At 37.0% G+C, this 114,412-nt stretch overlaps 14 protein-coding genes and 1 long non-coding RNA gene across 26 annotated transcripts; 10 read left to right on the top strand and 5 right to left on the bottom strand.

Moving 5' to 3' along the window:
- Window positions 1–10,187: 10,187 nt before the first annotated feature.
- Window positions 10,188–11,693, bottom strand: LOC110630645. The gene is made up of 3 exons (XR_002490407.2): window positions 10,837–11,693; window positions 10,652–10,744; window positions 10,188–10,561 (listed from the first exon to the last, which is right to left on the bottom strand). It is a non-coding gene; the product is annotated as an uncharacterized LOC110630645 (long non-coding RNA).
- Window positions 11,694–12,794: 1,101 nt separating this feature from the next.
- LOC110600627 (DNA topoisomerase 6 subunit B) lies at window positions 12,795–19,736 on the top strand. Of its 2 annotated transcripts, none has more exons than XM_021737496.2 (19): window positions 12,795–13,153; window positions 13,255–13,307; window positions 13,462–13,559; window positions 13,725–13,865; window positions 14,175–14,312; window positions 14,467–14,518; window positions 14,650–14,714; window positions 15,097–15,203; window positions 16,539–16,641; window positions 16,789–16,874; window positions 17,025–17,221; window positions 17,381–17,496; window positions 17,605–17,690; window positions 17,881–17,953; window positions 18,323–18,414; window positions 18,533–18,671; window positions 18,740–18,834; window positions 18,919–19,093; window positions 19,276–19,736. In XM_021737496.2, exons 4-19 carry the CDS (start codon window positions 13,791–13,793, stop codon window positions 19,420–19,422), a joined length of 1,746 nt encoding a protein of 581 aa, XP_021593188.1. In that variant the 5' UTR covers window positions 12,795–13,153; window positions 13,255–13,307; window positions 13,462–13,559; window positions 13,725–13,790; the 3' UTR covers window positions 19,423–19,736. The 2 variants fall into 2 exon arrangements, with proteins under 2 accessions (XP_021593188.1, XP_021593187.1); XM_021737495.2 differs by having other exon boundaries at window positions 13,760–13,865.
- Window positions 19,737–21,076: 1,340 nt separating this feature from the next.
- On the top strand, window positions 21,077–25,572 carry LOC110630916 (uncharacterized protein YMR315W). Of its 5 annotated transcripts, none has more exons than XR_006348400.1 (12): window positions 21,077–21,309; window positions 21,406–21,549; window positions 21,643–21,691; window positions 22,019–22,036; window positions 22,787–22,902; window positions 22,986–23,099; window positions 23,501–23,551; window positions 24,092–24,180; window positions 24,284–24,351; window positions 24,426–24,503; window positions 24,695–24,805; window positions 25,143–25,572. XR_006348400.1 is itself a non-coding variant. In XM_021778564.2 (12 exons), the coding sequence occupies exons 1-12, from the start codon at window positions 21,187–21,189 to the stop codon at window positions 25,269–25,271; spliced, it is 1,080 nt and encodes a 359-aa protein (XP_021634256.1). In that variant the 5' UTR covers window positions 21,078–21,186; the 3' UTR covers window positions 25,272–25,572. The 5 variants fall into 5 exon arrangements, 3 of the variants coding, with proteins under 3 accessions (XP_021634256.1, XP_043806010.1, XP_021634255.1); XR_006348401.1 differs by having other exon boundaries at window positions 25,146–25,287; XM_021778564.2 differs by having other exon boundaries at window positions 21,078–21,309; window positions 24,284–24,344; window positions 25,146–25,572.
- Window positions 25,573–26,692: 1,120 nt separating this feature from the next.
- On the top strand, window positions 26,693–30,380 carry LOC110600386 (FT-interacting protein 3). Its single transcript, XM_021737233.2, has 2 exons — window positions 26,693–27,131; window positions 27,405–30,380. Exon 2 carries the CDS (start codon window positions 27,768–27,770, stop codon window positions 30,087–30,089), a length of 2,322 nt encoding a protein of 773 aa, XP_021592925.1. The 5' UTR covers window positions 26,693–27,131; window positions 27,405–27,767; the 3' UTR covers window positions 30,090–30,380.
- A 1,962-nt stretch (window positions 30,381–32,342) lies between these two features.
- Window positions 32,343–41,558, top strand: LOC110631375. The gene is made up of 9 exons (XM_021779183.2): window positions 32,343–32,467; window positions 32,606–32,675; window positions 33,190–33,418; window positions 33,499–33,701; window positions 33,827–34,274; window positions 34,357–34,716; window positions 34,804–34,982; window positions 35,079–38,054; window positions 38,873–41,558. Exons 3-9 carry the CDS (start codon window positions 33,217–33,219, stop codon window positions 41,453–41,455), a joined length of 6,951 nt encoding a protein of 2,316 aa, XP_021634875.2. The 5' UTR covers window positions 32,343–32,467; window positions 32,606–32,675; window positions 33,190–33,216; the 3' UTR covers window positions 41,456–41,558.
- A 1,052-nt stretch (window positions 41,559–42,610) lies between these two features.
- On the top strand, window positions 42,611–48,148 carry LOC110599977 (ETHYLENE INSENSITIVE 3-like 3 protein). 6 transcript variants are annotated; one of them, XR_002485630.2, is made up of 6 exons: window positions 42,954–45,233; window positions 45,336–45,465; window positions 46,839–46,987; window positions 47,107–47,395; window positions 47,486–47,644; window positions 47,750–48,148. XR_002485630.2 is itself a non-coding variant. In XM_021736628.2 (3 exons), the coding sequence occupies exons 1-2, from the start codon at window positions 42,878–42,880 to the stop codon at window positions 45,201–45,203; spliced, it is 1,770 nt and encodes a 589-aa protein (XP_021592320.1). In that variant the 5' UTR covers window positions 42,611–42,877; the 3' UTR covers window positions 45,204–45,233; window positions 45,336–45,786. The 6 variants fall into 6 exon arrangements, 2 of the variants coding, with proteins under 2 accessions (XP_021592320.1, XP_043806517.1); XR_002485629.2 differs by having other exon boundaries at window positions 47,486–47,532; XR_006348558.1 differs by having other exon boundaries at window positions 47,107–47,389; window positions 47,486–47,532.
- Window positions 48,149–49,286: 1,138 nt separating this feature from the next.
- Window positions 49,287–53,164, top strand: LOC110630769 (lysine-specific demethylase JMJ30). 2 transcript variants are annotated; one of them, XM_043950017.1, is made up of 6 exons: window positions 49,289–50,016; window positions 50,255–50,464; window positions 51,137–51,268; window positions 51,383–51,526; window positions 52,439–52,531; window positions 52,680–53,164. In XM_043950017.1, the coding sequence occupies exons 1-6, from the start codon at window positions 49,546–49,548 to the stop codon at window positions 52,854–52,856; spliced, it is 1,227 nt and encodes a 408-aa protein (XP_043805952.1). In that variant the 5' UTR covers window positions 49,289–49,545; the 3' UTR covers window positions 52,857–53,164. The 2 variants fall into 2 exon arrangements, with proteins under 2 accessions (XP_043805953.1, XP_043805952.1); XM_043950018.1 differs by lacking the exon at window positions 51,383–51,526 and having other exon boundaries at window positions 49,287–50,016.
- A 1,360-nt stretch (window positions 53,165–54,524) lies between these two features.
- On the bottom strand, window positions 54,525–57,397 carry LOC110630897 (IRK-interacting protein). The gene is made up of 2 exons (XM_021778538.2): window positions 56,862–57,397; window positions 54,525–56,197 (listed from the first exon to the last, which is right to left on the bottom strand). Exons 1-2 carry the CDS (start codon window positions 57,081–57,083, stop codon window positions 54,662–54,664), a joined length of 1,758 nt encoding a protein of 585 aa, XP_021634230.1. The 5' UTR covers window positions 57,084–57,397; the 3' UTR covers window positions 54,525–54,661.
- A 3,377-nt stretch (window positions 57,398–60,774) lies between these two features.
- On the bottom strand, window positions 60,775–61,432 carry LOC110631118 (histone H3.2). The gene has a single exon (XM_021778836.2). The coding sequence runs from the start codon at window positions 61,342–61,344 to the stop codon at window positions 60,934–60,936; it is 411 nt and encodes a 136-aa protein (XP_021634528.1). The 5' UTR covers window positions 61,345–61,432; the 3' UTR covers window positions 60,775–60,933.
- A 4,639-nt stretch (window positions 61,433–66,071) lies between these two features.
- LOC110631198 (inactive protein kinase SELMODRAFT_444075) lies at window positions 66,072–69,610 on the top strand. Its single transcript, XM_021778940.2, has 10 exons — window positions 66,072–66,376; window positions 66,460–66,617; window positions 66,717–66,811; window positions 66,925–67,355; window positions 67,441–68,034; window positions 68,127–68,290; window positions 68,420–68,496; window positions 68,615–68,762; window positions 68,969–69,118; window positions 69,231–69,610. Exons 1-10 carry the CDS (start codon window positions 66,211–66,213, stop codon window positions 69,597–69,599), a joined length of 2,352 nt encoding a protein of 783 aa, XP_021634632.2. The 5' UTR covers window positions 66,072–66,210; the 3' UTR covers window positions 69,600–69,610.
- A 114-nt stretch (window positions 69,611–69,724) lies between these two features.
- On the bottom strand, window positions 69,725–74,368 carry LOC110631200. The gene is made up of 8 exons (XM_021778942.2): window positions 73,807–74,368; window positions 72,993–73,205; window positions 72,717–72,860; window positions 71,710–71,829; window positions 71,551–71,637; window positions 71,009–71,188; window positions 70,636–70,904; window positions 69,725–70,234 (listed from the first exon to the last, which is right to left on the bottom strand). Coding segments are annotated over exons 1-8 (1,401 nt in total). The 5' UTR covers window positions 74,194–74,368; the 3' UTR covers window positions 69,725–70,233.
- A 2,533-nt stretch (window positions 74,369–76,901) lies between these two features.
- Window positions 76,902–79,852, bottom strand: LOC110630743 (transcription factor bHLH122). The gene is made up of 6 exons (XM_021778302.2): window positions 78,622–79,852; window positions 77,929–78,230; window positions 77,678–77,848; window positions 77,426–77,491; window positions 77,274–77,342; window positions 76,902–77,161 (listed from the first exon to the last, which is right to left on the bottom strand). The coding sequence occupies exons 1-6, from the start codon at window positions 79,196–79,198 to the stop codon at window positions 77,108–77,110; spliced, it is 1,239 nt and encodes a 412-aa protein (XP_021633994.1). The 5' UTR covers window positions 79,199–79,852; the 3' UTR covers window positions 76,902–77,107.
- A 23,996-nt stretch (window positions 79,853–103,848) lies between these two features.
- Window positions 103,849–105,325, top strand: LOC110631196 (DNA damage-repair/toleration protein DRT100). The gene is made up of 2 exons (XM_021778938.2): window positions 103,849–105,116; window positions 105,216–105,325. The coding sequence occupies exon 1, from the start codon at window positions 103,989–103,991 to the stop codon at window positions 105,081–105,083; it is 1,095 nt and encodes a 364-aa protein (XP_021634630.1). The 5' UTR covers window positions 103,849–103,988; the 3' UTR covers window positions 105,084–105,116; window positions 105,216–105,325.
- A 1,628-nt stretch (window positions 105,326–106,953) lies between these two features.
- LOC110600347 (UPF0481 protein At3g47200) lies at window positions 106,954–111,344 on the top strand. Its single transcript, XM_021737185.2, has 2 exons — window positions 106,954–107,125; window positions 107,253–111,344. Exon 2 carries the CDS (start codon window positions 107,267–107,269, stop codon window positions 108,563–108,565), a length of 1,299 nt encoding a protein of 432 aa, XP_021592877.1. The 5' UTR covers window positions 106,954–107,125; window positions 107,253–107,266; the 3' UTR covers window positions 108,566–111,344.
- LOC122721733 (putative UPF0481 protein At3g02645) lies at window positions 109,481–110,727 on the top strand. The gene is made up of 2 exons (XM_043950369.1): window positions 109,481–109,823; window positions 110,489–110,727. The coding sequence occupies exons 1-2, from the start codon at window positions 109,481–109,483 to the stop codon at window positions 110,725–110,727; spliced, it is 582 nt and encodes a 193-aa protein (XP_043806304.1).
- Window positions 111,345–114,412: the final 3,068 nt, after the last annotated feature.

The raw sequence follows: 114,412 nt of genomic DNA on the forward strand, positions 1-114,412 counted from the left end.
CAATTGCTCTTTCAACTCCTTCAACTCGGCTGGGGCCATCCTGTAGGGAGGGATAGAGATCGGTCTAGCTCCAGGCACCAACTCTATTTCGAACTCTATCTCCCTAGCAGGTGGTAAACCTGGAAGCTCGTCTGGAAAGACATCCTGAAACTCTCTGACAACTGGCACCGAGGCTGGCTCCCTGACCTGACTGTCTAGCTCTCTCACATGAGCTAAGTACCCCTGACATCCCTTCCTAAGCAACCTACGAGCCTGAAGAGCTGATATCAGACCTCTAGGTGTGCCCCTCTTGTCTCCTCTGAAGACGACCTCTGACCCGTTCTGATCTCTGAACCTGACTACCTTGTCCCTGCAGTCCAAGGTAGCACCATGGGTAGATAGCCAATCCATCCCTAGAATGACGTCAAAGTCTGTCAAATCTAGAACCACAAGGTCGGCGGAGAGGCATCTTCCCTCAACAAAAACTGGACTGTACTGGCAGACTGACTCTGCCACTGACGGGTCACACTTGGGTCCACTGACCCATAGGGGACACTCTAACCCAGAGACTATCAGACCCAACCTCTCAACGGCTCTCGGAGCAATAAAAGAATGAGATGCACCCGGGTCCATTAATGCATACACATCAGAACACCCAATGACGAGATTACCTGACACCACGGTGTTGGATGTGTTAGCCTCCTGCTGAGTCATGGTGAAGATCCTGGCTGGAGCTGATGGACCTTCACCTCGGGAACCAGAAGAAGAGGCTGCCCCTCTCCCTCTACCTCTGCCACTGCCCTGAGTTGTGGCTGGAGCCGCTGGCTGTGCCACACTACCAGAAGCTGTCTGCTGGGGCTGGCCCATAAAAGGTGCTCTAGGACACTCCCGAGCTATGTGTCCCTCCTGTCCACATCTGAAACATGTATTAGTCCCAGCTCGACACACTCCCCTGTGCAGCCTTCCACATCTCTGGCATTCTGTACCATCTGAGCCTAAGCTCGAGCCACCGCCAAATCCCAGACCGGACTTCAGCTTATTCCAAAACTTATTCTTCTTCGGCTTCTTGGTGGTGTTGTCCCACCTCTTCTTACTTGAGCTCTGAGAAGAGAGACCTGGCCCTCCTCTGCCTGGGGTCTTAACCCCTGAAGACTGGGTCACTGACTGCTTCACTGACCCCTCAACTATAGCACTTGCCTCCATCCTTCGAGCCATATCCATCATAGTGTGGAAACTTTCCCTCTCAACTGACTGAATCAACGAGGAGTACCTAGAATGCAGCTTCATAACATACCTCTTGGCTTTCTTCGTATCTGAGTCTAGAGCTTGCCCTGAAAAAGGCAATAGCTCTAAGAATTTATCCATGAACTCCTCCACACTCATGTGCTCTGTCTGCCTCAGCTGTTCAAACTCAATCATCTTCAGTTCTCTGGAACTGTCTGGAAAAGCCCATCCCGCGAACTCATTCGCAAATTCCTCCCATGTCATGCCGTCTAGTCTCGGGTCCACATAACACTTGAACCATTCCTGTGCCTTCTTGCACTTTAAAGTGAACCCTGCCATCTGAATGGCCCTGCTATCATTCGCCCCTAGCTCATCAGTTATTGTCTTTACTACTCTCAGATACTCAAAGGGGTCATCCCCTGACTTGTATTTGGGAGCATCCAGCTTGAGGTAATCTGTCATCTTTACTTTGCTCCCATCGGCTGAGCTAGGTCTAGGAGGTTGAGTAACTGGGGCTGCTGGTTCTGTGGGTGGTGGAGGTGGGGGTGCAGCATTCCCCGAGGTGGGGTTTGCCGGATTTGGATAGAAGGGTGAGGGTGGATAAGCTGGGTACTGTGTGTAAGGTGGATAGAAAGGTGGATAAGGCATGTAGGTAGGGTAGGGGTTAAAGCTGGAATAATCCGATGTGCCTCCCATCGAATACCCTGAACCCTGTGGAAAGGGTGGATAATGGGGTGGAAAACCATACCCCGAGGCCTGAACGCCTCCCTGAGACTCCCCTGTCCCTTCTTCCTCCATGCTCACATCCAGGTTCCCATCCCTCCTCTGTTCCTCTTCCGTAACCTCCCTCACATCTGAAAAACTTCCTCCTCTATCAGTCCCCCTTCTGCTAGCATCAAAAGACCTTCTAGGGTCCCTTGACACTCTTTCTCTATTTGCTCTACAAGACATTGCCCTAGGCAATGTAGGAGGACGGGCGCTTGTGCCCTCATCCTCAGGTGGCACTCCAGTCAATCTTGCAGATCGACGGGTTCCTCTCATCCTGTTTCTGAAAAACAGTACACATCATACAAACATCAGCATCATATGGTTCATGTGGGCACACATGAACCCTCATCACATATACATATCATTCATATCATAGCATCAATGCACATGTATATAGTCATGGCATTACACATCATCATACAAGACAGAACTCCACATCCTATCCTAGTGGACATGATCTTTCCTATTGTGCTTGACCTTTTAGAACACCTATGAGCCTGACACTCTAGGTCCGATCCTATGAACCTAGGGCTCTGATACCATTCTGTAACGACCCGAAAATCGGACCGCTACCGGCGCTAGAATCCGGGTCGGCTTAAGGCCGCCAAGACCCGTAGCAAGCCTGACTTGCAACCTGAAAACATGTTTAATCCCATACATGATCACAACATACATAAAAATTTAAAACTTTTCTTTCATACCTCCAACTCAACCTGAACATACACTGCACATAGCCATAATCATAATCATGATCCCTCTGTGGGATCTCATCAATGCCCCAATGGGCGATACATCATAAGATGAGTTGGCTTTCATGAACATAAAAAACATTTTGATCATGTAATAAAAGGGATATCTCATACACAATGTCAAGCACAATAACTAATCCTCAATATCATTACATGACTGAAACCGTACTTTTACATAACATTAATACATCTATCATGTCCACACTAACTATTACATACACGAGACTTCACTACCCTTGTAAACCTCCTGGTCTACCCTGTACCTGCAATCCTGGGGAAAAATGGGAGAGGGGTGAGCTACTAGAGCCCAGTGAGCAGAACAATAAAACACTTAAAACATATGATAACATGGAATGCCTCACATCACAGCTAATCACATCAAGGATGAACCTGTCCCCAATAGCCCTCTACATGGTCCAACTGTGCCAGAACGTAGAATGGGTCCTGGTCTTTCCCTTACATATCATAACATAACATGGTCCAACTGTGCCAGAACGTAGAATGGGTCCTGGTCTTTCCCTTACATAGTGCCAGCGAACGTAGAATGGGTCCCACTGGTCTTACTTTCCGTACCGTACATATCACATCGTCATATCATAGATCGAGGGCTATGGATCATCCAACATTCATCCATATCAACAATAAAATGTGCAATGCAACATATTCGTGAAATTCTAATGCAAACAACCTAGTATATTTCATGGCATTCATGATGCGTGAATCATGCTAAAAGTCCATTATTTGCTTTAAAACATAGTAAGTTATTCCACTCACCTCTGGATAGCTCTGACCAGACACTGGGGCAACAGACTCACTGCTGGGGTCCTCGGTTCCTCGGGTCCGAACCTACACAGGTGGACTCAAATGAGGGACCAAACATACCTGAACATAACTATAAACTATTCCCCAAAACCCCCCTAAAATATCATGGAATAATCATAGAGAAACATGCAAGAAATGGCTGAACAGGGCACTTTCGGCGGCAGGTTCGGCGGCCGAAAGTCCCTCCAGAGCCGAAAGTCAGGCAGGTTCGGCGGCACCTTCGGCGGCCGAAACTCCCAGACAGAGGCAAAACTCATGCATGTTCGGCGGCACCTTTAGCGGCCGAAAGTCCCAGACAGAGACGAAAGTCTCCTTTCGGGGGCAAGCTTCGGCAGCCGAAGGCTGTCTCCACAAGCATGTTCGGCGGCCGAAAGTTCCTTCGGCTGCCGAACCTGGTTTCTCCCAGAATGGCAGAAACTCAGCTCCCTTATGCATTTATGCCTCCTATCTCATCCAAACATGCATAAACCTATTCTACAACATTCCTCAATCATACACAAGTAAACATACAAGTTCCTAGGGGCATCAAACCATCAAAACCCCAACTACAACACACAAGCAACTCACATTGTCCAAAAACACAAATAAAACCCATAAACCTAACCATGAGCTAAACATGCATTCTACCCCATAGATCTTGCATAAAACTTACTTTAAACATGAAATGAGCTTAAGATTGGCTCTTACCTCTTGAAGATCGAGAGAGAGACGTCCTAAACTCGGAGGTGGAAGATTTTGAGTTCTTGAACCTCAAAGCTCCAAAACTTGCTCAAAACTCGGAAATCTTCAAAACAAGATGAAAACTAGTGAAAAACTCGAAAGATCTGAAGGAAAGGACTCAAGATCGGTGAGGGGTGGCGGAGGACTCACCTTAGCCGATAACGGGGAGAAAAACTCGCCCGTTTTCGGCTAAGGGACCCTTTTATAGTGGCTGGCCAGGCCACGTTCGGGGGCCGAACGTGCCTCCGCATGCATGCCATGTTCGGCGGCCGAACCTGGACTTCCCTCACTTATGCTTTCGGGGGCCTAAAGGTGCTCCCGAAGGCATGCATGTTCGGCGGCCGAACTTGAGGTTCGACGGCCGAACCTGAGTTTTCCTTCAAGGTTGCTTTTATGCAAAAACTCATTTCCATTTTACTTAAAACCATGAAATACCTTAAAACATTTTATGAAAACAAGATTCTACCCTACTAGAGGCTTCCGACATCCGAGATTCCACCGGACGGTAGGAATTTTGATACCGGAGTCTAGCCGGGTATTACACTCATGGTTAGGGTTATGGGTTTATGTTATGTTTTTGGACAATGTGGATGTTTGATGTGTTGTAGATGGGGTTTAAAGTAGTTTGAAGCCCCTAGGAACTTGTATGTTTGAGTATGTATGTTGTAGATTAGGAGAAATGCATGTTGAATGGTTTTGGGAGGCAAAAATGCATGAGGAACCAAGTTTCTGCCCTTTCGCAGAAACCAGGTTCGGCAGCCGAAGGACTTTCGGCCGCCGAACCTGCCTGGGAGGCCAGCCTTTCGGCTACCGAAGCCTGCCCCCGAAAGAGGACTTTCGTCTCTGTCTGGGAGTTTCGACCGCCGAAAGTGCCGCCGAACATGCTTGAGTTTCGTCTCTGTCTGGGAGTTTTGGCCGCCGAAGGTGCCGTCGAACCTGCCCGACTTTCGTCTCTGGAGGGACTTTCGGCCGCCGAACCTGCCGCAGAAAGTACCCTGTTCAGCCTTCCTTTGCATGTTTTGCATGAATGTTTTGAGGTGTTTTAGGGGGTTTTTGGGGGATATTTTTAGAGTTATGTTCTAGTTGTTTGGTCCCTCATTTGAGTCCACCTGTGTAGGTTCGGACCCGAGAAACCGAGGGCCCCAGCAGTGAGTCAGTTGCCCCAGTGTCTGGTCAGAGCTATCCAGAGGTGAGTAGAATAAACCTTTATGTTTTAAAGCAAATAAATTATTCAGTTTGAACATGCTCATGCATCATGAATGCCATGTGATGATTTAGGTTGTTGCATTAGAATTCACGAATATGTTGCATTGCATAATTTCGATGATGATATGGATGGTTATTGGATGATCCTTAGTCCTCGATATGATGCGATGTGATATGATACGGTATAGTACGGAAGTCCAGGTTGTACCCATTCTACGTCCCTGGCACGATGTAAGAGAAAGTCCAGGTTGTACCCATTCTACGTCCCTGGCACATTGGAATACTATGTTATGTTATGTTATGTTAAGAGAAAGACCGGTTGACCCATTCTACGTCCCGGCACTTTGGAATGTAGAGGACTTTTGGTGACAATACCATCCGTGATGTGATTAGCTGTGATGTGATGCATTCCATGTTATCATATGTTTTAAATGTTTTATTATTCTGCTCACTGGGCTCTAGTAGCTCACCCCTCTCCCTAATCCCCCAGGTTTGCAGGTACAGGGTAGACCAGGAGGTCAGCAAGAGTATTGAAGTCTTGTCTATGTAATAGATAGTGTGGACATGATAAATTGTAAAATGATGTAAAGTTATGAATAGTAATGTATGTATTGATATTGAGGATTAGAGATTGTGCTTGACCCAATGTGTAAGGTATCCCTTTTTATACATGATCTTAGATGTTTTGTGATGTTCATGTAAACCAACTCAACGTATGTTATATTGCCCATTGGGGCATTGATGAGATCCCATAGAGGGGTTAATGCTTATGATTATGACCATGTTCAGTGCATGCACAGGTTGAGTTTGGTGTACGAGAGAATGTATGAAAGAAAAGTTTTAAATTTTATGTATTTTCTTGATCATGTATGAGATTAAACAGGTTTACAGGTTGTATGTCAGGCTTGCTACGGGTCCCGGCGGCCTTAAGCCGACCTGGATCCTAGCGCCGGTAGCGGTCCGATTTTCGGGTCGTTACATTTAAGTTCAAACTCAGTTGCAAGGCTTTCTTGGAGGGCAGCTATCTCATTTGAGTCATTTCCTGTAACAACCATATTATCAACATATACAATAGGAGCGGTCACCTTCTTAAAAACTTGCTTGACGAAGAGTGTATGATCTGCATCACTCTGTTTGTATTCGGTCTTCTTCGTGAAAGTTGAGAGCCTTCCATACCATGCTTGAGGAGATTGCTTTAATCTGTATAAAGCTCTTCTTAGCTTGCATACTTTACCATCACAGATTATGCAGGGGAATCCATATCAAGGTTCCATTAAAAAATGCATTTTTGATATCAAATTGTCGTAGTGGCCAATCTTGATTTGCTGCAATGGAGATAAGTACTCGTATGGTATTTATTTTTGCTATAGATGCAAATGTATCCCCATAATCAATTCCATACTTTTGTTTATACCCTTTAGCAATGAGTCTTGCCTTGTAGCGATCTACGATTCCATTGGAATTGAGTTTGATTGTAAAAATCCACCTGCACTCTATCGTTCTTTTCCCACTGGGTAGTGATACAAGCTCCCATGTATGTTTTTTCTACAAGGCTTCCATTTCATTATTCATAGCTTTCTTCCATTTTAAATTCATTAATGCTTCCTGTAGGATTAGATATATGGGATAATTGATTTACAATAAGTGTATGAGATTTTGACAAACGATGAGAAGAGGTATAATTATTAATGGGATATTTAGACTTAGCTTTAACATCAAGATCATATTGAATTTTAGGAATTCCTCTATTTATCCTAATTGGATATCTTGGTTTAGGTCTAAGAGGAGTGGACTCATGTATTTCAAGAGATGAAGGTAAAGAAGTTACTTGAGGAGACACATCCGAAGTTTCTATGACTGTTCGAGTGCCTTGGGAAATTGTACTATCTTGATTTTCATGAATACCATCAACAATTTCAGGATGTGTATTAACCCAAAAGTTCAACATTTGGTTGCACATCAATTAGCGCTTGTTCCTGAAAAAACTCATGAGTGTTGTGGAAACTCATGAGTGTTGTCTTTACCTAAATTAAGTGTTGTCTCCCCCTGAAGAGAGCACTCATGACCACCGAAAAAAGGACGATTTTCATGGAATGCAACATCTCGAGTTACACTCATTTTATTTTTATTAGGATCTTAGCACCTATATCCCTTTTTAAAATATGCATATCCAACAAATATGCAACGAACAACTCGTGGATCTAGCATATGCCGTACACCCAAACACACGTGGTTCAAGATTTGGCCAATCTGTGCTGAGATAAGTTCATGAAGTTTTTGATATAGAGTTTTGAAATCAATGACTCTTGATGGCATTCGATTGATAAGATATGTGGCATAATGAACAACTTTGCTCCAATACTCTCGTGGTACTTTCATTCCAAACAAGAAGCTTGAACAATTTCAAGTATTTGACGATTCTTTTGTTCTGCCAAGCCTTTTTGTTACGATGTATTAATACATTAAGTTTGGTGTCAAATGCCCTTTTTTTGACAAAAAAATTTCAAGTCAGAATTTATATACTCCCCACCATTATCCTATTGAAGAACTTGTATTCGGCATTGATACTGAAGCCACCATTTTATAAAGATTCTAAAAAACAGAATAAACTTTTTCTTTGTTTTGCAGGAGAGATATCTAAATCATACGAATATACTCATCAATAAATGTCATAAAATAATGAGCACCAGATAAATTAGAAATTTGAGTAGGTCTCCAAATATTAGAGTGAACAGTCACAAAAGATGTAATATTCTTATTATAATTGACCAAATAAAAAATTTTATGGCTCTTTGCCATTTTATAAATGTCCCGATTAAACTTAGAATCTGCATGCCATTTCATAAATGTCCCAATTAAACTTAAAATCTGCCTTAAAAAACAAATTTAATTGCAATTTGCAAAGATAATTAAACGATAGATAGATGTCCTAGACGACGATGACACAACCATGCCATATCCTTGTTTCCTTGACTTCCTTCCGTATTATTAGCTTGACCAGGTATGTAATCAAGATAGTACAAATTCCCACGCCTAATACCACAGCCAAGAGTCTATTGTGTTGCAATATCCTTAAAAAATACATTTATTAGGCCAAAATGTTAAGAGTACAATTTAAAGAATCTGTGATTTTGCTAACAGATAAAAGCTTGGAAGAAAGAGAAGGGATCACAAGCACGGTATCAAGATTTATGAAATTTGACACATGTACTGATTCTTCACTAATAACACATGCAACTCCTCTATTAGCAGTGAGGATGTGAGGTTGAATCGAAGAACACACAGAGGAAAGATGGGTAGAATAATTTGTCACGTGGTTAGTTGCACTGAGTTCAACGTATTCGGTTCAAATTGAAAAAATCGATCAAACTAAATTAATTTAAAAATTTAATTCAATTTTTTATTTATTTCGGTTCAGTTTGATTTTTAATTTTAAAAATTTTAGTTATTTCGATTCGGTTCAGTTTTGGTCAGAAAAAAATAAAAAAAATAAAACTGAATCGATTAATGATAATAATATATTATTTTCAATAATATAGAGATTAGATCGTGTCAATGTTAAAATATTCTAATTAAATTTTAAAATATTAAAAATAAAGTATAAAAAATAAAAAATTTAAAATTTATTAAAAATTCAAATCGATCAAATCAAATCAAATCAAATTGAATCAAACTGATTCGATTCAGTTTGATTTCTGATTAAAATTAGTTTAATTTTTATAAATACTAAAATTTTAATTTTTGATTTATTCGATTCGATTCAGTTTTGAACTGAACTGACCGAATGCACACCTGGTTATACTTCATCAATAATTCATGCATCATTCATGGTAAGATAAGTTTTGGACAGACATGGATTATCAGTCTTGGCAACATGTGCTGCAGCTGTATTTGAATTAGATGCAATCACTTCTTCATCAGTTGGTGGTAGTAATGACAGCTTGCCCAATTTTCTTCCTAGGTTTCTTCGTAAAATCCCACCATTTAGGATACCCAATAATTTCATAGCAACGTTGTTTAGAATGTCTCTCCTCACTACAATGAGTGTAAACATAGTTACCTCCTTTAGTGCCGGATTTTTTTCCTTTAGCTTGTTGGGAATTTGCAGAGCGTGTGCGGGCAGTCAAGTGAACCATGCTATCTGACTGGACTTTAGGTTCCTCCATTATTTGTCTCTGGTTGTGATCTTTACGGACATATGCACAGCATGACTCAAGATCCAAAGGTGGATCTTTTCTCAAAATTTCACTTCAAGTTTGATTGAATTCTGGGTCAAGGCCAGCCAAAAAAATATGAACTCGAAGTCGAGTCATATATTTGTGCAGCGATATGATTACAGCAATATTATTTTCTTGTGTTTGAACACAAACATCAATTTTCTGAAATATGCCAATCAGTTTATTGTAATATAAAGATAAGGGTCTACCATTTTGATGAGTAGTAAATGATCTCTGATTTAGTTCAAAGAGTTGCGTTTCATCCGAGCCATCATAAAATGTTTTTGCAACTGCTTCCCATATTTCTTTGGCTGTTTGAAGACGGATGAATCATTAAACATCAAGAGCGGACTCATAGAGTCCATAAGCCAACTCTTTACCCGATTATTATCAATGAACCAAGTTTCCAATTGCTTGTCATTTGCAGCTGGTTTTGGAGTTGTCCCTGTAAGGAATCCAGATTTGTTTCAAGCTCCAATACGCATCTCCATAAGTATTTACCGCCAATATATACTAATTAAGATATAATAAGATCTTAAATCATAATCTAAACAGAAAACAATTAATTTTAAATAAGTAAACAAAATATTCACAAAAGTTGTCAAATTTGACAACATTTGATAGCATAATTCCTGCCTTAAATTCCTCACGCCTACATCGTCATAGTGTCCTACAGTTCGAATTTCTGTCCACCATGCTTGGAGCTCTTGATCAGACACTACTAGGCTTGAATCTCGTTGGCTAGTGGCCTTAATGTGGCATTGGGAGTTCGGAAAAATATTGTCCTTGAACCGTATAATGTTGTGCCTTTAAGTTTTCTTGGCTTAACAAAAGATCATGATAATCTATGATGAACAGCTTCTTTTGTTTTATGGCCTGAACTCGTCACAGTTTGATCTATTAGCTAGAGAATTATCATAATAAGCGATTTGTAGCTATAAAAATTAGTTTTACTGTTCAATTTACCTCTTCAACTTTAATGATACCTCCAATTTCTGCCTCAATTATTTCTAGAGGTCCATATATCACAGGGTCCAGTTTACTCTTCAGTGGCCATTCCTGAAGGATTGGCAGGCAAGAGAGAAGATATTTTTAACCTTCATATTATGCAATGAAAAAGAAAATGGAACAACTAGTTCTTAGATTCAAACTGTGACTAATTTTATGCTGTATGGGCTGAGACCTGCAAGAGTTTGGCGAGCAAACTCTTCATCTCTTAGCCAAAAACATCTGTCCCCTGGAAATGCAAAGAAATGATATCCTAAGATCTTATGGTGGAAATTTCAGATTATGACAAAGATGTTAGGCTTAGAAGCTCTCTAAATCGGTATTAACCGGATAATTTCCAACCAACCAAGAAAATGGAAGACTTTGAATAAAACAGTTCAATCCAACCCTATCCACATTCCACATTGCAACCAAATTATCGGATATTGGATAAGTCGGATTGGTAGTTTTGTACCAAATTTTGAACAGCCCTATCACGAGCGGCGCTGGAACGACTCAATGAAAGCCATCTAATGGGTTTCGATGGAATCACCACAGTTGAGGAGGAAATGGTTGCGGGGTTGAATGTGGGTTGGTCGGGCTGTGACAGTGGTTCAGGGAGATGAAGAAGAGGCTGCCGGCGGGTGTTCTTGGTTGGTGCGAGCGGGAGATATAAATGGTGGAAATATACACAGCAGAGGAACATGGGTTTGTAATTATGGAGAGGGAGCTGTCGAAGGAGACGGGAAATGGGGATTTAGCTGTGAAGGGGAAGGTGGATCTATTGTGAGAGTCGGTGGAGAGGATACAATGAAAGGGGCTGTGTTGGACTGAGAATGTGTTCTGATGATGGGTTGCCGACTTAAAAGAACGAAGGAGAGGGACTGGGAACGATTGAGGTTTGTATAGGGAGAAGCTTCATGGATCGAAGCTGTGTCGTTTTTGGGCAGAAGGACAACAAGAAACGCAATTCTATTTCTCTAGGCAAATTTCAGATCACTCACCCAAACATCTTCCCAAAAAGAACTCCCCATCAACGGTAAAATTGAGGGGTTTATGTTTGCGTTTTAAAATTCTAGATAAATGGTTAAAAATTTAAAAAAAAAAAAAAGATATTGGAGGACTATGATTCAATTGTATAGGTACTTTGTACAATTTTATCCAATGGCCAATAATGAAAAGGTGAAAAAAAAAAGTTAGGATTTGAGGTTCTAAAATAAAATTAAAATTAAAAATAAATTAATTTTTGTCTTTTTTTAATTTTCTTTTTTCTCTTTTTATTTTTTAAAATAAAATTAACTTAACTAAAATCAAAAGAAACCATCAAATTTCAAATTAAAATTAAAATTAATTGAAAATTAACTGAAACTATAATTAACATTTTGCTAGAAAATTTAATTAACTAACTAAAAAATAATTTGGATTCTAATTTCAAAATTACAACTTCTAATTTTTTATTTTTTAATTTAATTTTTTCCTAAATTAATTAATGTTCTTGAAATAAATACTTCAATTTTATAAATAATTTTCAGTCAATACTTATTTATATATTCAAACAATTTAATTATAACAATAAAAAATTAGTATTATGATTAATTATAATAATATTTTATTCTATTATTTACAAATACATTATATCTTTACACTTTTAAATTATTACTTTTTTGCATTTCTAGAAAATGTCCATAGTTTTATTAATTTAAATTCATGAAATAATACTTTAAAAATGTGTCATATTATTTAAATTTATAAATAAAAATATAAAATATTATTTTAAAAAAATAAAAATATTATGTTTATATATTCTTTTAAAAAATTTCTTTTTGTTAAAATAATTATTTTTGTAATATGATTGGTGTACAAATGGTAGATACTGAAATTTGAAAGAATTATAGATTCAGCTTGCTAAATATAATTCTTTTTGTAATATGCTTGGTGTAATATAATTGCCAACAAGTCCAGAAGAAATCAAGAATTATAAATTCATCTTGTTAAGTATATTGTCATGTCGTTTGGCTCATCATTGAATGTCTAAATATTGGCGGGAACAAGGGATTTTCTGAGATGGAATATTTGGCTGCAGCGTAAAATTATGAACTTTGTGCAATCGGCTGATCAGAATCAGGGACATCCAATCCACACCGTTGGTTTTGTTGACATCAAGATCACTGACAGCAGGCTAAAGAGCATTTACTGCCAATTAGCTTTATAGGTTATCACACTGTATCAAGATTCTGGTTACCATTTCCTGTCTGGAGAAACCCTAGCAGTGCTGGTTTTGGCATTCCATTCTCTCCCACTGTATCAAAAAATTCGGTCAATGTAGATAACGTCTCAAAACCCTATCTCAGTATCGAAATTGATTGCAGGAGAAGGCCATTTCCATGGAAACTGGAGGAGGTAGCAGTGAAAGCCCCGTGGAACCAAAGAAAGGCAAATCCAAGATTCCCAGAAAGGCCAAAGAAAGCCTTCTGAAGCAGAGTTACTCTCTCTCTCTCTCTTTCTCTCTCCATATATGCAACATACGCGTATGTGTAAGTTTGATGGGGATGATTTATTTGGGATTTGTTTGGTCTGAGCAGAATCTCCAGCCGAGTTCTTCGCCGAGAACAAGAATATTGCGGGATTTGACAACGTAAGTTTCAAGTTTAGAACATTAATGCGTGCTTATTTATTGACGAATTGAGCAATATTGCCTTAAACTTATGCGTCAGAAAATTAGAGAGGGAGAAAAAAAATCTATTTCTCGTGTGTTAAGTATTTTTTATGAGTTGCTGTGTGTATTTCAGCCAGGGAAATGCCTATACACTACAGTGAGAGAACTTGTTGAAAATTCGCTTGATTCAGCGGAGTCCATTTCTGAGCTTCCCTTTGTAGAAATTACAATGTAAGTTCCATGTTTTTTGCATTTGCAATTGCAATTTTGTGAGGCTAGCATGGGTTGGGTAGCATCATATCATGTGCAACTGCAACCCTGCTAACAATGTTTAGTGGGTAAAGCACCCCTCTCTTATCCTTTTTGGCAAAAGTAATATCCATTACATGAACGCAGGCATCACTAGTCTTAACTTCAATTGATTGCTGCAGTGAAGAAATAGGGAAAAGCAAGTTCAATTCAATGATTGGTCTTGTTGATCGGGAGCGAGTTGATGAGGAACTTTATGATGATTATGAGACAGCTAAGGCTCGTGAGGTATGTTAACCTATAGCTTGAATTCCTTGATTTGTTGCTCTTGTTGATGCATTTGCAATTCTGTGTTTTGAAGTTGAATCATACTGCCTCCCAGTTATGGAGTTTGATTCTTGATGGTTTAAAACTTGTGTGTCACATAATTTGATTAGTAAAGTTGCTTCAACTTTATTATCAATTGCTTTGCCTGCAAGCGAGATTTTATGTGTGTCTCGAGGACTTTTGGAACTATGGTATTCATGATTGATTGTTGACATTATCTTTATCAGTTCTCCAACCCTTATTTCTCCACAATTTTTTAATGCCTTGCAGAAAAGATTAGCTAAGGAAGCTCGTGCTCAGGAAATGCAAGCAAAGAATGCTGCGCTTGGGAAGAAAGTCAAAGAACAACCATCTGCAAAGGGCATGAAGGGTCGAGGTGAGGCTTCATTTTACAGAGTCACATGCAAGGTGTGAGTTACTTTCATGCTCATTCTTCTTCTAGAATAATTTTTGGGCTTATTAATATTCTAGACCTTCTGGTTTTAATGATCCTTTTTGAATAGACCCCAAATTTTATTTTAAACATATCAAGGCTCACAAGTGCCACTGATTTTGAATATAGGATAATGGAAAAGGAATGCCACATGATGACATCCCAAATATGTTTGGACGGGGTTAGTAGTTACTCACCAGCTGTTGTTTCCATATGCTACCAATTTGTAGATGGATAGTGATAGTTGTTTTATTTGTAGATAACTGTCCAGCATTTCTATCAGCTTGATTTTAAGTGTATTTTTGTATGCAGTCCTGTCTGGGACAAAATATGGGCTCAAGCAGACACGTGGAAAGTTTGGTCTCGGTGCAAAAATGGTAATAATTTTTACTGGAGCTTGATGCATCTATGTCTTTGAATCTTCATAACTGCAACTATAAAACCATGTGCACGTGCATTACATTGTCATTATAATGTATCTGCTTTTCCCTTTCAGTATGAAATCTAAAACCTTTTCTCAGATCGAGTATACTTTTCAGCATGTCAGGTTTCCCAATGAAATCAAGATGATAAACACGTCATTACAAATGGCATTTTATAGCTATAAATACATTATGTTTGGATGTTGCTTTAAATAAATGTAGTTTCATAATCAATATTCATGAATGCTGTCTAATTGGATTATTTGTTTTTATTCTTTCCTACTTGATACTTGTGGCAAAATATACTATTAATTTTTTTTTCATTTTACTTGCGTAGGCATTGATATGGTCCAAAATGAGTACTGGACTTCCTATTGAGATCTCGTCGTCAATGAAGAACCAAAACTATATTTCATTCTGCAGGCTGGATATAGATATTCATCGGTATGGCTTAAATATATGGACAGACAGCATGAATGTTTTCAATAATTTTCTAATGAAGTGCTGAACATTCATTTACTTTATGTGTGCAGTGTTTTTGAGTCTATTTTTTATTCATTTGTGTATATGAAAATATATAAATTCGGGTAAATACCTATTTAAACACCTGAACTATTTAAGATTTACCTATCGCACACCTGTACTAAAATCGAAACCTAATAAACACTTAAACCTACAAATTTAAAACCATTAAACACAAATTGGTACAGTCAGCAACCTAGGCAGATGCACGTGCTCAAGAGCGAGTTAACCATATAAAATTGATGCTAACGTGGAATATATCTTAATTTAATATGATTATTTTATTAATAAATTAAAAGAACTATTATTTTAAAAAATGTGTCTCCTCCATTTGCTTCTACAAAGAAGGATCCACAGTAAACCTCAAAGTCAGAGATCACTGTTTGCTGGGGAGGAAATAACCCACAGTAAACCATAAGGATTCTTCACCATGCCTACAACGATCACCACCATAGTAAGCTCCAATCTTCCCCAAGAATCTTGGCCTCAGCTACGGTTCTCGAGGCCACGGCCTTAGATCTAGCCGCTCCAATGTGCTCAGTCTCTAAGCATTGAGCAATTTCAGTTGCAGAGTCTTCATTGGTGCAAAATATCCATCATAGCATCTATTGTCACTATTCTTTAAGCATATGTTGTGAAAGTACTCTAGTGTCCAAGCATTATGAAGATCAAGGCAGTAGCACCACCAGTGAGAAAGTATAGTGCAAAGCATTAGAGAACCTATCCCTGCATTCCTCAGAACAAGGTTTTTGAAGATCAAGTTTAGTTTGCTGCTTTTTTTTAATCAAGGTTTTATAAACTTCAATTGGGTTGATATGGAGAAGTGTTGAGATTGGGTCATTATAAGATGGTTTATTTTGATATATCAAATCGCAAAAACACAAACACACGCACTAGAGAGAGAGACCTTGTCACCCAAACTTCATCTTTGCAGACACTATGGGTCTCATATCATTGGTCTTGATTTCTCCACTCCCTCTCTTCACATTCAAAGGATTGTGCAAAATTGTGTTTATAAGTAATGATTTTAATCAGTTCAGGTGTATTCTAGGTCACGAAATTTGTTCAGGTGTGAGATGGACAAAAACGATATAGTTCAAGTGTCTAAATATATACTTGGCCTATAAATTCTCATTAACTATCGTTTTCTATATTTTATTTAGTTACTGGAAAATGTTAAAATATATTTGACAATATTGAAATGTATTTTAAGGTAACACTCCTGGGAAAATTAATACTTTGTAACTTTTTAATCAGGAACGTTCCTCATATTCATTTTCACGAAAAAAGGAAAAATGATGATAGGTGGCATGGAGCTGAAATTCAAGTGGTGATTGAGGGGAACTGGACAACTTACCGTGTATGATGGGGCATACATTTAATATTTTATTATATTTTCTAAAATCACGGTTTTATTAATTGTTTTGTTTTATGTTTGGGTAGGACACTAGAATAAACTCAAGTGATAGAAGTTGTCTGATTAACACTAATCTCCTTTGTGCTGCAGTCCAAAATGTTGCACTACATGCGCCAAATGGCTGTTATCACTCCTTATGCCCAATTTCTTTTCAAATTTATATCAGATACATCTGAGTATGTGCTCTCTCCCTCTCTCCCTCACCCCCTCTCCCATCCAATTATGCTCCCACTGCTGGAGATGCTGCCATACTGTCAAACAATCTAGCATGTAGCAAACATGCATACATGTTCTTGATTTATAGTTGTACCTTTTTTGTCCTGCAGCAAAAATGTAACTATAAACTTTGCACGGAGAACAGATGTAATGCCCCCTGTTCCCCTGGAGACAAAGCATCATCCATCATCTGTTGATTTGTTGTTGATCAAACGCCTAATTGCAGAAACTTCAAAACAGAACCTTTTGCAGTTTCTTCAGCATGAATTTGTAAACATAGGAAAGGCACATGCTGAACGATTAATTGGTAATAATTTGTACCTAACTTCAATCTGTTAATTGGTTATGCTAGTCAAGAAAATACTTTGATATGCATATGGCATGTCAATTAAATAAAGAAACAACCAAAATGCCATTCTGGTTTTTGTACTTTTTCAATTCACAAGTTCATATTCTAATGTTTTAGGGGAAATGGGTCCAGAATTTAGCCCAAAAATGCCCATTAAGTCTCTGACTGATCAACAGATAGTTCGGATCCATCAGTTGTTTCGTCAAGCCAAGTTTGATGACCCCACTGGTGATGTATGTCCTGATCTCTGACCATCTCGTTCACTTGACTGCGCTGTACCTTTACATTGGTATCTATGTATTTTTGTTCCTAGCATTTGCATTTATGGTCCTGTATTTTAGTGTCTTAGTCCTGCAGGGGAATACAATCTTCGTCTTGGAATTATAAAGGAGCTGCATCCAGACATGGTTGCCACTTATTCAAGCAGGTTGTTTTCAAAATCTTTTCTTGCTAAATCTTTTTTTTTTCCTTTCCCAGAAAACTAATTGCATATAATGGAGTAAAAATAATACCTAGTATTCGAAATGAAATTTATATTTTAACTATTGGACTTTGCCCTGCTATGGATAAACAGTAATATATTGTAACCATTCTACCTTGCCTGCTTCCGTGTGCAGTGCTCAAGTTTTTGAGGGACACCCATTTCTTGTGGAGGCTGGCGTTAGCGTGGGTGGAAAGGATGTTAAGCAGGTAAGTTCCTTAACACAAGGTACTTGAGTATGGGGATCAGAGATAAGTTGAAAACTGCTTTTTTTTCCCCTTTATGAGAGAAAACAGTATTTATGATGCTGTTGTCTCAGAATTTTCTTACGGTGAATATGATGTTAATTTTGCATACTGTCAGTAATAGGCTAAGATAAACCTTAGCAGATGCGTAAGAAGAAGAAGCACACACGCATTTTCATGTCCGTGCATGCTTGGTCATAGGTGTATGAATGTGACTGGTGCAAAATCAGGGATTCTGTTCCTATGTTCCTATTCTCTTGTGTTGGTTATTGCAGAAAGCTAGCTAAGTCTATCATTCTTCCAGTGACTTTGCCTGTCTAAAAAAAAATGCAGGGATTGAATATTTTTCGGTTTGCAAACCGCATACCACTCCTTTTCGAGCAGGGCGCTGATGTTGTCACCAGGACTGCCCTTAAGAGAATCAAGTAAGATCTAAAAGTATGATAATTCCTTTTGGATATATTGTGGTGTGAGGACAGTTATGTTGTTAAAATTAACCCAAACAGAACATATAGCTGAAATATATATTATTTTTTCTTTCAGTTGGGCTAGTTACAAGATTAACCAGATACAAGACAAGATAGGCGTCTTTGTAAGCATTGTGAGCACAAAAATCCCCTTTAAAGGGACTGGAAAGGAGTACATTGGAGATGATATCACTGAGATTGCTACTGCTGTCAAGGTGGGGATTTTGGTTTTCATTTTCATGTCATATTGGGAAAACGTAAGCTAACTTTATAGTTTCTGCAGTATGCCATTCAGCAATGCTGCATCCAGCTAAAATCCAAAATTATGAAGAAAATGCAGGCTCGGGAGCAACAGGAGCGGAAACGAAATTTAAGCAAGTAATTACAACCAAATGCCTGGACGCAATATGTTCATGTGTTACTATCTGCATGTACTGAATCATAATTTCCTCAAAATGGCAGGTATATTCCTGATGCTTCAGGCGCTGTATATGATGTTTTGAGAGAAATGGCGCAGTTACATGCATCAAAGAGGAAATGTTTTGAGGAAGAGGATGCTGATATACTTGAAAAAGTATCAGCACGTTTGATTACAAAAGACACGCTCACTGAAAAGCTTGCTCAGCATGTTGAAAAGGTGAGTTAATTAGTTTTGGTCTTGCCTTGGAGTTATAAATGTCGGCAGGGGCGTAATAGTTCTTGATTGAATTACAGTGAACTATTGGTATTTGCAGGTTAAATAATTGTACATTTATTAACATGGTTAGTGGGAGATATAAATGTTGCTGGAGATGTTCATACATATATTGGTATTTGCAGGTGGACTACGAAATGGCATTGGAGTATGCTACACAAAGTGGAGTGAGTGAGGAACCAAGAGAAGATATATATATCCAAACGCTTGAATCTGAAAACAAATTCATCGACTTCCATAGTCCCATCTTTGTTTTCAGACTCATCTCTTAGGAATTTAGGGATATTCTTTGATTACCTTCTACATCTGCATCAACATAGATGGAAGACTGTTGTTACACAGGTCATTTCATTATTTAACTTGTTTGTGATAAAAGGAAATTAGATGTCGATTGTGATTTGTATGAATGATTTTTTTTTCTTCCCAAATACTGGTGATGTATTGTATTGTATTGTAAATCATCTAGAAGAAGCTGTGTACATGCAGAGCAGCTTCTTTGTTTACACGTTCTGGTGGATCAGTGTGAAATTTGATGACCATATTATAAATTCATAAAGAGAAAAGGATAGGGTTCAGTTTGATTTTAGTTTTCTTTTTAAATTTTCTTGAGATTTGATTTAACAGTCTTATTTCCTTTTTTTTCTAAAAAAAAAAGTTCTCTTTGAGCGAGTTTTTATTTTTTTTATTTCCACAGCGTATTTATATTAAAAATCATAGATGTATTTCATACAAGAATCATCTTATAAGGGCCAAGCCCACTACAAACAATCAAATCACAGCTCAATTCTATCAGAACCCCAGGGCCGAGGGAAGAACTTGGCATCTCACCCAGCAGTTGATGGCTTTACGGCATCTATGTCGGTAAATTATGAAATGTTAAAGGATAGGTAAAACGTTTATTTTATATTAGTAAAAATGCACAAACATGTGCACAAAATGTATTATATAATTTGCCAGCTACCATTATACCAACAGGAAAACTGCCAATCAAGCCGTAAACAAGCTAGAGAAAAATTCAAATCTAAAGTCACCTTTGCTTGACGCTAGAGTAGTGCTGGACGAACCGAAAACTGGCCTGGCATTACTCTTTGCCCTGAGGAGAGAGCGATAAAACTCTGTACCACCCTTTAACGGCCAGCCAATCTCTTCACACATAACCTATGCATTTAAGAATTAAACTATCATTATAAAATTATGTTTTCTAATATTTAATTTTAATTTTACATTAATTCTTCAGTTATTACTATATTAATATTTCTTAATTTAATGAAAATCTATTAGACCAATAATAAATGATAGGCTATCTATGCATCAAAATGCTCTTGAAGAAGATTAATTAAAAATAATTCTATTTATAAATATAAATATATATTTTAATCCACTTAGAGTCATATAGGTAGGCCAGTGATAAATATATTCAAATAAATTTTGAGAAATTTTAAATTTTATTTTCTTAATTTCTAATTAAAAAAAATATATATTTTTTAATATCTTAAAATTTTTTTGAGCATTATAAAAACAGATAAGTCCGAGGGCATCTTAAACAAATATCTGAAGCAATTACAATTTATATGGAAATCGTCCAAAAAATAGGAAATTTCATAGGAATTCATTCTTATTCACAGTAAAGCTATGGCGGACAGAGATGATAGGGATGGGCTAATGATGAAAAAAATAAAAAAGATAGGGATGGGTAAAGAGAAAACAGATGGAAGTTGTGAGTTTAATCCGGGCAGAGCAGAAGCCAGGTGTGGCCTTATAACAGAGATGCATATATATATATATATATATATAGTGAAAGTAGAGAAATGTAAATAAATTATATTCTCATGATAAAATTATTTTTAAAATAAATAAATAAAAATCATGTGAACATTTTAGTTAATTTTATATATAAATTTATATGTGAAAACCCTTACAATAGATTTTTTTTTTTTAATTGTAAAAGACACCCTTACAGGCGTACCTTTATTTGTACCAACCTGAAAGCGGAAACCATATAAGTATCTTCAAGATCTAAATTGCAGGATTCAAAAATGGCGAACCCTCCTTGTATTGCAATTATTGGAGCTGGCATCTTCGTTAGAACCCAGTACATTCCCAGATTAGCTGAGATCTCTAATCTCTTTAAGCTTAAGGCTATTTGGAGCCGCACTGAGGTCAGTGATCTGGTCTCTTAACTCTATTGCTTCTTATTCTTTACTTGATTGTTAATACCCATCTCTTTATCTGTATAAAAACGATTTTGTGTGTAGGAATCTGCGAGAGGAGCAATGGAGATAGCGCGGGGTAAGAGTTTCCCAGAGGTGGAGTGTAAGTGGGGTGATAAGGGTCTCGATGAGATTATCCAAGATGGGTCAATTCTTGCTGTTGCTGTGGTTCTCGCTGGACAGATTCAGGTTTAGCTACTTTGTTCTTAAAGATCTCTTGCTTTAGCATGCCTATTATAAGTTTATGATTAGATTATTTGCTCAGCGAAATAAATTCTGCAGGTTGATATCTCACTGAAGCTACTGAAGGCAGGGAAGCATGTCCTGCAAGGTGATACACATTTTTTAGACATATAAATTGAAAGCAAATTTACTTGGCACTTCCACAATCAGCTTATAAGATTTTACTATTTTAGGAGTTTAGATTAATAAAAAGGATATCCTCTATCCGCAACTAGACAAAAATAAATAAGCTTTTATTTTATTTTAAAATATATATATATATATTATTGATGCATTTGCACTATGCTTCAACTGTTAGTAGACATCTATCTATTATTTAATATTCTTTTTAACTGTGTATTTCTTTTCTGTGCATTATACTAAATATTCCACTTGTTTTCACTTGCATTGCTCTGCTAACCTGGACAATCTTCAGAGAAACCAGCAGCAGCTTGTAAGTCGGAGTTTTGTTTTATACTCTTCTCTTTCACTCTCTTCTGTTGGAATGATTTGCTGTTTTTATCTTCGTTCTCCATGAAATTTAGAATGGAAAGCATTGCATGAGTGCAAATGTTCATGAATGTACCTTTTCAGGTTAGAGAATATGTTATTCATAGGTTCTTTTATGTGGGAGCGTTGAAATTGCTTTGCAGTAATGGTATTATCTTTTGAATTAGTATGAAAACAAGTAAAATTAAAACCTTCGTCCAGACCCTTTAGTTATAAGCCTGACACTTTGGCTTGTAACCTCTTCTTGTTGCTTAGTTGATTCTATGTAACATAAGTTTGGAGAAGACATAGATAAACGTGCAGAGTAAACCTGAACGAGGACTCCAAATAACTCCCTCTGATGAGAAACACCTGTGAAGTCAGTGACATTAAAATAGGATAAGGCTCTTATATATGAAAGAGATTATTGTCCTAGTCTTGTGACTCTGTTACATGAATTTAGAAAATGTTGAATCTTCTTTCAAATGCCCCAAAACAAAGTGATAGAAATAATAATAATTAAAAAGAAAAATCTTACAAATGCCAGCGTATCTTTTTACTTATGTGCAGGCTAAGGCATTAAAAAAATCTTGAAAAGAAGTCAAACTGTATTATCACTTTCAATATAAGATAGCTGATTGATAATTATGGATAGCTTTTCTGGATCAGGTGTAAACCTCAAATGAACTGATAGACTCTGGCTTTTACAATGCAGCTATAAATGAAATAGAAACTGTTCTATCAACTTACAAATCTATTTATACCAATTCCCCTAGTCAACCAATTTGGGCTGTGGCAGAGAATTATAGATTTGAACCTGCTTTTGTGGAGGTACCCTTTTTCCCCTCCTTTTTGCATATATCATTTGGTTGCAATTTCTCTAAGTTACAATATACTCGCCATTGCATCTGCAGGGAAAGAAACTGTTGCCTGAAATTGGGGACATGATGTCTGTCCAAGTTATTGTTGAAGGATCAATGAATAGTGCAAACCCTTACTTCTCAAGCTCATGGCGACGGAATTTTATTGTATGTATTTTGGTTTTATATTTAATTTTCCCAGATTTAATTTATGGATTTGCAAATGCGATCATCGTACATATGTTTTGCATGCTTAATTGCAAGTTACAAGCCTGACATTATGAAATGAGCTTTTCCATAAGAGATGAATGAATCTCATTTTGGACATAGTGTGCTGGTTCTTAGTGCTTTATTCCTACAGTATTAAGATGCAAGGGAACTATTTTCTTGTACCATGACGTAAATTACAGCAGCACCTTATCATTCCTTGCAGTATGCAGTTTAATGAATCTAAGCATTCCATTGGTTTTTGTGTGATTGTTAGTGTAGGTATATTGTTGTGTGGTTGTCAGTGTAGGTATAGTTCTTTGCTGACCAGATAACTGACTGGTGTATTCCTTTTTTATCAGGGCGGTTTCATTCTGGATATGGGGGTGCATTTCATTGCAGGATTAAGAATGGTAATCTCTCATATTCAATATATCTTACTGGTAATAGGCACTGACTATTCGCCAGATAGCATGTCCAACCCTTTCGTACAAATAATGTTCTGCTTCTTTTAGAATCAAATAGATCTATTTGATCTTTGGAATACTAGTCACACTGGGGTTTTGTATTAATTAGCATTGCTTATTGCTTCTTGTATTTCTTTATCTTCACCTTTTTATATTTGAGTGGACTGGGGTGCCATTTTACATGTGTATGTTTGTTTATGTAGATGCTTCAAATTGTGAACTCCTGAAGTATCTTACGACTGATCATAGATTGGAATAATTTTCTCATATTGTTTATCTATATAATAAAGGTGTCCACACTACCATATAGTTTTATATGGACAGGGTACATATTATGATTTAGTCATGTTCATTCCCATGTATGAGATATTCATAACGTCTGGTTCAGCAAATCCTTACTGAACGAGTATGTGGCTTGAAAAGTTATCATTCTTCATTTTTGTATCCATTTTTACCTCCTAATTTTATTGTACTTTCATTAAACAGCTTGTTGGATGTGACGTGATTTCAGTGTCGGCTAATATCTCTCATGTGGACAAAACTTTACCTCCACCTGATAACATATCCTCTATCTTGTAAGTTCCTCACACATAAACTAGACTCTCCAAGAAGTATATTTTGATGTAATTGCAAGTCTGTGGGTGACTGACTGACTGACTATGGACTTTTCTTTCTCAGTCAACTGGAGAATGGATGTTCTGGGGTCTTTGTAATGATTGTATCCTCAAGATCACCAAAGGCATGTGGTAAAGTAATATTGTTAATTCATACAGAATGTGTAAAACTTTTTTTTTTTTCTAATAGTTTCTTTCTCTTTTAGATATACTGGCGAATTGTCGGCTTAAAGGGAACACTAGAAATTGGCAGGGGAATGCAGGATGGACAACATGGTTACACGGTATGTCAAAACATTTTTTGGGCAGCCTTAGAAACTCAGAGAAATTGGTTTTCCTGAGATGTCTAATCTTCTGATTACCTTGTAGCTCAAAGAATTCATTATTTTACCCACCATGATTCATGGCACTTTATATTCTACAATAACTTAGAAAATTGGCAACCTAGAACTGATATTGTACATTACAATCTCAGGTTTCATTTTATGGTGCTGATGGGCACAGCAAAAATTGGTTCTACCCATTCAGTGGAGTGACTGAAGAATTAACTACTTTTTTGCGTGATGTTTCACATGCGAACCTTAAGGTATTATGATGTCTTCCTGCATACTTCATTTCTATGTTCTATCATATACATGATAATGTTCTTTTTTGTAGTTTTAACCTTTATTATTGGATGACCAGTCTGTTCTATTGTTGAATGCACCTTTTGGCAGGCAATAGAACAAAATTTTCCAATTCAATATGACAGCCTTATTGTTTGAAATTCGAACATTATCTTTAATCATTCGCTTTGTCTTCTTTCCCTCAACGTCACTTTGTTGTTAGATGCCATAATAGTTAATATGAAGCAGCAAAATGCTTCTATATAGGCTACTAACTTGCTTTTGCTGACACTTCTCAATCCTACTTATTTGTTACAGAAGGGAAGTAACCATGAAATAGAGCCCCGTCTCTCTTTCATTGAAGGTGCTAGAGACGTTGCTGTTTTAGATGCAATGCTTGAATCTGGAATGAAAAATGGAGCTCAGATTCAGGTAAAGAAGTTATAAGTTATACGCTAAATACGATCTCAAGATGATTATGCTAGGGATAGGGGAAGGGAGAGAGAAGAAAATAAACAAATATTGTACTACATTCTGCAAGTGAACTGCATTTCTTTAGTTTAAGTCATTGATTTACGCTGTTAATTTTCAATGGTGTATGTATTTCAAGTTCTTAGGTTGTAGATTGGTGCTGAAACTAGCAGTGTAATTGATTTAATTTGTTACAAATTCTGCAAATTGATGTTGTAAAGATACTAGTGCGCTAATAAAGGCTCAGAAATTTATAGGAGGAAGAGGAAGATTATTCGAATCTCGGAATCTGGAACACACATTATTGGCAGTTCAGTTTTTAGAGAGGTTATTGAGGAAGAGGGTGTGTATTCTTGTAAATCTCTAGCGGTCTTAACCCAAATAGCTATGTTATTTGTGAACATGGTGAATGATGAGTCCCAATCAGCAATTTAAAGACCTACTCAGAAGACAATGACATGATACGTTATAGTATGGCCTCTGAGACATTTAACATTAAATTTGTTGAATGTCTTCTCGGACAAGGCAGCTATACCATTTTTCCCATTTCACAAAACTACAACTTGGCAGACAGCTATTTAATATTACAGAGCATTGAATTTGAGTCTCAATTAAAATTAAATAAAGGGGAAAAGAAAAGCAGAAAAGAATATGGATGGTATAGTTATTTCAAAACCAACTGTACCTAACACCAAACCTCTCCCATTACTTTTCTCGACTGCTGAATGGAAAAGAACGGACATTACATTTATTCTTGGTTCCTGAGGAAAGGCACTTTTGATATTTTGGATGCAAGAAGTTGGATGTTGCTTTCAAGACTTCAAAGTACTTGCTTCCATCTATTTTGGTAATCTATTTGAATTCAGTTTTGGTTAGCAGTTTTAGTGAAATTGATTTTTTTTTTGTAATCATTTTATTTTATATTAAATATGCCCACTGATTAGCGTGATGAATAGTTTGAATTTTACTACTTCCTCAAAAGGAAAAAAAAGTGTGATAAATCATTTTCTTTCTTCTCTATTAGGTAAACCAATTGAATATGGACAATTTTTTTAAGGTGCTACTTATAAACGCAAAACGTGATCATTTTGGTGTACCTAAAACTTCTCAGCAAAGAAAATTCTTACCGACAAATATATAAATTAAAAGAAAGGGACAATTACTGTACATTTAACTTTATATAAAAATGAATAAATAATTTACATAAGATGAATCAAGAAATAAATTAAATTAAAGACTCAGTAATTTTCTCAAAAAATAAAGAAAAAAAAAAAAAAAAAAAAAAAAGACCCATCCATCGTGTGCCCAACCCCACCATGGTCCTCGCAAAACTACTAATGTAAATAATTGATGGCAAGAAAATATCAGCATACAGAGTAAATAAATGCTAAAGAAAGAAAGTTGTTACTGCTACTGATGGCTTCTCCGTTTCTTTATATTGGGAGATTCAGATTCAGTCTTTCACAATTCTCATTTCTATGTTACTTCACTCTCCAACCTCCATTACCATTATATTTCCTTTTTAATTTCCCTTTGCTTTGTTGCTTCTTCAAGAACTCTCCTCTTCAACACTTGTGCTTCATGTACATTTCAAGTCCTTTCTTCAACGGTTTGTTGTTCGAAATTAGTTTTAGTAGTGGTTGAAACTTCAACATTGTGTTTGTTCACTCTTTCAAGTAAATGGAATTATTACATTAAGGTGTTCCCTGTGGCTTTGAAAGTTTCAGCTTACTTGTGTTGCTCTACTTACCCGAGTTGCTGCCTTTTCTTCTTATTTATTGATGAATTAGAGCTCTTCCCTGCTGGTTCAGTTTAAAAACTACACAATCATTATTGGTAAGCATGTATATTTCTTTTCCTGTTTGCTAGCTGTGAAAATTTACAGAAGAAGAGAAAAATTCCCACCCCCGGCCCCCCTTTTCAGTTTTGGTTGCGTTTAAAATTATTTGGGTCCAGATGATCAAGCTTATATGTTAACGCCTGGCTTATTCGATAGTTTCTTGTATTAGTGGTGTCGCAGTGTTATTTTTTCTTGGATTTTCATTTTCTCGGAACCTAAACGTTTAGGATGAACAGTAATGTTAACCCTGTGGTTTCTTGCTTTTGCAGATACTTGCTTTCCGGTTCGGAGTTTTCACTCAAGTACTTGGAGGCTGGAGTTGCTCTGATACTTTGTTCTAAAACCTTAATTTCCGTTTTAGTCCTTAAATGTGTTCATAATGCATATATTGAAGATCTACAACTTACAGAATCAACAATTGTGTTTTGCTTCCATGCTTTCTCCATCATCAAGTCAGCTTACTCTTTTTTATCCAAATTGCCTGAAACTCACAACATTTGAGGTCTTTGAAGCCCTTTTCAGTTCCTGAGGCATCTTGTTTCAAATTCTCAAGTTTGAAGTGTTCGTTCTTTTAGCATAACCACTGGGTGGTGTTTGTTCATCTCTGGTTTCATTGGTATAAACTAGAAAAGATGCAGAAGCCTCCCCAAGCTGTTGACTTTGCTCTAAAGGAGACCTCGCCAAACATTGGTGCAGGAGCTGTCGCGACTGATAAGCTTGCCTGCACATATGACCTTGTTGAACAAATGCAATATCTGTATGTTCGTGTGGTGAAAGCCAAGGATTTGCCTGGTAAAGATGTTACTGGTAGTTGTGACCCTTATGTTGAGATAAAGCTGGGAAACTATAAGGGAATGACTAAGCATTTTGAGAAGAAAACAAATCCTTTGTGGGATGAGGTCTTTGCTTTCTCAAAAGAAAGAATTCAAGCTTCTGTTTTGGAAGTTTCGGTTAAAGATAAGGATGTTGTTTTAGATGATTTGATTGGAAGGGTTCTGTTTGAGCTCAATGATATCCCAAGACGGGTTCCACCTGATAGCCCTTTGGCACCGCAATGGTATAGACTGGAAGATCGGAAGGGGGACAAAATTAAGGCCGGGGAGCTGATGCTGGCTGTTTGGATGGGAACTCAAGCCGACGAGGCTTTCCCTTATGCTTGGCATTCAGATGCAGCAACTGTTGGTCCTGATGGAGTTGCAAATATCCGATCAAAGGTATATCTTTCACCTAAGCTTTGGTATGTTAGGGTCAATGTGATTGAAGCTCAGGATTTGGTGCCTGGTGATAAAAATAGGTTCCCTGAAGCTTTTGTGAAGGTCACACTGGGAAATCAAGCATTGAGAACAAGAATATCCCAAAGTAGAAGTATTCATCCCATGTGGAATGAAGACTTGGTATTTGTAGCTGCTGACCCTTTTGAGGAGCCTTTGATTTTGACGGTGGAAGATAGAGTAGGACCAAACAAAGATGAAATTTTGGGCAAATGTATGATCTCTTTACAATTTGTGCAGAGGAGGCTAGACCATAAGCCAGTTAACACTAGATGGTATAATCTTGAAAAGCATGTGGTGGGAGATGGGGAACAAAAGAAGGAGATTAAATTTGCCAGTAGGATTCATTTGAGGGCCTCTTTGGATGGTGGTTATCATGTTCTGGACGAATCGACTCACTATAGCAGTGACCTTAGGCCAACAGCAAAGCAACTGTGGAGACCCAGCATTGGAATTCTGGAGCTAGGAATTCTAAGTGCTGTGGGGCTAATGCCTATGAAGACCAAGGATGGGCGAGGAACAACAGATGCTTATTGTGTGGCTAAATATGGGCAGAAATGGATCCGGACAAGGACAATCGTTGACAGCTTGACTCCAAAGTGGAATGAACAGTACACTTGGGAGGTTTTCGACCCCTGTACTGTCATTTCTATAGGGGTATTTGACAATGGTCATGTACTGGGGGGAGGAGGAGGAGGAAAGGATTCAAGAATTGGAAAAGTGAGGATTCGGCTATCGACACTTGAAAGTGATAGAGTTTACACACATTCATATCCTCTTATAGTATTGCAACAATCAGGAGTGAAGAAAACAGGTGAAGTCCAATTAGCTGTGAGGTTCACATGCTCTTCTTTGATTAATATGTTGCATTTGTATTCACATCCATTGCTGCCCAAAATGCACTACATACATCCGTTATCTGTGATTCAACTTGATAGCTTGAGGCACCAAGCTATGCAAATTGTCTCCCTGAGGTTGAGCAGAGCTGAACCACCTCTGAGGAAGGAGGTTGTGGCATATATGTTAGATGTGGACTCGCATATGTGGAGCATGAGAAGGAGCAAAGCCAATTTTTTCAGAATCATGGGCGTTCTAAGGGGATTGATTGCTGTTGGAAAATGGTTTGATCAAATCTGCAACTGGAAAAATACACTTACTACCATTTTGATTCACATACTATTCATAATTTTAGTCCTCTATCCGGAGCTAATACTTCCTACAATTTTTCTCTACCTTTTCTTGATTGGTATTTGGAATTTCCGGCGGAGACCAAGACATCCTCCTCACATGGACACCAGACTATCTCATGCTGATGCTGCTCATCCTGATGAACTTGATGAAGAATTTGACACATTCCCAACTTCCAAGCCATCAGATATTGTTCGAATGCGATATGATCGTCTCAGAAGTATAGGAGGGAGGGTACAGACAGTAATCGGTGACTTGGCAACTCAGGGGGAAAGATTCCAATCTCTACTAAGTTGGAGAGATCCAAGAGCAACAACTCTATTTGTGATATTCTGTCTAATAGCTGCAGTAGTTCTCTATGTTACTCCATTCCAAGTTGTGGCCCTTCTAATTGGGATTTATGTGTTGAGACATCCAAGATTCCGACACAAGCTACCTTCAGCTCCTCTCAATTTCTTCAGGAGATTGCCTGCAAGGTCAGACACCATGATATAATATTAGTACCCTTCTCGGTTCCTTCACTTCCCACCATTGTTGATGTTGAAGCAAGGCAGAAGCTATAAACTTAGTTGCCAGGAGATGCATGGTTGTGACATAATTCATAAATTCCACAATATGTAGCTGCTTATTTTCAAGGAGAGGGGATTGCCTAGATTAAACCCTTAACATCCTGTATTATGAATGGCCTATTCTGTCACTTAATGAGTAGCTGAATTGTAAAATGTAGCAGCTTGTTGATGTTTATTTATTTTACAATCAATCATGTGGATACGTAGGCCTTGATCTGATTCATCTGCTTCTTTGCTGCATTAGTGTCATTTGAACTTGATTTTGGTCTTTGGAACTATATGCAATCAATCAAATAATTGAACATACACTTTGGAAGTTTTTTACTAATTCATTGTTATTACAACAGGAGTTTTTGATAACTAGTGGTTTACCCACACAATGTGTGTATATTAAAATTTCTGATATTATTATTGTATGGTATTATTTATAAAATAATATTTTTTTTATATAAATTCACTCTGCTAACTATTAAAAGAAGTAAAATATTAAAAATAAAATAAAATAAAATATATTAAATGTACTACTTTTATATAATCTTTCGTTATAAAATTATTGCGTATCAGTGTTTATTTAATTTTTATAAATATATTTTTAACATTTTATTTATTATTAAAATAAAAAATATAATAAAATATTTTTAATAATAAAATTTTTATTATAATATTAATAATATAATATACTAAAAAATAATAATATATCAAAATATCATATAATAGTGACAATAAATATATTAAAAATTATATTTATTATATTAAAAATATTACAAAAAATTAAAAAATTATAATTTAAAAGTAATATATAAATTATGATAAAAATAAGAATAAATTATATTTATTATTGACATATTAATTTATGACATTATTAAATATAAAAATATAACTAAAAAATAAAAAATATTAAATATGTCATTTAATATAAATATATAAAATTTAAATATGGCACATAGTTTAATTTTAGACTAAACTTTATATAAATATATAGATATTGGGACATGAAAATGTGAGAAAATAAAATAAAAACACTTGAAGCAACTCTTTCTGCTATTCCATGAACCTTGCCTTAAGATGTTGTATTTGAAGTTGAATATATATTTCTGACAACAACACTGCAACTGTTAATGACGTACTTACAGTACTTGTAGAATTATGAATAAGCATTACAAATAATAAATCAAGAGGAATAAGCGTACACAATTTTCAATCTCTACATCTCAAGCAGGGGAGGGGAGAGGAAGAACCAGAAACAAGAGAATTGACCTCTGGCAGATACCAAACTGAAAACGTCATACAATTACGAGAGTAAGCCACATGTTGATCCACACACAACTCAATAATATTATGTCATAACTAACTAAATTTTATATATGTTTATTCTCAGCCAAAAACTTTTAATTTTTTTTTAAAATGAAAATGTTGATTAAATTTTGTTTTAGTGAAGTCTTTAATATTAACTACTTGAAAAAATAATTTGACAATCGGCCACTTGACATAACCTAGATGTTAGGAATCGGATATTCCTTGTTTTAAAAGTAACTTTTGTCCTGCTAATCTTTTTCCACTGTTTTCTTTTCCTTGTGATCCACTGTTTTCATAACTCTTTTTATCTCTAATAAAATGTTTTTTTGGGTATATGCTTACATTCTCCCTGACTCATAATAAAAATTGTATATTCTGAAAAAAGCATTGAAAATTATATATTATTGAGAAAAACTCTTTCTTCAAACTTTTAAAAATAAAATAAAATAAAATTTCATGTGCCTGGAACTAAAATCACAGAGATGGATTGATTAACTGATTATGTAATTTAATTACTTATGTTCCCCAATATCCAACTTAATTTTCATAGTCCACGTCGCCGCTTCAAATCCTAGATCCTCATATTCCAACTGATCCCTCAGCATCATTGGGTTTTTTAATTTATTTACATATACCTTGTGCGCACTTGATGTGCTTTCCACATATTATATCCGCACCTTCAACTCTACACGTATGCTTTGATACTGGTTTATTTTTCCTAAGACGGAGTTACCACCAGGAAATCCTCGCATAATCCTCGAATATTTCACATTCTTTATTTCTTATATTCTCGGAGAATCCGAGACTACTCAACAGTGGGATTTTTGTCTTCTACTTGCTGCTGTTTTCAAGTATCTCCTCTTATAAATTCTGCTATGAGATCAGCACTTTTTCTGTGTGGTGAATCGGCTTCGGCTTCTTTCTTTTCACAATCGTTACTTGCCATTTGGCATTTAATTATTAACTACTTCACACTCTGTATACCCTTTTGCCCATTTCAGCTCCAAGGTTTGTTGCTCTCTTTAAACTTTCTATCTGTCAATTGTCCTGCTAAGTTCAGTTATTCATCACAAAGATAAGAGAATGCTTCATGTGATAGAAAGGCTATGTTTGGTTTCTTAACTTATGAAGGAAATGCCATCACAGGGACTGCATCCACATTCTTGAACTGCCTTAGGACATAGAGGAGATTTTCTGCATTGACCTTGTCTCTCAGGTTTGTTTCTCCTAATTAAGTACTTCTGTTTGCATTTTAGCTTCACTTGTCCAAACAAGTAGTCTGTTTTTCTTTAAAATCCCACTTTGTTTTAAGTATATTTAGGCACCATAGCTTTCATGTCAGCCTCTGCTATTATCATTTCATAGCCTAAGCTTGTTTGAAATTAGCAGAAGGAATTTAAGCTAAAAATTATCATTTTTAATAGACTCTGACATGCATGAACAACTTCATGGGAGGAAATGCTTTTTGTATTGGAAGATTTTGTCTTTTTTAGCATTTCTTTAATTTGTCTAAGCCAAATAAAAACAAATTATTAGATATTGCCTAAACTGCTGTTATAGGAGCATTGTTTGAATCGTCAAGAATATATTCTCTCTGTTTTTTTTTCCTCCTTAAGTTCTGCTCTGCTTTGGCCTTCTAAATTCAGAATTTCAATAATTCAAGATACCCTTATCTGGTTGTATTTCAGAGTTAGAAGTAACTCAATTGCTTACTTTTATTCAATAATCAGGGTCAATCAAAGGCCTAACTACAAGAGATGGATCCAACAGTACCAATAGAAGAACAATTTTCCAAGCTACATCCATGTCTTCCTGTGAACACTAGAATTGGGATAGTAGGAGCTGGTCCAAGTGGCGTATCAGCTGCTTATGCACTAGCAAGGCTTGGTTACCGTAATGTGACCATATTAGAGAAGCATCACACTGTTGGTGGCATGTGTGAATCAGTCGAAATTGAAGGTACAGAGTGAAAAATAATTTTCTCTATGTCAGCTTAAATATAACCATATATTTTGACAGTATATTTCTATTATCTGCAGGAAAAGTTTATGATCTGGGTGGTCAAGTTCTTGCTAAAAACAGTGCACCAGTCATCTTTCATCTTGCCAAGGAATCCGAGTCAGAACTAGAAGAAATGGACTCTCACAAACTTGCTCTAATTGACAGCTCCACGGGGAAATATGAGGACATCAAAGTTGCAGACGATTATGTATCTGTGATCTCACTGACCTTAGAACTCCAGGTCTGTTTTAGTTGTCTTTCACTGTGCAGTCATGGATTTTTCTTTTCTTTTCTTTTTTTTTTTTTTTTTTGGCTTGATGTTAATGCCTCGGCTGCCAATTTAACTTCATAGTTCGTTATTTTCAGGATAAGGCAAAAGATTCAGGTCGAATTGGAGTTCATGCTGTGAGTGAGTTTGCATCAGATTCAACTCCCGCATATCTTCAGAGCCGTGGATTGGAATCTGTTCCTAAATCTGTGGCTTATGGATACACTGCTTCTGGTTATGGATTTCCTCAAGACATGCCTTACGCCTACATTCATGAGTTCACTCGGACTTCCATGGCTGGAAAGATAAGACGTTTCAGAGGTGGATACACGAGTCTTTGGCAAAAGGTCATCAAATCACTTCCAGTTGAAGTTCATTGCAACACTGAAGTCCTGGCAATCAAACGAAATTCTGATGGTGTTAGTGTTGATATAAAAAATAGCAATGGAGAATGCAAAGTCATGGAGTTTGATAAGATTATCATTTCCGGTGCCTTTGCTTTTAAAATTGGAAAAACTTACAGATCACCTTCTTCATATCTGACAGGTTTCTCCAGTTCTTTACCTCTTAATTTCTGCTTTCCTCCGTTCTGTCGACTTTCAAATATTTAGTAAGGATCTTGTTGCAGAATCTGAGACTGAAGTGATGGATCTCAATGAGCTTGAAAGAGAGTTGTTCAGCAAAGTTCAGACAATAGACTACTACACCACTGTTTTAAAGATTAAAGGGCTAGAAGATTTGCCAATCGGCTTTTATTACTTCAACGAATATATGGATGATCCTGCCACAATTGGACATCCTGTTGCATTGCAGAAATTCTATGCTGACACTGACATTTTCTTGCTGTGGTCCTACGGAAACTCTGCCGATATAAAGGGACCAAGCGTCACAGACCTTGCCATCAAAGTAGTTAAAACAATGGGGGCATCAGTCGAAAAGGTTGTTCTACAACGAAGATTTAAGTACTTTCCTCATGTTAGTAGCCAAGGTATTGCTTGATGAACTACTTCTATCAGAATAAGATCTTCCTGACAAGGGATATATATTTTTCCTGTCTAACGTAATTTGTAAACAGATATGAAGGATGGGTTCTACCAGAGACTTGAGTCTGAACTTCAAGGTTTGAGGAACACTTACTATGTAGGTGGTCTCATGGCATTTGAACTTACTGAGAGAAATTCATCTTATGCCATGGCTTTAATCTGCAAGCAGTTTGCAAATAACAATTCTTTGCCAATGTTTCCATATGTCAAGGTAATTGACCACCTAAAATTTTGAAGCAATAATAGGATATTTGAAATATTGAAGATTTGGAACTGAACATAAATGCTGCTGCATGTGATATTGCAGTCTTTGTTTCCATTGAAATCAGATTGCTGGGACAGAAAACCAAAAGAACTAGGTGAACTTCCAGGAGTGGAGGCCCCTGATCTATCTACCCTTCCTGATTACTTGAAACGCTGGGGAATGCACAGTAGCACACAGAATAAAACGCTCTACACTTGGATTAATGAAACAGGAGCAGTGGTTTGCCAGAGGACTTATGGAGAACTGCTTGCCAATGCTTCTTACATTGCTCAGAAGCTTTTGAGTAGCCAAAAACCAGTTATTAAGCCTGGCGACAGGGTCCTCCTAGTACATGTTCCAGGCCTGGACTTTGTTGATGCCTTCTTTGGGTGCTTAATAGCTAAAGTCTTGCCAGTCCCGGTTCTTCCACCGGATCCAATGCAAAGAGGTGGACAAGCCCTCATGAAGATTGAAAATATTGCTAAATCTTGTAATGCAGTGGCAATTCTATCAACTCTTATTTATCACTCAGCAGTTCGAGCAGGATTTGTGAAGAATCTGATTTCATTGACAGGAAAAAATGGGAAATCTCCTGCTCGCTGGCCTAATCTTCCATGGTTATACACAGATACTTGGATAAAGAACTCCAAAGGCTTACTTCAACAAAATATGAATCATCAATCAGAGTGTCAACCAGATGATTTGTGTTTTCTACAATTTACGTCAGGGTCCACTGGCGATGCTAAAGGTGTTACGATTACTCACGGTGCCCTCATTCACAACGTGAAGTTGATGCGAAGAAGGTATAAGAGCACCTCAAAGACAGTACTAGTAAGCTGGCTTCCACAGTATCATGACATGGGGCTGATTGGTGGACTTTTTACAGCTCTAGTTAGTGGTGGAACAGCAGTTCTGTTTTCGCCATTGACCTTCATCAAGAATCCACTCTTATGGCTTCAGACCATGAGCAAATACAAGGCTACTCATAGTGCAGGCCCCAACTTTGCTTTTGAGCTAGTGATTCGAAGATTGGAGTCTAACAAGGAGAAGGTTCAGAACTTTGATCTCTCTTCCATGATTTTCCTCATGGTTGCTGCTGAACCAGTGAGGCAGAAAACTCTCAAAAGATTCATTGAGCTTACTCGTCCTTTAGGCCTTTCTCAAGAAGTGATGGCTCCTGGTTATGGCTTGGCTGAAAATTGTGTCTTCGTCAGTTGTGCATATGGGGAAGGTAAGCCCATCTTGATTGATTGGCAGGGAAGAGTCTGTTGTGGGTATACTAATCCAGGTGATGCAGATGTTGACATCAGAATAGTTGATCCAGAGAGTGGTGAAGAGTTCGAAGAAGATGGACGGGAAGGAGAGATATGGATTAGTAGTCCAAGTGGTGGAATTGGGTACTGGGGCAGGGAAGAACAAAGCCAAACAACTTTCAAAAATTTGCTTAAGGATCAGCCTGGAAAAAAGTACACTAGAACTGGAGACTTGGGAAGAATAATTGATCGGAAATTATTCATCACGGGTAGAATCAAGGATCTCATCATTGTTGCAGGACGAAACGTTTATTCAGCAGATGTAGAAAAGACAGTTGAGAGTGTATCCGAGATTTTACGCCCAGGTTGTTGTGCTGTGGTTGGTGTCCCAGAAGAAGTCTTATCAGCAAAAGGGATTTCAATTCCAGATGGTTCTGACCAAGTTGGTTTAGTTGTAATTGCAGAGGTTAGAGATGGTAAGCCAGTTGATAATGATGTGGTTGAACAGATTAAAAACCGCGTCACAGAAGAACATGGTGTTCCTGTGGCTTGTGTGAAGTTGATCAAGCCAAGAACCATTAGTAAGACAACATCAGGCAAGATCAAGAGGTTTGAGTGCATCAAGAATTTTACTGACGGAACTCTGAACGTTGTGCCGGACCCAATTTTGTCCAAAAGAACACTGTTTAGGTCATTCACCACAGGGACATGTAAGGAGGGAAAAACCCCACGACCTGAGCTAGTGAGCTCTCCTATACAGACTTCTAAATTGGGCAACAGAGAAATTGTAGAGTTTCTAAAAGGGCTTGTTTCTGAGCAGACAGGAGTTCCTGTGAAGAATATTTCTGCAACAGAGAATCTTACATCTTATGGAATCGACTCAATTGGTGTTGTCAGAGCAGCCCAAAAACTTTCAGATTTCCTTGGAGTGCCAGTTGGAGCGGTTGATATATTCACTGCCACATGCATTTCAGACTTAGCAAGCTTCTCGGAGAATCTTGTGATGAAGTCTCAACCTCATCTCTTAAACTCTCCATCCCAGCTTCCAGAGCCTGATATCGATTCTTCTGAGATGGTGACAGAAATTTCCAAGACTCACCAAATCTACATCTGGTGCTTACAACTTCTTGCTCTGATGTACATTTCCATCATGCTAAGCTTTCCTGCTTATTTATCAGTTTCTGCTTTTACAAGCTTCATCTCAGCCAGCCTTGCACCGGTAGATCAAATTCACTGGTCAGGTTATTTAATTTCTGTGGCCGCAGCTCCTTTTGCTTGGATGTTTTGCATGCTTTGTACCTGTACTTGTATTGCTTTGCTTGGAAATGCTTTCCTGAGACCAAATTATGCCCTTAACCCTGAAATCTCCATCTGGTCACTAGACTTTGTTAAGTGGTGGGCACTCTATAAAGTCCAAGAAATTTCTTCAAAAGTTTTTGCACAACATTTGAGGGGAACAGTATTCCTAAAGTATTGGTTTGAGATGCTTGGAGCCAGAATTGGATCATCAGTTTTGCTTGATACAACAGACATAACAGACCCATCTCTGGTTTCAATTGGAGAAGGAGCTGTGATTGCAGAAGGGGCATTGATTCAAGCCCATGAAGTGAAGAATGGAAAGTTGAGCTTCCTTCCCATTAGAATTGGTCGCAATTCCTCAGTGGGTCCATATGCTGTAATCCAGAAAGGAAGTGTATTGGGAGAAGAAAGTCATGTGGCAGCACTGCAAAAATGTGAAGGAGACAAGATTACGTTTAAATCTGGCAAGCTTCACAATATTCAAAAGGTATATTCTAACTACCACCTATTTGATGAATTTGACATACCATACTTACCGTTAATATTTAGGAAATTATAATGATCGGAATTGACATACTATATGCAACTAATACTTTCACTTTTTATACTACTTATATAATTGATAATAACGAAATTTTTTAGATGTGTTACATTAAATTTCAAGGTTAGTAAAACAATTTATAACTTAAATTATTTAATTGACTGCTAAAATGTATATTTACACACTTATACTTTAATATTTTTACTTATCAAAAATTTCATTCTCACTTGCACCACTATCCTCAACCTCCAACTCTCCTTCATGCTTTCTCTGATCCCTGAAAGTAAAACAACTTCAGTGTCCCTACACCATTCTTGCTCCTACTTCTTCGCCTTCAAATCTACCTCAACCCCAATAGTCTCGAGTCAACATGATCTCCGGTGCTTACTAAGTCCGGCGTTGGGTCATAACTCCCAGCCAGTCCCGGTCAAGATCTGTAAATTATCCGCCAGATATCTGTTGAGCCTCCAGGCTTTTTGGTTACATAGGTCTCCTAGGTGTCTGTTGCTTCAATTGTATAGCGGTGGTGTTTTTCAAGAGACCGACTAGACTGTGAGGCCGTGAGGGTGAGAAGAGAGAAGGGGGTATTGGGGGAGAAAGAATATACATACACCCACGTACATATAAACCAAGTAAAAAATTGACATCAATTTTGGTGATAGATTCCCAATTCTCAACCAGCAAAGTTGGGATTTTCTTTTACCGTTAAACCCTTTTTTTTCAAACTAATATTATTATATTGGAAAATTGTTATATGTTTTCAGGGGGGAATGCAGCAAAATCCTAACATGTCTGAGGCCATTTACCACTTGATGGGCATCTATGTGGTTGGTTTCCTGAGCTCTCTCTCAGCAGCTATTGTCTACCTCCTTTTCATTTGGCTATCTCATGAGTCCGCATCCCTTCAACACTTCTCGTTTCTTTGCATCTGCGGAGCCTTTCATTGGATTCCATTCACCGTTATTGTTTATGCCATAATGTTTGCCGGTGTCACAACAAGCCCGGTTAACTTCGCAATCTCAGTTGCCGTTGCGTACTTAGCTCATGGCTTGATACTTGGCTTCCTTACTTGCACTTTGACCCATTTTCTTTCTGGAAGGGAAGAGAAAGAGCAATCCCACCTCAAGACTTGGCTTCGCCATCGAATTACCATAGCCTACCACCTTAGATTTGCCAAGCTCTTGTCTGGAACAGAAGCCTTTTGCATGTACTTGCGTCTTCTTGGTGCTAAAGTTGGGAAACATTGTTCTATCAGAGCCATCAACCCTGTTTCAGACCCTGAATTGATTACAATTGGTTCTGGCGTTCATCTTGGTGACTTTAGTCGGATGATTGCGGGGTTCTATTCATCCGATGGCTTCACTAAAGGGAAAATTGAGGTTCAGGATAATTCTGTAGTTGGGAGTCAAAGTCTGATGCTACCTGGTTCTGTTATTCAGAAAGACGTAATTCTTGGTGCTCTTTCAGTTGCTCCAGTGAATTCGGTTCTTCAAAGGGGCGGTGTCTATATTGGGTCTCATACTCCTGTTATGATCAAGAACACTATGCATGCTTTGGATGAGAGGATTGAAGAAATGGACATTAAATATAAGAAGATAGTTGGTAATTTGGCTGCAAATTTGGCTGCTACAACTTTGAAGGTGAAATCAAGGTACTTTCATCGTATTGGTGTTAGTGGGAAGGGATACTTGCAGATTTATGACAGCATCAAAGGGTTGCCTGAGCACCAGATTTTCTTCCCTGGTAAGAGGTACCCTATTGTAATCCGTCACAGCAATAGCTTAAGTGCTGATGATGATGCAAGGATAGATGCTCGTGGTGCAGCAATAAGGATACTTTCAGATGAAAACGAACTTGGTAGTAAATCTTCCCTCCTTGACTTGACACTAAAAACAGGCAAGGCATTTTATGCTCGAACGATTGCCGATTTTGCAACGTGGCTAGTGTGTGGACTTCCAGCCAGGGAGGAGTTCGTGAAACGAGTCCCTCACGTCCGTGATGCAGTGTGGATGTCTCTTCGCAATGCTAACTCTTATGCTGAGCTACATTATTATTCCAATATTTGCAGGCTCTTGAGGTTCACAGATGGACAGGAGATGTATGTGAAATTCAAACTGCGACCTTTTGATGAAAGCATTAGTGAGGATTCAGGTAAAGTGGAGCCAATTGGAATTCTTCCCCCAGAAACAGGTGCAATTCCAAGGGATGATAAAGACACCCGCCCCTTGCTTTTCCTTGCTGAAGATTTCCAACGCCGTGTACGTTCAGCTGGTGGGGTGCGCTACATTTTTCAACTGCAAGTCCGAGCAATTCCAAATGATGAAGCCAGCCGTGATATTGCACTTGATTGCACCAAACCATGGGATGAAACTGAATTCCCAAATATTGATATTGGAGAAATTACTATAGATCAAAATCTCACCCGTGAAGAGTCAGAAAGGCTGGAATTTAATCCTTATCTGCGATGCCATGAGTTGGATGTTATTGGAGCTACATCATGCTCCCAGAGTGCTTCAATTGATCATGGCCGTTCATTAATCTATGAAATTTGTCAACATTTGCGGAACGGGGAACCACTTCCAGAAGCCTGGAGAATCTTTATAGAGCAATCTGATGTTAAAGTAGACCTTTCAGGGTGTCCAATGGCTGCAATGTTGGAGAAAAAGGAATCAAATAAAGTGACTCTAGCAAGGACTTGGTATCAGACCTCATGGGCAATTTTTGCTCAACCATTGCTGCAAACAGTACTTCCATATTTCCTCATGGGGTTGGTAATATTTACTCCTCTGAATTGGGTCCTTTGCTTGAAGGAAAGCAAGAAACTATCATTGCATTGGTTGCTTCCTTTGGTTTGGGTTTCGTCAGGGACATTAGCTGCATTAGCTTGTGTTGTGGCCAAATGGATTCTTTTGGGGAAGAAGAAAGAAGGTCAAACAGTGCTGATTTGGAGTAAGGGGGTATTCATGGACACTGTATGGCAAGCTTTTAAAACAGTAGTTGGGGACTATTTCATAGAAATGACAAGTGGGTCCATCTTTTTTAACCTCTGGTTAAAGCTGATGGGTTCAAATATTGAATTGGAGCAGGGTGCATATGTAGATAGCATGGGAGCTACATTGAATCCAGAAATGGTGGAGATAGAGAGAGGGGGATGTGTGGGAAAAGAAGCACTCTTGTTTGGACACATATATGAAGGTGAAGCAGGGAAGGTTAAGTTTGGTAAGATAAGTGTTGGAGAAGGTGGTTTTGTAGGGAGCAGAGCTATTGCCATGCCTGGAGTTAGAGTGGAAAGTGGAGGAAATCTGAGTGCTCTCTCCCTTGCCATGAAAGGAGAAATAGTTAGGTGATTGTAAAGGCCATATATGCCTATTTGCCATTTTGTGCACATTTGGCTGGTCTTCCCAATAAATTACCAGCTTTTTATGAAATGAACAATAAAATTTTATTCAATCTCTGTGTGTGATGAGGCTAATTTCTTTTTTTTTACTTCTGAATTGCCATAACTAGGATAAATGGAAGGTTAATTTATTGAGAAACTGGTTTTCTTTGTTTCTAAAATTTAAAATATTCCATTCATATAATTATACATATGAGATGAATTCATAAAATAAAGAATTTCAGATTTACCCAGACGACTTGATTCATTGATAAAATTTGAAAAAGAAAAGAGATGTTAACTTCAGAAGCTACTAATGTTTTAAGTGGATATTTGAATTAGAATTCCACATTTAGAGTAGCTAATGGAAGTTTCATATTGTTTAACTGAAATTTTCTAGCGTTTGGACTATATAGAAAATATATTTTAGTAACTTTCTTTTTTAAAAAAGAAAAATAATTTAAACTTCTATATATAAATTTATTAATAAATTTTATTTTTTAAATTAAAAATTAAATAATAAAAAATAAATCATTTTATTAAAAAATATTTTAATATTTTTTAAAAAATAGTTTTTTAAATATAAATTATTTTTTATAAATAAATATTTATCCATTTGTTAAAAATATCAATAAGTTATAATTCAACTAATAAATCTCTTAAAAAATTATAGTCAGTTATGTTTGAAGATAAAATTACTACTTTACTCTCCTTTCAATAAATATATATTTTAAGATCAATTTTAATAATAAAGACTTTTTTTATATAATTAAATAGTTAATTTAAAAAAAAAACTAAAACAGAGAGTAAGTAATATATTTTTAATGAAGATTTAATAGGTAGTTTATTAAATTATATGAATTTAAATAGTAAATTTGATTTTTAAATTATATGAGTCAATGACAATTTTAATTTTGATTTTGATTATTACTAGTCAAGTCAAGTTTGTGGAGAGTAACACAAGTGAGTGGTGAAGGGAATGTCGTCATGGCTGACGTGTATGGCAATGTACCTTTTTGTGTAGACTTGATTGCAGGTGATTTCTCATACTAAAACGGCAAGCTTTGGGGCGTTTTTGTCCACTTTGGACTCTTTCTGGCCGCCCCTCATCCTCATCGCCCACGCCCACCCTCTGGCCCCTGCCCTTCCCTCTCTCTCTCTCTCTCTCTCTCTCAATTTTTTATTTTTGTGCATTGAATTTGGCAAAACATTTTTTAATTTATATATCACAAAATTCATATTGGGTCCATTTCCTTTTCTGGGTTCTTCTCTCACTATCCTCGAGATTGAGGAGTATCGATACGAATCCTCTTCTATTATAACTCCGCAATAATTTCCCAAGTCGTAGGGTTTTATACTTGTCACAATTAGTTTTTATTCTTTGTGAGGATTGATGGGTGAATTGGCAGAGATTGGAGCTGATATCAGGTACCAGTTTCTATTTATCTTAATGATTTATTTGCCAATAAAGATTGATTTTTTATTTGTCTCTTATCTGTTCCATCAACAGCAATTTCACTCACAAATGGCCTATTTCTGTGTGAATTTACAAACTTTGTGCTGATTCTTTTTTTTTTTCTTGAATATTCTCTTAAGAGTGGGTTATTGATGCAAGATAGCGGCGGCTATTGTGTATAATTTTTGTTTGCTTCGTTATAAATCCTGGTGGAGGGAATTATTCGTATTATTGTTATTATCTAATTTGGGACCTTGAGAAAGATGGATTTTGATTTAGTACAGAGATGCTTTTATTCAGCAGAATGTATGCAGTTATTTGGTATAGTGGAAAATTTTACGAAAGGACAAGGGTTTAAAATTTCAGTGTCGGATTTATGTTTGATAATCCTAAAATATTAGATGAACACAACACTTCTCCACCTCCTTCTCCTCTAGAGTCGGACTATTTCTTCTTGCTAACAAGGTGGACTATCATTAATTGAATGTTAGAGCCGTGTCTGATGTTTGCTGTTTCATTGGCTGACAGTTCGGATATTGAAGTCGACGATCTCAGGTGTGACAACATTGCAGAGAAGGATGTTAGTGATGAAGAAATTGAAGCTGAAGAGTTGGAGAAGAGAATGTGGAAGGATCGAGTCAAGCTCAGAAGGATTAAGGAAAATCAAAAGTTTGCAGCCCAACAAGCTGCAGAGAAGCAAAAGCCCAAGCAGACCTCTGATCAGGCACGAAGAAAGAAAATGTCAAGAGCCCAAGATGGAATTCTCAAGTATATGTTGAAACTAATGGAAGTGTGCAAAGCGCGTGGATTTGTGTATGGGATCATTCCTGAGAAGGGTAAGCCGGTCAGTGGTTCATCTGATAATATAAGAGCTTGGTGGAAAGAAAAGGTAAAGTTTGATAAGAATGGGCCAGCAGCCATAGCAAAATATGAAGCAGAGTGTTTAGCCATTGTGGAGGCAGATAAAAATCGAAATGGAAACTCCCAAAGTGTTCTTCAAGACCTGCAAGATGCAACTTTGGGATCTCTTTTGTCTTCTTTAATGCAGCACTGTGATCCCCCTCAAAGGAAGTATCCATTGGAGAAAGGAGTTCCACCGCCTTGGTGGCCAACTGGGGATGAAGAATGGTGGGTAAAATTAGGATTACCACAAGGTCAGAGTCCTCCCTATAAGAAACCCCATGATTTAAAGAAAATGTGGAAAGTTGGGGTCTTAACTGCTGTAATAAAACACATGTCGCCTGATATTGCAAAAATCCGGAGGCATGTCCGCCAATCAAAATGCTTACAGGATAAGATGACAGCAAAGGAGAGTGCAATTTGGTTGAGTGTCTTGAGTCGAGAGGAATCCCTCATTCAACAGCCAAGCAGTGATAATGGCACTTCTGGTATAACTGAAATGCCTCAAGGTGGACGTGGTGAAAAGAAGCGACCTGCTGTTAGTAGCGACAGTGATTATGATGTTGATGCTGTTGATGATGGTGTTGGTTCTGTTTCATCCAAAGATAACAGGAGAAATGCAACAACGGAAGTGGAGGCACTAAGCATTGTTCAAAATGAGAATCCTGATGCTGTCCAAGATAAGGAGCCAGCGGAAAAGCAACCAAAGAGAAAAAGGCCTCGTGGAAAATCTAGCCATGCTGATCAACAGTCTGGACCACATCTTAATAAGCATTCATTTGCTGAGGATGCTAGAAACACTGTGCCTGATATAAACACTGCTGATTTAGCAGCAGTGGAATGTCAGATTAATGGCATTGAAGAGGAAAACGATCCATATACTGTTTTGAGGCCTTCAGAGAAAGGCCTTGAAAGTGGATCCAGTCTTCCGCCATCCGAATTTAACTACTTCCCTGCCGTTCCTTCTGCCAACGTTGATCCTATGGGGAGCATGCATGTGGATGGAAGCTCCATGTTTTTCTCTGTCTTACAAAATACAGAGTTGCATCATGGATCTGCTTATGATATGTATAATCCATCCATTGACTTTGGGCCTACTCCCGATGCACGGCAGTCTCAAATTACAATGGATGCACCTCAGGTCAGATCTCAAGATGATGGAGGCCATGCATCAGCTCTACATAGGGATGGAAATGAGATCATTGGAGGAGAGTTGCATCAGTTAGATAAGGATAGGCCTTTTGGGTCTCCGCCTCCACTACATAGCTTGTCATTAGAATTCGGAGGAATCCCTAGTCCATATAATTTTGAAATTGAAGAATTCTTACTTGATGATGAGTTGATCCAATGCTTTGGTGCATAGTTTTCAGAATTGATATTTCAGATTCATATTGTAAGTGATATTTAACTCTCATATCTGATCCAAATCCAATGCCCATTTATATGTTTTTTGTCATATATGTCTTATTCTTATTCTTATCTTTTTATGGTTCAGGGACTGCTGAAAATGCAGCAGGTGGATATGCTGACATTCAGTTTATCTGCACATGGGCATTTCGAGACGAAGCCCTCCCCACAAAAGTCCTTTTCCTTCCCATGACTCATTATTAGGGAAATGAAGGCAGGTAAAACTATTTTCGCTCTTTATTCGTAGTTGAGCAGAGTTTTCCTCAAAGGGAAGGACAATTTGAGGAACTGATGTGAATGAAACTATTTGTTGGAGTGTATAAATGGTCAGCTCTGCTCTTACCCATTATTGAGCTTGCTTGTTCATTATGACCCACTTTTTAGCATTTTCGTCTTCCTTTTTATTGATATTATGTGCTTTGTTACGCTTAATTTTTCCTCCCAATTGATTTTCTGATATGTTGAACATAATCAGACTACAAAAGATATATATAAAAAAAAAAAGGAGAAATTTATTATGTTGTCTCTAGTTTTTGTTACTCATCATGTTTTATACCGTTTACTTTAGTATTATATTTCACTCTCTTGAAATCAAAGGTTATTCAGTTGGGATAAAATTTTGGATTCATGATTCCAAATCTGGAAAAGAATGAACCAAACTAACCGAGTAAATAAAGCTAAAGTGTTTGATTCAGTTCAGTGCTGTTTGATTTATTGGTTTTCCTTGTTCTTTTTCAGTTTTTCTGTTTCCATCAAGATGCTTCAACAACCCATTTTCATTTATAGAGGTGCAGAAGTCCAATTAAAGACTTGCCGTCTCAATGTGTTAAGTAGACAAAGCAAATATTATCCAAAAAGAAAAGCCATTGTATAAACAAAATCATCAAATTACGTATAAAACATTACGAAATTCGAAATTATAAACTGAAAGATTCATCGTTTTCGCAATTCTTTTGCAAATCCTGAGTCTAGATTTTTGAAGTTCCAGCAGTTATGTTTCCCAACAAATTAGCACACATATCCATTATAGATCGAGAATAACGTTACAGCTAGTAGTGGTGGAGACATCTTTGAGCATTGTAGCATGACGATGTGTTTTATTCCCAGTCTATGTGGAGTCGTTTGGGTGGGGCCATAGCAAGCTGCAACAGTCAACAATCCTAAGAGCTAGATTGCCTTTGCCAAAACGAAGAAACAACCGTGACGCAGGGCCTTAGCGAGGTAGGAGAACTTGGAGAGTTAGTGAGAGAATTCTTGGGGGTTGCTATTCTGCGATGAGATTGGGGCGGCTAGGGCGAGAATCGAACACAAGACCTAAGACTTTGTACTCTTTTCACTGCGACCATCATTTTGCTAGATCGTTAAAATATATATACTGTTGAGTAAGGTCTTTTAAAAAAAATAAACCAAACTAATATAAGCGAGAATATAAAATAAAATCAAATTAAATTAATTATTTATTTTTTTAAATAGAAATTAAAAATTAAAAAATTAAAATTTAAAAACTTTTAATTACTTAAATTAATTAATTATAAAAATATATTAAAATTATACTGTTTAATTGATTTTTTGGATTTAAATCCAATAGCAGATACCATAAAAGAGGCCGAGGAGTATTCAATTCCATTCAAGCCAACGCTCCGATTCAGGCTATTTCCAAAGCCGCCACTGTCCGTACGAGGATGTCTGTCTCCAGGTGCCACCTGTGAACAACGGAATGGTCCTTATTCTCCTTAAGACGTAAGGACAACTATATCCCTGCACATCATTATTATTCTTCTCGGTTCAAATGGTAATTTTTTAAGTTTCTGAAGGTCGTATATGTCTGTCAAGCGATAAACCCAAAATACTGTTTACAGGTACAGGGGCGATTTCGATATTTACAAAGAAACGCGATATCAACTGGTCGTCAGCCGCATCAGCATCAGCATCACCGTGCTGATAAAAACATCATTCAAAGGGCTTCATTTCGTGTTTCCATGTTTTGCTTCTTTTCTCTCTTTTTCAAACGCTCTCTTTCCGTTTGGCTTGCAGCTCCCAGCGGCCGGGATCATAAAATGGCGTGTGGAAAACCTATATCGAGCTTTTCAATCTTCATGACCATTTTCATGGTGGTTTTTGTATCAGTTGTCCATTCTTCTCGTACCCGTGAGCTCCTCTCTCCCACTCGCTCTCTCTCTCTCTCTCTCTCTCTCTCTCTGAAGTTTTGCTTACTTGTCTTAATCGTGGCGTCCTCAGGGTTACAGGGTGGAGTACCAGCAGATGATAAAGCTATACCTACACAGGTACTGAAAGAAAGACTACAGCTTTTAGCCATAATAAAAATAAGCACAAGATCGAAAAGAAAAAGACACACATTTTTGCGTCCCTTTTTTTTATAGAATCACTCTTGAATGGGTACTGTTTATCTATCTTTTAATCTTTCTGATCAGCTTCCTTTATTGCCAAGCTTATTCCTTTAATGGGTAATGGGTTTCTTTGGTTCGTTTTCTTTGAATATAGGATCTTGAGAGCCATCTAGTTAAGAGTCTGGTGAAGGGAGCTTCAAGTGTAGTTGCGGAGGACTCGGCGAGGGAAGTGCCAACAGGACCAGATCCTCTTCACCACAACAACCACCCCACGAAGCCATGAGCTCTGTGGAAAAAAAAATCCTGTTTTGATGGGTCTTTGCACTTATTAGCAGTGGATTTCACATCAGTTTTATCTCTTTTTGCCTCTTCTGCTACATTGACACTCACTGTGTATAGTTAACACATAGGTTGATGGTAGCTGTCAATGTGGTTGATCTCTCTCTTTTTTTAGTTTCCTTTGTCTTTGGAAAGAGCCATACTATTAAATGAGTTTAATTATTTTGTGTTGATATCGGTTAACCACATGAATTTTTCATCTTATACACGTCCATATTTTGGCTTTTCTGTAGAGTTTTTGGATGCTTTTTGGTTTGTGGGGTTGTTAGAGTAGAAGAGGAAGTAAATTTTTTATGAATTTCCGCCATTTATGATCTCTTCGATTAGGTCATTGCTCGTTATTAACTATAGACATTGACCCAGTTATAGCCATATAGACTGTTCCAACGCAAACAGAAATAGATTACAAGTTCAAGAAAAAGAAATTTCTTACACGAATCGTATTAATAAATAAATGACATTTCAATTAAAATGATTGATTAAAATAAATATTTAGGCACCGGAAAAGATCGAACCTTTATTAAATAGATGAATGAATGATGTCTTAATGGATTAGGTCATTATTACAATTTTCACATTGGTAGTATCTTGCCCCATTCACACGCAGATATTTTGAGATTATGAATAATATAATCAGTCCATAAATTCTTGGCGTATCTGAATTTTGGCCATATACCATGCGCTGTAGTTTTCTGAAAGGCCCATACGATGCAGAACGTAGTACGCCATTTTGGTTGTGTTAATTGATAAAATGCAAGGGTGACACAGGTCAGTAAATGAATTACTTATATATTTAGTATTCCATCATTTTGTCTACTTCTGTAGTTCTGTGTCGCTGGTCGACCTCCTTTACTCTTCTGAATAGATGATGATCTCATCTTTCACCCGATGTATGAAGTTTTCCTGTAAATCGTCAAGTGAGATTATAAATCCTCAATAATGCATAAATAGTTTAGTAAAAGAGTCGATAATTGTTACGAAGGATCTTCCTTTTAAATTGATTCTTGATATTAGGAGATTCTGTTCACTATGGATTTGTATACAAGATTTAAGGTTATTTTAATTATATGAATAATTTTTAATTTATATTAAAATAATTCCTTAAAATTCACAATTTGAATAAACTTTGTAGGAAAATATTATCAAATGAACACGAAGAAGTGGACATACCTCTGCTCTGCATAAAAGAACTAAGGCCTCCATTTCTGTTGGAGAATTCGATTAAAAATCTTTTTCTCTCAAAATTGGGAGTCAGTCGCAACGTGTCGAATACCAACCGATTTCTGTTTGTATTAATATTGACTCCTAAATCTAAATATCATCAGTCTCCAACATAGTCAGCGCCTTGTTCGGTGCCTACCTTTGCCAATTACTCCATGCCTCGTTTCTTTTCACGAATTCGTGAACTTGTGGAGAACATTGAAACACAGAAATAAAATAATACAAATAAAACAAAAGCAAAATATCCCATATTAAATATCTCCTCACTCCTCACTTTATTAATATCCCAAGTTCACCTCCCAGCAATCATTAAACAAACCCATCTAATCATTCTCCTTCACTGTCCTTCCGTTGCTTTGTAACAACCGCTGCTCACCGTCACCGGGACCCATGTCCACTGCTGCTCATGCCGTTGCCTTGCCGGATCAGCTCTCCACTCCTATTCTAGACTCTGAATCGCACTATCTCCTTCTATCCATTTCCTCTCACGGAGGCTACGCTTACGTCAGCATGGCCACCCTCGCTGCCTCCGGTGACTTTCGAGCGGCCGAGGCTGCTCGTGAGATGGCTTGGGAGCAGCTTCATTCTGGTCCATGGCATTCTGTTCTCCCCGTCTGGCGGGATGCCTACTCAATGGCCTGTCTCTACGTGGCCAAGTTCCATTATCGAAACGGTGAGTTCAAGGATGCACTAAGGGTTTTGGATATGGGGTTCATCATGGGAGGAATGTTGTTGAGGAAGGATTTGGTTTCAGCTATTCAAATCATATCAGCAAAAGCTAGAGAAAACGATGTTCAAACCCATGGTTTTGAGAAATCGGAGCACAAATTGGTGCGGGAAGCTGAGTTTCAGAAGTCGGAGGTGAGGTTTGTCTCCGATTCTCTCTGCATAGAATGCTGGTTTTTTTTTCAATGGCTTTACTGATGATTGTGGAATATCTAATATTCGTGAAATTGATTTTAGAATTCTGAATTCTATCATTTCTAACTTTACGATAATTTGAATTGGGAACTTATTGAATAATAGCAATTGATTTTAAAATTAGAGTACTTATCTTTCCATCTCTATTCGACTTTTACGTATTGTAGTCTGTCTGCAGGTGTTTCGTTTTTTACCTGCCAAGTCTTTATCTAGCAAGATTGTGGTGAAGAGATCTGCTCTATCCTTGGAGACTTTCCTACGTGAACATTTCTTATGTGGTTGCCCTGTTATACTTAGTGACTATATGACTCATTGGCCTGCCAGGACAAAATGGAATGACATGGATTACCTCATAAAGGTTGCCGGTGACCGCACCGTTCCAGTTGAGGTGATTTCTCTTCTTGTTCTTGGAATGAATTTTTGTTTAAGAGTTTACATTTACTTTCTGCTTATATTTTTGGATAGATCATCGATAGTGATTTGAATGGATGGGTTGATTTGGATATAAGTTTTCGTATTTATAATATATAAATTCATTGAATTTAAACAAGATTTACTAATACAAAATGTCTATTTGTTTGAGTGTGAATTTAAAATACATACTAATATGTAATTTCAGATACCCTTTTTATTGATTTTTCAAATTTTGGTTTAAGCATGATATTTTATTTCTAGTTTATAAGTATTAGATTTTAAATTATACTATTTGAGCTAGAAAGTCTAACTTGATTTATAGACTATGCATACACTTTATCATGTCCCGGATATAACAAGATCAAGCTATAGGTTACCACAAAACTGTATAGCAGGACATTAACAGGGTGTTTCATTACCTGAATATCAATAGTTATACCTCTGGCAAGAGCATTCATAATGTTAATCAAGCAGTCACCATGAAAACAATATGTCTAGTATACTCTAGCACATTGAGATGTTAACTGTATGATGCTTGATTATATCTATATGTGTTGTGTGCATATAAGAGGGATGACGGTGGTTGGGGGGGGGGGGGGGGTCTTATTCTATAAGAAGAGAAAGGAGAATTTATGATTATTTTCAGGTCGGAAAAAACTATTTATGCCGAGATTGGAAACAAGAACTTATAACATTTTCCCAGTTTCTTGAGAGGATTCAGTCCAATAGTTCTTCTGATGTACCCACTTATCTTGCTCAGCATCCACTGTTTGATCAGGTTTGTTTTGCTTCTTTTATTGATATCTAGAATGTCTTCAAGGTGTTCAGCACTGTAGATTAGTACATCAAAGTCTGACTGCTATAAATGTTGTTTGTTATGTTTAAATTGCAGATAAATGAGTTGAGGAATGACATTTGCATTCCTGACTACTGTTTTGTTGGTGGTGGGGAGCTTAGGTCTGTTAATGCTTGGTTTGGTCCAGCTGGCACAGTTACACCATTGCACCGTGATCCACACCATAATATACTTGCACAGGTTTTACTATGTGAATAATGATAGTGCATTTCAGCATATGTATTTGACCATGGATCTTTGCGTAGATTCTAGTTCTACTCTTTTGATTGTAATTCTGATTGTGGAATTTTGTTATTTCCTTCTCCTAGCTCTTGGGGCACTGTTGTGGTGTCTCCTTGTTTGCACATGTGTGTGTTGTGCTTTTTAGAACACTTTCTTCTGGGTATCATTGAATTCTATTATTTGTCGCAGAAATGTGTAACTTTGGATCGTTGGAGTACCATTTGTTTAGCTGTTCCTTGTTCATGAATTTATGCCAAGTATGGTGCATGAGTAGTCCTATCAGGCAGACACCCTAATTTATGTACTAATTCAACGAATGTACTAAGCTTGCTGCTGCTTTTAGTTGCAATTATATTCTCCTTTGAAATAATCTTGCTAGAAGCTAGATAGTTTTTACCAAAAAGTTTGTGCTGTTCTCAAGCAACCATGTCAAGCTTGCTCTTAGTTACACAGATTTGCATTAGAACAATCACCATTTCATTATTTTCTTGGGGAATGATGAATTAAGATTGCTACAGAGACACCTGTTTACAGACAATGCATCTAGAATATCTAAAAGATCAATCCATGATGGAGACAGTTAGTTTGCTTGTTTGCTAGATACTGATGATGGTTTCCCCCCTGTTAGTGTTCTCCCAATCCCTTTCTCACTTTTCAGTTTGAAGAGTGTGCTATTGATTTGAATGGCTCATCAATCTCCATACTCATTTTTGGGGTTTGACTATTTCGCTATGACATATTTCTTTGTCCTGCTACTTTACTACATTGGTGGTTGGCATGTGTAGGTAATAGAAAGTCTTATGGTAATTAAAATACTTTAGATTTTTTAGCATATTGTTTGCTTAGACAATTAACACTTGTTATCTTCAGGTTGTTGGCAAAAAGTATATTAGGCTATACCCTGCTTCACTGTCTGGAGAACTTCATCCATATTCTGAAACAATGCTTTGCAATTCCAGCCAGGTAACTGCTTTCTGGAATTTTTCTTTCATTTTCCACAACTAAAGCTGTGTATTAATCTAGCTGCATAGATAGAGAACCATTTTATATATGTTTTTTTTCCTTTAATGATTAAAACTGCTTTTTCCATATTCACAATTCTTTTTTAAAGGTGGATCTGGACAACATAGATGAGAGAGAATTTTCAAATGCGTGTGACTTGGAATTCATGGACTGCATCTTAGAGGAAGGTGAAATGATGTACATCCCACCAAAATGGTGGCATTATGTCCGATCTCTGACTACTAGTTTCTCAGTTAGCTTTTGGTGGAGCGAGCAGGGAAGTTGAGGTGTGTCGTGATGTGAGCGTTTTCATGTAGTGAGATGTATGATGCTTCTAGCGTAGCGCTAAGATATCAACTGTGTATGCTGCAAAAATATCAGCTGGTAAAAATTTTGTACTTAAAATTGACAATGATAGAAAACGCATAGGCATAGGAGCATAAGCAAGCCAAGGGATTGGTGGTGTTTGTAATCATAGGAAATTTGGTGATAGGAACTAAAGTTGGGAGTGTGGACTCTCCTATCCTATGGATGGAAGAGATCCTGTTTCTTTTGTGATATTGGAGTAGTGGATTTGGCGAATTTTGTTGCGCGTCTTTTTCTTTCTTCATTTTTTCTTTCTTCGAATTGCTTTGCGTATGCCTGGCACCAAAAATAGTAATTGGACTTTTCACTAGTAAGGTTTTGTTAAAAAAATGTCCCGTAATGCAATAGTTTAAAAAATGTATATTTTATAAAAAAAAATGTTAAAATTAAGATTATGGATTTTATTTGAATGCAAGTACAGAAAAAATTTTCATATTATTTGGAAAAAGGGTGATTGAAATGCGATTGGGTTAGGTGGCCCAACCCAACTACGTTTACTCTTATTAGAAACCTGGCCGAGAAGTCACTCTCAGTTTGTTTGAGGCAAAGGACACTTGTATGAATATTTGCTTGTAAATTTATGTAATCTGAACCTTTATCTCATTATCTGATCTTCTGCAACTGCTGCTTTCTTGCTTTTCTTTCTCTCTCTTGATTCCGATTACTGAGACCATCAATGAAAGAATGCTTGAGAGGATATTTGGAGAGGTTCTGGAACAAAAAGTGTTTGAAAACCTGGTAGGAAATGTACGTTTTGCTAATTTAAGGGTGAAAAGAAAAAGAGAAAAAAATATTTGATATTATTTAATAACAATATTATTATATTAATATATTAAACATAATAAAATATATTATAAAAATAATTAAAATTTTTTTATCACTGTACAAATATTAGATTATTTTTATACGCATAATATTAATTTTATAACATTAAAATTATATACCATCAGCAATTTTTTATTTAAATATATTATATATTAAAATTATAAAATATATTTATTATTGTAAAAATATAATATAAATAATATTATTAAATTAATATAATATAAATATATTATTATAATATATTAATAATTAAAAAATAAAATAAATATAAATTTTTTAAAAAGTGCCAAAACTTATAAAGCGCGTTAGGATAGGGTTTAACCCCTGTTGCGTAAAAGGTCAAATTTTAAATTTACAAATATATATATTTTTTATTTTAAATTAATAATTTTTTTTCTGACTCTAAATTGATAAAAAGCTCATAAAAAATAACAATTTTGAATTATTTTCATATAATACTTTTTTTTAATGAAAGAATTCAGCTCTAATTGAATTTATTTCTTTAACTGCAAGAGTCTCGGAAAATCGAAATCAACCGAGAGGTCCTCAAATTTCTGGGTTTTTTTTTGTAATTTTTTGAACTTCTGAAATTATTAAAACATAAATAGCATTATCAGGCTGTGAACTCCAAACTTTCTGATCTACGAAATCTAAAGAGCAAAGCTATAGACTTTGTATACTTTTTGAATGGCAAGCTATAGATGCATAAATAGTATATATCTATAGCACATCACTGTAGAAGAATATTATAACTCGATAATCCTGAACCCAATGCCAGCCCCGCTTTGCTATTATTAAAGAAACCCATTTCAACTTTTTATTAATATATGAATTTTAGCCTTGCAGACTCACTTCTAAAACCCACCAAACAAGAAGAAAAATTCTGAACTACTTGATAAATTAAGCTACGGACCTGTACCGACAAATAACCTTACACCTTAAAACCCTGTCCTGAACATAAAACCCTGGCATCACCATTATCTTAACCCTGCTTGGACCATTTGATTTTTGTCTATCCGCAAACATATCCTCCATGTAATATAGATCGAAGCTCCTATTCTCTTCAACCCTTAAGATTCCCAGTGGTGGACTGAATGAAAAAGCAAGCAAATGAAGCAACCATATGCATTTAGCAGTTACAAAGAAAGCTTGAAGAAGCTGTTCAGGCCATGGTCTTGTCCAATTCATTGTTGTAATAATGCAACTCATCTTCTGATCACAAAATTTGCTGAACTCTTCACTGTAATACTTAGTTCCCTTCCTTAAAACTTCACTCCAGCTTAGGTTCCTCAGTGCAACAAACGATGCAAATTGTGCCTGGCGATCTTGTTGAGGATCTAAATGCTTCGGTGAACCATTCTTTTGGAATACAGAATTCTCAAAATCTTGGTAGAGAGATTGGTTAATGATGGCTTCCAAATGGTACAGTACTGCCTTGGAGTGCCTTGAATTCAGAGACAATTTGTATGGCTGGAGAAGCAAGTTCAAGTTGTCCATAAGAGTATTATCTGTTTCCTCTATCTGCCCTACTAGAGTCTTGCAGAATTGCTTCACTGACAATCTTGTTTCTGATACAATCTGCAAAAAGCCTTCCACCATTACCTCTTCGCTTACAGGCATCGAGTTTTCTCCATTTCCATCATTGAGTTTCCCTCTCTTGGGGAAGTTTCCCAGCTTTTCAATTACTTGTGAACCTTTTGCTAATGTAGCTTGGCGTAAAGCCCTCTTTAACTCTCCACAGTAACTCTCCAAGTACTCGAGCTTCTGCTTTAGTTCCCCTAGCGAAGATTTCACCTCAGCTACCTCCATTAAGGCTGCATCTCGAGACTCATTTGCTTCTGTCAACTCTTTCTTCAATGTTTCAATTGACAGTACCCCCAGGTCCTTGAAAATTTGAGAAACGTCCTCAGATTCTGTCCGGTTGGGTGAGTTCTCACTCCTTTGCTTCTTCTTTAACTTTGGAAATAACCATGAAATCATTCCACGATTTCTCGGTTGTGGTTGTGCCGGTGAAAGAGAATCTGCCCATGGAACAACAACGTTAGGATTCCTGCTGTTCCTGGTTACATTTTCGGACTCAGAGGTAATAGTAGCTAGCTTGCACCTATTGCAGGAAGGTACAGGTTTGAAGTCTGCCAAGCTATTTCTCCTACTGGACTTGTAGAATTCTGTTCCGGGTGATGTGTGAAGCACAGTAATATTGTTAGCAGAAGAACCTGTGAGAGATTTTTGATCTTCAGCAGGACAACTGTGAGATTCCAAACTGGCCAAACCAGAAGAAATTCCTTTCTTTGAAGATGAATTCTCCTTCTTATAATCTGATAAAACAGTTTCATAGCCATTCCCTCCTTCTAGCCCATATTCATCCCAACTTTCTGATAATGTTGTTGATTTTGGCAGAGCCTGATGCCCTGGCAATGGTTCTTCTTCATAAGTCTGCAGAAAAAAATAAATAAACTCTTTAACCATTGCTACATAATATATAATTAGCATTCTATTTAAACTCGCAACATCAATTAAGACAAGAAGATGCGTTTACCAATTAAACAGGTAATATATCCTTAGTATAGATGAAAAGAATACTCGATTAAAAATTTCAATTACAGATTGAAAGCAACAATTTTGTTGGAGTCAGCGAGGCAGATCCAAAGAAACTTGCTGATACTAGAAAATTTTCATAGAGGAAAAAATATAGTCTTGAAAACAGTTACAAAAGCATGAATTTGAACTGAAAATCAAAGGCTGCAGTAGGGTCTGAAGACCAGAAAAGCTCTAATCGTAGTGAAATGCAAGACTTAGATTTTGGATTTTTTCCAAGCATGATAATGAACACAAACTATACTGTAACAGCTACCAGCCTTAATTATTAAGCAGTACTTTAAATAGAAAAATAACTACTGCAAATAATAACTTCTACATCTCGACCGAATAGGGGAAATTAAATTCCATAGTTTTATTGATTCCATCATGCGCCTGAATACTTCATTTACATTTTCATCTGGTGAAAGAATATAAGCAATGGAGCAAAAACCAAGAAACCATATTTGTTCAAAAAGGAAGATTTACATTTGAAACAATTGAAATGGACTCTGAAACTTACTGGAGTAAAAACAGGGTAATCTTGAGCAGAGAACTGAGAAAGAGGGCGTGAAAAAGGGGAAGAAGATGGGAATTTGAGATTGGCAGGGCTGTTTCCGTGCATCAGAGCAGCATGGAGAGCTCTAAGCTCGACTGCTTTGGCAATGGCAGCCTGTATCTCTTGTCTGCTAACTTCATTGTTGGTGTTGTTCTCAAGGCTTTGAAAGATTTGAGCAGCAGCCATGAAAAACAGAGGAAAATGCAGAGTAGAGCATATATAACCAAAGAAAATTACAAGAAACAAATAATAATAATAATTATAATAAATATATATGTATATGGTTGAGGATTTACTTAAAGAAAAGAACAAATGGGTATCTAATGGTTGGATTTAATTTACAAAAAAGAAGATGATATCTTTGGTGAAAATATATAAAAAGAGAGATGTATTTGGGTGAAGTGAGGCATCTAAAAATCCAATAAGCTTTTGTCTTTGTTCAGCAAGGATCAATGGAATGTGAGCTTGTGAAGCAGAGAGAGAGACAGAGGTGATTGTAGTAGCCTCCACTCTATGTAGGCAAGACCTGGTTAGTTTTATAAGTTTACTAAAATGCCCATGGTTACCCAAAAAAAGAAAAAGAAAAAGAAGATGAAAATGGTGGTACCACTATCAACACGATTGCTGTAGTACACTATCATCAATGGCTGTGAATGAATATAGCAATCCTTTCAAAAGTGGTGATCTTAATTTCTCCATTAAAGACTGCAAATGAGCACTATTTCAATCATTACAATTACTCATCCTAGATATATTGTTGTCTTCTAAATTTGGACTTAAACCCACTTTGCTTATACTTTGCATTTGCATAAAAATCTTTAATTTTTGTTGTTCTAAATACATTTATAATTCATACCTTACTCCACTTACTTTCCAACTATTATTATACTTGGAAAAAAAAAATGATTGAATTAATTGTTTTAAAATTTCAATCAAAAATTATAATCTTATGAAAAAAGAAAAAAGAGAAATCATTCACGAGGACTACTAGTAACAAATGTGGGTTACATCATTGATGTTTGGCAGAACAGAAGAGGGGAAAAAAAGCTATTTTTTCTCCATGGAGTGCTACTAGAGAAAGTTGAGGAAATCATTTGGTTTTGGAATATTCTACACCCTCAACCTCTCCATAAAAAAGAAAATCATATAAAAATTAATTAATTAAGTTATAAAGAGTTGAAGTTCATATAAGAATTGATTTATTTTACATGAGAAGTTTCAATAATAAAGTATTGAATTTTTTTATACAAAAAGGAACTTAATATTTCTAAATTAAATATTTAGATTAATTTGTATTAACATTAATAATAAATTCAATAGAAATGATTAATTAGTTTAGTGTCGGAATTCAGTTTAGGGGGAAAGAGGGTCGTGGGGGACAACCACAAATATCGAATACCTTCCAAACACTGTCTTTGTCCTTTCACTTTGGACAATGGACAGTGAATCTTGTGACCATGGTGTCTTTGTGGGGACCAAACTCACCCATCTCTCTTCACTATTACAACTGAAGAACAAAAAAGCCCTAAATTAGGAATTTCAGTAGTAATTTTTTTTTAATTCAGTACAAATAATACATATGTAAATTTCGAGATAATGCTGAGTATTTCATGGAAATTTAGTGTAAAATTTATAAGATTAAACATTTGCTGGTCATCCGCATGAAGATAAAAGTTAGGTTTGATTATATATTGATGAAATGAGTGAGGCCAAAATGGACATTTTATGAGCAAAATGATTCGAATTTTATTTTAAATTATATTTAGGATTGACATTTAATATGAATTTTTAAAACTTTTTATGTAAGTGGGTCATGTTATTAAACCAGGACAGGAGACCCCTAATAATGATTTGGAACATTGGATTGGAAAGTGAACTTTTCAAAAGTCTTTGCAGCGTTGCCAAAGTTAACCCAACCCATTAGCGCCATACCCTCAAAATTAAATCTTTAGCGATTGCTTTCTTAATTTACACTCCATAAATTTTTATTCAGGGAGATTCTTGGCCTGGATTTGCAAGGCCTTACCCACTGGAGCAATTTAATAAATATCTTTGGTTATAAAAAAAAATTAATAATAATTATTATTATTTGAGGATTTTGTTTTTATCCCATGATTTTCCCATAATTTATATTCTATATGAAATTAAAAATATGGAGATTAGAAAAATAGTTAATTACAAAAAGCAGTTAGTTAAAAAAGGGTGGCATGGCATCATATAGAGTGCATGTGAGAACCACATATATATGGACCCAAACACATGCATATGCAATAACTCTTTTTCTCTACTTCTTCAATCTACAAATGCTTTATGCTCATCATACATATATATTTCCAGGCACATGATTAGCCTGGCTGTAAAGTTTTTAAGGTATTGTATATATAAAAACTTCATTTTCAGTCACAGGCTAGTGTGAAAGGAACAAGAGAGAGAGAAGGGACAAAGTGCGTCTCTTTCGTTGGACTCACAACAAATGAGTAAAGAATACAAAGCAAGACCAAGAATTAAGAAGCATGGCCTTCTTTTTCATCATGAGATGACCACAACATGTAAAATTCTCACCCTTTGTTCTCCTATTTTTGAGAAGATTAAAAGTAGAAAGCTATGCTTATTCTTCCTGGCTTTTCCTCATATGATGTTTTGGTTTTTGTCATCTTTTCTTTGTTCCATCCTGCTGGAAACCGGATTCCACTTAGTTTTCTTCTAATCACACTCTAATTTAACCTTATTACCAAACTAGCTTGCTAGCTTTTCTTTTATTCTTGCTACTTGTTAACCACAACTGCCAAGTTATATACTGAGATCGTGAACCATTTTCATTCCCTTTAAAAAAAATAATAATAATATATAAAGGAATTTTAAATTTAAATTTGTTAAAAGAAAAAGAAAGTCATATAACTCATGGATTTTTGACATATTACATGTGATAACAGTAGACAAAATTATGAGAGCAATTATAGAAAAGGACATGCTGTGGAAGACAAGACATCCGGATGCCTCCTTTGGTAATTGTGGGTTCCTCTCCTTAATTATTTTCGTACACTTCCTCTTTGATTGTGACTTTATGACATTACCTTCCATCTCTAAATTGTTGTCTTCTGATCATTTTAGATTATATTCTATATTTTATATTACAACAATAGAATCAAGTTACCCTAATTGATGGTTATTATTATTAACATGATTGCAAGAAAGTTATAATTTATGAATATTTAGAAAACTATAATTATTCTCTAATACTCATCATCACAGCAAAAATAATGCAAGTACAAGAAAGTTTCACAATGTATGTAATGGAGACAACCTTCATTATGCTGAGTTGCGTACTTCTCCAGACGATAATTTTCCTTGTATTAAGAAAAATAAATGGATCCCAACAGTGACGGGAAAATGGATGCCAGCCTTAAGAGTCAAATTGGTCGTGCAAAGTGGTACACTATTAAAGTTTAAATGGGCTCCAAGCCCAATATTCAAAACATAAATGGGCCTTAAAGCCCAATTAAAGGATCAAACTTTCCCTCCCGCAAGAAAACTTTTGAAATTAGCAGCGGCAATGGCTCAAGTGCGCCGCCTCGTGTGAGGACAAGATTAGATGATCGTAATCCGCGTTTCTCATGTCACATGAATTTCAACCTTCGATTACCATTACATCGACGGTCTAGACTTGCTATTCCCGCTTAAGAAACAAACTCCTATTGGTCTATTCAAAATACCCATTCTAATCATCGATTTTGCTACCAATTAACGCTCCAAACTACATTCCCCCAAAGTTTTCGAAACAGATGCTCCCAGTAAGCTCGAAACATGAACCACAAACTTCAATAATAACGAAGAAGAGAATTAAGCAGTGACATTGAAAGAAGACCATTACAGTAAATGGAACCAAATCTAAAGCCATTTTCAAATTACTCGTTCAAATCTTCAAAGGGTTTTACATGGTAACTAAGGCATCGAAAACCAAAATACATAGAATTACAGCCCAGATGTATAGAGGGAAAGTTAGATAGTCATACTAAAGCAGACATGAACAAAACAATTAAGCCCTCTCTCCCCTAATCCTACGAGCCAGCTGGATATCTTTCGGCATAATAGTTACTCTCTTGGCATGGATAGCACAGAGATTGGTGTCCTCAAAAAGCCCCACCAAATACGCCTCCGCAGCTTCTTGAAGAGCCGCAACAGCGCTGCTTTGGAATCTAAGGTCTGTTTTGAAATCTTGAGCAATTTCTCTCACCAGCCTCTGGAATGGAAGCTTGCGAATCAATAGCTCAGTGCTCTTTTGATACTTCCTGATTTCTCTCAATGCCACGGTTCCTGGCCTGAAACGGTGAGGTTTCTTAACTCCTCCAGTCGCCGGAGCTGATTTCCGAGCGGCCTTGGTTGCCAGCTGCTTACGTGGAGCTTTCCCTCCTGTTGATTTCCTTGCAGTTTGCTTGGTGCGAGCCATTGACAAGACAAAGTAATTAGTGAAAAAGAGTATTTGTTTAAAAAGAAGATGTATGGCTAAGAGTAAGAAGCTTGTATATGCAACAATATTTTAGATGGGTATTTATATTGGCTAACATTGGAGAAGAAGGGGAAAGTGCTCTCAGCTGTTTTGGTTGGGAAAATCTGGATCGTGGATTCTCAGATTATCGACGGTTAAGATTCTTTAGAAAAGTGTTACACGGATTGCAATCAATGTGCAATGTGAAACAACCAATGGGATTGGTTTCTTAACCGGGAAACTTTACATTTTTATATTTGTTTGAAAGCTTTGGCGCTGTTGAATTCCAACCGTCGATAGACCGTCCAATCGATGGTTTTGGATACGCGAATCGAAGTAACAACGCCTCTTCTACAGGTACTCACGAGGTAACAGCTGGTATTACTTTTTCATTAAGAACGACGTCGTTGATATGTATCATTTGCTTAAAACGACACCAGTTGAATACATTTTGAAAATTTTAGTTAAAAAATTTAGAAATTCTTAATTATTCATTCTTCACATTTTGAAAAAATTAAAAAAAAAAATTCCTTTTGAGGTTAAACCCTTCAGCTAGCATATTCAATGGGGTGTTGAACGATGCAGTATTTTATAGATTGAGAGTCATGTTCTGAAACTCATCGGGATATGATTCTATTAGTAAAAGGTTAAACAACGTAATTAATTGGTTTAATTGAACCGTAAGATTATAAAATGAGAACTTTATTTCTTTTTGAACAGAACTCAAATCGTTTTGAAATGTTTTTGGTATAATTATCACCATTGTTGAATTTGTGAATATTATTGAATGTCAATTGATATTTTGAAATCTAATAAAAAATAGACTCAAGATGTAATTGAATAAGTTTCTTTAATATATCTCTCTTTCTCTTTTCTCGTTTAATAATGCATAATTATCATTCTACACGCCTATATTCTTCTGCTAGAGTGATAGCAAACCGTATTATAAACATATTGTATACTTTTTCTTCATTAGATATTATTAAATTGTTTATCATTCATAAATAAATTGATTAATATAGATATTTAAAATTATAAAAATTAAAATATTTTAATATTATTTATAATAATATATATTTTAATATTATTTTTAATACATTAATATAATAATATCGTAATTAAAAATAATATTAATTATATATTTATTGATATGTAAATATTATATTTAATATATTTTATTATTTTTAATATATTAAAATATTAATAAAAAAAATTATATTGAAAATATTTAAAAATATAAAACAATAATACTTTTCGGATATCAAATTATTAATACTATTTAATTACTGTATTATTATATTAATATATTAAATATAATAAAAAATTTTTATTATAAAAAATTATATTATAAATAATATTATTAAATTAATATAATACAAATATAGTAGTATAATATAATAACAATTAAAAAAATAAATGTTATTTTTTAAAATCAAAGCAGGCTATGCTGGCTTTGTTCGTTAATATAAAAAAAGATGAAGCTTGTGGCCTATCAAGAGAGTCTGACCGCCGGGTATATATATATATATATAAAAAGTTGGAGTTTAACAGAGATATTAATCAGTGGCATATTTTTTTTTTTTTGAAATAGGGGATGGGGGATTGATCAGTAGCATATTTAAATTTATATATTTATGTTAACAGTATATTTAATATATATTATTTTTATATTTAATAATAGTATTAATTAATATATTTATAATAAATATAATTTATTATTTTTATTATTATAAATTATATATGATTTTTAAATTTTTTTTATTATTATTATTTAAATCTCACCGTTGAAACTGAAAGAATTGACTGAACCGAATTAATTTAAAATTTTAATTTAATTTTTTATTTATTTTAGTTTGATTTGATTTTAATTAAAAAAATTTAAAAAATTAAATCAAACCGATTAGTAATAATAATATATTATTTTTAATAATATATTGAGATTATATTATATTAAAATTAAAATATTTTAATTAAATTTTAAAATATTAAAAATAAAGTGTAAAAAATAAAAAATTTTATTAAAAATTTAAATCGAACCGAATTAAATTAAATCAGACTGATTCAATTTAATTTGATTTTTAATCAAAACCAGTTTGATTCAATTTTTATAAATATTAAAATTTTAATTTTTAATTTATTCGGTTTGGTTTAATTTTAAATCAAACTGACTGATCGCTAATTTAAACTTTTAATTTTTTATAATTTTTTAATATAATATAATAATTATAATTAAAAAATTTAAAATTAAACATTATATTTTTAAAATAATTAATAAAAAATTAATATATATTTATTTTTTTAACTATAAACATATAAAAATGATTATTTAAACTTATAATACATCTTATTAATTATATTTCTATTATTAGTAAATAATATATATGTATATATATAATTAAATTTTAAAATAAATTATTAAGGGATTAATAAATAATATAATTAATTCTAAATATTTATGATATATAGTGTAAATATATTTATAATTTGTTTATATATTTTTAATTATATTTTTATATAAAATAATAATTACTATATATAATAAACGTAATTTATTATTTTTAATCATTATTAATATATAATCTTTTGATTTTTTTATTATTTTATAATATAATATATATAATTTTTATTATATTTATTAAAATAAATATAATTTATTATTTTTTTAATATGACCTTTTAATTTTCTATTATTTTCTAATGCAATAAATATAAATCTATTGTATTTATTATTCTTATTATATCATCTTTTGATGTCCTATTACTTTTTAATATATTATATTATTAATATTATAATAAAATTATATTGTATTTTATAATTAAAAAAATTTTATTATAACTTTTATTCAATAATAAATAAAATATTAAAAATATATTTATAAAATTTGATAAAAACACCATATAAAAAAATATTTGAACAATTAAAAAAAATTACTTTTACTATATAGTAATAATTCTATAACAAAAAATTATATAAATTTTTTTATAATTTTATATTATTATTTATTTAGTAAATAATTTTATAAAATTATAATTAATATAATTTAATTACAAATACTCTATATAATATGAATAATTATATAAAATAAATATATATAATCGATTAAAAATATTATAAAAATATTAAATGTGATAAAAAATAATTAAAAAATTAATAGAATTAATTGTTTAAAATATTATCATACTAAAATTTATTAATTCAAATAATTATAAAAAATTAATAAAAATAAATAATTAAAGTATGATTCTAATACTTTAAAATAATTATTATAAATATTAAACAATTAAATTATTAAACTTAAATTACGAAAATTTATTATATTAATGATGGTAATAATTTTAATTGTTCACTTTTCACATACATGTAACTTTTATTATTCATTCTATATAGAATGTATTAGCACAATCTCTATTCCATATATTTATTCACACATCTCTCTAATATTTTCAAATATCTAATGTTTTGAAAATATTTTTAAAATTTTTTATTTAGTAGTACCCATGAGATGTATGGTTGCACTGTTCTTAACGGCTAGCTCAACCCTATTAAGTAAATTAAAATTGGACGAAGAGTTATCTAAATATTTTGAAAAGGTTATTTTATCCTTTTTGAGATATATTTATATTGTAGTTGTTATAAAATTATTTGTATTATTATAAAGTAGTATTCGTCTAATATGATTGATATATTAAATTTTACTATCTAAAAACTTGATATACTTTAAAGTTATTGCGATAAAATATATAATTATCCTCCATTGCCGTAACCACTACCGATCCTTACCATCCACCGTCATCAGAACTTAATAAATTTAATTTTTTTAAGAATATAATTTCATGAATAGAATTTATTATTATATATTAATAATAAATAATAATAAATAATTTTCTTTATTGATTGATGGTGCATGAATTTATACACTATTACTATTTTGAATTTAAAATTTTAGAAAAAAATATTTTATGCGGAGTGAATTTATGTAAAAAAATATTATTTTATAAAATAATATCATATATAAAAAATTTTAATATATATTCCTACAACCAGCGATCGTTAAAACAAAAAATGTGGTCAAAATTCCATAAAAACCCATGTATTTGGAAGTTATGTGACCATAAAGAACAAGGGTTTTAATCAAAAGTACTTGTATGAACAGATATTAGATTGTTAAGAAGAAGACGAATAAAAGGAATTGTTCCCATCCACAAAAAAATTCCTTCTACTTGAAATGACCAAAAACTTAAATATTGTCAAGAATTATTAGTTCTATTTAGTTTTATTTTATTTTCGAACCAAAATGCATGATGCCTAAAAAGTTCTAAAACTTTCTGCAATTTTTAATTTGAAATTTTCAGCTCTTGGATTTTTTTAAAAAATTAATTAATTAATATTTTTATAGTGAGTTAGAGGCAGCCAACCGTAGAAAAGGACTGAAATCAAAATGACATATATTATATGCATATACAGTATTTAAAGAAAAGGTCAAGAAGAGCTAGCCTAGTACCTTGTCATAAATAGATATCTGAAGATATAATTAAAAGGTTTCAAAGAGGTAATGATGGAGAAATTGCAGTTCCCTCCAAGAGCTAAAAGACACAACAAGACCATTTCAAAATCTCACCCTATGCAGCCCAATCTCGCCCTTCCTATTTTTTCTGTTGGCATATGAAGCCAACAAAATAAAAAATGGAATCTCAAACATCAATGTCGGTAATTATTACTATTTGAAAAATGTTATTGCAAGCAAGCTCTTATATGGCTTCTTATGTGTCTTATTCTTCTATTTCTTGGCTTTAGATTCCTGGGAAAGAAACAGAAAGGAAAGTAATAATGGATAGTGAGGTGATAATTGTAGCAGTTGATGCTAGTAAAGAAATCACAGATTATGCACTAGAATGGACATTTCGAAATGTAACAAAGGCTATGGATTCTTTAACCATACTTGCATTGCTTCCATGTCCACGTCCTCCTTCTTCTGCAAATCACTTGCTTTCTTGTAGGTTTGCTTTTTTCTTTGAAGAAAATGGTGGCGGTGGACCTCAGCTTCTGACATAAAAATTTTTGCTTGCTCATTTTTAGGCCTGCTAAGGAAATGGGGATTTGGGGATAGGGACAAGGTGAAGAATGCATCAGATTATAATGGCTTCAATAAAACAGTTCAACAGGATTCATTCCGACGAATAAACAACGTTTGTATGCAGATGATGCAGCAACTGTGTTTATCCCATGATAAGCAAGTAAGAAATTCTTGTGTTGTCTTTTTCTTTTTTTTTTGGCCTCATTGCATAGTTAGGACTGTGATCAACTTTTCACAATTTCTTATGAGCAATATACAGGTTCATACTCAAGTGAAGATTGTTGCTGATGCACAACTAGGAGCAGTGGCCACAGAAGCCAGAGAGCTGGAGGCAAACTGGGTAATCCTAGATAGGTCAGATTATAAGCATTTTGTTTCCTAACTGAATCATGATTGAGCTGGATATTCAACCTGTTCAAATTAATTATTACTTTTTTCCCCAACTAATGGATCTATTCAAATTGCAGATGCTTGAAGAAAGAAGGTGATTTCTGCCTGAAACAGTTGACTTGCAATATTGTAATCATAGACCATGCTATTCCAAAACTTCTTAGTGCAGTTAACCCTCTAGCTGGGAAGAGACTTAGTGTGAGTGCAATGACTCGAAGTAGTCTTGGCATCGAAAGTACAGTCTTCAATTCAGAATCATTGTCAAGTAAAGGAAAGGAGCAGTTCTACAAGGCTGGTAGTCCTTCCACCATTAAGTCCAGATCCCACGCCCCAATTCTTCATTTAAATTCTGATTATTTCCATCAAGAAGTTGAAGTGCAAACAACATTTAGCCCTTCTACTTCTTATGCTCAATCAGACTTGATTCATAATGAATCAGCTTTTAAGATTGGTGATCCCTTGGATGGGAAAATAAAGAGGTCTAGTGGCCTTTTGAAGACTAAATTTGGTAAGAGAAGTTTTTAAGTCCTATTGTTAATTCATTTTGTTTAATCCATAGGGATGATTACAATGTTTTGGATGCTGGGAAACAGATATGGAAACACCTAATGTCATCAAAGCAACACAAACAGTATCAGTTCCAACTAGAAGATCAATCGACTCGCCACGCTTGTTAAGAAAGCCTGAAAGCCCAAATCAGCTCAATAACAGAAACTATTGCATGATTATTCCTGGAGAAGAAAAGCCTGCATTCCCATCTTCTCCAACCTTTCAACGAATCTCAAGTATCAGGAAGGCTATGCCTCTTTCTATTAAGCATCCACCAACACCCCCACCTCTTTGCTCCATTTGCAAGCACAAGGCACCTATTTTTGGCAAGGCAACAAGGAAGTTCAGTTACAGAGAGATAGAAAGTGCAACTGATGGATTCTCAAGGGATAATCTCTTGGCAGATGGTGGATATGGTTCAGTATACAAAGGAATATTGTCTGATGGACAAGTTGTTGCAGTGAAGCAGTACAAGGCGTTCAGTGCACAAGGAGCATCAGAATTTTGCTCAGAAGTTGAAATATTGAGCTGTGCACAGCACAGGAATTTGGTGATGTTGGTGGGATACTGCATTGAAAGAGAATGGCTCCTCATTTACGAATTTGCTTGCAATGGTTCTTTGGATAAGCATTTGTATGGTAAGGTCGAATTAAAGATGCATTCATATGAAATATTTTTCAAGAGTTTTATTTGTCAAATCATATAATCAAATTGCTTTTAATATGCACAGGAACCGAGACAAACGAGGTAATGGCTTGGCACAATAGAATGAAGGTTGCAATAGGTGCTGCTAGAGGTCTGAGATATCTCCATGAAGATTGCCGAGTCGGATGCATTGTACATAGAGATTTCAGACCGAACAATATCCTCCTTACACATGACTTTGAACCTATGGTCAGTCCATTCACATCATTAAAAAAATTACCATCATCCAGGACATCTATTTTCCACGAAGATAACACTTCTTGTTTCTGTATCAAGGATTTTAAACTATTTGATCCTAATAGTATGTAGTTTATATAGGTGGGAGATTTTGGTCTTGCAAGATGGCAAGCAGATGGCCAGTCGGCGGTGGAAACACGAGTTATTGGCTCTTTTGGGTACTAAGATTCTCAGACTTCATTCCGGATTTAGATCATATATCTTTTGTAGATATTATGCAGCAGAGTTTATGCACAAGTTTGTAATGTTCTTCTCCCTTTGATCATGCCTTTGTAGGTATTTAGCACCTGAGTACACGCAAACTGGGCTTATAACAGAGAAAACTGATGTCTATGCATTTGGGGTTGTGCTGTTGGAGCTCATATCTGGCTTTAAAGCTACTGAGTTTTCAAGAATTACAGGACAACCGTTTGTACAAGAATGGGTAAGTTAACTTGCAAGAATTTTTAGAATATTAGCCTTTGCAGTTGCCTAATAGTTTTTCTAAATTTAATGGTCCTGGACATATTTCTTGCATACTTGGCATTTAAAAGCTCAGATATGGGTGGTTTTTCGGTTTAGAATCATTTGCCTAGTATCCAGAATCCTAGTATGCATTTCTAAGTGTGTAGTTGAATCTTTATACTGCAGGGTTGTCTATTGCTTGAGAGGAAGATGATCGATGCGATTATAGACCCTCAACTAAAGCAAAATTATGAGGAGAAAGAAGTAGAACGTATGATGTATGCTGCCAGCCTATGTATCTCACCAAAGCCAGAAAAAAGATCAAGAATGTCCAAGGTTACTAAATATCCACAACCTCGTCTCTTTCCATTACTGGATATTTTCTGCTTCCCTTGTCTCAGTTTCTTCTCTTTAACCATCTTATAACGTTCTATATTGAATGCTGCAGGTATTGAAAATATTAGAAGGAGATATTTCCACTGACTTGGCTTGTAATTATGGACAACACTCCACCAGTTACTTGAAGCAATATGCGCACAACCTCTGTGTTACAGAGAGTCCAGTGATTCCATCGCTTGATCATAGCCCTTCTTCATCAATTCTGATGCAAACAATGCATTATATGAACCTAAGCCCATCCAGAAAATGCACGGACAGAAACAATGGCACATTCAAGACATTGGTACCTTTTAAAGAAGAAGAAACTGTAAGAGGTGTTCAGGAATTGAAACAACCTGAATCAAACATCAGTGGGGAATATCGAGCATATTTACAAGGGTCACTGGCCAAATTTATTCAGAACCTTAATGGACATTGAAAAAATATGAGGTTTTGCAAGTAAAAGTCATCACTTTGTATTTTCTCAGCATTTTCACCATGGGAGGTAACTAGACATGATGTGCATGGCTAAATTCAAGAACACTGTTAAAAATTTCCTCTTCAGAAACAAATGTTCTTGGAAATAAAATAACAGCTGAGAAGAAACCTTCATGTCTAGCATATATACACTCCCAAGCCTGCGACTGTGCTTCGAGAACATAGGACTTTGGCCTTAGCATATGTAAATTTATTAATGATGGATGGGGAAAAAGTCACAAACATCAACAGATTGGGTGCCTGAGAATAAAATGTTTCAAATTTCTGCTACCTAGTTTGGCAAATAATTCTGAATCAAACCCAAAAAGCCAAATAATTTTTTTTTAACACCAAAACCCCAAAAAACCCTGATAAACGTGAAGACTTCGTTCAGAACTAGCCAAAACAATGAACTGTAGATTTCTGCAATTCTACGAATTTAACTACCCGCAATATGATATAACAGGAATATGACTCTTGAACCCAGATGAAGTAGGAGTGGCCTGAACATAAGTATGACAATAGGCATTCTCCCTGAAATTGCCACACCTACACCCCATATCCTCCACAGTGCACACAAATGTGTACCACGTATACCTGCAAAAATAGCAGAAACGATGACATGCGCTTTCACCATTAACTTCAATCAGTCGAAGAATGTGCAGAAACCACATCAACCAACAATCGCAATTATGTCATTTGCCCATGGCAAACAATTTGATGACGGTCTACTGAATATTTATAATGGATTAAATCTAGGAAGCAGATTTTCTACATTCCTCCAGTCAAGATTCAATGGTCAATCCTTTACCATGAGAAATCAGGCTGCTAAGTTTGAGAACAAGTCAAATTTTTCAAGCCATTCTTACAGCATTCTTTGGTTTCATGATAGCCATCATTGAAGTACCTTTGCAACCATGTTGTGGAATTTACAAAAACTTCTTTAATGGAAAATTAAATATTCCACTGCCTTCAAATTGAAACTTTGAATTACTTACTAGACCCATCTTTTTTTTGGGGCTGCATCAGTAGATGAAGTTTGGGTTTGCCTTCTAATCTTCTTAAATTCACCACTAGCTGACAATTCCTTTTGCCTTAAAGAAGAGAGTTTACTAGGCTTTTGATTTGTTGGTATTTCTTTAAGAGGACTTCCTGGTCTAGACTTAGTTTGCCGTTCATTTAATCTCGCCAAAGAATTCATGTTCTTTGCTGATGCTGATGTCTGCTTTCTTGTTGGAGCAAGATCTTTACTTTTAAGAGGCATATCCTGAATATGAACAATATATATGAGCTTGCTGTAGGTTCAAAATTCAAAGCAGAGGAATTTGAATCTGAATGGGGATTATCAGTACCATGCTAAATGGAGATTACCTGATTTTTAGTAAGTGAAGCTTGTGCCCAGTTCAAAGGAGAAGAATCTGAATCAGAAGAGGAAGGGCTGGTACTACTGTCCATATCATAAACTATGTTGTCCAGCAAAAGTGGTACTTCCTTACTGCTCAAGTTAGGCGGAGCGGAGGATGTTCTATGGAGCCTTGTAAGGTGCACCACCTGCAACAAATTTCATTAATCATATGATGAGCTCAGGAAATTAGAATGATACTCTCAGAAGTCAGAAGCCCTACTGATCACATGCCTGTTATAATCAAATATAAACTGTAAATCTGTAAATTATTACAAATGCACATACGTTCCAGTACATTAATCATTATTTAATTAAAATGGCAATGTGCAAAGAATTTGCATATTTCAGAGCTTGTTTTCTGCACAAACCTCAGTTGCACAAGTTGACTTCCATTAAAAATTAACAATAAAGCACATGAAAAATGTTAAACATTCTAAGAGGAATTTTGGTTGTTTGTAGGTTGTTTTCAAATTCAATGGAAACAGTATTGTTAGCGGCAACTTCTCACCTTTTGTTCCAATACAATCATGTCCTTCTTAAGTTTCATAATCATTGTGTTCTTCCTGCGTATACTATCTTCCAATGCTGCAGTTTTCTATCAAGAGCAGAGAAACGTAAATAAATCAAATTGAAATTTTTTGAGTAAGAAACATAACTGTAATAATACCTTTGAGCGTGCATTTTCAGTTGACTGAAGAGTTGTAACCAGCTCCTTTATGGTGGCATCCTTCTCATCACACTCTCTCTTTAGGTTGAAGATATCTTGGTCTATTGTGCATCTGTTCATCTGTAATAGATACCAAAATGACTTTAACAGAAAGTCAAACCTGATATAAAAGAAAGCAGTTGATTCTCTTTCAAGAGAAACTGCAGGTTCCACTTAATCCACTACAAACCACAGAGAGGAATGATAGAAACCACCTGTAGATATGACTGTACAAACTCTGTCTATTGAAATATGAAATCACTTGATAAAACCTTTTCCGGTATATTAAGCTGTAAATGATATAGGATTAACCAAGATGCTACAAGAGTCCACAGTACAAATATTTATGCAGAGGTGCAAGCAACCTACAATTGCAGTAATAAGGTATCTTCTAATCTAAACAACAGCTTAGGATTCTAATACAATAAAATGAATCTTAATGATAGATAATACATGAACAGTCGACTTGTAGCATATCATGGAATTACTCGTTGCTAAGTCTTCTACTTAACAGAAATGAGAACTTTAAGCCTACCTACTCCCTTTGTGACTTGTGAAAGAATGTTTGAACTTATGTAATTGAAGCAGTTGGTATCATGCAAATATCATATAACATAAGGTCCGTGGATCCTAACATAGTGGGGCCATATCTAGTTTTGGTTGGATATTATATTGCAAAAAGCATAAAGTTTGGGCCGTTTAATTTTGTTTTGCTATGCTACAAAAAGGATTACTAATGAAAAGAAAGTCACTCGGGGAGGAAAGGAGAATGCACATTTAGAAACTCCAGAATAAGCAAATTGAGCAATTTCTCATTTGGAGTTCAACAGATTTACTGTAGAACTAATCTATGAGGTGAACTCTTCCACCAAAAAGTTCAGTTTTGATCATAACTTGTCCATCATCTATGTGAATTACATGACTAATGAAGAAGCTAGGCCAGGTAACTAATGGCAACTGTATGCTACCTGGATATCTGCTGTTGAAGTAACACTTGAAGCCCAATCTGACAAATCTGACATGCGCCGTTCCTCTTGTTCCACCTCATTTATTGAAGGAATCTTATACTGCAATACTTCATGCTCTTTGCACAGTTTCATAGCATAGTTGCCCTAGTACAAATTAATAAAATATGAAAGCATATTTTAGCATTTGAATGCATAGATCAGATAATAACTCCAAATCTATCACTTAAGAATTAAAAATAAGGTGCAAACTCACAATTTACAAGGTATGAACCTCACCATTAAACCAGCAAAAAGGTTTTGGTGACGATCACAATGCCAACAACTACAGTCGATAAATTTAATTGTATCACAGCCAAAAGCATCAACAGATGGTGATTCTACATTGTTGTTTAACGACGCATTGGCCTCTGATACTGCATTGTTCTTAATGCTGCTCACCTGCTCGCATAGATCATCGAGCTTCTGCTGCATGCTTGATAGCACCTGATCCTGAAAACCAGCAATCCCATAAGGAGTTATATCCAATGTTCTCATGGAAGTTCCTCAATAACGACGATTTTTTTCTTTTTTGTGCATTTTGGAACCAGATTCAGAAGGAATGTGTTTGATATAGGTAATTGAATGAAAAATACAACAGAAAATTGAACTAAATCAGTTCATTATTTTACATTAGGGTTGCACTAGATTCTAAATTTTATAATTCCTGCAAATGTTGTCTTTAAAATCAGAACGGAAGTCCCGCGTACAATGTAGCACCTATTAAGAAGCTAATCCAGACATTTTGAAAATTGAGAAGTGGGCAAACAATGCATTTGAAAGCAGAACCTCGAATCCCTGATTAAGAAATAAGAAATCCATCCATAAATTTAGCATTAAAGTTTAATTACGTTGATAAATATCAGAGAAGAGAAATGAATTATGCAGAATCATGCAGCAATTATATAATTCGGAGTAAAAGAATAAATAAGGCATTAATAAAGCAAAGTCCTAAGCTGAATAACTACGACTGCTTTAAGAGGAAAAACATCCATCAGGCATAAAGTAAGTTATTAACCAAAAGGAATAATGAAATCAATGCATAATCACTAACCCTAAGCGCCACAGATTTTTTGAGCTGTGAAATTAGCTTATTCTTTTTAGACTTCGCAACGGCTACTCTGATCACGGCTACAATGAGGAACCTCTGAATGGGGCTAAACAGCTCCCAGGCTACAATTTGCTCTCGGCTCAAGTCACCCCCAATGGCTTTAGCCGAGCTGGCTTCCTCAGCATTAAGAATCCGTCCCTGGAGAGAGACCCGAGCCAGCCTTCGAGCCGAGGTGACTGAGCAACTAGGAGTGAAGTGAGTGGAAAGCCTGCGCGAGGAGGGGGAAGGGATGGGAGAGAAAGGGGAGAGAGAGACTAAAGGAGGAGGATGAGTAGAAGCCAGATGAAGCGAGCCGGAGGAAAAGTCAAAGTGGTGGTCGGCTTCTTCCATGGCGAGAAGAGAGAAGGAAGAGAACAGAAGAGCGTGATCGCAGGGATGCTGTATTAAATTTGAAAGCTTGTTTGAGAGGGAAAGCTGAAAACATGGAAGGAAGGAGAGCGTTAGTCTCCTAGTTGGGTATTTGACACGTGTCTTCTGCTCTTTTCTCTTTTTGGCTCCATTCTCTGTCTGGTTGTAAAACTGTTAATATTTGTCTGCATCAGTAGGAATTTCAGATTTTTTCCCATATTTTAATTCGAAAATGGGAATTATTGTTTGAAAGAACAATTGAATTTCTTATGTACAGCTGCAGAGGCCTTGTGAAAATGTACAGGAAAATTACTTTTATTTATAATTGTGTATGCTCGATTATACGTAAGATTTTTTCTATAATTATGCTTGAAATTTTAAATTCTTATGAAGGAAAGTTATAAATATGAAGGGGGAGACAATCTATTTAAGAGGAAAAAAAATGAGAATTTAGAAAAATAAAATCTAAATATTGAGAAATGGTATATATTGCTGAGGTAGTAAATCCCCCTGCAAGTTTTCCATCTCAGCATTCAAATTTAAAAATATTTTTTCTAAAAGAAAAAATAAAAAAAGTAATAATATATGTTATAAAATTGAAATTAGGTGAATATGAAGTGGAATTAAAATTGTAACGCAAGTCCGTTACCATGCATGCATGTTGAGGACACATATGTATGTGGGATGAATTTTTTCTTTCTTTTAACAATACAAATAGATTGCATTTAGCATGGTTAAAGGATAACGAATAAAATTAATTATAACGAAGGCTTTAAAAGCGTTCACAGATAAATGGATTTGAATAAATTTAAAAAATTTTAAATTTTATTTTTTAAAATTTTTAATTTTTATTTTAAAAGAAAAAAACTTTAAAAAAATTATATTCTAATAAAAAATAAAACAATAAATTAAAAATTAGTCCATTAAAAATTTATAATTTATATTTACGGTTAACTTGCTCACAAAAAATTCTATTGCACGTATATTACATGGGACCTTCACCACTCTACATTAAACCGATTTTGGATCCTCTAGAAACATAATCACCGAACGGAACCATGCAAATCCATATTGCTACATCACACCAAATAAAACTCTCCCTTAAAACTATAATTGAGCCATCGCCCTCACTCACTCAAATTCAAAAATATAATCCCTCACAGATAAAAAAATAAAAACTTGTAAAAACAAATCAAACTAAGCAAACAAACACACAAAATTATTATTACTGTCCAACAGTAGCGAGGGATAGCTATAAGACAAATTCGACTCCTTCCCGAAGACAATCATAAAACAACCAAACAATTAAAGTAAAAATAAAATAAAGAATAAAAAGTGAACAAAAATCAAAATAACCCTCCTCCATCCGCTTACCGACGACTTTCCTTTTCCTCTTCCACTCGCTTTTTCCAATTCTTTTTCCTTCTCTCAAAAACACTTTAGACTCTTGGGGATGAAATATACACAAGGAAATTTGTTATAAGCATTGGAGTGTGTATACATGTGCAATTGAAAAATTAAATAAATTGTTAATTTAAATATTTTACTATAATTTTATATAATATGATATTTTAAATTAGTAGGTGTATAGTTTTCTCTTTTTCGTGCACGAATTCTGACTGAAATTAATGCATTAATTTATTGTAAAAAGCGGTTTCCAGTGATGGATGATTAGAGAAAATTTTTGATTCTTGAGATGGTTTTTTGTATTTAATTTAGACGGTAATCAAATGTTCTTAATACTTTCAATATAAATAAAAATATAATATTTAATATTTAAATATAACAGCATGTTAAATAAGTATAATCATGATATAAAAAAAATCGTATTTAAATTGTTTATATGTATATTTGAGGACTGATATTATGAAAAAGAAAATGGGGTTTGAAAATTGGAAATGGAATGCAAGAAAGGGCAGGGCAGGGGGCGTTTAGGGATGCTGAGGTCAGCAATGACATGGCAGTCACCTTCTTCATAGATTTTGGGCCCAACTCGGATAGTGACTCGTCCATGGCATCCAGCTGTGACCACCACTCACTCCCTATCAACTAACCCTTCAGCTCATCTACCTGTTTAAAGACCATCATAAATTATCATATTCCATTCTTTAATTGTTTCCCTTTATTACCAGCATCCTGCAATCACAAATGTGCCACGTTTCTCCATTGCTTTTATAAATACAAATTTCAATAAATATAAATTATTAAAATTTTTACATCAAAATATATAAATAAATTAAATATAAACTCGAAGCTTAGCTGTCACAATTTATGGGGAAACGGAATTGACACTTTAACTAAATCTAACTTTTTCTCACAAGGGTAATGAAATGAGGCAGAAGACAGCTGAAAAATAAATAGAGAAAGAAAACACCAGGGCTTGTGACACTGACCCCAGAAAAAGAGTGGAGCTCATTTAAATCAGATTAGATATTAATTAGCTTATTCACTAATTATTCCATCAACCAGTGGTGAAGAAGGAAAATGGGCAGCTTGCCCCCACGTGTGGGCAATGGCTATATATTCAAAAGGGGAAAACACTGAACGGATCTTTCTTTCTTCTTTACTTTCATGATAGAAACGTAGAAAGTGCAAAAGCAAAACTTTTCTGGCACAGATAAAAGTGAAAAGGGGAAAGAAACGTGTGAAATGCAATCAACCCAATCAAACCAAACCAAACCATAATTCTCTCTTCTTAAACCAGATAAATTTACCTTAATTTGGTTAAACTCCAGTACCATGTTACAGCATTACAATCAAATGGTACCAGTACCAACTTCACAACTATTCTTTTCTATTTTAGCAATAGCTTCCAATTGGATCTTACAGTTAGCTTAGATCTCCATGTTCTTATTAAACAATCTATACATATAACCAAGTACTTGGGAGATTTCTGCTAGGACTCTTGCTTGCTTGTGCACGTACACTTGGCACGAGTCTCTGATAGCGTCTGAAACAACCCAAAAAGAAAATGAATAATGAAGCAAAAAACATGCAAGTGAAAAGTGCCTGATGCAGACTCCTAAGGCCTTTAATTTGTTTCAAAGATAATCCTAACATACCTTGACTTGTCTTTGGAGGTCTTTAATGTAGTCAACAGCCAAATCCAGCATGTCTGCTGTGTTTGTTTGCTGAAAAATGGAAACATTTCAGTTTACGCAACAAGTATATTATGTGTATATATACATTTAATCTTACTAGTGGAACATTCTACCTTATCCATGTTAGGTACAAGATCTTGTAGTTTCCTCATGCGCTCACTGATCCGAGTTCTTCTCACCTATGCATATTAAGCATGAATATGACATATCAACAGAATCTATTAAGAATCATTAAGAACTAAGAGACACAAGCCAATGAATTTTAGCTGTCAACGAAGTTGAAACGTGTAGAGTTCAAACCTCCAGTGGAGGCCTAATGAAATAAGAAGAAACGATCAATGTATTAATGGTGAAGAGAAGATTACCCGCTCAGCAATGCTCCTTGGATGAGTGGCACAGCCACGCTTAGCCCGAATCTTGCAAGGCACAGAATCTTGCAACTGTAGGAACTTTTCAATGGCAGACAGTTCAGCTGAGGTTTTTGGCAAACTCAAATGATGAGCCAACAGAGGAGGATGATTTCCGGCATCCACGTCCTGTTCATTAACAAGAATGACAAGAAGATCTTCTTTTCTATATCTAGAAACAAACAACACATGGAACCATAATGTGCTACCTGAGTTTCAGATGCATTTACCCCAGAAAGTGTTCTATCATCATCTGTTAGTCTTTTCGCACCAGCAGACATAACACTTGTATCATCCCAAGAACTAATTGGGAAACCTGTGACATAATTGTTGCTGCGAGTTTCACCAAAACCACTATTCTCAGGGCTATTTTCTCCCATGTTTTTGTTCCCGATTTCAGCAATTGGACTCATTCGCCCTGAAGAAGGAGGAGGGGGCCTACTAGCTGCAGAATAAGATGTTTCTCTATTACCTGCTCCAAATTCTCCCATGCCTCTCAATACAGCATAGCCTACCATTTGCCAAAACTTAAGCTTCTCAACAGACAATAACTAGAATGGTCACTCTGATATTATTGGTAAGTACAAGATCAAACAACTTGGCCTATTATATATGCTACAATAATTTTTTAAGCCCACTTTCTGATGATTGGTTATCAGAAAACCAAAAAGAAATTAATCAAAATTTAATACTTCAAGTATCGATTTACAGCACAAGTTGTTGAGAAAACACAATCTTGTCTGACTTTTCCCTTTTTGTTTTTCGCCTTGTTTTCTCATTTTTCTTTCAGGTTTCATATGAAAGCATCCATTGATTGGTTAATTCAAATAAGTTATTATGAAAAGCATAAGAGGAAACTCAAAAGCAAAACTTTATCAAACTGAAAAGCAATAACAGTGTACCATTTTCCATTTCAATATTTATGTTGGAGAAAAGCCCTGCAGGGGAGCTACTGTGCCGAACTAGATTCGAATTAGAACTCTTCACCTGTGGCAAATGCTCCATTCCCATTGAAGTCACCATCCTATAATCCATACCAGAACCTGAACTCTGATCTGGTAATGGTGGTCTTGATTGGTTTTGATAAAAGCTCTGTGAAGCGGAGGAGGAATAATTGCTCTTTTGCTGCTGCTCCTGCTGATGAAACGTTGTATCATTAATCTGTGCTTGCTGATTAACTTGTGCCACTGCTTCTCCCACTGGAGATTCTTGCTTAATTACTCCAAAGTTTTGGTTTAACATGTTCTCTGTGTCGCCACCAGAATTGGCCAGAAATCTTGCGAAAATTCTTTCTGTTTCAGGGCTCGTTGGCTTGTTAAGGAACTCTTCGCAGGATTCCCTGTCTAGGAAACCGGTGAAAAACGAGCTTGGCGCAGATTGGTACCTCATCAAGCCAGAGTTCATTTGTTTCTGGTGATGTTGCTGGTGTTGGTGATGATCATGAAGGAAATGATGGTGATGTTGGAGATCGGATTCCATTTTCTACTCTATTTGTTGCTGTTTCGATCAGATCAATAACAAATGTGGAGAAATCAAGAATCCATCTCCAGAAAATCACCTGGAGTAAACCATACCAAATCCATGTGATTCAGTTGAAGTGAAACAGAGCAAGGACAGAGACCAAGGGGGCCAATCTTGCTGGATTTTATACGAAACAATAATTAACTATCAAATCCGGCAACAACCCACTTAGATACCACTCGACTGAAGAAGATAATATTAACAAAAAAAAAAAAAAAAAAGAAGAAGAAGAAAAAAGAAAGAAGAAGCCACTGGAAAAGCAGAATATATCAGACCAGGACACAGAACAAGCACAAAAAGTGGGAAAACTAATCTCCCTCTAAATATTTTCTCCTCACAAAGATGCTGCAAAGAGTGGTGTTGTTTGATGCCAACTAGCAATGCAATGAAAGACATAAAATTTCTTTAAAAGAGAAAAAAAAGATGCAAGTTAAATATTAAAAACCATTTTGCTTTGCTCTTCTCTAAGATGAGGAGAAGCTAGAAATTGGAGCAGTGCAGTTGGTATATCCATCCACCAATTTGGTTGACCTTAATGCCCTCGAGATGGGTGAGTTTATTACAAAAGTGGCATAAAACGGAAGAGAAATCAGAAATGGCCAAATGGGTTGTGCATGTGAGGTAACATGTGTCTGGGTTGGTGTGTATTACATCAGGAAAACAACACCACCTATATATATATATATTTTTTTTCTTTCCTCTTCTGCTGATAATATTTAAATTTCTCATGGCTGATAATATTTAAATTTTGGTTTTGAATCCCAAACATCTGAAATTAAGTACAATGCACTTGACTATTAAACTGCGGGTTTTGGCCAACACCATTTACTCTACTAATCAACTTTATGCATTAGAGGGTTTTTTTTTTTTTTAATGTAAAGTTTGGAACTTAAAGTTTTAATTTGAATTGATTGTCATAAAAAGAATTGAGCATTACCATTATTCAATTAAATTTAGTTATTCACTATAATAAATTTGTCTATTTTCTTTAACAGACCTGGCTAGCCAGAAAATTAAATTTTAATATTATATTATAAATGAATTGAAATTAATATAAATAAAATTGTAATTCTGTAATTAAGTTATTAATTTTAAAATACGTGTTATTTTATTTAATATTATATAGAGTAAAGGCTTTTGAATTAAAAAATAAAATTTTATTTCCTTAGTTAAGGTTTTTATAAAAGAATTCAATGAAAATATTATTTTAAACAGAAAAGTGGATTTTCCGTTCTTTAATTATTTTTTGAAATCAATAAGCTTTTTTTAATAAAACTTTACTTGAATGTGTAATTAGAATAGTATTTACAATTAAGAAATTTAATTTATGCAAAAAAAAGTATAAATTACAAAAAATAAAATAAAATAATTTAATTTTTAATAGCAAATTAAATTTAGATTTTATTATAATAAACTGATATATTTTTTTATTTATATGATGTCATTATTTTTCCATCATTCCTATTTTTAAATATATTATATCTGAAATTCAGTACATATTTTATTTAGTGACAATTTTAATGAAAAAGAAAAACAAAAACGAACTGCTCCTCTTTAGGATTTTGATGAATGGGGCACCCGTATACCGAAATGACCGTACTGTCCTCCGTGGTACAATCACTAAGAGACAATTTTTACTTTTTGTGCCCCACTGTTTCTGCCTTTTTTCTTGTGAATGCTCCCGTGCCGTAATAGTCTTTTCATGTAATTTCTCCTACTTTTCTGAGTTCTTCTTCTATTTCTTCTTCCCCTTCATATGCATTTTTCCCCCTAATTTCCTGCCTCTCTTTTATTTTAATACTAAATACTATCTCTATTTTCTTATAAGTGGTTTAATATTTTTATAAATAAATAAAAAAAAGTATAATATCCTTCAAATAAATTATCTGTATCAATATGATTAACTTAATTAATATTTAAAATATTTTAATTATTAAAAATAAGTCAGAAAAAGTATATCTCAAAAGAAAAAAAAAATTATTTATTTGTTAGTTCCAATTGGAGAAGAACATGAATTACTTCCTTTTTCTTTTTCAGAAAGCAACAAGTCATACACGAATTCCCTCGTCACTTTACTACTTTATTTAATAATAATTATTCGTTTTTATTTAAAAATAAATCATATCATATATCTTTTTATTTATATAGTATATATATTATAGCCTTATAGTATATCGATTTTGTGATTCAAAAATGGAGCTTGTGGCAAACGAGGATTCACATGTTTCAAACCCCAGCTGTTGTTGAAATTAAGACGATACTTTATTTATTTATTTATTTATATTTTATTAATTTAATTAACTATATATTTGATTTTCTTCGCCCAAAAGCAATCACTTAGGAATCAAAGCAAATAATATTGGAATATAAAATTTATAGTAAATTTAATATATAAATAAATAATGCAAATTATATTTTTTTGAATTAAAATTATTTATTTTTATTATTAATATTCTACTTTGTTAAAACAACATTATAGAATTATTTGAAATCTTTTATCAAATATTTGAAAAACAAATATAGAATCAATGACTCACTCGCCGTATTTAAAGGAAGAATGAAGAAAAAAAAAAAAGTCATCGCACATCAATGGGAGCGATGTCTTCTTGTGCGTTCTGTTGCAACATCATTGGTTGGTCTCCATCTCTTTTGGAGTAATTGCAACAAATTATTGTATATAATTGGTGACCTTTCGAAGGTCCACATGTGACATGACCATGTTATCAACACGTTACTAGCATTTTTACTTTTTTTTTTTTTAATTAAAAAAAAAAACTTTCTATAAATGGGAAATAATTTTAAACTTTAAACTTACACAAAATCGAAAGTAAAGTTTCAAATTCATCCTTGTCCTTCCCATCGGAAGACAAATGGTTTATTTTATTTATCTTTTGACCAAGTAGATCCACAAGGGAAATTCACCCTTGCAGATTAAAATTATTAATTTTTTAATAATAAATATTACTTTAATAATTTTCAAACAATTTAATTGAATTTGACGATAAATTAATATTTTTTAATAATTAATATTAATTCTCCCAGGAATGAAGAAAGTGAGTAACGTGGAAAGAAAAAAAAGAGTGAAAAATGTTAAATAAGGGACAAATGGGGGCCATCACTGGAGGAATAGATTCTCTCCAAAAATGCGAATGCAAACAAATTCAGAATATTTTCCTCTTCTGGTATCAAATGAAATTATTCACATCTGTGCCACTTGTTATCCCATATCTGACACGCCTAAGCTTTCACTTGCATAAACTATTGGATTTACGACTAAAAGAGGAGTGGATGATGCCATTTTTTACTCCAAAAAGAATCAATCAGTTTTAGTTCAGACTGATTATATTAAAAAAACCTAAAGGAAATTGGAAAACAAAAAAAAAAAGAGAAGAGATTATTCATAACAATAAGAATTCGAGAACCTCAAAAGAATAGTTTCTGGGCCGAAGAGATCTTACCATTTCATCAACAGTACGACCAACAGGTGACATTGGGCCAAAGAAAAGAATGAAAAACTCACATGACATTGGGCCTAACAGAGAACAAGACTCCGTTTGGGCTTAATCAACATGCGGATCAGCTTTATAAGCGTTAATTCTACTCTTCTAGTGTTAGATTTTTTTTAAAAAAAAACAAAAATACGGATATACACTCAATTAATTAAAACTAAAATACTATATTTATATAGTAGCATTTTAAATGAGGTACTAATTTTAAATTGAATAAGTGTATGCATTCAATATACATAAGAATTGATAAAAAGACGGCTTTCAAGCCACAAATGTTAAAATTGTCATCAATGGACTCTAGGGAGTCACTACTCCTAATGTTTTGAATGAATATTCATAATACTGTGGTTCATACAGAAACTGTCTCCTTTGCTTTTGTCTAGAGAGAACTGCAATGCTTCAGCTTATAGATTAGCAAACAACTCCTTTTTGGTCAACCCCATGTCTCAGCTGGACTCTAATTATATGTTCTTTACAGCCTGCTATGGCTTCTCATCAATGAAAGTTTATCTTTAGAGATCCAAAAAAAAAAAAAAAAACAGGACAAATGTTATCCACAAATCATGTGAGGATTGGGGATACCTTCCTTGTTATCAAAGCCACATGCGCTGATTTCAAAGTTCCTGCTACTTGTGCAATGATTTTGGGTGGGCTCTTAAGAATTTGCTCCACAAATTTCTCAATCAGGTAAGAAAACGTCTTTTTCAAACTTTCATGTAATTTATATACACATTTGTTCCATTGTGTGTTCACAAATCGAGATTAAGTTTTCTATAATTTTAAACATACATTCATAATTTTTTTAATGTAATGTTAGTGCGGAATAATTTACAAGAACACTGAAGAGGGAAACGAGGGCAGTGGCTCTCCCTATTCAAAGCCATGAATCAAGCAAAGTGCATGTGCATAATCCCAAATATATATGGGAGTTTTCTTGGTCAGCCCAGAATCCCTGTTAATTGACTCCCCCAGATACTATCTCATGTTTTTAAAACTAATTAATTGCCATGATCCCTCTTTTTATAACGGTGAAAACTGTGATGGTATGAAATGGTAAAAATTAATGATAAGATAAAAATTTTGAAAATTAAACATGCTTGCATGCTTTTGAGTTTGTATATAGAACTTCATACTTCGATTTCCATCCACGTTTGGGTGATTGCTGAGATATTACGTGCTAACTTATGTTGAAGTTGGTTTGATATCCTCATAACAGGGACAAGTGACTGATTGTCCTCTAGTGTTGATTTACTTTCAAGTCTCAAAATCTCAATGCCCCCACTTAACGTGATGTTCATCTTTGATGGACCACTTTCAGCAGTTTACAGAATACAGATTTATCGCCGGTCTTGGCATTTATGCAACCTAATTAAGTACACCCTATAATTACTGAAACAGTGCATTTAAATGTTGACACGACTTTGTCCTAACCTGCCTAATTAAGAATACTTTCTTACCGCTGCTGCTGTTAATTAACTACTAATTGAATGGCTTCCCACAAAGGAAGTAATTAATTGGCAACTTAAAAATTACTTTGTTAAGTCCTTTTCCCATGTTCATGGACATTAATTGGGCTTCTCTGGATGTCCAAATAAATAATGGACCAGAAAGTGCCACGTTTTCATATACAACATTGCCCATCATGCTTGTCTCGCCGAGCTTATCCTTTCCTCTATATGTTGATTTGTTCATACTGAATTATTTGGCACCCTGCTCCTTTTTCTTCCTATCTTGCAATTTGCATCGCTCAAATAACGTTTTCTTTCACAACAAGCTATATTAAGTGGAATAAAACTTCAATAGAATCGGTTCATTTTAACTTAAAATACGAACGAATGGGATATAATGTTATGAAATCTATAAAATAGGATTTTACAGCGTATGTAAGTTTGGATAGAGAAGATCATCCCTTTCCCTTTTATCCCTTTTCATTTTGTCTGCTAGTGATGTATAACCATTTTCTTGCTATCGTGCCACTTGTCCCTATCATTCAGACCGTACGTACGGACAAGTTAGAGCACCCCTCTATGCTAGACAGCCATTTAATTCCCCTCAGCGTGCATACTGATAGGGCTGTGAAGCGACTGGACTGTCTATTCTCCCTCACGTCATATCATCAGGCTAGGCTATTTTCTATTGGACCTGCGCTCATGACTGATCCGGCCTGTCTCACGTATTCGGACTTGGACTTGCGATATTGGGTCGATCTGCTTGAGGATGGCTTGATGGACTTTGGGCCTGTATTCTTCTTTAGGGCCCAATCTCACCCCCAAATGTAGGAAGCCCGGCGATCATCAAGTGCCTCTTTACCTCTTCAGCAGTTATTCCATGAGTGATGAGAGAGTAAATCCCTAGGCCCCATTATGACCGCTCGGCCCGAGGGTGGTTTCTGTCAAAAACGTTATTTCCTTGCCTTTACTCTTTTAAAATTTGAAATCTCAATTTTCTCTAGACTCTTCTTCTCACTTTGCTCTTTGTGCTTCATCCCTTTCATCTTCTTCAAAAATCTCTCTCAGATACGTCTCCTTCTCTCTAATGGCTGTCCCTAGAATTCCTGATGTTGTAAATCTGAAGTCTTGCGTCACCCCTTCTTCTCTTACTAATTTCTTTTCTCGGAAGTATTTGGATACCTCTATTTATCGTGTTAGGGTTTCCCTCTATAATGAGAGGATCGTTCTCCTCGTTCCTCCGCCACCGGTTTGATCGACCCCAGCAGGATCGTAGCTTAGTTTTTTTTCATCAAGCAACGCGATTTTGGTCTGACTTTCCCTTTTTCTCCCTTCTTCATCGAGGTTTTTCGCTATTTCGGAGTTACTCCTTGCATGTAGGGGTGAGCATTCGGTCGGTTCGGTTCAAAATCGAACCGAACCGAATAAACCGAAAACCGAAATTTGAGTGTTTATGAAAATCAAACAGAACCGATTTTGGTCAGAAACCGAATCGAAACGAATCGGTCTGATTCGGTTCGATTCGGTTCGGTTTGATCGGTTTCGATTTTTAATAATTTTTTATTTTTTACACTTTATTTTTAATATTTTAAAATTTAATTAAAATATTTTAATTTTAATATGATTTAATTTCTATATATTATTGAAAAAATATATTATTATTATTACTAATCGGTTCGGTTCGGTTTTTTCGGTTTTTTTCTGATCAAAACCGAACCGAAATAACCGAAATTTTTGAAATTGAAAACCGAACCGAACCGAAATATATAAAAAACCGAACCAAATTTTCAAATTGGTTCGGTTCGGTCGGTTTTTTCGGTTTGAACCGAATACTGCTCACCCCTACTTGCGTGCTCTCACCCAACTCCATCCTTTTCATGTGCTCCTTCAAGTCAGTCAACCTGTGCTGGGGCTTTACTCCCTCTGTTGCCCTGTTTTCCACCTTCTTCCGTTTGGTTAGGGCCAGCCAAGAATTTTATTATTTTGCTTCCCGAGGAGAGTTATCTATCTTCCCGGGGTATCCTCTGGTATTGCACAACAATTTCTTGTTCGCCGAGCTCGGCTTCTACAGCTCACACCTTAGCTAAGTACTTCTGCAAGATGGGGTCCCTTGCTTGGTAGGCTCCCGTTATTTGATTAATCACCAGCTGCGAATCGCTACTTTTTTTGAGGTCGGTTGCCCCTACTTCCATTGCTATCAACATCTCGTTTATTAGGCCTTCATATTCCGCCATGCTGTTAGAGGCTGTAAACTCCAGTCGTAGGGTGTAACAAACCTTGAATCCTTCTGGGCCTTTCAACAGTATTCCAGCTTTGCTGCCCTCAGTGTTGGATGCCCCATCCACAAACAAGTTCCAGTTGAACTCTCTTAGTGGTTGGTTTCCATTCCTTTCTTCGGCTGAGCTCGACGATTTTCTACTGAGCTCTTGCTGTTCCTTATTGAAGGAGCACTCGGCGATGATGTCAGCAAGGGCTTGAACTTTGATGGCCGTCCGAGGTCGGTATTCAAAACAGTATGGGCCAATTTTGACAGACCAGGTGAGCATCCGACCTGATGTTTTCGGTCTATGAAAAAATTTCTTTAAAGACTGATTTGTCATCACAACTCCCTGATAGCTTTCAAGGTAGACTCTGAACTTCCTTACTGTCAACAGTAGGGAAAACGCCAGCTTCTCTATGTTCAAGTATCTGGCCTCGGCATCTTTGAGCACCTTGCTGACATAAAAAATTGGCTTTTGCTCTCCTCCTTCTTCCCCTACCAGTAGCACATTTATGGCTTATTCTGAGGCCGCTAGGTAGATCAGGAGTTCCTCTCCGGCCAGTGGGCTGCTGAGTACATGTGGTGAACTGAGGTATTGCTTGAGGCTTTTGAAGGCCTGTTGGCGATCCTCTATCTGTTCAAAGTTTGAGACTTTTCTCAGTTTCTTGAAGAATGGCAGGTACCTTTTTGCTGACTTTGACATAAATCGATTGAGCGCTACCACCCTCCCTTAGGGGTGAGCATTCGATCGGTTCGGTTTAAAACCAAATTGAACTAAATAAACCAAAAACTAAAATTTTAGTATTTATAAAAATCGAACCAAATTGATTTTGATCAGAAACTGAATCAAATCGAATCGGTCTGATTCAGTTCGGTTTTGATTTGATTGGTTTCGATTTTTAATAAATTTTTTATTTTTTACACTTTATTTTTAGTATTTTAAAATTTAATAAAAATATTTTAATCTTAATATGATTAAATTTCTCTATATTATTGAAAAAATATATTATTATCACTAATCGGTTCGGTTCAGTTTTTTTGATTTTTTTCTGATCAAAACTGAACCGAACCGAAATAATCAAAATTTCTGAAATTAAAAACCAAACTAAATGGAATTTTCAAATTAATTCAGCTCGGTCGATTTTTTCGGTTTGAACCGAATACTGCTCACCCCTACCCTCCCTATGAGCCTCTGCACATCTCTCACACAAGTCGTCTTTGGCATTTTCAGTATGACTTTTACTTTCTCTGGGTTTGGTTCAATGCCCTTTCTACTGACCATGTAGCCCAAGAATTTTCCTCCTTTGATAAAGAAAGCGCACTTCGCCGAGTTTAACCTCATTCTGTATTATTCCAGCACCCCGAATACTTCTTTTAGGTCAGCCAAGTGCTGTTGGAAGGTCTGACTCTTCACCACCATGTCATCTACATACACTTCTACATTCCTCCCAATCTGGCCTTTGAAGATTTTATTCATTAGTCTTTGGTATGTCGTCCCTGCATTTTTCAGCCCGAAGAGCATGGCCCTGTAGCAGTAAGTCCCATCCTCAGTTATGACCGATTTTTTCTCCTCATCCGACCTATCCATTGGAATTTGATGATAACCAGGCATCGCATCAAGGGACGACATATAATCAAAGCCGGCTGTGGAATTGACTATTTTATTAATGTCGGAAAGGGGATAACAATCTTTTGGACAGACCTAGTTCAGGTCGGTAAAATCTATACACATTTTATATTTGCCATTGGCTTTTTTGACTAACACAGGGTTTGCTAACCACTGTGGGTACATGACTTCCCTAATGAACCCTGCCTCCTCTAACTTCTGCATCTCTTCCCTGGTAGCCTGTTGTTTCTCCTTTCCAAACATCATTTTCTTCTACTTTATTGGCTTCGCTCTGGGGAGGACGTTGAGCTTGTGGGTCATCACCTCGGTATCTATTCCCAGCATGTCAAAAGACTTTCAGGCGAAGCTTGAGGTATGTCCTTTGATAAGGACCATTGCTGCCGCTTTCTGTTCTTCATCAAGGCTTGCGTTGAGGCTAAAGACCTAGTCTGTCTCTTCTTCTGATAGTAGGAATGTCTCCAGCTCTCCAACGGGCTTTGTCCTAGCCTCATTTTTTTCATCATGGACTTCTATGACCTTCGGATTTATCTCCTCAGCTACTACACTTGGTTCTGCCATCGTGGCCAGATATACTGCTCTAACTTCCTCTTGTAGTCCTCGGACTACTCCTACCCCTGTCTCGATTGGAAACTTCATGGTCAGGTATCTGATGTCGGTCACTGTTTCGAAGTCATACAGCACAGACCTTCCCAAGATTGCATTGTAGCTTAATGGAAGCTTCACCACCAGGAAGACTGCGTAGTGAGTGCAAGACAAGGGCGGTTCTCCCAATGTTGAGGCCACCTTCACTTTCCCTTTCACAGCCACCGGGGTTCCCCCTATCCCCTTGACAGGGAACTGATCCCTTACTAGTTGCTCCTCTGTTATTCTCATTTGCTGGAAGATCCTGTAGGATAGCAGGTTTACCTTACTCCCGTCATCTACTAGGATCTTGCGGACCCTGTAGTTGTGAATGACGGCCTCGATTACTAGAGCATCATCGTGAGGCATCTGAATCCTATGAGCATCTTCAGGAGAGAAGGAGATGGTCATGGGGAATGTTCTACTATTTGCAAGACTTCATTGCTGCTCCCTTCTCCACCCCGGCTTCTCTTCTTTCCTCTTCGACCCATCCGTCCTCCTGTTCCCCCTACGATCATGTTGATGGTTCCGCTGGAGCCATCATTCACTGGCCCTGCTCCCTGCCTACGAGGCCTCTCAGTTAGGACATTTTGTTGAGGTCTCTCTCCTTTTGGTTTCTTCACAAAGTTCTGGAGATGCCCTCTCTTTATCAGCCTCTCTATTTCATTGATTAGTTGGTAGCAGCTGTTTGTAACGACCCGAAAACCGGACCGCTACCGGCGCTAGGATCCAGATCGGCTTAAGGCCCCCGGGATCCGTAGCAAGCCTGACATGCAACCTGTAATCCTGTTTAATCTCATACATGATCAACAATCATACGTAAAAATTAAAAACTTTTCTGGCATTCATTCCTCATACGCCAAACTCAACCTGTGCATGCACTAAACATAAACATAACTATATACATCGACCCCTCTGTGGGATCTCAACAATGCCCCAATGGGCGATACATCATAAGTTGAGTTGGTTAAACATAATCATCAATAGACATTAAGATCATGTATCAACAAGGGATTACAATGAACTATGGTCAAGCACACTTCTAAACCTTAATATCATTATACGTAACATAACTATTTAACTTTACATCATTATACAATTTACCATGTCCACTATCTATCTATTACAAACATAAGACTTTACTCTTCTTGACTTCTCTGTCTAGCCCGTACCTGCAATCCTGGGGGATTAGGGAAAAGGGGTGAGCTACTAGAGCCCAGTGAGCAGAATAATAGAAAACCATATTTAAAATCCCATGCCATCATGTAATGCAACACGTCACAACAAATCACATCTCGGATGGTATTGTCACCAATAGTCCTCTACATTCCAAAGTGCCGGGACGTAGAATGGGTACAACCGGTCTTTCTCTTAACATAACATATCATAACATACTAATGTGCCAGGGACGTAGAATGGGTACAACCTGGACTTCCATACCATACCATGCCGTAGCATTATCGTATCATATGAGGACTAAAGGGTCATCCAATAACCAATCCACATCAACATCATAAATGCAATGCAACATATTCGTGGATTCTAATGCAAACAACCTATTTCATCACATGGCATTCATGATGCATGATCATGCTCAACTGTATAATTCATTTGCTTTAAAAACATAAGGTTTATTCTACTCACCTCTGGCTAGCTCTGACAATGACTGAAGCAACTGACTCACTGCTGGGGTCCTCGGTTCCTCGGGTCCGAACCTACACAGGTGGACTCAAATGAGGGACCAAACAACTAGAACATAACTCTAAAAACACCCCCCAAAAACCCCCTAAAACACCTTAAACAATCATGCAAAAACATGCAAAGGAAGGCTGAACAGGGCAGGTTCGGCGGCACCTTCGGCGGCCGAAAGTCCCTCCAGAGCCGAAACCCAGGCAGGTTCGGCGGCACCTTCAGCGGCCGAAAGTCCCAGACAGAGACGAAAGTCTCTTTTCGGGGGCAACTTCGGCAGCCGAAAGGCCTGCCTCCCCAGCCATGTTCGGCGGCCGAAAGTTCCTTCGGCTGCCGAACCTGGTTTCTGCCAAAGGGCAGAAACTTGGCTCCTTTAAGCACATTTGCCTCCAAAACTTCCAATCATGCATTTAGCTCAACCAAAACATGCAAATATACATACATTGGCTCCTAGGGGCTTCAAACTAACTTAAACCCCAACTACAACACACAACAACAACACAAATCCAACATACATTGCTCAAAACATAACATTAACTCAAAAACCTAACTATGAGCTAAACATGCATTCTACCCCATAGATCTTGCATAAAACTTACTTTAAACATGAAATGAGCTTAAGATCGGCTCTTACCTCTTGAAGATCGAGAGAGAGACGTCCTAAACTCGGAGGTGGGAGATTTTTGAGTTCTTGAACCTCAAAGCTCCAAAACTAGCTTTAAACTCAAAAATCTTCAAAACAAAGCAAAAACTTGTGAAAATCTTGAAAGATTTGAAGGAAAAACTCAAGGATTGGTGAGAAACGGCGGAGAGCTCACCTTGGCCGACAATGGGGAGAAAACTCACCCGTTTTCGGCTAAGGGACCCTTTTATAGTGGCTGGCCAAGCCACGTTCGGGGGCCGAACGTGCCTCCTCATGCATGCCATGTTCGGCGGCCGAACTTGAGGTTCGGCGGCCGAACCTGGACTTTCCTCAACCTATGCCTTCGGGGGCCTAAGGCACACCCGAAATGCCTGCATGTTCGGCGGCTGAACTTGAGGTTCGGCGGCCGAACCTGGGTTTTCCTCCAAGGTTGTTTTTATTCAAAAACTCATTTCCTCTTTACTTAAAACCATAAAAAACAATTAAAACATTTTATGAAAACATGTTTCTACCCTACTAGAGGCTTCCGACATCCGAGATTTCACCGGACGGTAGGAATTCCGATACCGGAGTCCAGCCGGGTATTACACTGTTGGTATCATAGCCGTGGGTCCGGTGGTATTGGTAATACTTGTCAGGATCCCTTCGGCTAGCGTCGGCTTTCATGAGCTTAGGCCATTGGAGGAAGTCCTTGTCTTGTACTGCCATGAGCACTTCGGCTTTGGTTGCATTTAAGGGAGTAACTGCCTCAGGGATCTAAGGCTAATATGCTCTCTATTCTCTCTTGTCCTAGGGCTGCCTATACGCCTCAGACCCCTTATTATGTCGCTTCTCTTGTCTCTCCGGCCTTTTTTCCAAGCAATACCTTTCTCCCCATTCCTCACTTTCCATTCTCCTAGTTGTCCCTATGGAATAGCTTTCTGCTTCGTCATTTTCATAAGCTCTCTTACCCTCCTTCCTCGGGCTCTAACTGCCCGCTGCTCTTCTCTACCAGCTCCTCCACTCTCTTCTTCGGTTCTCCGACTACTTTGTTGGGGGATCTGGTAGTTGAAGGTGGGTTGGGGTTCAGTGGCATTGATTCATTCAGCTACAAAGGGTATGTTTAGTGGGGTATTGAGACCCCTCTGTTACAGCATCTACCTTAGCCAGTGGGCAGTGTTCTGTAGCTTAAGTGTAACGACCCGAAAATCGGACCGCTACCGGCGCTAGGATCCAGATCGGCTTAAGGCTGCCGGGACCCGTAGCAAGCCTGACATACAACCTGTAAACCTGTGTAATCCCATACATGATCATACAAATACATAAACATGTAAACTTTTTCTTTCATAAATCAAGCTTAACCTGTGCATGCACACTAACATAACCATAAACCTCACACTGGAGCCCTCATCACATTCTCCAATGGGGTAACAATAACATACATTAAGCTTGATTACTCATCTCATCAATTATAATAGTGATCATGCATTAAAAAGGGATACCATACACATAGGGTCAAGCACAACCTCTAATCCTCAATATCATTTTACATATCATGACTACATAAAACATTACATTACAATTTCATCATGTCCACAACTTCTAACTATTACATAAAAACAGACTTTACTCCTGCTGACCTCCTGGTCTACCCTGTACCTGCAAACCTGGGGGATAAGGGAAAAGGGGAGAGCTACAAGAGCCTAGTGAGCAAAATAATAATAACAATTAAAACACATGCTATCATGTAATGCATCACATCACAACCATATCACATCAAGGATGGACTTGTCACCAAGGGTCCTTTACATAGTCCAACTGTGCCAGGGGCGTAGTGCAGGCCACACCTGGTCTTTCTCTTACATATCTCATAACATACATGTCCAACTGTGCTGGGAGCGTAGTGCAGGCCACACCCAGACTTTCACTTACATAGTGCCAGGGGCGTAGTGCAGGCCACACCTGGACTTCCATATCATATCATATCGTGTCTCATCATACTGAGGACCAAAGGGTCATCCAATATCCATCCACATCAACATCAAGATATGCAATGCAACATATTCGTGAGTTCTAATGCAAGCAACCTAGGATATCACATGGCATTCATGATGCATGATTCATGCTAAAGTTTTTCATTTGTTTAAAACGTAAGAGTTTATTCTACTCACCTCTGGCTGACTCTGACAAGACTCTGAAGCAGCTGTCACTGCTGGGGTCCTCGGTTCCTCGGGTCCGAACCTACAAAGGTGGACTCAAATGAGGGACCAAACATACTAGAACATAACTCTAAAACATCCCCCAAAAATCCCTTAAAACACCTCAAAACATCCATGGAAAGCATGCAAAGGAAGGCTAAACAGGGAACTTTCGGCGGCAGGTTCGGTGGTCGGAAGTCCCTCCAGAGCCGAAAGTCAGGCAGGTTCGGCGGCACCTTCGGCGGCCGAAACTTCCAGACAGAGACGAAACTCATGCATGTTCGGTGACACTTTCGGCAGCCGAAACTACCCTCCAGAGACGAAAGTCCTCTTTCGGGGGCAGGCTTCGGCAGCCGAAAGGCTTGCCTCCCAAGCAGGTTCGACAGCCGAAAGTCCTTCGGCTGCCGAACCTGGTTTCTGCCAAAGGGCAGAAACTTGGCTCCTCATGCACTTTTGCCTCCCAAAACCATCCAAACATGCATTTTTCCTAATCTACAACATATATACTCAAGCATACAAGTTCCTAGGGGCTTCAAACTATCTTAAACCCCATCTACAACACATCAAACATCCACATTGTCCAAAGACATAACATAAACCCATAAACCTAACCATAAGCTAAACATGCATTCTACCCCATAGATCTACTTAAAACTTACTTAAAACATGCCATAAGCTCAAGATCGGCCCTTACCTCTTGAAGATCGAGAGGAGAACGACCCTAGCTCGGAAAATGGGAGAGAGAGAGTTCCTTGAACCTCCAAGCTCCAAAACTTGCTCAAATGCTCAAAATCTTCAAAGCAAGGGTAAAACTAATGAAAATTGAGAAAGATTTGAAGGAAGGAACTCAAAACTGGCGAGGGATGGCGGAGAGCTCACCTTGGCCGAAAATGGGGAGAAAAGCTCGCCCGTTTTCGGCTAAGGGACCCCTTTATAGGTGGCTGGCCAGGCCACGTTCGGGAGCCGAAAGTGCCTTCGCATGCATGCCATGTTCGGCGGCCGAACATAAGGTTCGGTGGCCGAACCTGGACTTCCCTCACTTATGCCTTCGGGGGCCTAAGGCTCTCCCGAAGTGCATGCATGTTCGGCGGCCGAACTTGAGGTTCGGCGGCCGAACCTGGGTTTTCCTCCAAGATTATTTTCATGTAAAAACTCATTTCCTTTTTACTTAAAACCATGAAATACATTAAAACATTTTATGAAAACATGTTTCTACCCTACTAGAGGCTTCCGACATCCAAGATTCCACTGGAAGGTAGGAATTCCGATACCGGAGTCTAGCCGGGTATTACATTCTCCCCCCCTTAAGAACATTCGTCCCCGAATGTTCACCAATCAACACATGCATAGCAATCAATATAATATACATACATAGCACATAAACACATAGAGATCTAACTTTAAAAGAGATGAGGGTACTGTTGGAGCATAGACTCCCGTGTCTCCCAGGTGCATTCTTCCATATTGTGGTGGTTCCAAAGGACTTTCACCATCGGGATTTCCTTGTTCCTTAGCTTTCTGATCTGGGTGTCTATGATCCGTACTGGCTGTTCAATATAGATGAGATCCTCTTGGATCTCCACATCAGGCTCACTAAGAACCTTGCCCGGATCTGACACAAACTTTCTCAACATTGAAACATGGAAAACCGGATGGATTCTTTCCATTGAAGCAGGTAAATCCAGCTTGTACGACACATTCCCAATCTTTTGCAAGATTTCAAAGGGTCCGATATATCGTGGGACTAGTTTACCTTTCTTCTCAAAGCGAACCACTCCTTTCATAGGAGACACCTTGAGTAATACCAGATCCCCCTCCTGAAACTCTACTTGTCTTCTGTAGATATCTGCATAACTCTTCTGTCTGCTTGCAGCAGTCTTGATCCTTTCTCTGATTATGGGTACCACCCTGCTGGTGATCTCTACTAGTTCAGGCCCTGCCAAGGCCTTCTCTCCAACTTCCTCCCAGCAAACAGGTGACCTGCACTTCCTCCCATATAAAGCTTCATATGGAGCCATCCCGATGCTAGCATGATGGCTGTTATTGTAGGCAAACTCCACCAAGGGTAGATGCTGCCTCTAAGAACCGCCAAAATCCAGCACACACATTCTAAGCATATCCTCTATCGTCTGGATGGTCCTCTCTGATTGTCCGTCCGTCTGTGGATGGAAGGCAGTACTGAAATCCAACCTGGTACCCATGGCGTTCTGCAGACTCCGCCAAAATCTGGAGGTGAACTGGAGTCCTCTATCGGACACTATTGAAACAGGAACCCCATGCAGCCTGACGATCTCATCGACGTACACCTGCGCCAACTTGTCCACAGAATAGCCACTCCTGACAGGGATGAAGTGAGCAGATTTGGTGAGTCTGTCCACAATCACCCATATGGAGTCCAATCTGTTGGACGTCGCTGGTAACCCTACTACGAAGTCCATAGCTATATTTTCCCATTTCCACTCTGGAATAGGTAGTGGGTTAAGCATTCCAGCCGGCTTCTGATGTTTCAGCTTGCTTCTGATGTTCCAGCTTCACCCTCTGACACACTTCGCAGGCTGACACAAACTGTGTCACTTCTCTATTCATGGCTGGCCACCAATAAACTTTCTTCAAATCTTGGTACATTTTGGTGGCTCCAGGGTGAGCGCTGTATCTTGCATTATGAGCCTCTCTCATAATGTCTCCCTTTAGCCCTATGTCATCTGGTACACACAAACGACTCCCATAGCGGAGGATCCCCTTGTTGTCGAATCTGAACTCACTATCCTTGCCTGACTGAATAGTCCTGGCAATCTTCACTAATTTTGGGTCCTCATGCTGTTTCTGAGCCACCTGCTCTAGAAACACGGGTGCCACTCTCATCTGGGCAACTAAAGCACCTGTACCAGACAACTCCAACTGAAGACCTTCATCAACGAGCTTGTAAAACTCCTTCACCACTGGTCTCCTCTCTGCCGATATGTGGGATAGACTGCCTAGTGACTTCCGGCTTAGGGCGTCTGCCACAACATTCGCCTTACCCGGATGGTACTGAATCTTGTAATCATAGTCACTCAGCAGCTCTACCCATCTTCTCTGTCTCAAGTTCAAATCTCTTTGACTCAGGATGTACTGCAGGCTCTTATGATCTGTAAAGATCTCACATTTAACCCCATAGAGGTAGTGCCTCCACATCTTGAGTGCAAAGATTACTGTTGCCATCTCCAGGTCATGTGTGGGGTAATTCAACTCATGCTTCTTCAGCTGTCTAGAAGCATAAGCAATCACCCTTTCATTCTGCATTAACACACAACCCAAACCCACTCGGGATGCATCACAGAACACTGTGAAGTCCTCACTGCTAGTTGGCAAAGCTAACACTGGTGCCGACGTTAACCTCTTCTTAAGCTCTTCAAAACTCTCTTCGCACTGGTCGGTCCACACAAACTTTTGATTCTTCCTGGTTAGTTTGGTCAGAGGAGCTGCAATTTTTGAGAAGTCCTGAACGAACCTCCTATAGTAACCTGCCAAACCCAAGAAACTTCTGATCTCTGACACTGAAGTGGGTCTAAGCCAGTTAGCCACAGCTTCTATCTTCTTGGGGTCCACCTCTATCCCATTTTCTGACACAACATGCCCCAAGAATGAGATGCTCCTCAACCAGAACTCACACTTGGAGAACTTGGCATACAAGCCGTGTTCCCTCAAGGTCTGCAGAACCAACCTCAGATGATGGGCATGCTCCTCTGCATTCCTGGAATACACCAAGATATCATCTATGAAGACAATAACGAAGTGATCCAGGTACTGGCTAAACACTCTGTTCATGAGATCCATGAATGCTGCAGGGGCGTTGGTTAACCCGAACGGCATCACAAGGAACTCAAAATGCCCATATCTGGTCCTGAAAGCTGTCTTTGGCACATCTTCCTCTCTTATCCTCAGCTGATGGTACCCAGATCTCATATCTATTTTGGAGAAACAACCCGCTCCTGCTAGCTGGTCGAATAGATCATCGATCCTTGGCAAAGGGTACCTATTCTTGGTAGTGACTTTGTTCAACTGCTTGTAGTCGATACAAAGTCTAAGGGATCCATCCTTCTTTCTCACAAACAAAACTGGAGCACCCTAGGGTGAGGTACTCGGTCGGATGAAGCCCTTGTCTACCAGCTCCTGTAACTGCTCTTTCAACTCTTTCAATTCTGCTGGTGCCATCCTGTAGGGAGGGATAGAGATCGGTCGGGTTCCAGGCATCAATTCTATCTCGAGCTCTATCTCCCTAGCAGATGGTAAACTTGACAGCTCGTCTGGGAAGACATCTGAAAACTCTCTGACCACTGGCACCGAGGCGGGCTCTCTAACCTGACTGCTAAGCTCTCTCACATGAGCCAAATACCCCTGACATCCCCTCCTAAGCAACCTACGAGCCTGAAGAGCTGATATCAGACCTCTAGGTGTACCCCTCCTGTCTCCTCTGAAGACTACCTCTGACCCATCCTGACCTCTGAACCTGACTACCTTGTCCCTGCAGTCCAAGGTAGCACCATGGGTAGATAACCAGTCCATCCCTAGAATGACATCAAAATCTGTCAAGTCTAGAACCACAAGGTCGGCGGACAAGCATCTTCCCTCAACAAACACAGGGCTGCACTGGCAGACTTACACTTGGGTCCACTAACCCAGAGAGGACACTCTAACCCAGAGATCATCAACCCCAACCTCTCAACGGCTCTCGGTGCAATAAAAGAATGAGATGCACCAGGGTCCATCAAGGCATACACATCTGAACAACCAATGACTAAGTTACCTGCCACCACGGTGTTAGATGCATCTGCCTCTTGCTGTGTCATTGTGAAGATCCGTGCTGGAGCTGATGGACCTTCACCTCTGAAACCCGCTGAAGAAGAGGCTGACCCTCTCCCTCTACCTCTGCCACTGGCCTGAGTCGTGGCTGGAGCTGCTGGCTGCGCTACACTACCTGAAGCTGTCTGCTGGGACTGAGCCATCGGAACTGTTCTTGGACACTCTCGAGCCATATGTCCCTCCTGACTGCATCTGAAACAGGCTGTCGTCCCAAACCGACATACTCCCTTGTGTGGCTTACCACACCTTGCACAAACTGTATTATCCGCACCAGAGCTTGAGCCACCTCCAAATCTCAGACTGGACTTGACTTTGTTCCAGAACTTGTTCTTCTTAGACTTCCTAGAGCCTCTGTCCCACTTTTTACTACCTGAAGCTGCTGCGCTCATTGAAGAAGAGCCTGGGGTCTTAGAACCAGAAGGCTGTGCCACTGACTGCTTGACTTTCCCCTCGATGATAGCACTAGCCTCCATCCTCCTAGCCATATCCACTATGGCATGGAAGCTCTCCCTATCTGCGGACTGAATCAAGGAGGAATACCTGGAGTGAAGTTTCATGATATACCTCCTTGACTTTTTCTGGTCTGTGTCAAGAGTTTGCCCTGCAAACGGCAACAGCTCCAAGAATCTGTCGGTGTACTCATCTACACTCATTTCCTCTGTCTGCCTTAACTGTTCAAACTCAATCATCTTCAATTCTCTTGAACTGTCAGGAAAAGCCCATCATGCAAATTCATTTGCAAACTCCTCCCATGATAGGCTGTCCAACCTCGGGCTCACATAGTTCTTAAACCACTCACGGGCCTTTTGGCATTTGAGTGTGAACCCAGCCATCTGAATGGCTCTGCTGTCATCAGCTCCTATCTCATCTGTAATTATTTTGACCCTTTCAAGGTACACAAACGGGTCATCACCGGTTTCAAACTGGGGAGCACCCAGCTTCATGTAGTCGGTCATCTTGACCTTGCTCCCACCAGACGAGCTAGGCTTAGGCATATGGGTTGTTGGAACTGTGGGTTCTGCTGATGGTGGAGGAGGTGCAACATTTTCTGAGGTAGGGTTAGCTGGATTTGGATAGTAGGGTGGGGGTGGATACATTGGGTGCTGTGGGTATGGTGGGTAGTAGGGAGGGTATGGCATGTGTGTGGGATAAGGGGTAAAGCTAGGGTAATCCGATGTACCTCCCATCGAATACCCGGGATTTTGTGAGAAGTGTGGGTAGTGGGGTGGCTGAACAAATCCCGAGGCCTGAGTGCCTCCTTAGGACTCTCCCATTCCCTCTTCTGACATGCTAACTCCCAGACTGCCATCTCTCCTCTGCTCTACATCCATATCATCCCCCATGTCCTCTGACATTCCTCCCTGAACTGTTCCCCTCACTGATCTGCTTCTACCCAGATCCAGAGACCTTCTAGGGTCTCTTGCTGCTCTTTCTCTGCTAGCCCTACTAGACATTGCCCTAGGCAATGCAAGAGGACGGGCGCTCATGCCCTCATCCTCAGGTGGCACTCCAGTCAATCGTGCAGATCGACGAGTTCCTCTCATCCTGTTTTCTGAAAAACAGTACACATCACATAAACGTTAGCATCATATGGTTCATGTGGGCACACATGAACCCGCATCACATACATATCATTCATATCATAGCATTAATGCACATGTATATAATCATGGCATTTCTCATTATCATACAAGACAGGACTCCACATCCTATCCTAGTGGACATGACCTTTCCTATTGTGCTTGACCTTCTATAACCTCTATGAGCCCGACACTCTAGGTCCGACCATATGAACCTAGGGCTCTAATACCAGTCTGTAACGACCCGAAAATCGGACCGCTACCGGCGCTAGGATCCAGATCGGCTTAAGGCCGCCGGGACCCGTAGCAAGCCTGACATACAACCTGTAAACCTGTGTAATCCCATACATGATCATACAAATACATAAACATGTAAACTTTTTCTTTCATAAATCAAGCTTAACCTGTGCATGCACACTAACATAACCATAAACCTCACACTGGAGCCCTCATCACATGCTCCAATGGGGTAACAATAACATACATTAAGCTTGATTACTCATCTCATCAATTATAATAGTGATCATGCATTAAAAAGGGATAACATACACATAGGGTCAAGCACAACCTCTAATCCTCAATATCATTTTACATATCATGACTACATAAAACATTACATTACAATTTCATCATGTCCACAACTTCTAACTATTACATAAAAACAGACTTTACTCCTGCTGACCTCCTGGTCTACCCTGTACCTGCAAACCTGGGGGATAAGGGGAAAGGGGTGAGCTACAAGAGCCCAGTGAGCAGAATAATAATAACAATTAAAACACATGCTATCATGTAATGCATCACATCACAACCATATCACATCAAGGATGGACTTGTCACCAAGGGTCCTCTACATAGTCCAACTGTGCCAGGGGCGTAGTACAGGCCACACCTGGTCTTTCTCTTACATATCTCATAACATACATGTCCAACTGTGCCGGGGGCGTAGTGCAGGCCACACCCAGACTTTCACTTACATAGTGCCAGGGGCGTAGTGCAGGCCACACCTGAACTTCCATATCATATCATATCGTGTCTCATCATACTGAGGACTAATGGGTCATCCAATATCCATCCACATCAACATCAAGATATGCAATGCAACATATTCGTGAGTTCTAATGCAAGCAACCTAGGATATCACATGGCATTCATGATGCATGATTAATGCTAAAGTTTTTCATTTGTTTAAAATGTAAGAGTTTATTCTACTCACCTCTGGCTGACTCTGGCTGACTCTGACAAGACTCTGAAGCAGCTGTCACTGCTGGGGTCCTCGGTTCCTCGGGTCCGAACCTACAAAGGTGGACTCAAATGAGGGACCAAACATACTAGAACATGACTCTAAAACATCCCCCAAAAATCCCTTAAAACACCTCAAAACATCCATGGAAAGCATGCAAAGGAAGGCTAAACAGGGTACTTTCGGCGGCAGGTTCGGCGGCCGGAAGTCCCTCTAGAGCCGAAAGTCAGGCAGGTTTGGCGGTACCTTCGGCGGTCGAAACTCCCAGACAGAGAAGAAACTCATGCATGTTTGGCGGCACTTTCGGCGGCCGAAACTACCCTCCAGAGATGAAAGTCCTCTTTCGGGGGTAGGCTTCGGCAGCCGAAAGGCTTGCCTCCCAAGCAGGTTCGGCGGCCGAAAGTCCTTCGGCTGCCGAACCTGGTTTCTGCCAAAGGGCAGAAACTTGGCTCCTCATGCACATTTGCCTCCCAAAACCATCCAAACATGCATTTTTCCTAATCTACAACATATATACTCAAGCATACAAGTTCCTAGGGGCTTCAAACTATCTTAAACCCCATCTACAACACATCAAACATCCACATTGTCCAAAGACATAACATAAACCCATAAATCTAACCATAAGCTAAACATGCATTCTACCCCATAGATCTACTTAAAACTTACTTAAAACATGCCATAAGCTCAAGATCGGCCCTTACCTCTTGAAGATCGAGAGGAGAACGACCCTAGCTCGGAAAATGGGAGAGAGAGAGTTCCTTGAACCTCCAAGCTCCAAAACTTGCTCAAATGCTCAAAATCTTCAAAACAAGGGTAAAACTAATGAAAATCGAGAAAGATTTGAAGGAAGGAACTCAAAACTGGTGAGGGATGGCGGAGAGCTCACCTTGGCCGAAAATGGGGAGAAAAGCTCGCCCGTTTTCGGCTAAGGGACCCCTTTATAGGTGGCTGGCCAGGCCACGTTTGGGAGCCGAAAGTGCCTCCGCATGCATGCCATGTTCGGCGGCCGAATATAAGGTTCGGCGGCCGAACCTGGACTTCCCTCACTTATGCCTTCGGGGGCCTAAGGCTCTCCCGAAGTGCATGCATGTTCGGCGGCCGAACTTGAGGTTCGGTTGCCGAACCTGGGTCTTCCTCCAAGATTATTTTCATGCAAAAACTCATTTCCTTTTTACTTAAAACCATGAAATACATTAAAATATTTTATGAAAACATGTTTCTACCCTACTAGAGGCTTCCGACATCCGAGATTCCACCGGACGGTAGGAATTCCGATACCGGAGTCTAGCCGGGTATTACATTAAGAGCCATGGCTTGGAGTTCTTGGTTGGACAGGGTAGTTCTAGGTACATTCCCTGCTGAGCTCGGTGAGGGATTAAACAGTACTGGTAGTTAGTTGGAGGGGGTTGTAGGACTAGAGAAAAAGAACTGCTGACTTTCTTGAGCGGAGCTCAGGTCGTTCAGGTTGTTATTGGTATGGTTTTCGTTGTGGTTTGCCATGTGGATCTCAGTAGGTGTTATGGAAATGAAACTCTAGTGATGAGAATATCTCATTCGTCTCTACAGACGGCGCTAATTGATATTCTGAGATCCAGAAAATAGAGTTTTATAGTGTGTGTGTAAGCTTGGATAGGGAAGATCACCCTCTTCCCTTTTATCCTTTTTCTTTTGTCTGCTAGTGACGTATAATCGCCTTCCTGCTACAGTGCCACATGTCTCTATCACTCAGATCGTATGTACGGATGAGTCAAAACACTCTTCCATGCCAGGCGGCCATTTAATTCCCTCCGGCGCGTATGTTGATAGGGCTGCGAAGTGACTGGGCTGGTTATTCTCCCTCACGTCATATCACCGGGTTAAGCTATCTTCTGTTGGACCTGCGCTCATGACTGATCCCGTCTGCCCCACGTATTCGAGTTTGAGCTTATGATATTAGGTCGGTCTACTTGAGGATGGCTTGATGGATTTTGGACCCGTATTCTTCTTTAGGACCCGGCCTCGCCTCAAGTGTAAAAAGTCCGACGGTCATCAGAATACGTGTAATTTTTATATGTATATATTTATAATTTGGTCAATAATAAATTGGGTTAGGATTATAAACGAAATGAAGCCAAACAGAATTTTAAATTTACTTAGTTAAAAATTTTTCAAACTCAAACTGAAATTAAATTTTACTCATTTTTAACTCTAATTGAATATTAAGAAACTCTAATTTAGTTCGTTTAGTAAATCAATTTAGACAATTAAATTTTTATCAAATTTAATATTAAACAATCAATTTATTTATAAGTATAATAGATTTTATTTTAAAATCAAATAATTTTAGACAAATAAATATATATATATATATATATACATAAGCTCAGAAATTTATAAAAAATGAGATTTTAAATTTTAACGATTTGAATATCTAGAATTTTAATAGTGTAATTAAAATTTGACTTAAACATTTATGCATGATTTGAACTTAATTCTCTTATTATATTAATCTCAATTTACATAATAAAATTATTTATGAATCTATTCATGAATTTAAAAATATACTCTAAAATAAACTGAACTTATAATATATAACGAGTCGAATACTGTAAAATTTAAATTTAATTTATTTATTAAATAAATTTAAAAATTAAATTTAAATTTAATTTATTTAAATTTTAAATTAAACTTAATCAAATTTTTATTTAATAAAATCTCAAATAATTCATCAACAATTTGACTCATTTACGCTGATAATTTGATATAAACTAGAATTACCTTTATTAAACATGTTAAGTGTAGTAACCTTCAACATTTTCCGCATAAATAGCTCTTCGTGGCAGTTTACCGAAATTTTCAAAACGACCAGCTACCGGAAGTACCGGGAACCACGAGGGTTAATTAGAAAGATAAGCAAGCGAGTCAGTGACAACACCCCCCCCCAGGGGCAAATCCGTCAGAAAAATAGAATCTCAATGCATATATATACTACGACGACGTTGTCAAATCTCGCCCATGCTTCCTCAGCGTAATCCAGACAAATTCTCAGTCAACTATCTACCTGTAAGAGAAAATCCTCAAACCTACGCTAAACACACTGAAACAGAGAGAATAAAATCATAAAAAAACCATGGCCAGCTTCTTGTATATTACGTTGATAACGTTGCTAGCCACCGCTTCCGCCGTTAAAAGCTGTCCTCCTTCTGACCGCGCTGCTCTGCTGGCCTTCAAAGCAGCTCTCCACGAGCCTTACTTGGGCATCTTCAATTCTTGGAAGGGCATCGATTGCTGCCATAAATGGTACGGCGTCAGCTGCGACCCAGAGACCCACAAGGTCGCCGATATAAACCTCCGGGGTGAATCCGAAGACCCCATCTTTGAAAAAGCCGGAAGGTCCGGTTACATGACTGGTACAATCTCCCCTTCCATCTGTAAGCTAGAGCGCCTCTCGAGTCTCACAATCGCAGATTGGAAAGGAATCTCCGGGGAGATCCCCCGGTGCATCACTGCACTTCCGTTTCTAAGGATTCTTGATTTGATTGGTAACCGGATCTCCGGTGATCTTCCTGCTGACATAGGGCGGTTACAGAGATTAACCGTGCTAAATGTCGCTGACAATCTTATATCCGGTGAGATACCACGTTCTTTGACGAATCTTTCCAGTTTAATGCACCTGGATTTGCGTAGCAACCGAATTTCTGGTCCACTTCCTCGAAATTTCGGACGTCTCAGGATGTTGAGCCGCGCTTTGCTTAGCAACAATTATATAAGTGGTCCAATACCGAGTTCCATTTCGAACATATACCGCCTCGCTGATCTGGATCTTTCATTGAACAAACTGTCAGGGGCTATACCACCTTCTCTTGGTAGAATGGCGGTTTTAGCGACACTAAATCTGGACGCTAACAAGCTTTCAGGGGTGATACCATCAAGCTTGTTTAATTCAGGTATTAGCAATTTGAATCTGAGCAAGAACGCATTCGAAGGATATATACCGGATGTTTTCAGCTCAGGCTCCTACTTTACAGTTCTTGATTTATCGTACAATAATTTTCGGGGACCAATACCGAAATCTTTGTCGGCGGCATCGTATATCGGACACTTGGATCTGAGTCACAACCATCTGTGTGGGAAAATTCCAGGAGGCTCTCCGTTCGATCATCTTGAAGCGTCGTCGTTTGCTTATAATGATTGCCTTTGCGGAAAACCACTTAGAGCTTGCTAGATAAACGCCTTGGCCGATGTGGTAATATGTTTGTAGTAATATATATATATATATATATATATATATATATATATATATATATATGAGAGTAATTTCCTTTCCTTTTTTTTTTTTCCAAAAATAAAAAAAAAACTTTAAGAGATTGATTATATTTGTGCTTAGTTATGTTATTATGGGAATTAAGATTTCATGCAAGTAGTTTTGCATGAGGTTTAATATAGTAATTGAAATTCCAACTTCAAGTTTGATATTTTTTAATTTTGAAAATTATCCAAATTTCATTAAATTAAAATTTATTACTTGAATATATTGTAATTTGATACTAACATTCTTGCAGACCAATTAAAATTTTAATGATGAATATACCCACTAATATGAAAAAGAGAGCATTCTTGCAGACCAATTAAAAAAAAAAAAAGAGTGCATTAAATGAATTTTAAAATTAGAGCATATTTATAGTAATTAAATGGTATAATATGTAAGTGTAATTATTTTATTTTATTTAAAAAAATAAAAGTGAGAAAGAATGAAACCATATTTGGTAGTAATATAAAGAATTGAATCCTGTGGTAGAGAGAAATGATGAAAAAAGAAACAAGACAGTGCACGTGAAGTATTGCTGAGATAAGGACTACACCTCGTTTTGCATTAAAGAACAGGGGCCAACGCTGTCGATTGCCTAATCATCTCAGTATAATGAATAACACTTTCAATTTTAAATTAATTAACTCCCTTTACATATGTTCTAGTACACATTAAAATTAAAGAGAAGAAGGGAGAGAATGCTCGATCTGTGATCAAATTTAGTTTAAAAGGTATTTTCCAATCATTATTATTATAATTACAATTGACATTGATCAAAATCAAACTATATTTATACATAAAAATTATTTTTAAAATTATATTTAAAGTTTTACTACTAATATCAAGAGTCTGGGTTCAGAAAGTTGCATGTTGAGGGTTAAAGGGTAAAATACAAAGAGATGTACTAAAAGACAATTCCTTCCTTGACATTGCCCAAAGCAAGATGAAGATCCCTTCCTTGCCATTTCCCAAAGGGGGAGGTTTCGGAATTTAAAAGAGATAAAAACTGTAATCAAGTTCAAGTGGGCAAATGTGAGTAATGGGCTTTGTGGGTTTCAGTTAACATGTTGTTCTTTAGTTAATGGGCTTTTGTTTCCTTCCCCTTAACATTACTTCTAGCAATTTCAGAATTTAAATAAATTTTTTCCTTTTAATTCTAAATGACATGTCAACTTTCAGATACATGCATGAATTTCCTCTTTATTACCTTTTACCCACTATGCTCCCTTTCTACTACTAACTAAATGGATTAAATTACAAAAAAATTGATGTAAATTGAAATTATTTACTGAAATTTATATTTATTTTTAAATATTTATCCTCACATTTTAATCACGAAATTAAATTTACAGCTCTATCTCGTTTCGGTTAGAAAACATTATAATATCTAAAGTATATAGTATATGCATGGAAGGATATGTCAATAATGTTTAGGTAGATTTTTTTTTTTTTGTATTTTAATTTTTGATTTTGCCCTTATGATTAGAATATATACATGTGGGAAATAAAATTAATTCCGAATAAAAATAAAATATGTTTATGTTGACTAAAACTTTATGAATTAATTTATGCTCATTATATAATGACCTCTTTGCAATTATTAATTAGAGAGACAAAACAGAACAGGTAAGAAAATATATCTTCTGAGAATTTTTTTAACTCATGTCATGTCATGACAAATTACCAGTCAAAAAGATTTAAAATAAAAAACATTACTTTCAACGGATGCAGCTGTATTTTTCAACTCTTGATTTTCAAAATATTGAGAGTTCTTCAAAGTATATGAAGTAAATCTTTCTTGGTCATAATAAGCCTGCAGCTTCGAAGAGATTTCTCCGTCTTAAAAGTCTCATCTACAAGCTTGAAAGTTTTTCTTTTACCAGTTTCTGATCAACGACAGTATTTCTATATATTTCAAATTCACGATCCACAAACTTCTCTCTGCCCAATTATAACAGGTTATATATTTACTTCTATATGCTTCATTTTCTTTATATGTAGTTTCTTTATAAATGTCCATGGTTGTTTAAGTTGAATTGCATAACTTGAAAGTCCAAATTTGTTCTTCACAATTTTATAAATCAGAGTTTAGTGGTGAGATGGGGTCGTCGAACGAGCACATAGTTGATATTGAACAGATATCAACCTCCATAGAAAAAGAGTTAGAAATCTTGCATCCTTTATCCGATGAGTGTTGCATCTATAGAGTTCCTAACATACTACGTCGATCAAATGAAGAAGCTTACACTCCTCAAGAAGTCTCCATCGGCCCACTTCACCATGGCAGACCAGAACTAAAACCAATGGAGGAGATTAAGAGAAGATATCTGCAAGAATTTCTTCTCCTCAGCAATAGTACTATGAGTTTGAAGGAATATGTAAAGTTTATCGAGGAGAGGGAAACCAAGTTGCGTAACTGCTATGCAGAAACTATTGAAATGAACAGCGAAGACTTGGTGAAGATGATACTAATAGATTCTGCCTTCCTTATTATGGTCTTCCTGAAATTTAGTTGCAAGGAGCTCCAAACTGGAAACGATCGTTTATTCTCTAAACCATGGAAGGAATTTGATGTTCGGTATGATATGATTTTGCTTGAGAATCAGCTTCCTTTCTTCATTCTCAAGGACTTGTTTGATGTATCAGATATACGTAATAAGCTTCAGCTTCAGGGGCTTTCATTGCTCAAGCTTACCCATGAATTCTTGAAAATAAAATGGAAGTCTTGGGTCACAGATGAAGTTTCCGAGGAGCATAATTTTTCTCAAGTACATCATATCCTTGACTTCCTAAGGATTTGCCGGCGACCATCATCAACTATGCAAATGGAAAGCAAACTTAGCAAGCAAATCTTTTTGCATGCTCCCAGCGCAACACAGCTACACCAAGCTGGAGTCAAGTTTGAGTTGAGTCCAAGCAAAAACAAATTTGACATACAATTCGAACATGGGATTCTGAAAATCCCAAGATTGAGAGTAACAAAGCGCACAGAATTTTATTTAAGAAATCTGCAGGCTTTTGAGCAGTGCCATTGTAATGATGATAATAGGTATACAAGTGACTACATTGCCTTCATCACAATGCTTGTCCGAACTACAAAAGATGTGGAAGTACTTGCTCAAAGTGGAGTAGCACAAAATCGGCTACGGAATAACGATACCATGTCATCTCTCCTTAACAACCTTGGTACAGGAAATTTTGTCTCACGTACTCGTTTTCACTTCTCTGATATTGTTGAAGAGTTAAACAAATATTGCGAAAACTCTCTGCACAAGTGGAAGGCAACCCTGAAACAAGATTATTTCAATACTCCATGGGCAGGCATCTCCGTTGCTACAGCTGCTATTCTCCTTCTTCTCACTCTCATACAGACGGTTTGTTCTATAATTCAAATTTAGTTAGTTAGCCAAGTTATACTAGTTTTAGTGTTTTTTTTTCCCTTGTAATTTTTAATTGTGGTTCTATAATTAAGTCTCCTTAAACTCGTGGGGAAGACAAATTCAAAGTAGGATTGGTTTGCTTTGTTCTGTATGCATGAACATTAATTATAAATTAAATTTACAGCTCTATTATGCTTACGTCTAGGGATTAATCAATTAGAAAATATTATAATACTCAAAGCATGTATGCAGACACATGAAAGGATATGTAAGCAATAGTTAGATAAATTTATTTTAATATTTTAATTTTTGATTTTGTCTTTGTGATTAAAATACATATATATGTGATTAATGGAATAAAATAAGATATGCTTATATTGACCAAAATATTATGAATTAATTTATGACCAATATTTAATGACCTCTTGCAATTATTAGAGGGAGGGAGAAACTAAATGTCCCAATATGTGCTATATCAAATCAGTTGAATGACTATCAATGCCATATATATATATAATAATAATATTCAATTATCCCCACTTGAGAAGAAAGCCAGTAAGAAAATATATCATCTGAAACCTTTTCTCACACAAATTGATTTCTTAAAATATATTAGCTTCCGTGAAATAAATGGATATTAGACTTCTTTAATTTCAAAATATTTAGAATTATTGGCAAACCTGCAGCTTCGAAGAGATTTCTCCGTCTTGAAGTCTCATCTACAAGCTTGAAATTAAGTCTCTTTCACCGGTTTCTAATCGAGGGCAGTGGTTCTATATATTTCAAACACAGGATCCACAACTCCTGCATATTACTTCTATATGTTTCATTTTCTTTGTATGTAAAATTGCAATAACTGGTCTTTTTAGATTGATTCATTCAACTGTACTATTGATACATTGGTAGAGATCAATATCATCCTACTTCAGTGAGATGGAGATTAGTGGTAGAACATCAACTGAGCAAATCAAGACAATTAACGATGTTTCACTTGATATTTACGAGCTAGCAAAGTCAGTGAGAAGTGAACTGGAAATCTTGCATCCGTTATCTGATGACTGTTGTATCTATAGAGTACCTAAGCTACTTCGCCAGTTAAACGAGAAAACCTACACACCTCGAGCAGTCTCCGTTAGACCACTTCACCATGGCAAACCAGAATTAAGACCGATGGAAGGACATAAAACAAGGTACAACGATTTTCTTGAATGGAGTGAGAAAGATTTGGAGGACTATATTGAACTTGTTAAAGATCGCGAGATCAGATTGCGCAATTGTTATTCAGAAACAAATTGGACTTAGCAGCGAGGACTTTGTGAGAATGATATTATTAAATTCTGCCTTCATTGTTATGGTCCTATTGAAACATAGTCTGAAAGAATTTGGAGGTAAGAAAGATCGTATATTTAGTAAACTAAGGATGATAGGAGACGTACGCTTCCACATTTTGTTGCTGGAAAATCAACTTCCATTCTTCATCTTGATGACTTGTTTAAGCTATGTACTATATCTCATCATGAGGGTCATCAACAACTTTCCATGATTTTGCTTACCCATAAGTTCTTTTCTGATACATTTGGCTCATGGGTTTCAAAGTGTTAGAAGTAATGCTGAAATGTGTTAGAATTTGTCAATTTCTGTTAGAATAAAATCTCTATTTTTCAGTCACTTGAGGACTGTTAGGGAAATCATTTCTGTTAATAATGTTTCTGATTTTCTACCTTATTTATTGTCATTTTCTTGTACTTAAGGAGTTCATTTATCAATGAAAAGTATGTTCTACCAAATTATCTTGTGCGCCTATAATTTGTTTGATAAAAGGCCTCTATTGTTTATTTACCTCTCTGTAAGAGAGAGGTCTCTGTGTATACATTCTTTTTGTTCTAACACAAAGTACTATCTTGGAAAAACATGATTTCTCTAAAGTAGAGCATATGATAGATTTTCTAAGACTTTATCAACAGCCTCCAAAGTTGCAGAACAGAAAGAAAATCAAGAAGCCAACAGTACCTAGTGTCGCAGAGCTCCATCAAGCTGGTGTCCCGTTCGAGTTGGGTTCAGGCAAAAACTTGCTCAACATAAAATTCCAGAAGGGGATTTTGGAAATTCCATCGCTGCAAATTGATGACAGCACAGAAATATTACTGAGAAATTTGAAAGCATTTGAACAGTGCCTTTGAAACTGAAATATCTATGTAAGCGACTACATAAGCTTGGTCTCTATGCTCGTCAAGGGTCCCAAAGATGTGGAAATACCGGCTACAAATGGAATCATAGAGAATTGGCTAGTGAATAGCGAAGGAGTGTCGACCCTTATTCAAGAACTTGAACAGGAGAATCTTCTATTTTCTTATGATTTCTACTTTTCTACTCTTATAGAGACTTGAATGCATATTGCAAAAAGGTAATACTTATGTGGACCATCCATCTTGACAAAAATATTTTAACACATAAGTGGGATCTCACTATTAAAAAACAAATGAAATTTACTTTGATATCTTTTATATCTACAGTGGATAAGGTGCATTTAAAAATTTTTCTATGCAAAAAAAAATATTTACATGGATCAAGAGATTTTTAAACTATAAATAAACGGCTTTCTCCATAAAAAAATAAATAAAAGGCTTAGCAAATTCTGCCTATTCGTTAGCAAATTCTGGTTAGCAAATTCTTAAATCACAAGCCTTTTAGAAGATTTCTGAGTAACCATCCAACTTAGCAGCGAGAATTTTGTGAAATTGATATTGTTAGATGCCACCTTTATCATTGTTCTCTTGCTAAAAGGCTTCTCCATAGATTTGTGGAGTAGCAATGATCGTATATTCAACAAACCATGGTTAATTGAAGATGTCAGGAAGGATCTGTTGTTGCTTGAAAATCGACTTCCATTCTTCATTCTTGATTATTTGTTTAAGCTATCTAATATAGCTGGGGGACGACTTTCCACCATCAAGCTAACCCATAGGTTCTTCAAAGGAAGATGGGATTCGTGGGTGACAGATGGCATCTTAGAGAGGCGAGATCTCTCCAAAATAGAACATTTTTTAGACCTTTTCAATCTATCAGCAACCCCCAAAGACGCAGATTGAAAGGAAACTGGAAAAGCTAACTGTGTTCAGTGCAGCGACGCTCCATCTGGGGTCAAGTTTGTGTTGGGTTCAACCAAAAACCTTTTCGAAATAAAATTCGATGGGCTGTCACACTCATTCTCTAATCTGTAGAAACGAATATGACCCGAAAAACTGACAGAACTTCCCCTACTATTTATACATATAAATACATATAACCTGCTATAATTTCCAAATAGAAAACTGATGGTGGATTTAGCCAATCCACAATATATTTACAAAAAACAAAATACATTCTTCATTGGGCTGTACAATCTATACATAATTTATCCAAATTACAAAAAGAAATTACAAAAGACCTAGGATTGGTCCGACCTCCTCTAGACTCTGAGTGGACGATGTGGAAGGAAAGACTGAGCGGATCACCAAAAAGGAACTGAAATAGTAAAAGTATAAGGGTGAGTACAACATACTCAGTGAAAATAATAAAGGGGAAAAGATAAAGTTTAAGTACTTAATTGTAAGACCCCGCTCGTTCAGACATCGAAATTCCTACCGTCCGGTGGAATCTCGGGTGTCGGATCCTCTTTGAGGGGTATGGCAAGGGTTTTCTAAAAGGTTTTCTAAAATGTTTTTAAGGGTTTTATGGTTTTGAAAAGGAAAGGTTTTTAGTTTTGAAGAGAAAAGACCAAGGAGGCGTTTGCCAGGTTCGGCCGCCGAAAGTGAAGTTCTGTAAGACCCCGCTCGTTCAGACATCGGAATTCCTACCGTCCGGTGGAATCTCGGGTGTCGGATCCTCTTTGGGGGGTAGAGCAAGGGTAAAGGAAAAGGTTTTCTAAAATGTTTTTAAGTGTTTTATGGTTTTAAATAGAAAAGAGTTGAGTTTTTGAAGAGGAAAGACCAAGGAGGCGTTTGCCAGGTTCGGCCGCCGAAAGTGAAGTTCGGCCGCCGAACATGTGAAGGCTTCGGGAGCGCCTTTGGCCTCCGAAAGTCTTGTGGGAGCAAGCCAAGGTTCGGCCGCCGAAAGTGAGGTTCGGCCGCCGAACATGCATGAGTTTAGGGGGCACGTTAGGCTGCCGAAGGTTGATGACCAGGCCACCTATATAAGGCCCTCAGATCGGAAATGGGCGAGTTTTCTCCCCATTCTCGAACTCAGGTGAGTTTCTGCCCTCCCTTGGTTGCTTGTGTGTCTTCTCTTCAAAATCCTTCTAGTTTTCATAAGATCTACCCTTGGTTTGAAGTTTTAAAGTTTAAAGGGAGTTTTGGAAGCTTGGAGCTTTTGGAGCTTGGATTCTCCACGCCTCCGAGTTAGGGATCGCACCAACCCTCGATCTTCAAGAGGTAAGTGTAGATCTTGGTTTCCCTTGAGTTTTCATGAAGTTTTAAGTAAGTTTTATGAAGATTTTATGTTAGAATGGGTAGATATGCATGTTTAAGGTTTATGTGGGTTTTATGCCCAATGTATGTTATGTGTTGATGTGTTGAGGAGTTTAAGTTAGTTTCTTTGCTCTCTTTGCTTGTGGGAGTGTGTATGCATGCTTGGGAGAGAGTATGTGAGGTTTGGGGTTGTTTTGTGAGGTTTAGGAGGCTGGTATGCACGAAGGCTGAGTTCTGATGAACTCAGGTTCGGCCGCCGAAGGTGGTTTCGGCCGCCGAACGTGCCTGAGGATGCATAGGTTTGGCCGCCTAACCTTGCCCCCGAAAGTGGAGTTGTGGCTTGAAAGCAGACTTTCGGCCGCCGAAGGTAATGTTCGGCCGCCGAAAGTGCCTGACTTTCGTCTCTGGAGTGAGGGTTCGGCCGCCGAAGGTGCCGCCGAACCTACCCGAGTTTCGTCTCTGGAGGAGACTTTCGGCCGCCGAAGGTGCCGCCGAAAGTGCCTGTCCAGCCTTTTCATGGCTGTTTTCTATGCATGTTTCAGTGATGTTTAGAGGGGTTTTTGGGGAGTTGCTTATGAGTTGTTAGCATGTGTTTAGTACCTCATGTGAGTCCATCTGTGTAGGAGTGGACCTGAGGAGAGGTGTCTAGCTTCAGTGCTAGTTGACCCTGAGTTTGTTGAGCAGTGGCTTCAGGTGAGTAGAACTAACTCAATCTTTTACTTTAAGAAAATCCAATGTTTAATGCATCTTGTATTTTAAAGAATTCAATGCCTAAAGCATGTGCATGCATCATGTTTATATGTAATAGGATGTTTGCACTAGTTTCACGAAGGTGATGCATTGCATTATTTGATGTTGATGCTGAGGTAGGGTGGACCGAGGCGACTTCAATAGCCCATATCTGTCACGAGTCTTGTTTAGTCCTTTGGGAGCCGGACAAGTACATGTAGGAAAGTCCTTGTGAGCTCTCTGTGGACCAAACACCATGTCATGTATGTTTCAGGCCTTTGTGAGCTCCTATGGGGGAGCCGGGCACCGACAGAGGGTATTTTTGATGTCATGTCCATCCTCTGAGAGGAAAGATGCATGCAAACAGACAGACTCTCAGAAACCAGGGTCCGTGGGGAATAATTATAGCATGAGCCCCGAGACGGACAAGATGATGTGATTTATCTGTGTTATGACGCATTTCATGAATGCATGAATAAGAAGAATAAAATGTCTTTATAATAAAGAATAATAATATACCTAAAAATGGAGGAACTAAATCAAATGTTTTTCTCTGTTTCTACTCACTGGGCTCTTGTAGCTCACCCCATTCCCTTAACCCCAGTTTTGCAGGGCCAGAGTAAGTAAGCCAGAGTAAGTCAGAAAGAGCTATGGGATAGAAGAGGTTCAAGCATGGGTTGCCATGTTTGGT

Source organism: Manihot esculenta, chromosome 14 (genome assembly GCF_001659605.2).
Source record: "Manihot esculenta cultivar AM560-2 chromosome 14, M.esculenta_v8, whole genome shotgun sequence".
NCBI lineage: Eukaryota > Viridiplantae > Streptophyta > Magnoliopsida > Malpighiales > Euphorbiaceae > Manihot > Manihot esculenta.

What these genes read in the sequence shown, in the direction of transcription:
- LOC110631198 (XM_021778940.2), top strand. Translation starts at nt 66,211, where the DNA reads ATGGATAGTGAGGTGATAATTGTAGCAGTTGATGCTAGTAAAGAAATC. An exon ending in GTTTATCCCATGATAAGCAA is followed by an intron (nt 66,618 to 66,716) that starts GTAAGAAATTCT and finishes AGCAATATACAG; the next exon opens with GTTCATACTCAAGTGAAGAT. An exon ending in TTTGGATAAGCATTTGTATG is followed by an intron (nt 68,035 to 68,126) that starts GTAAGGTCGAAT and finishes TAATATGCACAG; the next exon opens with GAACCGAGACAAACGAGGTA.
- LOC110630743 (XM_021778302.2), bottom strand. Translation starts at nt 79,198, where the DNA reads ATGGAATCCGATCTCCAACATCACCATCATTTCCTTCATGATCATCAC. An exon ending in TAAATGCATCTGAAACTCAG is followed by an intron (nt 77,849 to 77,928) that starts GTAGCACATTAT and finishes GTTAATGAACAG; the next exon opens with GACGTGGATGCCGGAAATCA. An exon ending in ACCTCCAAAGACAAGTCAAG is followed by an intron (nt 77,162 to 77,273) that starts GTATGTTAGGAT and finishes GGGTTGTTTCAG; the next exon opens with ACGCTATCAGAGACTCGTGC.
- LOC110630769 (XM_043950017.1), top strand. Translation starts at nt 49,546, where the DNA reads ATGTCCACTGCTGCTCATGCCGTTGCCTTGCCGGATCAGCTCTCCACT. An exon ending in ACCGCACCGTTCCAGTTGAG is followed by an intron (nt 50,465 to 51,136) that starts GTGATTTCTCTT and finishes GATTATTTTCAG; the next exon opens with GTCGGAAAAAACTATTTATG. An exon ending in TGCTTTGCAATTCCAGCCAG is followed by an intron (nt 52,532 to 52,679) that starts GTAACTGCTTTC and finishes TCTTTTTTAAAG; the next exon opens with GTGGATCTGGACAACATAGA.
- LOC110600627 (XM_021737495.2), top strand. Translation starts at nt 13,057, where the DNA reads ATGGAAACTGGAGGAGGTAGCAGTGAAAGCCCCGTGGAACCAAAGAAA. An exon ending in CCCAAATATGTTTGGACGGG is followed by an intron (nt 14,519 to 14,649) that starts GTTAGTAGTTAC and finishes TTTTGTATGCAG; the next exon opens with TCCTGTCTGGGACAAAATAT. An exon ending in CTGGATATAGATATTCATCG is followed by an intron (nt 15,204 to 16,538) that starts GTATGGCTTAAA and finishes CTTTTTAATCAG; the next exon opens with GAACGTTCCTCATATTCATT.
- LOC110631196 (XM_021778938.2), top strand. Translation starts at nt 103,989, where the DNA reads ATGGCCAGCTTCTTGTATATTACGTTGATAACGTTGCTAGCCACCGCT.
- LOC110630916 (XM_021778563.2), top strand. Translation starts at nt 21,187, where the DNA reads ATGGCGAACCCTCCTTGTATTGCAATTATTGGAGCTGGCATCTTCGTT. An exon ending in GATAACATATCCTCTATCTT is followed by an intron (nt 24,181 to 24,283) that starts GTAAGTTCCTCA and finishes TTTCTTTCTCAG; the next exon opens with TCAACTGGAGAATGGATGTT. An exon ending in TATCCTCAAGATCACCAAAG is followed by an intron (nt 24,345 to 24,425) that starts GCATGTGGTAAA and finishes TTTCTCTTTTAG; the next exon opens with ATATACTGGCGAATTGTCGG.
- LOC110630897 (XM_021778538.2), bottom strand. Translation starts at nt 57,083, where the DNA reads ATGGCTGCTGCTCAAATCTTTCAAAGCCTTGAGAACAACACCAACAAT. An exon ending in ATTACCCTGTTTTTACTCCA is followed by an intron (nt 56,198 to 56,861) that starts GTAAGTTTCAGA and finishes TTTTTTCTGCAG; the next exon opens with ACTTATGAAGAAGAACCATT.
- LOC110631118 (XM_021778836.2), bottom strand. Translation starts at nt 61,344, where the DNA reads ATGGCTCGCACCAAGCAAACTGCAAGGAAATCAACAGGAGGGAAAGCT.
- LOC110600347 (XM_021737185.2), top strand. Translation starts at nt 107,267, where the DNA reads ATGGGGTCGTCGAACGAGCACATAGTTGATATTGAACAGATATCAACC.
- LOC122721733 (XM_043950369.1), top strand. Translation starts at nt 109,481, where the DNA reads ATGGAGATTAGTGGTAGAACATCAACTGAGCAAATCAAGACAATTAAC. An exon ending in CGAGATCAGATTGCGCAATT is followed by an intron (nt 109,824 to 110,488) that starts GTTATTCAGAAA and finishes AGCATATGATAG; the next exon opens with ATTTTCTAAGACTTTATCAA.
- LOC110631375 (XM_021779183.2), top strand. Translation starts at nt 33,217, where the DNA reads ATGGATCCAACAGTACCAATAGAAGAACAATTTTCCAAGCTACATCCA. An exon ending in TGAATCAGTCGAAATTGAAG is followed by an intron (nt 33,419 to 33,498) that starts GTACAGAGTGAA and finishes TATTATCTGCAG; the next exon opens with GAAAAGTTTATGATCTGGGT. An exon ending in CACTGACCTTAGAACTCCAG is followed by an intron (nt 33,702 to 33,826) that starts GTCTGTTTTAGT and finishes CGTTATTTTCAG; the next exon opens with GATAAGGCAAAAGATTCAGG.
- LOC110631200 (XM_021778942.2), bottom strand. Translation starts at nt 74,193, where the DNA reads ATGGAAGAAGCCGACCACCACTTTGACTTTTCCTCCGGCTCGCTTCAT. An exon ending in AAAAATCTGTGGCGCTTAGG is followed by an intron (nt 73,206 to 73,806) that starts GTTAGTGATTAT and finishes GCTGGTTTTCAG; the next exon opens with GATCAGGTGCTATCAAGCAT. An exon ending in TGATTGTATTGGAACAAAAG is followed by an intron (nt 71,189 to 71,550) that starts GTGAGAAGTTGC and finishes AATTTGTTGCAG; the next exon opens with GTGGTGCACCTTACAAGGCT.
- LOC110600386 (XM_021737233.2), top strand. Translation starts at nt 27,768, where the DNA reads ATGCAGAAGCCTCCCCAAGCTGTTGACTTTGCTCTAAAGGAGACCTCG.
- LOC110599977 (XM_043950582.1), top strand. Translation starts at nt 43,425, where the DNA reads ATGTTAGAGCCGTGTCTGATGTTTGCTGTTTCATTGGCTGACAGTTCG.